Raw genomic sequence first — 144,179 nt, forward strand, 5'->3', positions numbered from 1 at the left:
AACTCGCACTAGGCTAAGCTAGTCAGTGATGATGTTCTTTGATGACATAGGCTAAATGTTCTTTGCTTGTTTTCTGTAGCTGCTTTTAGAATAAGTAAGGAAATGTAAGCATTAGTAACTTACAATGTTTCTATTAAATTGCTATCATGTTAAACACAAATTAAGACATACTGAAAACATTAGGCTGTTTTTAGCCTTATGCTGGTGTTGGTTCATTTGCCAGCAATGAAACTAAGTAAGTAAATAATTAAATAAATTAGCACGATAATATCGTGTATCGGCAATCTCACAGGCTGATGATAGGGCGATATGAAAATTGAGCATATCACCCAACACTAATCCACATGAAATCAGCACCCAGTCCATCGAGGACCCTTCCTGGACAACTGCGCTTTGGTGATGTCATTCAGTCCAGTGTAAAAGAAGGTGCATAGGCAGTCACCTGGGAAGGTTGTCTGGTGTATGAGACTCAGACTTGCACAGCTGCAGTGTTAATTTTGACAGCAAATTTTGATTTAGTTTTAGACATAGTTTTTTGACTATGTCTAAAAAAAGTCTATTTGAAAATGCCAATTAGTTTTAGTCATATTTTATCATATTATTTCATCTGAATTGTTTTAGATTTAGTCTAGTTTTAGTCAACTAGACATCACAAGATTTTAGTCGACTAAATCTACAGTATATTTAGTCAGCAAAAATCTAATGGGTTTAGTTACAGTGTAATGCATTAAGCATTTTTCTAAAATTTCCAAACTCATTAGGTTTGATATTAAGGTTTTATTATGATAGACACTGATTTAACTGCTGTGACATGCAATATGCCTTTATATTAAACTTAAATGAATCTACTTCTCATAAAGAAAATTAGTTATTAGTTACATCCACGAAATGTATGTGAAATAGTACGTTTGTGTGTTGCCTAACATCCCAGCATAAATGCTCCCGATAAAATATGTGTTATTAAACCATCAACATTCACAAACCACTGTTATTTTTACTAAAAGCAATAGGCTGCTGTGTGCATGGTTGCAGAATGCACTGCATTTTGAACGGTGGGTGGATTCTCTGATTGTCCATTGCATTCCAGAAATCAACATTGTTTAACGCTGCAAACACGTGTTAAAAATAGAAACTCTGCCTATGCTTATGCGAGTTAATTGTTTTTGTTTTATATTAGTTGTTCTTGTTGCTTTTGTGCGATACATGAATAGCAGTTCATTTGTTTGTGATATTTTATGTTTGGATATTTCTATTTTGCGGGAGTCCCACAAATAATTTTATTCTATTGCATCCCGCACTCACACACATGAGTCTCTGCCCTCACGCACTCACCCATAAAGTCTTGTCCCGTGCCGCTCTCTTGTTACGCCGAGTCCAGTGCCAGTGGATTGGAGACCTGCACTCCCGCTGGACTCAACGCTACAGAGAGTGGCACGGGACAAGACTTATGCGGGTGCGGGTGGGCAGAGACTCATGTGAAGACAACAGAAATTGATGCGTTACTCTGTTACTAAAAAAATAATCAAATTACAGTAACGCGTTACAACGTAGTGCTTTATTGCCCAACACTGCTAACCATGCAACAGATTCTTCTAAATAATTCTCTTCCCAAATTGTCCCTCCCTAACACTGTTGTCTCGTTTTTATTTGTTGACGAAAACGTCAATAGCATTTAGTCATAGTTTTTGTAATTCGATTGTAAAACGAGTTTTGTTATGGTATCGTTTTCGTCATTGATGAAAATTATTCGTCAACGTACTAACACTGCACAGCTGGGACCCAATCAGTTATAAAATTGCCAACCATGACAACAGATAAATGAACTACCAGAGTCCAGGTGTTCCAGAGACCAGAGTACAGGTGAGCATGTGACATATATATTTAAACACTATTTAAACACTATTTTTTGTTGCCTTGCAGAAAAATGAGGTCAAAATGATGTGAAAAGAAAGCTAACAGAAGTGGAATGGGACTCACATTAATGGAGCAGCCCATTAACGATCTCCGCCTCAGTGCTTTCTGCATGAGCTTAAACAGGTGTGGAGGAGCTTTGTTTAGCACATACATCTCAGCGATGCCTCCAGTGAAATCCTCAAAACCCTCATTGGACAAACCTCCCGCCAGAGCTTCATATGAGCCATTTAACCTTCAAAACACAGTAGAAATCCTCATCACTAGTTGGCATATCATGGATATGTGACATGTGGTGTAAACATTGTCTGTTTTCTAGGCTGTGGTTGTGGAACAGTGTTTACCAACATTTTCAGATGACTCAGTATCTTATTGTTCAGCATTACAGTTCAGGTAAGCAGTAGTAGATAATTTATGATGAATAAAAACATACACTTACTTTGCATAGGCCTTTTCGAAAAGGGCACTCCAGTATTCAGAGCGCTCGGCTGAATGAACAAACAATAGCCTCCCATCTCTGGTGGGCAGTCGGTCATCAATGACCACATCTACCCATTCACCATACTGCCAGAACTGAAGAGACCCGAACAACACCAAACAGTCTGACAGTGTTTCTTTAATTTATTATCGGAATAATAGTAAATTTAGTAAATAATAGTAAATAGTAAATAGTAATAGTAAATAATAGTAAATAATAATACTAAATTTAGGTCCAATGAGATTTTAAATGATAAATTATATTATTAACTAACAGTTGGATTGAAAATTAGATTTAAATATAATGATTTGCATAAGTTAGGCTTTTTTTAATCCTAAAACGCTGTAACTGTTCTTCCAGATTTAAATTAGATTTTCAATCCCAGATCTTCAGTGTGGTTTCAGACTTTTTAATCCCACTGTATGTTTATACCTGAAAGTGAAAGATCCCAGCATAGTTCTCTTTAAAACTCTGTCCAGGTGGAACTACGCGTTCCAGAATCTCATTTTCCAGAGTCAAAGATGCAATAGCCGCCAGTAACCAACAGTCACCTGCAAATGTATTAAATGCCATTAGATACTTCTGCACTGAGCTCATTATTTTATACAAACTGACTTCAAGTGCACTTATGAATGGATCAACCAATGATTTGTCCATTGTGGGGTTTAAACCTACAAACTTCAAGCTTAGGTCTTCAACCAGCCTCAAGTCTCACAAGAAGATGTGTCAACTTAGTAGCATGAGGTAACTTTAATTAGTAATTGCTAAAGCTTGCATCACCATTATTGTTGGTCATATTTCCATACTTCACCTTAATTTGTTAGCAGAATTTAAAAAAAAGAAAGAACATATTTATTGCTTGAGACACCTGAACACCATTCTCATCAAAAGGCTTGTTTCTCACCTAATTCTCCTTGGCAAATGTCTGTCCGCTGGGCGCCATCCACAATGAACTGAGGGTTTGAACAGAGCTCCTTAAAAGAGGGACAGTGTGAGAATAATTAGTGGTGGTAGTGTTATGCTATGTAATGGCACAACTGAATTACAATAGGTTCTTTTCCAAATGGTCTCTCCCATTGCGTTGTACGGGGTAAACTCCTCCTTACTCTGAATACTGAAGCCTGATTTGTTTCCGTACGTGTAATTGCACAAACAAATTGTGCTTTAGCCCGCCAAATGGGAAGGAGTCAACTGCTGTATAAGTCGGCTCTGAGCGCCATTTCTTTAGAATTTTTTTACTGAAGTGAAGATCATCTCCTCACTGGACTCTGAAGAAGAAGCAAGAAGTTGGAGGCTCGAAGCCTGCTCACCATAGAATAGCCCCAGCAGCTGAAGAATGCTTACAAGTGCTTCCCCCTGCAGCCATCCAAAATCCTGCATGACTCAAATGGGCACAATGAGTATGTCACTTGCCTGGGCAGCTCTGAGGCTGTACTCACCAGGACAGAGTGCTCTAATTGTGAGAGCATGAGTCTTGCCCTACTTTGCTCATGAATAGCTTATCGACATATAGTCAGTGTAGTCAATTTACAGCCTTTAGTACTATGTCCCCACACAGTTGTTACGAAGTGTGTGGATGCAACTCTTTCCCCTCTGAGTAAGATGGGAATCCACATTATAAACTGCCTCAATGATTGGCTTGTGTAAACCAGATCAGAGCAGGAACTCATCGCTCACATGTCACTGGTGCTCAGCCACCTGAAGGAGCTTGGGCTAAAAATCAGTTTAGCCAAGAGCTCTCTGTCTCCCAGTCAGCAAGTCATATTCCTGGGGACAGTTAATGATTCAGCCCAGATGTCGTCATTCAGATTTGGGACTTCATGTCAGCCACCTCCTCTGTTATTTCTCTAAGCCTGCTTCACATGGGGCCCTCCAATATTGGCTCAAAGCTCATGTACCATCCCACACTTCGTGCCTGGGGCCATTTCAACGTAACCCACTGCTGCATCAGAGCTGTGCCCCCCCAGAAAACCTTTCGTCTGTTTCAGTCAGGTGTCCCATTAGGACTGATCTCCAGAAGAAAGGTGGTGACAAAAGATGCCTCCAACTTGGATTGAGGAGCACTGTACAAGGGCAGACGTAACGAAGGAACGGACATGCTGTCCAGGGGCAATGTAGCACCAAGAGAATGGAGAATACATCCCCAGATGGTTCAGATGATCTAGTCTGTTTTCAGGATGGCAAAGGAGGACCTGTTCACCTCAGAAGACAACTTTCACTTCCCAGTTTACTTCTCAAAACACCAAGATGCCACGGCCCAGCACTTGCCTGTATGCCTTCCCCCCGATTGCCCTGCTTCCTCAGGTCATCAGACGGGTCGTCTTGGTGGCCCCAATCTGGAGTAATTAGATGTGGTTCCCCAGGTTTATTCAGCTGCTATTGCAGCCCTCCTCTCTCAAGCGAGAGGCATGATTTGCCATCCTCAGCCCAAGCATTGGAGCCTTCCTGTTTGGTCCCTCAACAGTAGTCTTTACAGCTCCCTGCGAGTATGACTAAAGCTTAGAAGGATGCTCTAAGGGGCTACCAGTCACGAAACAGAGATCTCGCTGGATAGTGGACACTAAAGGCCAGGCTTATGGCTCAGCGGGCTTATACAGTGACCTACAGGAGTGAGGGCCTACTCCACTAGGGGAATGGCCTCCTCCTGGGCTTAGTCAGTGGGATTTCTATTGGTGATATCTGTGCTCACTTTTACTTTTTGATCAAGATACTGAATTTAGAGATACTGTATTTTTAATTTGCTGTCCTAACCATCAGAATTAAAACAAAACAAAACAAACCAAACAGAAAATATTTCAGTTTGTGTGCAATGAATCTAGAATATAAGAAAGTTAGATTTTTTTTAATTCAATTACAAAAAAGAAAAGAAAAGAAAAAAAAGAAAATAATAGAAAAAATAAGTTTTTCATGATATTAAAATGTTTTGAGATGCACCAATATATATGTAATGAAACTCGATTTCTTGATAAGGGAGTAAAAGTCTTTACACTCTGTGACAAGTCGGCTGCCTCCCCCCTAATTATCATCACCCTGTCGGGTAATCACCGCTCTTCACCAGGCTCCCAATGGGAGTGGGCGTGTGGGAGAGGAGGGGCGCCGAAACGGCGGGTGATGAGGCACACCTGATGTGAATGAAGCCTCATCACCGCCACTGTTGAAATGCCAAGCGCGCCTCTCCTCAGGAGACCGGTCTCTTCCCCATGCATGCACACTGGTGTCCTCGTGGGTCTAGGAAGAGTGCGTCGAGGGAACCAGCGCCGCTGAAGTGAGACCGCTGCAGGCCAGGATGCCAGGCCGTCTAATCTCCAGGAAGCGCCATGGCCAAGGTGGACGAGGCCACTGGAGAAGCCGCTGCCCCTCGTGCCGCGGACCTCAGCAGGGAGCGCGTGCCTGGACCCTTCCTCCTCAAACACTGCCCCTTTTCACGGAACCCCCAGCACGACGAGGACACCAGATCCCCTATTTATTTTGGACACTTTAGGTGTGTTCAACTGCTGCGCAGCTTGATCAAATTCTAACTTGAAGCAGTGCATGCCAGTTACAAATTTTAGCCAACTTGAGGTGGCGCTGATGCCTCATGACTGACACGTGTGGCATCAAAGTACCGCAATTCGAGAGCAGCCGACTGACTCAGCCGACACAGTTTCTTCAGAGCGGCTGCAGGAGCTCTGATGACCACATGGCTGTTTTACGATTGGCCAGATTCACCGCATGACAATGATAATGTGTGTTTTGGGTTTATTCTAACATCCTCAAGTCCGATAATACTCAAAATTTGTGTTTTTGGAACAGTAAAAGTGTTTTTACTGTAGTCGCAATGTTATATTGAGTTACATTTATTCATAAAATACTGATAAAAGCATACATAACCCCACTTTATTAGTATTTAAATAGTATATGTTTATGTTGATCATTATTCTTGTTCAGATGGCGCTGTATTAAGCAGTATATGAAACATGTTTCTGTTGCTCATGAAAACGCTTTTGAAAAGTCTGTGTATTTGATAAATATTGCATTTAATTCACTTCATCTGTGATAGTGCATGCAAACACAGCGAGAGTGCCACTAACGAGAGCAGAAAGTGTCCGACTTGACCCCTGCGTTTTCAACTCCGCCCGCGACTGCTCTCGGCTACTCTCGTTGATTGCCGTTTGTAACCATAGATCAAGTCGAACACACCTTTTTATTTCCCCTTTGGACACTTTTGTTTGTTTTATTGTTTAAGAAAAGCCTCTCCGAGGCCTGACGTCACGCCCACTGTGTCTGTTGTTTGCTCGTCCCGCCACAACTCCTTTGCTTTGGGTTTAATAAGATTTTAGTGCAGCAATAACTTTTTCAATTTTACCATTTTGAAAGCATGATTTTATTTAATAGTTTCAATAATCACTAAAACTCCTTCCGTTTCTTGTGAATACAAATGTCAAAAATCACCTCAAAGATTTAACTGATTTCAAACAGAATAAAATTCAATAGAATAAATACACCACAAAAATAGATAATTTATAATATGTTTCTTGGAGTAGCATCAAATTTAACTGGTGTTATTTGTGATATTATAAAATATTATTTTTATTATTGTTTTCATTGATAAATATTAAATGAACTTTACTACATTGTTTTTTCTTATCATTTTGGCTCTATGGTAAAAATGGATTCTACAAAAAACACAAGTATGACAAAAACTATTGTAAAATACAGTTTGTTATATTTATTATTTTCTATTAATAATTAATATTGACATTACTATTTTATTTAGAATTAACCCCACTATTCTGTAATTATTTTTGTACTTTTTTTTTTTTTTTTTTTTTTTTTTTTTTGCTTTTAAGTAATTGTGTAATCCAAAAGTAATTTTAATGGTCTTAATTTACCTAAACTCCACCTGAAAGCAAAGCAAAGCAAAGCAAACACACAAGGCAGTACCTTAGGTCTTTTCCACTGCACTCCTCTGGCATTCGGGGACTGCGGTCCAAGTTCGTTGTATCCCAGAGAGCTGGATTCAGCAGGGAAGGTTGGGTCACAGAACAGGGTTCTTTTGGCCAGACACTCCTGCTTCAGGCTCTGGTAGTCCTGCTTCTTGAAGGGAATTGCCTTCTTGTTTGTTCCCACTCCTTCTCCTCTCTCCTGCCTCCTAGAAAGAACTTTTGCAATATTAGACATGCTGCCCTGTAGTCGTACTCAGGTTAATCTTCAGACTGTATAGTTTGTGAGCGTTTCTGTAAGACTGATGCTGGTTTTAAAGTGAGAGCTGCTATATGGTAAAGCGGTGAGAGGTGGAGCAGGTGTTGCTTTCAAACTGGTTTAACATGTGATGCAAAATGAATACACAATTCTTTAAAGCACATTGCACTAGATAAGCAAACTGTTCCAAAATATTTTTCCCCCTTACACTGGTACTTTCTTACCTATGTAATTGCACTGTAACGAGAGTGCTGTAAAGTGTGAATCAATACATTCTTACACTTTTTTGTTGTTGTTGCTGCTGCTGTTCTTTGGAAAACCAGGGCTGTTTTAATTATTCATATAATTTTAAGAAAAGGTATCAGAATTAAAGACAAGATTAAATTAGATTAAAATATTTGGAAGAACTCAATGCATACAGGCTGAAGACAAACTATCTGAACTATTGGAAATTGCCAAAGGTGTTCCCCAAAGATCTGTGCTGGGGCCCCTTTTATTTACTGTTTACATAAATAGTCTTGATTATGAAATTTTCACTTTTTTATGCAGATGACACTGCCATTGTAGTGCTTCTTCAGGACAGCAAGCCCTGCATAAGCTTCAATCAAGTTTTGATGTTATTCAGTCACTACTTTAGAATTTTTGAATGATTATAAAACCAAGCATATGTTATTTTCAAGTTCAAAGAAAGTGGAAAATAATCACATTTATCTCCAGACCTTACAAGGTAATGTGATTGAGTTAGTAAAAGAGTATAAATACATCATTTCTGGCATCATTATCTATCTTTCAGTTTTCACATTACTCAACTAAAGAAAAAAAGACATTAAGTTTAGGTAATATTTTAGAAGCAAATTTTGTTTTTCATTTAATGTAAGAAAGAAACTAGCTCCCGCTATCTTTTTATCTGTATTAAATTATGGTGAATTATAGTGTATCAATTGGCTCCATCTTCTTTGTTATCTCGATGCTGTTTATCATGGCGATCTAAGATTCAAATCATTTACACACAATCTGTTATCTTTTTCAACGGAAAAAAAATTTAAGAAGTATTCCCTTCGTTGTCAAAATTATTATAATCTCTCTGTTCCCTTTGCCCAAACTGAACAGGCCTTTATGTATGCTGCTCCACCTGACTGGAATCTTCTTCAATCAAAATAATAATAAGCTCTAAAGAAGTTCTTTTTTTTTTCTTAAGAAGAAATCTTAAAAATCGTTTTATCTGACTGAATATATGGCGCTTCTTGCTAAAGACTCACTGATTAAAAAAAAGAGACAAGTGTTTTTCAATGAGTCTTTAGCAAGAATTGTTTTTTTTGTCAGATAAATGTTCTTAAGACTGTTATGTCAAACAACATCTGCACAGTGAGGATGCAATTTGCGTGTGAGCTACAATCAACATGAAAATAAAGTTTTGTTTTGATATCAATGATCTGACAAACTCAGGCAGGAATATGTTTACATGTGTGTATTACTGTATGGAATGCTCTTACTCTCAGAAACAGTTTGGTACAACAATAGTATAGCGTTTGCTTATGCACAGTTATTGACCAAAGTATTTTAAATCATTAGTGGTACTCGCTAATGATGCATACTTAAGGTTAGTGATTTGAACAAACTCCTTAAGCCAAAGGTATGCTTTAGTTTTCACGTATATATACAGCTGAACACTTTCAGTGTAGGTGCATGAACACAGGCGTCAAGGTGCATGTGCGAGCTGAACGTACAAAGTAGGCACAGTTATAAAAATCAGACTGCAAGCAACTATGCTGGTGCCGAAAACTGAATAACATCTTGCATACTGTATACGTTAGCATACACATAAAAACAATAGTATACTGAAATAAACTTTACCCTAAATTTCAAGAACAGGTGTGGATTTTTTTTTTTTTTTTTTTTTTTGGAAAGTTCATATTTTCCTTAAAAAGGGGAATGGTACATTCAGACTCAGAAAAAAATGAACCCTGAATAAAAAAAGAAGAATACATCATAATAGACTGTCAAGATAGGTATTTCCTTCTTAATATTATTTAAAAATACATAAGAATAAAAAATATATATTGTAATGAATAATTGTAATAAAAAACAAACAAACAATCAAACAAACAAACAAAAAAAACAAGTGTATGTAAACTTTTGAACAGGGTACATTTTATAAATTCAACTACTATTTTCTATTGTGGACTATATGTAAATGTATTTTATGTGAAATATCTTATTCAGTTAAATAAAAAAATATCATGCATTTTGTATAATTCCTCTTATTTTAGTAAAATAATGAACATTTTGCAGATTCTGCAAGGTGTAACTTTCGACCTCAACTGTATATTAAAGATAATTTATACATATATAATAAAAAATAAATCTACCCTGTGTCATTTTAATTAAATAACGAGATAAAGGACTATGCAGATAATGCAAAAGAAATATGTGAAATATATAAATATACTGAAATGTAATTTTTATACAATTTCAAAAATATAATATAAATAAATAAATAAATAAATAAATAAATAAAAAATATAATATAAAGGATTGTGAATTGAGTATATATTTATTTATTTATTTTAGAAAGAAATCAAATTATATAAAAGAGATTTTGGCACATAGGTAGCATGTATCTCTGAGATAAGTATCAGAGAATCTACAAAAGCCAAAGCTATGTTGAGTGTATTTATGCTGAGATTAATCGTTGAGAGTGCAAGTCTGTCCTTGTAAGTGTGAGATTAAATGATTTACAGTAACAGCCTGTTCCAATAGAAAAGTCTGTCTCTATCACCCTAAAGAAAATTTAAGCTATTCTAACGATCAGTTTTAAACATTCTAGTGCCTGGTTTGTAATGCCTGCTGCTTTTTAATTGCACTACAACATTTTGAGCCAGTGAAAAGTGAATAAAAGCGAGACGTAAACCAAATCGAGACACTAAAAATGAAATTCATAGAATATTGCGACCCCGATATTCGCCACATGTTTTTCTGGACAGCGCAAGGTTCAGGAGAAACAGTTGATGCATAGATCCTGAACACAAGGTGAAAGACTGTGAATTTGGCGATTTGACTGATTCGCTTATCAGGGATCGAATCATATGCGGAATAAAAGACGACAAAGTTCGTGCAAGACTGTTGCGTGAGGCAGACCTCACATTGAAAAAAGTGATAGATACCTGCAGGGACAACAAGATAAGGTCAATTCTGATGAAAACGCTAGCTGAAGAACGAGATGTAAACAATATAAGCAGTGACAAAAACACAACGACAAGAGGAGGCAAAACAGTTTTGTCGCCTGTGGAACAAGTTTAACTTACCTTCACCTACAGAAAACAAAAGCACAACATCCAATTTCAAATAGTCACTGGCAATGTACCTGCAATTCTTGGATGCACAACCTGAGGAAATTCAGGGATAGTGAAAAGAATATATGAAAAAGATGACCTCTTGAAAGACTTTGATGTCCCGTTTTCTGGCTTTGGATGCTTACCAACTGAGCATCACATTAAAACAGACCCCAATGTGTTACTAGTGATTCATCCACCAAGAAAGGATCCTGTAGTCCTCAAGGACAAAATAGTTGAAGAGCTACACAAGATGGAACGGGGCACAACCTAACATTATTTTACTTTCTCAGTTTGTGTAAATCCACGTGGGGGTCAGTGTATCAATTTTTATCCACATTAATTTCGCACTTGTCTAATACAATATGTAACTTTTTATTATAATTACAGTGTATACGTTTTTCTTTATTTACCCCAAAATAATGGAAGTGAAATGTGACAACATGCCCCGTACGTGGGGTGCATTGTAACATCTGAGGGGCACTTTGTCACATGACCATATGACAGCTTAAGATGTTGTCGATCTAATGAAAATAATATACATGACAAACTATAATTATTAACATTTTCGAATAAAATAATGTTGTTTTTAAGTATTAAAAATAATCTAACTGGAGTTTGACAATGAACACATGGCAACCACGACCTTGATCGCAACAGACAGGTATAGTTCAAAACAATGTTGGCAAATAGATATAGAAACACATTCAGATGTTCAGAAAAACACAGATACTCTCCCTCCACACACAGCTCTCACGAGACACATAAACGAGGCTGTTTTACATGTCTTGATAATTTCTTAACATTAAACTTTGTCTGTTAGTCTTTATTCACGCTTCTCGTTGATTCTTATTAAAATTCGTTTTAACTCATTTTACTCATTCATAAAATTCATTTCAACTCATTTTAATGAATAGTAAAAAATGAGATGAACAATAGTTTATCCTTAAGCCAGAAACTTTACCATGGTAATAAATATTCGATATCTATTTTTACATTTTTGCGCACTTTTATTCTCTATGTAGTGTTGATATATAGCAGCTAGTACATACCGTAAATTTGGTTATGCTAGCACGTGTAGAAATATTTATACAACGTGTGCTACACCTCCGTGCCCTGCGCTCTCTTACCTGTCCAAATTAATTTCGAATTTATCCGAAATCAGTGTTCCTCTTCGGAAGCTGCTAGATGTTGTTCAGTGGCACTGGGAGGAGGAGCAAAAAAATAAATAAAAAATAAAAAACTGGTGAAGATTTTGCTAGCAAATGCACCAACACTGAAATCCTTTCATTTCACATTGTCAGAGTTGATGCCAGGCCTGCTCAGAAGGGATCGGAGCAGTCATTCTTAAAAATAAAAAAATAAATAAAATAAAATAAAAAAACAGATAGCAAGAACTTTTGGCCCAAATGTGGCCGATAGCTGGCACATATGGCTTAGATATGGCATGGCTGAACAGATATGGGCCAGATTGTTACCATATATGTTTTGCCATAAGTTTAGAATTTGTGGGAAATTATTGCATGGTTCACAGCTCCTTTTGAGGTATATGGTCCAGATAACAACAAACACATTAGAACTAATTAAGGTTTAGCTATGGCTGACATTGGTAAACATCGACTTCTGGCTAACATTTGGATTACACTTGGAAAACACATCAAGTTTGGCTGATGTCCGGCAGGCCACACCTCGGTTGCTGCGACGGCCGCGCCAATTTGACCGAAAGGCGGCAACTCCCTCACGGATTTTCCTCACACAAGTGCTTCAGGTTGTGCTTCAAAGTGATATTTTGGCATTTTAAAGTAATTTTATTTAAATATTCATGATTATGTGTCAGCATTTGTAGTTTAGTTATTCGTTTCATTGAGAAAAGCGTCGAGTTAGATCATTTTACTTTCTTGAATGTGGTGTTTGCGTAGCCCTCCGACATATTCCAATAATCACGCAATCCGGATTAATGCAAAATCACTTATTTTAGAGATTGATTTGTGAAAACGTTTATAAAGCATTTTTCACGTTTTCAGTGTTTTTCACTGCTCTGTGGTGCGGCAAAACATACAGGCTGTCCTGACGTAAAAGATAATAGTTGAATCCATTAGAAAAATCATCTTACATTTCTTAATGGGCTAGATGGAACGTAGTAATCCCGAATTCAAAATGTTTCATTGTCCCCTTTGGCTTTAACCATTTTAAGCCGTTTTCAAAAACTCAAATGATCGACAATGTCGAATTTATATATTTCTATATATATATGAAGAGTTCAGATGCAAAACCAGCTAAAAGCCATCTCGGTCAAAAATGTGATAATGATACTGAGTGAATGCTCTTGACACATATTATACGTCCATCAAATACTTTTACTTCAAACTCGCTAAAATTCCAGCCTCAGCCCAATCAGAAGTACCGGTACTTACATATACATCTGAGCCTGATAAAAATGCATGTTTTAAAGAAAGACGTCGGATGGATTTCGCTGGTTTTGCATCTGAACTCTTATATATATATATATATATATATATATATACATACATAACTCCGCCTATCATGAGCCAAGTAATACATTTTTATGTGGCCCATATATGGGCCTTATGTTTCATTTTAGTAAGGCTGAGTTCTATCAAGATCTCACTGCCCTAATGTGGCCGACATGAGGCTGACTGTATATGTAAACTTGTTATTAACTAGAGAGTAAATCACAAACTCAACAAAAAAAATGTAAATAAAATAATTTACTTTTGTCAGTGCAGGTTAAATGTGCTTAACAGTTACTCAGTATTGAGTTAGAAAAGTTCTTATAAATATATAACATATATTTAATATTAAAATTTGAGTTGGAATCATTTTTTTATGAATATAAAACAAACACAATTGATATTCAAGTATAAGTATAAACATAAAAGATATATACATTTTTTGTCTTTATTATGATAGGTTAGTGTAGAGCAGACAGGAAGCGAAGTTGGAGACTGTATAAATTCGCTTATCAGGGATCGAATCATATGCGGAATAAAAGACGACAAAGTTCGTGCAAGACTGTTGCGTGAGGCAGACCTCACACTGAAAAAGGTGATAGATACCTGCAGGGACAACAAGATAAGGTCAATTCTGATGAAAACGCTAGCTGAAGAACGAGATGTAAACAATATAAGCAGTGACAAAAACACAACGACAAGAGGAGGCAAAACAGTTTTGTCGCCTGTGGAACAAGTTCAACTTACCTTCACCTACAGAAAACAAAAGCACAACATCCAATTTCAAATAGTCACTGGCAATGTACCTGCAATTCTTGGATGCACAACCTGAGGAAATTCAGGGATAGTGAAAAGAATATATGAAAAAGATGACCTCTTGAAAGACTTTGATGTCCCGTTTTCTGGCTTTGGATGCTTACCAACTGAGCATCACATTAAAACAGACCCCAATGTGTTACTAGTGATTCATCCACCAAGAAAGGATCCTGTAGTCCTCAAGGACAAAATAGTTGAAGAGCTACACAAGATGGAACGGGGCACAACCTAACATTATTTTACTTTCTCAGTTTGTGTAAATCCACGTGGGGGTCAGTGTATCAATTTTTATCCACATTAATTTCGCACTTGTCTAATACAATATGTAACTTTTTATTATAATTACAGTGTATACGTTTTTCTTTATTTACCCCAAAATAATGGAAGAGAAATGTGACAACATGCCCCGTACGTGGGGTGCATTGTGACATCTGAGGGGCACTTTGTCACATGACCATATGACAGCTTAAGATGTTGTCGATCTAATGAAAATAATATACATGACAAACTATAATTATTAACATTTTCGAATAAAATAATGTTGTTTTTAAGTATTAAAAATAATCTAACTGGAGTTTGACAATGAACACATGGCAACCACGACCTTGATCGCAACAGACAGGTATAGTTCAAAACAATGTTGGCAAATAGATATAGAAACACATTCAGATGTTCAGAAAAACACAGATACTCTCCCTCCACACACAGCTCTCACGAGACACATAAACGAGGCTGTTTTACATGTCTTGATAATTTCTTAACATTAAACTTTGTCTGTTAGTCTTTATTCACGCTTCTCGTTGATTCTTATTAAAATTCGTTTTAACTCATTTTACTCATTCATAAAATTCATTTCAACTCATTTCAATGAATAGTAAAAAATGAGATGAACAATAGCTTATCCTTAAGCCAGAAACTTTACCATGGTAATAAATATTCGATATCTATTTTTACATTTTTGCGCACTTTTATTCTCTATGTAGTGTTGATATATAGCAGCTAGTACATACCGTAAATTTGGTTATGCTAGCACGTGTAGAAATATTTATACAATGTGTGCTACACCTCCGTGCCCTGCGCTCTCTTACCTGTCCAAATTAATTTCGAATTTATCCGAAATCAGTGTTCCTCTTCGGAAGCTGCTAGATGATGTTGTTCAGTGGCACTGGGAGGAGGAGCAAAAAAATAAAAAAATAAAATAATAAAAAACTGGTGAAGATTTTGCTAGCAAATGCACCAACACTGAAATCCTTTCATTTCACATTGTCAGAGTTGATGCCAGGCCTGCTCAGAAGGGATCGGAGCAGTCATTCTTAAAAAAAAAAAAAATAAATAAAATAAAATAAAATAAAATAAAATAAAATAAAATAAAAAACAGATAGCAAGAACTTTTGGCCCAAATGTGGCCGATAGCTGGCACATATGGCTTAGATATGGCATGGCTGAACAGATGTGGGTCAGATTGTTACCATATATGTTTTGCCATAAGTTTAGAATTTGCGGGAAATTATTGCATGGTTCACAGCTCCTTTTGAGGTATATGGTCCAGATAACAACAAACACATTAGAACCAAGTAAGGTTTAGCTATGGCTGACATTGGTAAACATCGACTTCTGGCTAACATTTGGATTACACTTGGAAAACACATCAAGTTTGGCTGATGTCCGGCAGGCCACACCTCGGTTGCTGCGACGGCCGCGCCAATTTGACCGAAAGGCGGCAACTCCCTCACGGATTTTCCTCACACAAGTGCTTCAGGTTGTGCTTCAAAGTGATATTTTGGCATTTTAAAGTAATTTTATTTAAATATTCATGATTATGTGTCAGCATTTGTAGTTTAGTTATTCGTTTCATTGAGAAAAGCGTCGAGTTAGATCATTTTACTTTCTTGAATGTGGTGTTTGCGTAGCCCTCCGACATATTCCAATAATCACGCAATCCGGATTAATGCAAAATCACTTATTTTAGAGATTGATTTGTGAAAACGTTTATAAAGCATTTTTCACGTTTTCAGTGTTTTTTGACGGCAAAACATACAGGCTGTCCTGACGTAAAAGATGATTTTTCTAATGGATTCAACTATTATCTTACATTTCTTAATGGGCTAGATGGAACGTAGTAATCCCGAATTCAAAATGGTTCATTGTCCCCTTTGGCTTTAACCATTTTAAGCCGTTTTCAAAAACTCAAATGATCGACAATGTCGAATTTATATATTTATATATATATATATATATATATATATATATATATATATATATATATATATATATATATGAAGAGTTCAGATGCAAAACCAGCTAAAAGCCATCTCGGTCAAAAATGTGATAATGATACTGAGTGAATGCTCTTGACACATTTTATACGTCCATCAAATACTTTTACTTCAAACTCCCTAAAAATTCCAGCCTCAGCCCAATCAGAAGTACCAGTACTTACATATTGTAACGATGACGCTGAGGCGGCGTTAGAATCCATTTGCGGAAGTTTATTGCAAACAACAGAAAACATACACGTGTAGCCAGGCAGTGGGTCGGTAACCAGAAAGCAGTCCAATCTTTCAACAGTCCAGGGGTAATCCGTAAACGTAGTGATAAACCAGGCAATATAGTCAAACCGTAATAGCAATCCACACAGGCAAACTATCCAATAGGGGAAATCCAAGAAAGCGGCAGTCAGAAAACAAAGCAGAATCATACACGTGTAAGCAAATCAGGATAATCAGAAAAACGCTCGGTAAGGCAGGTAAACTGGCAATACTTCGCGACGTGTGAGCACATGGTGAGTCCTTAAATACTGCCAAACAGGAAGTAGCAGTAGAAGCAGCAGAGGGAGCGTGCAGTCAGTATACGGGAGACGGCTCCCTCTGCTGGCTTGGCATTACAGTACCCCTCCCTCTAGGAGCGACTCCTGGAGCTCGGCGAGGACGTCCCCGTGGTCGTGGTGCTGGACGATCGGGTCTGGCTCGGTGGAACTCCTCCGTGAGAGACGGATCCAGAATGTCGTTGGCGGCTACCCATGACCTCTCCTCAGGTCCATAGCCCTCCCAGTCCACCAAATATTGGAGCTGACCCCCTCTGCGCCGAGAGTCCAGCAACTCCCTCACCCGATATGCAGGTGAGCCGTCCACATCCAGGGGTGGCGGCGGTTCTGGGGCCATCTGGCCGGGGTCAGCCTCCGGGTGGACCGGTTTGAGGAGCGACACATGGAAGGAGGGAGAGATACGGTAGTTAGGAGGAAGCTCAAGCTGGTATGTAACTTCATTAATTCTCTTAAGAATTTTAAATGGGCCTACATACCTTGGGCTGAGCTTCCTGCTGGGCAGCCGCAGCTTGATGTCCCTTGTAGAGAGCCAGACCCGCTGTCCAGGTTGGTAGGGAGGGTGTGGAAGGCGACGTCTGTTGGCCTGGATCTCCTGATTCCTTACGGCCCGCTGGAGACGCACATGAGCACTGTCCCACACCCTCTCACTACGCTTAATCCAATCATCGACAGCCGGTACCGAAGAGGGTTCACCAGACCACGGGAACATGGGGGGCTGAAACCCCAGGACACACTGAAAGGGGGTGAGGCCTGTAGAAGAGTGGGTGAGTGAGTTTTGGGCATATTCGGCCCAGGGAAGGAACTCTGACCATCTGTGCTGTTCTCTGCTGCAGTATGTACGCAGGTAACGACCGATCTCCTGATTTAATCTCTCTACCTGCCCATTACTTTGCGGATGGTAACCTGAGGTGAGGCTGACATTGATGTCGAGGAAGGATGTCTGGTGGACGTGAAACTCACACTTTTCTGCCTTGACATACAGTTGGTGGTCCAGCAGGCGAGATAGTACAGCACGTACATGGGAGATGTGTTCTGCTTCAGACTTGGAAAAGATCAAAATGTCATCAATGTAGGCGATTACAAACTTGTTCAAGAAGTCCTTAAGTATCTCGTTAATGAAGGACTGGAAGACAGCTGGGGCGTTGGCTAACCCATACGGCATCACCTGGTATTCATAGTGCCCCCTGGTGGTGAGAAATGCAGTCTTCCATTCGTCCCCCTCCTTGATCCTGATGAGGTTGTATGCGCTTCGTAAGTCAAGTTTGGTGTAAATGGTGGCCTCCCGTAGTTGCTCTAGGGCCGGGGGTACTAGAGGCAGAGGGTAACGGAACTTTACCGTGACGTTGTTAAGTCCTCGATAATCAATACATGGCCTTAACCCACCATCCTTCTTGCTTACGAAGAAAAACCCTGCTGCTGCAGGGGATGTTGACACACGGATGAAACCTGATTCAAGTGCCTCCTCAATGTAATCCTCCATCGCTTGATCCTCCATCCGTGACAACGGGTAAACTTTACTCTTGGGTGGCATGGCGTTGGGCAGTAATTCAATTGCACAGTCCTAGGGACGGTGTGGAGGAAGCTGTGTGGCTTTTGTCTTGCTGAACACCTCAGATAAGTCTTGATAGTGATTAGGAATGATGATCTTTACCTGGGTGTCGGGACTCTCGATGCTCGTGGTGAGACATGGTTGTGGTTGAGCGAGGAGACAGTTTTCCATGCAGAATCGTGACCAATGAGTCAGTTCCCCCTGGAACCAGGAGATGTCCGGATCGTGGATGGAGAGCCAGGGGAATCCGAGGATGACTTCGTACTTGGGTGAATCAACCACATACAAGGTGATATTCTCTTGGTGAAGTAAACCAATCTGTAGTGTTATGGTTCTGGTTTGATGGTGGATGCCGTGGTCGATGAGGGTGTCGTTGATGGCTTTGATTTGGATGGGTGGTATGCATGGTTGAGTGGGGATGTTATATTTCTTGACGATGTCCTTGTTAATAAGATTCAGTGCGGCCCCAGAGTCAATCATCGCTGTAAGATCAAGAGAGAGAGTATCAGTTCTTATGGTAACCGGCAATGTCAGAGATTTATACTGTAGCAACGAGAGATTTTTGATTTTTACCCCTGATGAATTCTTGGACTTGAGTGAACATCCGATGCTACAGTGGCCTGGTCCACCGCAGTAAAAACACAGATGGTTTAGACGACGTCTAACCCGTTCCTCTTCAGTCAATCGTGAGGCGTTAAGTTGCATGGGTTCGGACGGTATTTGTTCCGTTGCTGGATCACAGATTGAAGACATGTGCCGGTTGCTTTTGCTTGAGCGTTGCTTGGGTGACTGCCTCATGAGATTGTCGATCTTGATAGTGAGGTTGATGAGTTCAGAAAATGATGAATTCTCTCGCCGGCAGGCCAGCTCGGTTTGCAAATCGATGTTTAAGCTGTTGTAGAAGATAGCTTTAAGAGAAACATCATTCCATCCACTCTGGGCTGCCAGAGTACGAAACTCGATCGCATACTCCGCTGCTGTACGGTTACCCTGCTTGGCGTGAATGAGTTGCGTCGAAATATCCCTGCCCCCTGCGGGATATTCGAACACTTCTTGAATTTGTAGCAGAAAATACTCAACAGATTTCTTGAGTTGAGGGTCAGCGTCCCATACAGCTGAAGCCCAATCTAAAGCTCTTCCTGTAAGCAGAGTCATTAGAAACGCACATCTCTTCTCCTCTGATTCAAAACGGTCTTGTTGGTATTCAAAATACAGCTTCACTTGACGAACAAAACCTTTGCATTGCTCAGCCGTGCCGTCAAATTTGTTAGGAAGAGCGAAGCTTACCGTTGAAGGCATGGGAGGAGGCAGAGATCGTATGTAGTGCGTCAGGTGTTCGTTGACTGATTGTAGCTTCGCGAGTTGCTCCTGATAACTCTTTAATAACTCGCTCTGGTAAGCGAATGCTGCTTGCAAGTTGGAGACCTCCGCTGGATTCAAGGTAGGCGAAGTATTCTGTAACGATGACGCTGAGGCGGCGTTAGAATCCATTTGCGGAAGTTTATTGCAAACAACAGAAAACATACACGTGTAGCCAGGCAGTGGGTCGGTAACCAGAAAGCAGTCCAATCTTTCAACAGTCCAGGGGTAATCCGTAAACGTAGTGATAAACCAGGCAATATAGTCAAACCGTAATAGCAATCCACACAGGCAAACTATCCAATAGGGGAAATCCAAGAAAGCGGCAGTCAGAAAACAAAGCAGAATCATACACGTGTAAGCAAATCAGGATAATCAGAAAAACGCTCGGTAAGGCAGGTAAACTGGCAATACTTCGCGACGTGTGAGCACATGGTGAGTCCTTAAATACTGCCAAACAGGAAGTAGCAGTAGAAGCAGCAGAGGGAGCGTGCAGTCAGTATTCGGGAGACGGCTCCCTCTGCTGGCTTGGCATTACACATATACATCTGAGCCTGATAAAAATGCATGTTTTAAAGAAAGACGTCGGATGGATTTCGCTGGTTTTGCATCTGAACTCTTATATATATATATATATATATATATATATATATATATATATACATACATAACTCCGCCTATCATGAGCCAAGTAATACATTTTTATGTGGCCCATATATGGGCCTTATGTTTCATTTTAGTAAGGCTGAGTTCTATCAAGATCTCACTGCCCTAATGTGGCCGACATGAGGCTGACTGTATATGTAAACTTGTTATTAACTAGAGAGTAAATCACAAACTCAACAAAAAAAATGTAAATAAAATAATTTACTTTTGTCAGTGCAGGTTAAATGTGCTTAACAGTTACTCAGTATTCAGTTAGAAAAGTTCTTATAAATATATAACACATATATTTAATATTACAATTTGAGTTGGAATCATTTTTTTATGAATATAAAACAAACACAATTGATATTCAAGTATAAGTATTGCCTAGTAAATGGTGTTTGTGTGAATGCCCACAAAACTTGGACTTTATATTAGCAGTAGGAAAGAAAATATTAAAGATGAAAAAGAATTCATGAGATAATCATGAATAATTTGTTGCCATTGTGTGAATAATATATACAGTTGCAATCAAAATTATTCAACCCCCCAGAGACTATAGTACTTTACAAATACAAGCTTTTGTGAAGATCCAGGACTTTATAAAAATTGCATCTCTAACAGATTACTGGTATATTAAAAGTGATAATGTCAATATATAATGTAATGTCTTTGAGTTTTTGATTTTTTTAATAACACAGGTATGTCATAATTATTCAACCCCTGTTCAACATTGCTGTTTTTTAGTCAGTTATTTTTATGGTGGGGAACAGAATTGTCTTAAAACACAATTAAGCCTTTAGAAACTCTATTAAAAAACAGAATAAGCTTGAGCTGTTACACATACATACAGTTTGTCCAGTTAGCTGAAGTTGAGTAGCAAAATGGTAAAATCAACAGAGCTCTCACAAAAGCTATAGAAAAGAAATAGTTTTATTATATTATAAAGTCTAAGGCTGTATGAAGATTTCCAAGACATTTAAAAGTTGCTTTAGATTAAAGTGTGTTGTACCAGAAAACCTGAAGAAAACCTGAAAAGAAATAGTTTTATTATATTATAAAGTCTAAGGCTGTATGAAGATTTCCAAGACATTTAAAAGTTGCTTTAGATTAAAGTGTGTTGTACCAGAAAACCTGGTGGTGTTGAACAAAAAAGCACAATGTCATAAAATGTTTGATCAGAGTAACTGAGAAAAACCTGCAGTGTACAGCCAAATACTTGCAAGATGACCCAACAAAAGGAGGAAAAACATTTCAATGCAGAGTATAAGATGAACACAAGACAAGTATGGCGTTCATGTTGAGGCATCTTGCCGAATACCACTCTTGCCCAAGAAGAACAAAAAGACAGACTTGAACATCCGAAAATTCATCTGGATAGACCTGCAGAGTTCTGGAAGAATGATTTATGGAGTGATGTAACCAATCTGGAACGTTTTAGACCTGTGGATCAGCAGTATGTCTGGTGCAAAAAAGGCAAAACTTATAAGCAGAAGAACACCATCTCCACTGTCAAACACTGAGGTGGATCAGTCATGTTATGGGGTTGTTTTACTTTAGCAGGAAGTGGAAAACATGACTGTATGAAGGACATCCTGGATTCTTTGAAGTATCAGGCCATTTTGGCAAGAATTGTGATGCCTTTGATGCAAAGACTGAAGCTGATGATCAGTGGACTTTCTTGCAGGACAGCCATCCCAAAGTATACATCCAAATCTACTTACGCTTGGTTCAGGGATCAGTCATAGAATGTTCTTGAGTGGCCTGTTCAGTCTCCAGATTTAATTCTCATTGAAAATATTTGGTTGAATTTGAAAAAAGCAGTGGTAATGTGAAAACCAAAGATTATTAGTGATCTGAAAGCTTTTACGGGCGAGGAATGGACCAAGATTGCAGTAGAAAGGTGACAGAAGCTTCTAAGCACTTCCAAACAGCGTTTATTGGTGGTTTTAAGGAATAAAAGATTCTGCACCAGATTTTACTTTTGGGGGTTGAATAATTTTGAACATGAATGTTTAGAGCCAATTTAATTTTCTTTCATTAGTCATCAACTTACGTTCTCAAAATTACTCAAATGTGTATGAATAAACTTTCTCTACTAGTGTACTGATGGCTTTGTTGAATTGTTTTCACAAAATTTTGTTCTCTGCAGCAAAATGTCTTGCAGGTCAAGGGGGTTGAATAATTTCGATTGCAACTGTAATAAGTAAAAAGTAAGTATAATTTGAAAAAAAAAAATGAAAATGTAACAACTTGATTATATAATGTATTTGGTTATCTCACACTGTTCAGCATTTTGATTTTTAGTGTAATCCTGCAGATCTACCTTTCAGATTGTGCTACTGATAATAATTATTAAATTTCTCTTTACTGTAGGTACTGTCAGGCAGAATCCCCTGACTGGAAGGGCTTCAGATAAAGACATTAAAATTAACAAAGTGGCTGCACCTGTCTGGAGAACGAGATGGTGGGAGGAAAGAGAGAATGAATAAACAACAGTGCATTGCTGACCCCCATTAGACAGTTTGCAGCATTAATAACACCAACACACTTTCAAGCAACTCTTCTCTTCTCTTCTCAACACCTTTCTTCTCAACACTCGAGTTTAATGTTATTTGTTCTTAAAAACTGGTTCCGACTCAAATTTGTCCATTTAATATACTTTTTTTGAATGCTAAATGTATATCTGTTGAATATTCTTAAAAACGGATTCCAACTCAGATTTGTCAATTTCATAATTTTTGGTTTAAATATTAACTGTGTTTGTTTTATATTCTTAAAAACTGATTCCAACTGAAATTGTAATGTTAAATATATGTGTTATATATTTATAAGAATATTCTAACTCAATACTGAGTAACTGTAAAGCGCATTTAACCTGCACTGACAAAAATAAATTATTTTATCACATTTTTGTTGTTGAGTGTGTGATTTACTCTCTAGTTAATATGAATTTTACATATACAGTCAGCCGCACGTGGGCCACATTAGGGCAGTGAGGTCCTAACAGAACTCAGCCTTACTAAAATGAAACATAAGACCCATATATGGGCCAGATAAAAATGTATTACGTGGCTCATGATAGGCAGAGTTATGGCTCTGGTCTGGTTCAATTCTGGCTAAAAACATATAGGCCAATTTTGGGCAGGCGAACAAATACTAATCTGGGCCACACTTTATCTGTAGGTTTGGGCCAGATCCGGGCCAAAGGAAATTTGCTAACTATGGATCACGTGTGCTAACGAATGCTCAAAAGAAATACGCGCTAATTGAAAAAGTAGAAAATTGTAGGCTAAAGTCTGATTATGTATACTGGAAAGGAGGGTCTAGCTCAGGAGTGGCGAACTCCGGTCCTGAGAGCCGCAGCCCTGCAGAGTTCAGCTCCAACCCTAATTAAAACTCACCTGCCTGTTGCTTTCTAGTAACACTTCAGACCGCGATAAGCTTGTTTAGGTGCGTTTGATTAGGGTTGAAGCAAAACTATGCAGGGCTGCGGCTCTCCAGGACCGACGTTCGCCACCCCTTGTCTAGTTCATATGTCAGCTTATACTTGTTAAATTGCACCCTCTGGTGGTGATGGAGAAGAGACGTTTTAGCGATCTGTAAAGACGGATCAAAAAAAACAACAACAACAACAAAAAAAAAAAAACGACATATTTTGCACAACATATCGTGGCCAGTAATTAAGAACTGGTTCTCACAACTTTTTTTGCGGCCACATGTTCTTAATTATTTCCCCCATTTTAATCTTATTTCGTTAAATCGTGGTCATGGTGTAGGCCTACTAATTCATTCCCTTGTTTTAATTTTGGAAATGAATTCTTAAATTACTTCAGGTCTGGACAAAAAATAGGAGGCCGCTGCGAAATTATCAGTTTGTCTGATTTTACTATTAATCTTAAAAATAAAGGTGCTTCACGATGCCATAGAAGAACGTTCTTTGTCTAAATGGTTCCATAAAGAACCTTTAACATCTGAAGAACCTTTCTGTTTCACAAAATGTTCTTTGTGGTGAAAGAAGGTTCTTCAGATTATAAAAAAAAGGTAAGAAAGAGATGGTTCTTTAAAGAACGTTTGACTGAACGGTTCTTTGTGGAACCAGAAATGGTTCTTCTATTGCATCGCTGTGAATTCCTTTATTTTTAAGAGTGTAGGTATGTATTTGAGTAAAATTACCATTTTTGTTTAGTTCTATAAACTACTGACAATATTTCAAGTCCAAATAAATATATTGCTATTTAGAGCAGCTTTGCAAACAAAAAAAAAAAAAAAAAAAAAAAAAAAAAGGGAGAGAAAGAGAAAAGAAGATGCAATTAATGCAAAGAAAGCAAGTTCATATTCATTTTTAAACAACACAATACTATATATATATATCTTTTTTCTTTTAGGAAGAGTTCAGAAATCAATATTTGGTGGAATAACCCTGATTTTTAATTGCAACTTTCATGCTTTCACGTTGCTGTTGAGTGGCTTTATGTTTGCAGGTTACTTAATGTCATCCTGTGGTTGTGAGTGACATTTGAGTGCGTCACCCTCTGCCAGCCTGTAGTTTTGTTGTTCCCAATGTATGCAGATTGACCTTGTTCTTATGAATGCTCACTGTATCCCTCTGCCAGTAAAGCCAGTGAACCATTCTTTTCCTCACTCAAAACTCTTTTGCCGTGGATAGTTATTGTTTGATTCCAATTACTTTTAATATTCTATTAGCATAGTTTTTGCCATCCAGCTGGTACAGTTTCAAGAGGATAGTGATGACCACAGCAGTGGCTTTATAATTATGACTGTTTAATTATAATTTAAAATTGTTGTGCATTAATTCATAGTATCCATTAATGTGATCCGTGAGACTTACAAACTTCCAACGGTCTAATTAGAGAGATCAGTTGAAATGTGGGTCCATATCACTCTCTGATATGTATTGCTGGTAAAGAAAAAAATGTAACATAAAAAATAATAATAATAATAAATAAAAAATAAATAAATATTTGGTTATATGGGGTATATACGAATTTATATAAATGTCTTTCTTATAAACACTGTTAGTAAATTATAAATTCACCTTATTCGCAAGAGCACTGATCTTCTGATCCATTGGGCTGCAGGGACCAAAGTCAGAAACAGCATCCCCAAAACTGTCATTTTGTTGTTACAGTCTGACTTATATAATTAACTCTTACCTGAACGCCAACGTGGCTTCACTGTGTTACCTTGTTTACCCAACAGCTATAAAAAATTATGAAAGTGTTTTTTTTTTTGTTTTTTTTTTAATCTAGATTATATGGCCAAACACACAAACACCACATCCGTATATGCTTGGTTAACATTCACATTCAAAACCACAGATATAGTTTTTTTTAACAGCAGCTTCTACTCCTCATCCTAAAGTATTTCAGTGGGATTCTGAGCTTTGAACAAGTTAACCATTTCCATATTGACCTCATTCATTTATGCACTGTGCATGACGGAGCAGATAAACGACCCTTTTCAAAATGTTGTCACAAAATGACGTTGTTGTAGCAGTACTGTAACATTAGGGGGAGCGGGGACGGTTGCAACATTTTTTGGGTTTCCTTTAGTTTCTCAGGGACTGTTTGTATTAGAAAGACAAAAGATTAATACAATAAAGCCACACTTGTCAGCTACTCACCCACATTGCAGCGTGTACATATGATAACATACGTACAATTTACACTTGAATATACAAAGTGAAATGTTGCAACTGACCCCACAACAAGGGAAAGTTGCAAAACCCTACAGAGACAAACCAGCGTTGGCATAATCTATTTTTTATTTCCTTATTTCGATTGGGCTAACGCTGCGACAAAAAAAAAAATGCATGTTTGCATTTTCTATACAGTAGTGCCATATTTTAAAAGAAATGTAATTCGGTGCTCAAGTAAGGAAACAAATGCTTAAATTACATACAATTTGGTTACAGCTAATTAAAATACATTAGCGGGCTATGTCCAAACATTTATAGATGCACGCTCTGGCTGAACTGACTTTATATATCCGGCAGATGGCGCTGTTGTGCAGCTAATCGAGTATTTAGCTTAATCTCTACCGTTAGGAAGAAATTGTCAGAATAAACGAAAGTTCTGTACGCAAAAGTAGCCCATTTACACTGCAAAATCCATTATTAATTTAAAATGAAATTGACATCGCTGTTTGTCCAACATGCTATTGCCAACTTAGTCAACAAGTTTTGTGTGATAAAATAACTATTTTATGTAAACAATAGGCGAAATAACTTTCTTTAAAACATAAATAATTGTTAATATTTATTTTGTAGTATAATACTAAATGCAACAACAACCCGTGTCTCATAACTCATAACATGTCAGATATGACATGTTATTGTTTTCTTAGCCTATATAGCAGCGAGCGCACTTCTTCCTGTTCTTCACTATGTGCGTAAAAACGCGCAATTACGCGCTCATGACCACGCCTGAAAAGTTTGGGGCGGAGAGTCACAGTGAACTAAGTTGAAGGATCAAGACATTTTTACATTTCTCTGATTTTTTGGGCTCTTCACAAGTGGAAAATGTCGGGAGTCGCCTCTACCCTGGCCAAGAAGAGAGCGCAGGCTGCAGGGTTTGGAACTAACGCCAAAGCCACCAAATACCTCAACCAGGACTTTGAGGCGCTCAGGAGCCAGTGTCTCAGCAGTGGGTCCCTGTTCACAGACTCGTATTTCCCAGCCGCACCCGAATCCCTGGGCTTTAAAGAACTCGGACCCAGCTCGTACAAAACCAGAGGAATATCATGGAAAAGACCTGGGGTATGCTTTCAGTATCATACGTTTTAATATTAAGGGCATCGTTCGTTCATTGCCAATGATTAGACGGAAAACCATGCAGTTTAAATTTATATTGAAGTTGCGTTTATGCTGGACCGTTATCTTTACGAACGAGGGAGTTTTCGTAGATCTTTCTTTGCACAAGTCGCGTTTGTTCGCTGTTTTTAATTACTTCTGTATGGCTGCATATGCGTCAGACTGACGTCTTCGCTGTTGCGTCTTGCTTTTTTAGGGTCGCGTCTTGAGCGTTGCGTTTTAGCGGCGTAGCAAACAGTCCAACTTTAGAAACTCTTCTGCAGACCAGAGTAGAAATTGCGGAGTTCAGCTCGTGTGGCCTAAATACTCATTTAAAGCCAAAAGTCTGAAAGCCTTTTAAACCAAGTTGTACAATTTTTTTCTGATATATGTAAATGTGTATTTTGTCTATGTGATGTCCTGTCAATGTGTTCCGTCCGATAATGATCCTAGCAGCGTATTGTTGCTATAGCTACTCGATTTCTATTCGCAGCCGATTTCTGTTTATTCAGTTTAGCCAGGTGGTCAGATTAACAGCTGAGTAAATATATTTTATAATTATGGTATATGGACCCGCATATGAATGTAATCTCAGTGTGTGGGTCCCATGTGCTTTCCTTTTCATGTGTTGACACTATTAGCCCAATTCTGCTTTTTAAACAGGTTGTTGTTGGTGTCTTTTACAGGAGCTGTGCTCAAAACCACAATTCATCGTCGGTGGAGCTACACGGACGGATATCTGTCAAGGAGCTTTGGGTAAAAGCTTAAAACAGTCATCTACCTGGAAGAAACAAATTAGGAGATTCTTGGTTAATCCTCCTTGTTTGTCTAAATGTGTCTTCAAGTCAGCAATAACACACTGAGTCATAGATCTCTTCTTGCTCTTTGTTCCTCATCGTAATTCTTCAAACAAGTCAAAACAGTGTGCTAAACGCTTTAACTGCATCAGTAGAAACTTAGCTTATACTAGCACAATCTACACTGTGAAAATGTTCTGTCAGGTAACCTTTGTTTCGTTATAAAAGGTATCAACTGATTTAAACCATTACTTTGAATGTAAGATGAAAATTATTGCTTTTCTTAAAAACGTTAACTTTAGCATTTTGGACTTTGAACCTTAAGCCATAGTATAGTTTGTAAGCAACAACAAAAAAGGTGTTTTAAACTGGCATTTACACGTGAATGTTAGATTTTTGGTGTGATTTGACTGAAACAGAAAACGGGTAAAACTGGATTTCACTGAAGTGATATGTTTCTTGAATGAATAACTAATGAAGGCGGTAATTTATGTTACTTTGATAAACATATTTACTTGTATAATAGGCCTTACTTGTAACTCTGGTAAAGCCCATTATTAATTCTAGGAAGGTTCATTGTGAACTTGACAAGCAAATATTCACACAATGCAATTCCTAGAATAAGGGTGGGTCAGTATTTGACGGATGCATTTAACCTAGGGCTAATTACAGCGTTGTTATTGTTAACTAAAACTAAACTATTTAAAAAGTGTTTTTTCAAATTAAGATAAGCTGAATATTAGATGAACAATTTACTAAAACTAAAATAAATTACATTTCCGCTAATAGTTTAAATTAGAAGTAATAATAAAAGTTAAAAGTAATAATTAAAAATAATACAACAAAAACAAAAATTGAAAAAACTCGAAGTAAAAAAATGGAAAATCTAAAAAGCGGATAAAAAATATTAGTAAATACTATAATAGTATAGTTTTTTTTTATTTATTACAGTTGTATAGTATATGTTACAATTTTGTCGTAAAAAAAATCAAGGGGTATGAATACTTTTGCAAAGCGCTGTAGATAGTACTTGAGACTCATAGCATTTAAATCTTTCTATAGCTTTTCGGCTCTTTAAATAGTATAATATACTATTATGCAAAAACTTAATTTAAGATAAAATAAAATAAAATGATCCACTCTTCAAAAGCCTAAACAGTTTGAAGCTTTACACTAGTAACTTTAGTAACCTTCCCTTCTATACATAACCTCACCTTCTTTTGCCTCAGTCTTTCCTGTTGTTGTGTTTACCGCTGACTGAATGGCTTTGCCAAACACATAATGCAAGCCATCCAAACCTAAAAACTAGCCAGAGGGTTTTTGCACACAACTGCTTTTGCTAATAAAGGCTGCAGTTAAAGAAAGAAGAACTTGGCTGCATTTTTCCTGTAAAGTTTCTGCATTAGAATCATTCACGCAGACTTAATGGGATACATGTGGCAGACTACAGGAAAAGCGGCCTGTTGTCATTTGAGGGCAGAATCAAACTCTCTGCATTTTCGAAATGCATCTCCCTGTCTCAGATTTGCAGCTCACCACTTGGCGTGACACGAAAACCACAATGGCGCTCATTGGCTGCCTTGCTCAATCATGAGTTTCATTTGTGTGCCTCAGATGTGTCTGTTCTTGCTTGTCTTCAGGCGTTTTGAATATCAAACAGTAAAAACGGTCATAGTTTCTTTTTGCATTCCAAATGCCAGTATATGTAATTTCATTTCCATATCTATAAGATTTTAGTGAAAGCAGGCATGACTTGTTTTAGCTAAACCACAGAGCGGTGGAAAACGCAGTCAGTCTCACTTCCTGTGTCGCCTTCTCTCAGGTGACTGCTGGCTGCTAGCGGCCATTGCTTCTCTGACCCTAAATGAAGACGTTCTGGCACGAGTCGTGCCTGCTGGACAGGGCTTTGGTGACAATTATGCTGGAATCTTCCATTTTCAGGTATCTGCAAGTTATACTGTTACAGTAAATGTGTCACTTTGTGTTATAGTGTTAGCATGTTAATGAACAACATGAACATTATTTTTGTGCAGTGGTGTGCTGCTCAGTGCTTTTATAATTATATTAGTATTCAAAAATGTATAACACTCCTTACAATACTGTGGTGTAGTACTGTAGTGAATGTTTGGAAAACATGGTATTCCCATGACAAACAAACATGGTAATACCATACAGTACATTTTCATAAATGAAAACAATAGTCTGGGTTCAAAAACATATTGGTAATATAGAGTTCATGTCCAAAAAAATCATTGTACCATATAAAATACAATGTGGTAATACAGTACATATCTAAGAAAAATATAGTAGTACTGTACTACATGACTAAATCATGGTATTAACATTCAAAAGTTCAGTAAGAGTCAGTAAAAAAATAATTATTAATTAAAGGAATAGTTCCTGGTTCTTCCAAGTTTATAATGGGAGTGAATGGCTGTTGAGATTTTGAAGCACAATAAAGTGCATTCATACATGATAAAAAGTGCTCCACACAGCTTCAGGGGTTTAATAAAGGCCTTCTGTGTAAGAAAAATATCCACATATAAAATTTTATAAAGCGTAATCTCTAGCTTCTGCTGATTGTTGTACGCACATTCATGAGAGAGTGGCGTTCCAGCTAGAGATTACGGTTTATAAAGCCTTAAATATAGATATTTTTTACACAAATGCATGAATTCGCTTCAGAAAGCCTTTATTAACCACCCAGAGCTGCTTGGAGTACTTTTTATAATGGATGGATGCACTTTATTGGACTTCAAAATCTCGACACTCATTCACTGCCATTATAAAGCTTGGAAGTGCAAGGATATAACTCTGAATGTATTCGTCTGAATGAAGAAAGTCATATATATACCTAGGATGGCTTGAAGGTGAGTAAATCATGGGGTAATTTTATTTTGTGGGTGAACTATACCTTTAAATTGATCAAAAGTGACACTAAAGACATTTGTAATGTTAAAAAAGATTTATATGTCAAATAAATGCTGTTTTGAACTTTCTATTCATCATGGTTTTGATATGAAGACATATTGAGCAGCACAACTATTTTCATCATTGAGAATAATAATAAATGTTCTTTAAGGAGCAAATCAGCATATTAGAATGATTTCTGAAAGATCATGTGACACTGAAGACCGGAGTAATGATTCTGAAAATTCAGCTTTGCATCACAGGAAAAAAAAAAAAAAAAATCACATTTTAAAAATATTTAAATAGAAAACAGTTATTTTAAATTGTACAAATATTTCACAATATTACTGTTTTTACTGTATTTTTGATCAAATAAATGCAGCCGTGGTGAGCAAAAGTTTCAAAAACATTAAAACTTTTGGTAGTGTGCACGGTAATACCATAGTATATAGTATATGTTTAAAAACCATCATAAAACAGTTCATGTCCAAAAGTATAGGTGTACCAAAAAGTATTGCAGATTTTGACTCTAATGTGTGTTAAGTTTGTATGTGGGTGTCTTTGCAGTTTGACACCCGTTTTGAGATTGAACAGATAATGTGAGTCTGTGCCCTGTACCTTTATCCTTTAGTTCTGGCAGTTTGGCGAGTGGGTGGATGTTGTCATTGATGATCGGCTGCCGGTGAAAGATGGCGAGCTGGTTTTTGTTCACTCTGCTGAGGGAAACGAGTTCTGGAGCGCCCTGCTGGAGAAGGCCTATGCTAAGTTAGTATTAGTCTGTGTTGTTTTTTGTGTTTTTGTGTGCTCACAGTAGTTAAGTCAGAACCGGCTCAACCAGAAAGTCAGCTTTTCAGTGAAACATGCTTTCTAAGAATAAACAAAAATATATATCTTTGTTCTCTTTAAGGCTGTCAAGTGAATTTAATTATTACTGACAATCAATTTTTTTTTGTTTTTGTAAATTTATTTTAATTTAATATGTTAATACATTTAACATACGTGACTATGGACCACAAAAATAATAAGGTTCTTTTTTTTACGATTTCTACATAAATGAATAAGTTTTCCATTGATGTATGGTTTGTTAGGACAATATTTGTCTGAGATACTATTTGAAAATCAGAATCTGGAATCTGAGGGTGCAAAAAAATGTGAGTTGAGAAATTCACCTTTAAAGTTGTCCATATGAAGTTCTTAGTTATGCATATTATTATTGTATATATTTACAGAAATATGGTAGGAAATGTACAAAATATCTTCATGAAACGTGATCTTTACTTAATATCCTAATGATTTTTGGCATAAAAGAAAAATCTATAATTTTGACCCATACAGTCTATTGTAGGCTATTGCTACATATATACCCGTGCAACTTATGACTGGTTTTGTGGTCCAGGGTCACATATTTATAATTAAAAGACTAGTGTGGAAAATGCCCACACATATTGTCTGGATCTGGTTGTTACTGAGCTTTGCATATAGACACAGCAGGCTTTACCCACAGCAGGTGCATTCTTGGAATAAGGGTGTGTCATTTTGTGTACTGTGTTTTGAACTTAAACTCCCCGTCTTGCAAGTAGCTTTTCACTCTCTTGCTCTATACTTCTCTCTTACTCTCATTCTTTAGGGTTAATCATTGCCATCCGAACACATAATGTCAACCATGTGTTGTTTGTTGCTTTTGTTGTGCGTAAGAGTGTATTTACAGCCAATGGCCTACTAATTTTGGAACGTACATGTGAACTATGGGAATGGCCCTGCCCAGGGGCTGTGACATCCATGAGCATTTATAATAGGGGTGAAACGCAGTTCTGCAGTGATGACATTTTTTTTTAAGCCAACCTGGTTCCTTTGACCAAAACCCATCCTGATTTTTCCATTGGCTGTGGATTGTTACTGAAAATAAGCTCTGTGACCAACAAAAGTTCTCTACATGACTCTAACATGTTTTGTTAATCATAATAATCTTCAAATACTGACACAATTTATTAATTTTGAACCCTAAATAGTGTTTTCACGATGCGTCATCACTAAACCGAATGAAACTTGCATATTTTGCTGATTATTGCTGCTGAAAATGGTCAATTATTGTCATGTTTTGGGCTGTACTAATTGGTCAGACTAGGAAAAACATTTGGGGTACTATAGACTGACAAAAGTTAAATCAAGGAGACTGAACAAAAGGCGTTTGTGGTTGGCCAAACTGAAAAAGGATTTGAAGGGCAGGAATCTTGACAACATTTGTGTTTGTTCATAACATTTTCAGTCAGGTAGGTGAAATATTAGGCGAATACCTTAATTAAAACTGCTTTTCCATCTATTAACTTTAGTTTGTCAAAATACTGCACCCTTTCCTGCTTCTCTTAGTACCCTTTACCCTTGGTTTAGACAGCATAAATTAGCAGAAGAATGTACGTGTCGTGTCGTAAGTGCGAGCCCTCTATTAGGCCGTGAAAGCGACTAGTGAGTCGTTGAGTTTACCTGTTTGGTGAGATGATGTCCTTAATAGGGCTGTGAAAATACATAATCGCGAATCGAGAATTCAAGCATCGATTCTGAGATTTTCCGAATGCTTCGCGATTCTCTCTCGAATCTATTCTGAGCTTCGTTTTTAACAGCAGATGGCACTGCAAGCTTTAGAAACAGTCGTATTCTGCTTGCTTCCTGTTCCTTACACATTAACCTCAAATAATCCTTCATAAAGGCGATGCATTCGGAAAATCTCAGAATCAATCCACGAATCTCACTTTACCCTGGTGAAGAAACCAGCATATGCTGGTAGGTATGTTTTGATGCTGGCTTAAGGTGGTCTTTTGCTGGTTTATGCTGGTCCTTAGCTGGTTTAAGCTGGTCCTTTGCTGGTTTTTGCTGGTCATGTTGCTGGTCAAGGACCAGCATGAACCAGCAAAGGACCAGCTTAAACCAGCATCAAAACATACCTAACCAGCATCCCAGCATTTGGATTATTTTGCAAAATATAGCATTTTTTATAGTTTTCTCTTCATTTTGTCTTTGTATGTGCTTAAATATTTTCAGTTATTTAATAGGTTTAAATCCACAGCATATTTACAGCTAGTTCTTTTTATAGAGATTCAAACTTTAACCACTCAGTAAATATTTAACCATCACATAAAAGAGAAGGAAATGATTCTGTGGATTATTGTATGGATAATTTCTTAGACATTCATGTGTCTTAAACAACAATTAAGCCCATTGTAATCTTTGTATGGAATCAAAAATGTTGTTATATAGGATTTCCTCTAAATGAGACTGCTTTACAATAGGTCTTAAATAGTTTCTCAAATTAAGCTCGAAGACATGTGCGTACATGTAATTTCTTAACTCTTAACAGTGTGTTTTATGGCCTCTGACAGGGTAAACGGCTGTTATGAAGCTCTGTCGGGAGGATCAACCAGTGAGGGTTTTGAGGATTTCACTGGAGGCATCGCTGAAAGCTACGAGCTGAGGAAAGCGCCATCCAACATGTTTCAGATCATCCAGAAAGCCCTGGATGCTGGAGCTTTGCTGGGCTGCTCAATCGATGTGAGATTCCTCTACCTGTATTTACATTGAAGTTGGAACAGGATTATTATTATTATTTGACCAATCAGCAATCACTTTTGGGTCATAAGCCCCGCCCATTTTCAGATGTCACTGGTTTATTATTTTTATTTCTGTGACGTAGATCACTAGTGCCGCTGATTCAGAAGCCGTCACCCGTCAGAAGCTGGTGAAAGGCCATGCTTACTCACTCACAGGGGCAACCGAGGTATGAATAGAGTTATTGCCAGTCCTCTTTTTTAAATAATATAATACATTTTGTCGTTACAGCACATGCTATTTTGTCTCAGGTGAACTATCGTGGTCGCAAGGAGAAGCTGGTTCGTATGCGCAACCCATGGGGACAGGTGGAGTGGACAGGAGCCTGGAGTGATAAGTACGTGTATTGATATATATTAAAATCAATAAATTAATGGTTGAATTTGGAAATGAGTCATTAATAACAGAGGTTATACCAGTCTGAAAGGTACAGTTCAAATAAAAGTTTAATTTTAAGGCTCAGCGAAAGGGTGTAAAATGCACATGCCTATTTGTAAAAACCCTGACTGTGGACAAAAGTATACAATATGAATTCTGTTGAATTTATAGTTTTAAAAGAGCCTTTTTTAATATTTTGTACTGTTCTCTGAGGTCTACTTAAATGTTATCAAGATTTTTACATCAAAAAACATCATAATTTAGAATAGGCTTTTTTCTTTCCTGTTTTGACTGAAACGCTTTGCCTGAATAGGTGTGGCAGATTGTAGAAATGGAAGTAAATGCCCACTGCTATCATTGGCTAACACTTGTGTATGTTTGAGAGCCCACATCCTTTATAGATGGATGCTGATGTAATTTAGGTTGAAAATGCATAAATACTCAGTACATATCAGTCGATCTGTAATAACAAACAAAGCAATAATGACTATGTAATTAAAACAGTTACTCGAACTGTTGGGTCCAATATAGTCGGAACAGCACCGTTTTTGAGTTTCAGTCTTTCTGAAAATCCAGCGTCGAATTTTGCCTTGTTTGTAAACGAATCCAATGCAAGGCAATGCAACTTGCATTATTATGCAAGGTTTGTTTTTCCCACAATTTGGCACTGCACAGTGTCTTCTTGTCTGCTGGGCTATCTTTATCGTTTGGTTTCTGCATAGACCTGCGTTCGCTTCTCTCGTTATTTACACTAAATTTGTGAATCAGTGGCTGGAGCTAAACAGGCAGTGATGTAGAAGCAGGCATTGATCTTTTTCTGCAGAGGTGGTTTTTAGCCACACTATTACATCATAAACCTGTCATTTTGGCAGATTGGCTTCAATATAAGCTGTTTTTAGACTAACTAAAGTTTTGAGTTCTGAAACTTACAGGAAGGTTTCATAACATAATATAATATGTCAAAAGAAACCACCAGTCCCTTTTTTTTTCAAGGGAATTTGGTTTCTCAGTTCATGACCACTGTAAAGGACTAACTACATTGGAAATGATAGCATCAGTGAATCACTGATGGTTATCTGAATTGTTTATTTTGTCTTTTCTTTAGTTCATCTGAATGGAACAGTATTTCCGCTTCAGAGCGACCGAATGCCAGTGCTGAGGATGGAGAATTCTGGTGGGTTTACTTGCTTATTTAGTGCGACTCTAATCTAGACACTTGGATTTTAAATTCAAAATGTTTTCTTTCTGTTTAGGATGTCATTCTCAGATTTCGTAAGTCATTATTCTCGTATAGAGATCTGTACTCTGACCCCGGACGCCATTACCAGTGATTCGGTTAAACACTGGGCTGTGACCAACCACGACGGCACATGGAGGAGAGGCTCCACCGCTGGGGGCTGCAGAAACAATGCTTGTGAGCACAAGAACCGCAAACACACTTTTAGGCATCAGGAATCAAATTTTTTATGAATCGCTTCATGCAAAAATATATTCACATGGACAAAGTTCAGTTGGTTTAGTTTGTTTAAAGGGGTCATTGGATGGAAAGTTCACTTTTACATCTTGTTTGCACATAGCTGTGTGTGGCAGTGTGTGTACACATCTACCCTATAATGACACAAAATCCACTCAGTGGTTTTTAATTGATCTGTAAAAATAATTTCCCCTTTTTCAAATCAAGCCTTTCTCAGCTTCTCGTCTGTGTGACGACAAACCGACAGAGGCCGCTAACACGATAGTTTGATTGACACTGGCGTCTTACCTTAGACCTGCCCTAAATAAGCTGTAACAGTCCAATAGCAATTGTTTTGATGCCAGAGCAGGGACGTAGACAACAATGGCTCCTAAGCGATTGAGGTGTTGTGTTGTTGGATGTAATAATGAACATAGTGGTCGTCATTTACTCCTGACATTTGAGCCGCTGAAGATGCAGTGGATGACTTTTGTTTGTGAAGGGAATGCACCTTCTGATCTAAACAAATGTGTTCGCATGAATCATTTGGCAGAAGTGAGTATAAGGGTTTTTTTATAAATCTTTGCAATCACCTTTTCTAATAACGTGCTTGTTAGCAAGTTTCACATCTAAATGCGGCTAAAGTAAACAGGGCACGGCTCGTTTGAGAGGGGCAGGGTGAGCAGAGCTCGTTTACATTTAAAGGAACATGCAATAGAATGGGCTGATTTCTCCAGAGCTGATTTTGACATGGTAAAAAGGCTGTTTTTTACGCTACCACAGTGAAATTTTAACCAAAGCATGTATAGACTTTTCATTAAAGGAATTATGAAAAGTTCCCATGCCCATTTTCCACAAGTTGATATGATTCTTTAGGGTCTTAATGAAAAGTCTATAATATACTTTGGTTAAAAATTCTCAATGGTTGTGTAAAACAACACCCTTTTTACCTTGCCAAAATCAGCTCTGCAAAAATCATCCCATTCTTGTCGAGGCTGCTTTAAATGCGAATGAGCTCTTCTCGCCTCGCCCCTCTCTTATCTCTGTGGAGTGACGAGCCTGTTTACTTTAGCCACGTTTAGCCCGCTAAACTTGCTAACTAGTACATTATTAGGAAAGATCACAAAGATTCATAAAAAAACCCTTATACTCAGTTCTGCTGTCAGTGAAGCTGGATCATGAATGATTCGTGTAAACATAGACAGATATATGTAGATCGGGAGGCGCATTCCCTTCACAAACAAATGTAATCCACTCCGTCTTCAGCTGCTCAGATGTCGGGAGTAAATGACGACCACTATGTTCATTATTACATCCAGCAACACAACACCTCAATCAGAGATATTCTTGTCTAACTTACATCCCTGTTCCAGCATCAAAACATGGAGGTTGGACTGTTACAACTGATCTTAGGTAAGATGCTCATGTCAATGATTAATAAATGCCTTCTGAAACGAATTGATGCATTTATAAACATAATCTATAGCTTACAGTTGTACACGCATTCATGAGAGAGTGGCGTTCCCGTGGATGACGTAGGATGTGTGCATAATTTAAGCTCTGGTGAGAATATGCTAGCCTTGCGAGAACCAAGTTTTGTTTTTTACTGGAAAAGCAGTCTTCTCTTGGCTTACATCAAAATTATTATTTTGTGCTTCTAATTTGTGAGCAGTGTTTTGTTCGTCACTTCGTAGCTTACCCTATGCCTACATCCTACGTCATCCACTTGAACGGCACTCTCTCATGAATGTGCATATGACAGTTAGCAGAAGCTAGAGATTACAGTTTACAAAGTTTAAAATATGGATTTTTTTCTTACACAAACGCATCGCTTCACTTCAGAAGGCCTTTATTAACCCCCCAGGAGCTGTGTGGAGTACTTTTTATGATGGATGGATGCACTTTCTTGGACGTCAAAATCTCAGCAGCCATTCACTGCCATTATAAAGCTTGAAAGAGCCAGGACATTTTTTTTTTAAATATAACTTTGATTGTATTTGTTTGAAAGAAGAAAGTCATATACATCTAGAATGGCTTGAGGGTAAGTAAATCATGTTGTAATTTCCATTTTGGGTGAACTTCCCCTCCCTGATAGCACATGTACGTCTGCAAGATGTCTGTTAAAAATCATTTGATCTGGAAAGCATCTGCTGTGTACAAACGTCTAACAGTTTTACATACATTCTAAATCATAAACATCTTAAACACATCTTATAGACATCTATTTGACATCTGATAGGATTCTATAGACATATTGCAGATGAGCAAACAGTCTAAAAAATATGTCTTGCAGATGTAAATGCAGACATCAAATAGATGTCTCTGTGTGCTATCAGTGTTCATTAATTGAGGTATTTTTTGCACATTGTGTAATTTATTCAGTATTTTCAGTATTTTCAGTATAATTATGCATATTTTATCATATCTGCTATGAAGTTTGGTTTGTTTAATAATATTGCTGACAGCATCCATTCATTGCTTCTCAGACACATTCTGGATGAATCCTCAGTATGTGATTAAGCTGAACGAAGAAGATGACGACCCAGACGATAATGAGGTGGGCTGCAGTTTCGTGGTGGGTTTGATCCAGAAGAACCGGCGCCGTCTAAGGAAAGCTGGAGAGGACATGCACACTATCGGCTTTGCTATTTATGAGGTGGGTGGAAACACAAGGAGCCAACTAAACATTGTGATTATAATGTATGAACTCCCAGATTATAACATAAAGATTTCTTTTTGTTTGCTTCCACAGTTACCATCACAGGTAAGAGTGTAACTACAAAGAAGGGTGGGGTGTTTCTCTTGTCCAAATATTTTCTGGGTGACTTATTGGCCATTGTCTCTGTCAGTTTCACGGTCAGCGTGATGTGCATCTCGATAAGAACTTCTTCCTGACGCACGCACAGAAAGCTCGCTCTGAGACTTTCATTAACCTGAGGGAGGTCTGCACGCGTTTCAAGCTGCCGCCGGGAGAGTACCTCATCGTGCCGTCCACCTTCGAAGCCAACAAGGACGGAGACTTTTGTCTGCGTGTCTTTTCCGAAAAACAAACTGAAACACTGTAATGTATCTCACCTGTGTGAGATTTCTCTACTGTATGACAATAAGATGTTATTTTGAATACTTGGTTCTGACTTTAATTGGATAATCTTATATTTATTCCTAGACCATGCGATGATCCTGTGGATGCTGAATTACCTGATGTAAGCAGCTTTTAAAATAAGACTAAGCTGTCTTATTGAACCTGGAACATTTCTTTAAACTGTACTTCGTCTTTTAGGAGACTGTCTCAGACAGTGAAGTTGATTCTGGATTCAGAGGCATGTTTGTAAAACTCGCTGGAGCTGTAAGTGGAGACGTCTTGTTATGCAGTAAACATTTGTATTTTTCGAAAAGCACAGCAACTGATACTTACTTCTCTCTGCAGGACATGGAAATCTCAGCCACGGAGCTCACGACTATCTTAAACAGAATCATCGCGAAACGTAAGTGCTCTTACGTCCTTAAGTTTCCACCGAGATCTAAAGAGGAGTCTGAGTCTAAGCAGCTGCTTTATGTGTTTTGTAGGAACTGACATAAAGACAGACGGCTTCAGTTTGGAGACGTCTCGCGTCATGGTCAACCTCATGGATGTATCCTCTCAACTGCAACTGCTTACGTTTTGCTGTTTGTGTTAGCATGACATGTATACTTGAACCTGGAATTACATGAATTTGGTGGTGTTGTATTGTAAATTTCCCTTAACTGTATCTCAGGACAGTGGGAATGGAAAACTGGGTTTGGGAGAGTTTGCAACCCTGTGGAAGAAAATTCAGCGATACCTTGTAAGAGATCCAACAGATTGCGCTTAACACAGTTATATATTTAAAATTACTTTTTAAACGTCATGACACGTTGCTCAATTTTATAACACTCCCAGGGAATTTACAAGAAGAATGACATGGATAATTCAGGAACCATAAGCACACCAGAAATGCGCATGGCGCTGAAAGAAGCCGGTAAGTTTTACAAAAGAAAAACAATAGACACCATCACAAAATTTGAAACTGGTTATAATGAAACTTGTTTAAGTTTTAATAGAAACTGTAAAGGATCCTGTGGGTTTCTACTGGTATTTAGTCACTTTCTATTGGTGGTGTGTTAAAATGACAAATCCTGATGGAATATGTCTTAAAAGACACTACAGGATATCATTTTTAATGGTTTTAATGGTTAAAAGTTGATGGTTTGTAATTGTATGTGTAGTGGAAACCATTAGAATTTCTGTAATGGTTTCTATTGTTTTTTTTTAAGTAGAAATATACAAGCGAAGATACAAGTGTATTTTAATAATCACTGCCTGTGTTCTCTTTCTTCTAGGTTTCAATCTTAATAACACTATATTTCAGCTACTGGTAGCACGTTACGCTGAAACAGACATGACTCTCGACTTTGATAACTTTGTGGCCTGCCTCATGCGTCTGGAGATGATGTTCCGTAAGTCCCTTGAGTGTTTAGTTATTAAATATTTTGGCTAAAAATTTAGCAGATTTGGCCCTGAAAGGTCTGTAGATTCGGTGTAGGCCTGTTTATAATAGGGTGAGCACCCTCTGTAGCTCTGGAGCATCATTAATGAATGTTCCTCTCATTTTTAGGGGTATTCAAAAAGCTTGATCCCCACCACAGTGGCTTCATTGAGCTGGACTTTCAGCAGGTTTGTTATGCAGTGACATTTTTGAAAATGAAAAAAATCAGTACAATGAATTTTGAAAATAAATACATTTTCACTTTGTGTTTTTAGTGGCTGAACTTCACTATGATTTAGAAGACTCTTCACCAGACCATACCACTCAAGAGTGAATTATTAAGATTACATGTGTTATTTTTTTTTTTTTTTTTAAATATGTATTTACTTTTATTTTTAAAATTGTCTATTGCACTTTCGACCAGTCTTACTCTTAAAGTGTTGCATGATTTTATTGCGTTTGACATTGGCACACTATTTTCGTTTACAGTTGCAAGCATCCTTGAACAAGGAGAATCTTAACCACTGTGTAATAAAAAAAGTGTATGTGCATCATTGTGTTTTGTCGCCACAGCACATTATTAAATACTTCTGAAACGGTACTGTATTTGTGTTATTGTACATGACTGGATTCAGTAAAGCGCCACTTCCGGTCCCTTTACGGGTCTGGGACGCTCTGCGCAGAGGCTGTTTATTTGATTCCTCGCCTGTCAATCATTCGTTAGTCCCTCCCTCATGGGCGTGGCCGTTCACTGCGGTACCCCTGATTGTTGTGTCTCATCTGCACTGGTCCGTTCATCATTCTGTCTTTTCCGCTATTTTAAAACACACCCGGTGGGTTTATAACCATAGTGACAACTAAACGCTGGTAAGTTTTACTTCACTTTTTCGTGTGAACTCTGTGAGATATCCGTTATGTGTCAGTTATGTGTCAAAATGTATAACCTCTGCCCTATATTTCAGCAAATTACGAAACAATTAAATTTTTTAAATAGCGTATTTGTCATTTTTAACGGTTCTTTTTGAATTGATCTTATTCTTAAGCTGCCACATTATACGCACAATGCACATCAATTATTCAGGCATTTAGGGCGTGTATCATACTTGCAGTTATTTATATAAATATATATACACACAAACGCACACACATATAATCTATATATTTGTAACCCTGGACCACAAATCATTTATCATAATCTGAATCATTATTCATAATCTGAAAGCTGAATAAATAAGATTTCTATTGATGTATGGTTTGTTTGGATAGGACAACATTAGGCAGAGAAACAACTATTTGAAAATCTGGAATCTGAGGGTGCAAAAATAAATAAATAAATAAAAATACAGAGAAAATCGCCTTTAAAGTTGTCCAAATTAAGTTATTAGCAACGCATATTACTAATCAAAAAATAAGTTTTGATATATTTACGGTAGGAACTTTACAAAATATCTTCATGCAACATGATCTTTCAAATCTTTTAAAAATCAATAATTTTGACTTATGCAGTGTACAAATATACCCGTGCTACTTAAGACTGGTTTTGTGGTCCCATTTATATTATATTTACATTCTTAACCCTCCTCGGTTTGTCTAGGTTGTGATCATTTGAACATAAAATTACCTCAAACTGAATTAAATATCACAGTAATAGCATTATATAAAGCAGCATGAGTGAATATGTGCAACTGTTTTTAAGGGTGTGTTCATTCATCATCTAAAACAAACACTAGAGTGCTGATGCTCAGTCTGGCCTATTGATTTTCACATCACAAGTCAGCTGACATTTAGTATCGGAAGGCAATTCTGTGTTTACATACTGCATTATCTACCCCATTGCAACTCAAAGAAATCTGGTTAAAACTGGTTAAATGTTTGTCTGTATTTTTTCCAGAATGTCCATTGTCCTTTCATTCACACTGTACATAAATATAGATGGACAGTTATGTGTACATTTACATATACATGCAGGCAACAAAAAAGTACCACAAACTACCATGGTACTATAGAGGGTTTGCACTTACGTCACAATTTGGTCAGTTAGCTGGATACGCAGCCATACTGGCGATACTCGGATGTAAACAACAGCATGGATTGGATGGTTAATGTATGTTGTTCTGCTAATTTATGCTGTTTAAACCACAGAAAAAAATGTGTGGAATCTGCTAAATCATACAGAGAAGGACTAAGTAAGAAGGAAAACTGCAATATTTTGACAAACTAAAGTTGTTGGTGGTAAATATATGTACAAGCAGTATTAATTAAGATATTAGCCTAATATTTCACCTACCTGACCGGAAATGATAAGAACAAATAGGAATGTTGTCAAGATTCTTGCCCTGGAAATCTTGGTTCAGTTTGGCCAACCACAGTCTATCATTCCTCAGACAGTTTTTTGCACTCTTCTTCTTGTTTTGTTATAACTTTTGGTAGTCTGTAGTATATGGGATTATTTTTGTGCCAATAAGAATGAACGTAACTTTATAAAACTGAACATAACTTTCCAAGAAACGATCAAAAATATGCCACTGCAAAAGAAGAAAAACACAATGAAAATGAAAAAATGAACTCAGAAATACTAATAACATTAATACTTAATATAAACAAAGCACGACGTATTGCACACCGCAACAACTTTCCAATATGCGCGCCACTGACGTCACCGTCTGTGCTTCCAGGTCAGAGAGCAACTGTCCATCAAAAGCTCATTAGCCAATCAGAGTAGATCGCTGTTAAGCCCGCCCCCACGAGAGGTTTGTGCCAAAACAGCAAACGAAAATTTGCGAAGCGTAAGCGAAAGCTGTGGCAACGCATTCAGAATCCATGATTCGCGAAAACGATTCTTTGAAAATCATTAACAAAGAATGAAGCATATTTGAAGAGCATGTTAAATTCGTGCGACTGAGTTCATTTTTTCATTGTGTTTTTCTTCTTTTGCAGTGGCATATTTTTGATCGTTTCTTGGAAAGTTACGTTCAGTTTTATAAAGTTACGTTCATTCTTATTGGCACAAAAATAATCCCATAGTAGTACTCCAAATGTTTTTCCTGGTCTAAACGATTAGTACAGCCCAAAACATGCCAATAATTCATCTTTTTCGCCAGCAATTATCAGCAAAATATGCAAGTTTCGTTCGGTTCACTGGCATTGTTTACATTCATTGCCGCCAATATGGCCAACTTATGATGTGTTGTGAAAACACTATTGTTTTTTGAAGATATACCATGGCAAAGTACTTTGGACTACCATGTAAATGCGATACATGATATACACTATGATATGTGTCAGCGTACCATGGTGTATTGCCATCTGTTAGCATCACTGTACCATATTTACATGCATTTTGCAACATAAACATGAATTCATGTGTTAGCAAATTACTAAAGAACTGATTTCTCTTACTGTCCAGTATGACCTTTTTCTCCTCAACCTCACGGCCATCACAAGGAACTTAAGGTATATTCACCCTCTTGTCTTTCTGTAGATGCAATTGCACAAAGGAATGACACTGAACTAAATGTCCAATGCTAGCATAGTTATCTTAGCTGGGTCTATGTGGTTTTCTTTAGCTAATGCTTCGAGAACTGCCCTTCATGGACATCATCTGTGAAAACATTGCATATGTAAGTAGACAGGGTCTGGCAAAGTTTTTTCCTGCTGAGATGATGGGTAACCATATTACGAGACAACATGGAAGTAGCCAGTCATTAGTAAACCTCGCTCCAACCTCATTAGGGCGCTAATTGGATGTCTGTTGTGGAGGGCATTTCTCTCAGCTAGCTGGACTAAAAGCCTGCGCTAATAATGGCAATGTGGATGACCATAAGCAAACCATCGTAAGCCTTTTAGCAGCAGCACTTTGTGCTAAACGCTTAAAGACACTGAATGCGTGCTGTCGAATGATGCTGCTATTTTTGCGCTAGCTTCTAGTAACCAGTCTCCATCTGCCATACGCACAGAGTCTTTTGTAGCGGTTAAAGCTCTGGGCTTGTAATCAGAAGGTTGCTGGTTCGATTCCACCAAGAAACCCATGAGCTATAATCGTTTAAATGTAAAGTCCACCTAAAAATGACAAAAAAAAAAAATATGGGATTTACTTTGGATTGAAGCATCTATTTAAATACCTACTGCCTTATTTTGGTGCACTACAGTATGTATTCAATTGGAGGAGTGTCGACGCGTATCTACAAAGAACGCCTGCAGGCTGAAGGGATGGGAACCAATGACAATGCGGTCAAGTACCTGAACCAGGACTACGAGGAGCTGAAAAGAGAGTGTCTGGAGAGTGGCAGGCTATTTGAGGACCCCTGCTTCCCCGCCGTGCCTCAGTCACTGGGCTTCAAGGAGCTTGCGCCAAACTCCTCCAAAACACGCGGGGTGCAGTGGATAAGGCCTACTGTGAGTGTCGCAGAGCACGGCCTATACGAACAGCATGCAAGCTACTGCATACAACTGCATAGTCATTATTTCTGGCACATTTTAACACGTATTGATTGAGAGGGAGTAGGAGGACAACGATTGAGAAATTGCACAAGCTAGGCTCGAAATCTCATTTCCCACATTAGAGTTAAGATGCAACAATGGGAATTAGCTAATAAGTCTAATGTTTTTAGTTTTAGCACAACTTGACACCTTTATTTATTGGGATGGAAAAAAGAGTACAGGAAATAAAGTGGAAGGAACAAGATTGAGAAACTAAAGGAGCTAGACTTGAACTCTCATTTACCATATGAGAACCAAGGTATAACTTCTGGTGTTAATTACTGAGACAAAGTTCTTGGTTTCATTTTTTTCATCAGTTTTCAGTCGTATTGATTGGTAGAGTAGAGAAAGCCTAGGAAATGAAGTGGGAGAAACAACACTGAGAAAGTACATAAGCTAGACTCGAACTCTCATTTCCCATATGAGAACCAAGGTGCAACTTCTGCTGATAATTACTGAGACAAGGTCCTTGCTTTTTTTTTTTTTTTTTTTTGACAGTTTTCAGTCGTATTGATCCATAGAGTAGAGAAAGCCTAGGAAATGAAGTGGGAGAAACAAGATTGAGATATTACATGAGCTAGACTCAAACTCCCATTTCCTATATGAGAACCAAGGTGCAACTTCTGGTGTTAATTACTGAGACAAATTTATTGCTTTAATTTTTTTGACAGTTTTCAGTCGTATTGATTGTTAGAGTAGAGAAAGCCTAGGAAATGAAGTGGGAGAAACAAGATTGAGAAATTACATGAGCTAGACTCAAACTCTTATTTCCCATGTGAGAACCAAGGTACAACTTCTGCTGTTAATTACTGAGACAAGGTTCTTGCTTGGTTCTTGGTGCTAATTACTGAGACAAGTTTCTTGCTTTCATTTTTTTTTTTTTTTTTTTTTGGTCAGTTTTCAGTTGTATTAATTATTAGTGTAGAAAAAGCCCAGCAAATGAAGTTGTAGCAAGATTGAGAAACAACATCAGCTAGACTCTCATTTCCCACAAGCAAACCAATGCTACTAAGACATGGCTCCCCCCCTTTTTTTAAATTCTAGCATAGTTTTGTTTAGTTTATATATGCTGAAACATTTAATTCAATATTTAAATTGTAAAAGTAATAGAACTTAATTGGACTGTGTATCCTTCTCAAAGCTAAAACAATATTTTCACAGCTTAACTGACAGTACCCAACCTGTAAAACATACCTGCATGTATCTAGACTGGTTTGCATTTGACATAGACAGAAATTGAGTTCAAAATGTCATCTCACATATAAATGAGAAGTATGTTTAAAGATTCAGTTAATGTGAAATCATGCGTTAAGTGTGTTGTTGTAGGCTGACAGGGACAGTAGCAGACGCTGGTTGAGGTGTTGCTCTTATGTGTTGTGTTTGCTTGCGTAATGTTTGCAGGAGCTGTCAAACAATCCTCAGTTTATAGTGGGTGGAGCTACACGTACAGATATTTGCCAGGGGGCCCTAGGTGAGTATGTACTGTATGAGACTGGGTGTGTATGTTTGTGCGTGCTTGTACACGTTAGCCCACCAAATGTCAGGAGATTTATTTGCGCTTATCTGTAGCTTTGGTGATCCTGCAGGTTCAATCCAAGCAAAACAGAGTTTGTCTGTGACCTTCACACATACTGCACTCAAATTTGATCACACTAATGTCTTCTGAACGTGCTTTAATTTGTCTCCCCTTTTGTAGTTAAAATAGTTTAGCATCATATATTTGCACCAACGCAGCAATACAGACATACTCACTGAGGTATTAGCATGATTAGCACATTAGCATGCATATCAACATAATGTAATCAATATGGATAGACAAACAGATAAGTAGATTTACTGATAGAAATAGATGAATGAACTAATAGATGATTGGATAGATATATAAATAGAGGTAGATAGAAAGTCGGATTGATGGATGGATGGATGGATGGATGGATGGACTGATACACAGTTGGATAGATATATAAATGGAGATATATAGTGAGATGGATGGATGGATGGACTAATAGACAGACCTTTGAACAGATAGATACATAAATATAGACTGATAGAGAGATTAACTGTGTGTATATTACTGGAGCACTGTATCAACCAATCAGAAGCCAGAACTGGAACCACCCATTTTATTTTACTGCATATGTTCTATATTTTGGCTGTATGACTGGTGGATTTATGAATGAAATAATGGCAAAGCCCACTTAGTCAAAATATGATTCATAATAGCGCTATGATCAACACTGGTAATGTTTTCTCCACAATCTTAATCTTAATCTCCACAAAATTAATGTTTTCACTTTTGAAAGGAAATGTGTGTTAGGAGGCAGATGTTGTGTGTGTGTGTGTTTCCTGGTGGGGAGTGGTTAAACACGATGCCTGAGTGGTGAGTCACACAGACACGGGTGTAGCATTAGAGAACTCTGGGATTGCTGGCTGTAATCCACCGTTCACGGCATGCATGTGTGTGCGAGGGTGTGCACTCATGAGTGCCAAACAAAGTCTGTTTGTACAGCAAACACTGGGTGGAGGAGGATGGCGAAGCTTATCACAGATATGCATTTTACTTTTCATTTAGCACACAGACAACTTCATGGCTTGGTCAGGCCTCCACAGCCAAATGGGTTTGGCTTTGACAAGGGTGTTTGAGATAAAACAGCTTTAATCCAGAGTAAATGTACAGTACTGAAGTTGTGGTGTTATCTCATTGTACAAATGCATTCTCCACCCCCTTTTTGACTGTGGGTGGAGGGCTCCCCCTAATGGGGCACTGTAGTATATAAACATTCACCATGGGTTACTACAGTTATTGTTTCAACAGTAAAAGCTTTTACAGGTGTTTACTTTTAAACTGAATGAAAGTAAAGTAAAAAAAAAACAACTGTATTTTGGCAACAATTATTGTAACCACAGTGCATGTTTGTAGTCAGATGTCTATCAGATATATAAATAGAGGTAGATGAAACGGGTAGATGAATGGATGAATGGATAGATTAACAGAGAGACAACTGGATAGATGGATGGATAAATGGACAGACAGACAAATGGACTGATAGACAGATGACTGGATAGAGAGTTGACTGGATAGATATACAAATATAGATAGACAGATGACTGGATAGATAGAGACCGATGAATGGATAGATATACATATAGAGATAGATAGATAGATAGAGAGATAGAGGCAATGAAACGGATTGATGGACTAATGGGTGGATGGGTGGATGGATGGATGGATGGACAGACAGATGGACAGACAGATGGGCTGATAGACAGATGACTGGATAGATATATAGAGGTAATGAAACGGACGGATGGACAGATGGACTAATAGACAGATGACTGGATAGAGAGACAGATAGATAGATAGATAGATAGATAGATAGATAGATAGATAGATAGATAGATAGATAGATAGATAGACTGATGACTGGATAAAGAGACCGATGGATGGGTTGATATGCATTTAGCGATGGATGGTTTGTTGGTTGGTTGGTTGGTTGGATGGATGGATGGACGGATGGTCAAATGGACAGATGACTGGATAGAAAGACCAATGGATAGATATACAAACAAATAGATAGATAGATAGATGGACTGACAGACAGATGACTGGATAGATATATAGAGGTAATGAAACAGATGGATGGATGGACTAATGGATGGATGGATGGTCAAATGTACTGATAGACATGACTGGATAGAGAGACTGATGGATAGATATACAAACAGAAATAGATAGATAGATAGATAGATAGATAGATAGATAGATAGATGGACTGACAGACAGATGACAGGATAGATATACAGAGGTAATGAAATGGATGGATGGATGGACTAATAGACAGAAAATTGAATAGATAGATAGATAGACAGACAGACAGTCCATCTATCCGTCCCCAAACTCATGCCATTAGTTGAGCTAGTTGGTATGTGATCGATAGACACCGTATTTTGTGTGGTAATTTTTCTCCACTCAGGTGACTGTTGGCTGTTAGCTGCCATTGCATCCTTGACGTTAAACGACAGGCTGCTTCACAGAGTTGTACCGCATGGACAAAGCTTTACGGACGAGTATGCTGGCATCTTCCACTTCCAGGTGAACAGCAGACTGTTAATGAATGACAGAATATTTAAACCACACAATCAATATTTGTTTTACTAATATGTTTCTTTCCCGTGTTCTGCAGTTCTGGCAGTTTGGCGAGTGGGTGGACGTTGTGATTGATGACCGTTTGCCTGTGAAGGATAAAGAGCTGATGTTTGTTCACTCAGCAGAGGGAAATGAGTTTTGGAGTGCCTTGCTGGAAAAAGCCTATGCCAAGTAAGTCTCTTCTTCTTCTTCTTTGCATATAACAGTTATAGGGACCATAAAATGTGCATATATGCTTGTAGGCTGAATGGCTCTTATGAAGCTCTGTCAGGAGGTTCCACCACCGAAGGCTTTGAGGACTTCACGGGTGGAGTGGCCGAGATGTACGAGCTGCGTAAAGCTCCTAAAGACTTGCACCGCATCATTGCCAAAGCCTTGGAGAGAGGCTCACTGTTGGGCTGCTCTATTGATGTGAGTATTGACAGCGCCTACTACAGGCCTGAAAACACACTGCAACATTTATCGATCCAGTTACCCAGCGTAATTTGAGTGCATTTGTCTGGTAGATCACCAGTGCCTTTGATATGGAGGCGGTAACCTTTAAGAAGCTGGTGAAGGGGCATGCGTACTCCGTCACGGGTCTCAGAGAGGTCAGGATCATCTCTGAAATGTATCTTGAGCTCATTAGATTACCATTTTAATTCATCAGACTCTTGTTGTTTTGATTTTAGGTGAACTTCCGTGGCAGGAGAGAGAGGCTGATCCGCATCCGAAACCCTTGGGGGCAAGTTGAATGGACAGGGGCTTGGAGTGACAAGTGAGTCAACCAATCAGAATGAATTCGAATAAACTTTCTCATGCAGAACATGCTCATGTAACACTGATACTTTATTTCCAGTTCTTCTGAGTGGAATGGGATTGATCCAGCAGAGAGAGAAGAAATGAACAACCACATGGAGGATGGCGAGTTCTGGTAAATCTCCACAGAAATTAGAAATTTATGGTTCTCGCACCCTCATGTCGTTCTAAACTCGTAAGACCTTAATTCATCTTCGGATAACAAATTGCAATCAACTCCTTCAGATTCAAAAATTCAGAAATTGAACAGACCTACTAATGATTTTACTGATGCTATGTTCTCTGGCCACTTCAGGATGCCATTTGAGGAGTTCAAACGTCAATTTTCTCGTATGGAGATCTGTAACCTCACACCAGACGCTCTGAGTGAAGATTCTCTAAATTTCTGGAACACGATTAAGTTTACTGGCTCCTGGAGGAGAGGAAGTACAGCAGGGGGCTGCAGGAACAACCCCAGTGAGATAATTTCACATAATCCCAACTAACTTTTGCATCAGATAAGACATCCTGCATTACACACTTGTCTTTTTTTGTCAGATACATTCTGGATAAACCCTCAATATAAGATCACGCTACTGGAGGAAGATGATGATCCGGAGGATGATGAGGTGTCTTGCAGCTTCCTGGTGGCCTTGATGCAGAAGGACAGGCGGCGTTTCCGCAAGCAAGGGCAGGACATGCACACTATTGGCTTCGCCTTATATGAGGTTGGAGAACAAAATCTGAGATACAGTGACAGGCTTTGTTAAATATCATTATTTTTGACTAATTTCTTGTCTTGTATTCCTGTTTTTCTTCAGGTCCCAGACGAGGTATGGAATCTTTTCAGTATTAAATTAATTTAAGGTGAAGTGTGGCATTCTTTTGATGTTAAAATGTTTTCAAAACATTGCTCTGTTTGTTTGAGGTTTTTCGTCAACCCAGCAAAGCAACATTGGCTCAGCCAATGGCGTGAAGTTGGGGCGAAGCTTTTAGTTTGACTGACCAATGACAGACAGGGATGTGTTCAGGAAACCTGTTCAAAAAGAATTTTTTTTTTTTCAAATCTGTTTGGTTATGCAGAAATCACACACTTAACCTCTAAATTACATTCTACTTCTAGTTGGTTTGAAAGCGAAGAACTTCTGATACAAACACTTTGTTTCTTCTGTTTCTTAGTTTCGTGGTTCCCAGAGCATTCACCTCAAAAAGGACTTTTTCTTGCGTCAATCATCCTGTGCACGCTCAGAAACCTTCATTAACCTGAGGGAAGTCAGCACACGGCTGAAGCTGCCACCTGGCGAGTATCTCATAGTCCCTTCAACATTTGAGCCCGGAAAAGAAGCCGATTTCGTTCTGCGAGTCTTCACTGAGAAACAGTCAGAAACTCAGTAAGTCTCTCAGTCGTTCAACTAAAATAAACAACAGTGTTAAATATTTAGGTTTTTTGACTAGGTTATGTGTTATTTTTCTTAATTGTTCAGCATCACTCTACTGATATTTTTCTTTTTTCGTTTCTTTTTTATAGAGAAATGGATGATGAGATTTCATTTAACCTGGAAGATGAAGTAAGGGCTTTTCCCTTCTTTCAATATAACAAACTTAAAACCACCCAAAAAAGTATGCTGCTCACATTTTCTTCTAAAAAAAAAAACACCTTCAAAATTTCTTATCCACAGGAGGTTTCCGAAGAGGACATGGAGGACTCTTTTAAAAAAATGTTTGCTCAGCTGTCTGGAGAGGTGTGTTTCTATCTGTTTTCATTAATAACATTGTGTACTCCAGTGGATTAAACTTGATCTAAACTCTCTTGCAGGACATGGAGATTTCAGTTCATGAGCTCCGGACCATTCTGAACCGAGTGGTTAGCAAACGTAAGCTCATCTGTCTATTTTTAAGTGTTCACATCTGGTCTATGTCTTTGTGTACTTAAGAAATACCTCTGCTTTTTGTGTTCTTCAGACAGGGACTTAAAGACAGATGGGTTCAGTCTGGAGTCATGTAGATGCATGGTCAACCTGTTGGATGTATCCTCAGATTCTGAAATGCTAACTTTCACAAGCGATATTTGCTTATCTAGTAGTATATATACGTTTCTGCTTATTATTAATAAGCATTTAATTGATTTTGTTGGACTTGACTGATCAAACTCAGAAAGATGGCAGTGCTCGGCTGGGAATTGTGGAGTTCCAGATTCTATGGAATAAAATCAGGAAGTGGCTGGTGAGATCAGTCACTTAAGTCACATAACCTTCCCTACATTCTATGAATAGTATGGTGGCAACTCAAATTCATTTCTCTCATTTGCAGGGCATTTTTAGACAGTTTGATCTGGATAAATCTGGCACGATGAGCTCATATGAAATGCGCCTCGCCGTGGAATCAGCTGGTAATAAAGAGTTTTTAATGTTCATCTTATGAAAATCTTTGACCATGGTATATTTTTGGTTTTTTATATATATATATATATATATATATATATACTAAGTAGAAGTATCCATCCAGATTTTATTTGACAGCTCATGATTAGTTTTTTATTCTAAATCATTTTGATTAAATTCAGATTCATTTATATTTTGTTCACAATGTTCATTTTACTCACGCATGTTTTGATTCACTAAAGAGTTAGTTCATAAGAGTAATTCTTTTAGGAATCAGGCTTAATTTTTTTTTTATTCACAGAAAATAACTATTTCATAGGAATCATTTGTTCGTGAATCAGGCCACACTGGTCACGCTGTATGTTTTCGATTCACTACAAAGAACCAGTTTATAAGAGAAATTTGTTTATAAATCAGGCTACACTGGTCACCCTGTATGTTTTTGATTTGAGATCGTATTGAGTAAATCAATCGATTTTAGGATTTCAAATTAAGTTTGCATTTAATCTAGTGATGGGATAAATTAGCCTATTTGAAGCTTTGAATCAAACGAACCAGATGCTTTGCAAAATGATTCACCGTTTTACCACACGCTGTTGAAAGTGAAAGGAAGTAAAAGTGACGACGTATTGTCAAGTATGGTGACCCATACTCAAAATTGGTCCTCTGCATTTAACCCATTACAAGTGCACATACACACTGTGAACACACACCCGGAGCAGTGGGCAGCCATTGCTCCAGCACCCGGGGATCAACTGGGGGTTCGGTGCCTTGCTCAAGGGCACTTCAGTCATGGCATTGAAGGTGGAAAGAGCGCTGTTCATTCACAATCCCCACCTTCAATTCCTGCTTGTGTGGGAATCGAACCAGCGACCTTTGGGTTGCAAGCCTGACTTTTTAACCATTAGGCCCATGGCCCAGGGTGACTACCCTGACACCTTCTGGTCAAAACTGTGTAATGCAACAAAAACTCAGGCCAAAACGTGCATAAAAACAGCTTTTACAATGAAAGTACGATCTATTAAATGCAATTAATAAATAATCGGATATGGAATATATGGAGTGTCTGTATAATATCTGTTATTTTATTAATTTTCAGTCTTGTTTTGGTTGTTTTATGGAGGGCTTGGCTAAACAGGCCAATACATTTGGTGGATTAAAAATGTCTACAAACATATAAAACTTATCCAAGATGTCTAATGCAATAGCTTTACAAAGTCCTAATATGATGCTTTTTCCTTGTCCTCAGGTTTTAAACTCAATAACAGGCTACATCAGATAATAGTGGCGCGATATGCTGATGGAGAAACGATTGACTTTGACAACTTTGTCTGTTGCCTGGTCAAACTGGAGGCCATGTTCAGTATGTCATTTACATTTAATTCTGTTTTTGCAAAAAAGTTTATTTGCTAATGTTTTACTAAAATGACTAAATGTGTGTTTTTTTTTAAACAGGGACTTTTAGAGAGCTGGACAAAGAAGGTTCAGGCATCGCAGAGCTCAATATTAGTGAGGTGGGTTGTTTCTTACCGTCTAGGTTTGACCTAAATTTTTCAAAATGGTGGAACATTACATTAGTAATGCTAATGCATTAAAACTTTTTTAAAGAAGAGGAAATTAAATCATTTGCTGTTTTGCTCTTTCTTACAGTGGCTGTACCTGACCATGTGTGGTTGATGTGTGAAGCTCATATCATGCTGAACTAGAAGGACCAAAATCACTCCCTCAACTGCAGCTTTAAGCCATTACACCCAAAGATGCCTGAGCAATACAGCCTGAAAACACATCCAACCTAACCATCACATGAGCCTATGGCACTATATGCTTTTTGATCAAATAAGGGATTTCCTCATTATGCAAGATTACGAACCACTAAATGTTAACGAAATAATACATTGCATTATATCAGAGAGCAACTTAACATAGCTTTATGATTAAGTGCATGCCACTAACCTTATGCTGTAGGCCAATGGTTCTCAATTCCAATCCTGGGGGAACCACTGCTCTGCACTTTATGCATGTGTCCCTTATTTAACGCACCTGATTCAGATCATCAGCTGGTTAGGAGGGCGTCAGATAAGAAAGACCTCAGGACTGGAATTGAGAACCACTGTTGTAGGCTATTTTACTGTACCTTGCATATGTAGCTTAATTTAGCATTTGAAGTTTGCACCATTAATGCCTTGAAATGTGATTTTTATTTGATCTAATCAGTGTATGATTTTGATATCATTTATGATAACTGTGTTTTGCTGTGCAACTATTTATATAAAAAAATAACTTAAGTTCTTAAAGGATATTCAGGGAATTGTGCTACACTAGATCTTTTCTTTTATTCTGCTTCTTAATGGAAGGAAGTGAAAATAAAGGTTAAATTAACTTCTTGGTATGTTATGCTTTTTAATGGCTGGTGAATATATATTTAAAATAAAAAAGGTGTATGTGTTTTTTTTCCCTTTGCAATTCTAAAAAATAAAAAAATGAACTGCAAGATGTAAACTCAAAACTGTTTCATATCTCACAATTCAGACTTTTTTCTCACAATTCCAAGAAAAACATCCGAACTGTGAGATATAAACAAGATACAAATATATAAAAATGTCAAACTGAGATATAATATCACAACTGCAAGAAAAAAAATGTACATTCTGAAATACAGTTGCAATTACCTTTTTCACATTTAGTTCCAATGATGTAACCACATAAATTGTGGAACCAAACAGAATTGCGAGATTTAAACTCAGAATTTAGAGGAAAAAAAGAAAGTCAGAATAGCAAAAATATAAACTCAGAATTATGAAGGGGTTCTGAATTTTGAGATATAAACTCTATATATACAGTGTTTTCATGACGTGTCATCAATCAGCCATATTGGCGGCACTGAATATAAACAATGCCACTGCACCGAGCAAAACTCACAAATTTCAATGATTGTCATGCTTTGGGCTGTACTAATCGGTCAGACCAGGAAAAACATTTGGAGCACTCTAGACAGCAAAAAGTTATAACAAATCAAGGAGAAGAGTGCAAAAACTGTCTGAGGAACAGAAGTCGTTTGTGGTTGACCAAACTGAACCAGGATTTCCAGGGCAAGAATCTTGACAACATTCATGTTTGTTCTTATCATTTCCAGTCAGGTAAGTGAAATATTAGGTTAATAACTTAATTAATACTGTGCATACGTATCTTATTAACTTTAGTTTGTCAAAATATTGCGCCCTTTCCTGCTTACTAAGTTCTTTTCTATATAATTTAGCAGCTTCCACACGTTTTTTCCGTTGTTTATACATCATAAATTAGCAGAACCACGTATTCAGTAGTAACCGTGCAATCCATGCGGTTGTTTACATCCGGGTAACTGACCAGAGCGTGACATAAGTGCAAACCCTCTATATATATAATGATAGATAGATAGATAGATATTAATAAACAAATAACCAAGAATCAAATCCGTCGAGATGCAATTTTAAATTTTATATCTCATACACAGTACAGAGTCCATTTCTTCACACATATAGTTCAGTTTGAATGTTCCCAATGGCAACTACTCCTTCGTCTTGGTCTCTTTGCTCTCGATCAGTCCCAATAAAGTGGCGTCCGCTTCCAGCAGCGTCGTATCGACGGTCGCTCCCAGAAACCTCGAGGTCAACTCCATATCCTCCAGCCTCAGCCTCACTCTGCTGCCCCGCTGGTACTTCTGCCCGTCCGTGGAGGGCCTCTTGCACACACAGTGGAACTTCCCTCCGAAGTCGATATATAGATCGTCATTGACGATATGAAAGATTTTCCCAATGACGATTTTGTCTTTGGCCGGACCCATCTGCGTGAGCGCGGAGTGACGCAGGAGCGATGCGAAGGAGGTCTCGTCTTTGAAGCTCATCCGCGACGCTGTGCTCTGATCGCCGCTCTGCTGAAGGTCCGAATGCAGCTCATATGCGACTGCAAACCCGCTCTTCACCTTCTCAGGTGATTTATTATCTCCTCCGCTCGCATCGGAGCTGTATAATGATCTGAGCGTGGTAAAAACGCAGTGTTTTGGCAGTAAATGTGATCTGGAGCTCACGTTGTGCATCACCTTGCAGAGCGACGCCATGTTGAAACGTCATAAGCAGCAGAGCAGGCTGGGAACATTTCAAAATAAGAACTTACATGCAATTGTAGGATTTCCGTCGGAAAAGGGGAATTTCCGCAGTTGTTTTGGATTCATGGTGCTCATTACTATGCAAAAATACAATACCAGTCAAAACTTTAATGTCTGCTTTTATTTGATCCAAAGTACAATAAAAACAGTATTTAAAAAAAAATATTTGTACTATTTAATATGTTTCTATTTAAATATATATTAAAATATAGTTTATTCCTCTGATTTCAAAGCTGATTTTTTTAGCATCATTACTCCAGTCTCATTTTCCTTCAGAAATCATTCTAATATTCTGATTTGCCGCCCAAAAAACATTTTTATTTAATTATTACGTTGAAAACAGCTGAGTATATTTTTTTTTTCAAGTTTCTTTGATGAATAGAAAGTTCAGAAGAACAGCATTTATCTTAAATAGAAATCTTTTGTAACATTATAAATGTTTTATCATCACTTTTGATCAATTTAAAGCATCCTTGCTCAAAAAAAAAAAAAATAATAATAATTTTAATAAATTATATATAAAATATAAAAGACTGACTCCAAGCTTTGGAATGGTATAGTGTATAATGTTACAAAGGTAAATTGATAAAAAGATAAATACTATATATATTTCAGAATTTTACTGTTTTGTTGTGTTTTGGATCAAATAAATGCAGGCTTGGTGAGCAGAAGAGACTTCGTTAAAAAGCATTAAAAATCTTATTGTTCAAAACCTGTTTACCTATAATGTATAATAGTATGTTAGTACCAATAATAAAATATCACATAACGACTAATATTTTGCATCCTTTAACAAAATGAGTTGAAAAGGCAGCGTGGGTTTACCGTCTTAAGAGTTTTGGAAACTTTTTAATATAAAATAGCTTGGATATGTTGCTTAATTTCTCTGTTTGATGGTTTATTTTATTTTATTTTATTTTTTTTTTTATTTAATGTGGGATTTGGTAAGTTCTCTCCCGGCTTCCGTTGTTGAGTCAACGCAATTTATACGTCACCGTTTTTTCCGGAAGTTAATGAGCACGTCTTCGTGAACAGACGAGAACAAAACATGGAGCTCTTTGTAATTTCACCAAATTTGAGGGTTACTAACTTAACTGTCTCCCCGGGCTCGACGGTCAGCGATCTTGTCGATCATTTTGCCGTTAAAGAGGTGAGTCGATTAGTGTTTACATTAGCCAAACTTTCGTTAGATCTAAAAGTGTGCTGTACTCTCGGTGCTGGTGGTTCAGTTTGATTTGGGCGACGATTATTATGGTTAAAGTGGCTTAAAAGTATGTATTATTTTCTCTCAGGGTGTCTCTTTCACGGATTTCTACGTGAAGAGTAATGGCCGAAAATCTCACAGTAATGACTTGCTTCAGTCTGGAGTTGTGTATCGTGTGGAGCCTCGGTTATGTGGAGGCAAAGGAGGTAAACAAACAGCGATATTGGTCTTTTTTGAAGCTTAAAAAAATATTAGAATGTGATGGGTTGTCGATATTTGGCTGATTATGTTAAGTTATATGATAGTATAATTGTTAGGGTATTCTTTAGTATTAACATGTCCCGATTTTGGACAAATTTACAATTTGGGGCTTCCTCGTAGCATGTATAAAATTATGATAGAGTTTCATTAGTGTTGCTTTTTAAATTATAGGATATATATATATATATATATATATATATATGTATATATATATATATGTATATATAGGATTTATAAGTTTTGAACATGTGGGACCTTGGACCACAAAACCAGGCATAAGTTGCACAGGTGTATTTGTAGCAATAGCCGACAATACACTGTATGTGTCAAAATCATCTGTTTTTTTTTTTTTTTCTTTTATGCCAAAAAACATTAGGGTATTAAGTAAAGATCACATCCCATGAAAATATTTTGTACATTTCCTACCGTAAATACATCATCTTAATTTCTGATTGATTAGTAATATGCATTGCTAAGAACTTAATTTGGACAACTTTAAAGGTGATTTTCTTAATGTTCAGATTTTTTTTTTTTTTTTTGCACCCTCCGATTCCAGATTTTTAAATAGTTGTATCTAGGGATGCAACAATACAGTTAGTCCACGGTTCAATACATACCTCGGTTTTTAACCACGGTTTTCGGTTCGGTTCGGTTCTGATATCTTGCCACTTCAGTGTGAGTTGTTTTTTTTTTTTTTTTTCTCAACAAATTAACAAAATACTGCCGTAAACCTCCGTACACTAGAAAAAGCGTGGTTTAGTATATGTCTGCTTAATTTTTCTTTTGAGATTTTTACGCAAAATAGAATGGGTTTCATTCATACTGGATGCCAAAGGGCGCCCTCGTGAAAAAAAAAACAAAACACGTATGTGTCAAAGAAGTAGCACTGATTACGTTCCATTCCAGCTTCTCTAATAAGAATAAAAGCATCACTATTGCTGTAGCTGATTAAAAATGTTAAACGTTTTGAATGACGATATGTAAGGACAATAAACACTCAAATAATATATGGTTTATCTGTGTTCTTCAAGCCATCTCGGGTATTTCCATAAGCCATTGCTAATCGACGTACATTGAATATGAGTATAGAATTTATTGTCTGCCTCATTCTGTGACAAGAATCCACATCAGATCACACAAGGAAGTTATTTCAAACACTCGACTGATGTTGTGAATTAAAAACAACAAACATCTCTAGTTGTATCTCAAATATAGTCCTATCCTACCAAACCATACATCAATGGAAAGCTTAGTTATTCAGCTTTCAGTTGACACATGCTCATTTTCAAAAAACTGACGCTTATGACTAGTTTTGTGGTCCAGGGTCACATTTAAAAGTTATTATTAAAGGTTTTGTTCTTTTAACATGTTTTAACTCATTTGTTTTGTAGGATTCGGCTCTATGTTGCGGGCCCTCGGTGCACAAATTGAAAAGACCACTAACCGTGAGGCCTGCAGAGATCTGAGTGGAAGACGACTGAGAGACGTCAATCATGAGAAACAGTAATGCTGCTGATTACCTCATTTATTTTATCATGCTTGTTTGATTATTTATTTAAGTTGTGTTTTATGGATTAATGCACCATTAGGACACCTTATTGCACGAGTAATTAAATTTGTATGTGTTTGTGTCTAGAATGGCAGAGTGGCTGAAAAAGCAGGCAGATCGAGAGGCAGAGAAGGAGCAGCGTCGTCTGGAGCGGATTCAGAGGAAATTGGCCGAGCCGAAACATTATTTTACAGACCCTAATTATGAACAGCAGTGCCACGACCTCTCAGAGAGGCTGGAGGACTCTGTACTGAAAGGTAACCTGAATTAATTTTATATGTACTAATTACACACATCTACGCTCTTATGGTACTACTAGTATACATTTACACACAGAAGAATGATAAATGGTAATAAAACAGCAATGTTTACGTATTTATTTTAATTGAAGTGAATACACACACACACACTACCAGTCAAAAGTTTTTGAACAGTAAGATTTTTAATGTTTTTAGAGAAGTCTCTTCTGTTCACCAACTTGCATTTATGTGATCTAAAGTACATCAAAAACAGTACAATTTTGAAATATTTTTACAATTTAAAGTATCTATTTTTTAATTTGAATATATTTTAAAATGTAACTTATTTCTGTGATTTCAAAGCTGAATTTTTAGCATCATTACTCCGGTCACAAATCATTCTAATATTGATTTGCTGCCCAAAAACATTTATTATGATTATGTTGAAAACCGTAGAATTCATATTATATATAAATATTACATAGGTTTTATGAGTATATACATGTATGTACACTACACACATATTTATATAAACACTTTTAGACTTTTATTTTGTATGTGATTAATCGCGATTAATCGATTTTACAGGCCTATTAATATTGCATATTGTAAACATTTAAGTAGGTTGCCCAACTCTAATTATTCTTGATGGTAAAAGGTCAAAGTTAAAAATAAAATTGTCTATTCTTCAGGCATGCAGGCTTCCTCTAGTGGTCTCGTCAAGGTGGAAGAGAGGCCGAGTCGCAAACGTCCGACACCAACCGACAGCCAAAAGAAAGCAAAGAAGAAATGTTTCTGGTGAGCTGATTTTACAAATGTGTCAAAGAAAATGCTGATCTTGGAGACTAGAATTACTAAATTCAGTTGCTAATTGTAATACGCATTTGTTTTATCCATTAGGAATGGCCTTGGAGAACTGGAGGACATGGGCAGCTCTGGTGAAGAAAGCAATGACAGTGACAGCGAGGCCTCTCCATCCACCTCTGGGGCCTCATGTAGTTCAGATGTTCCCAAACCAGCTGTGCCATCTTCCGCCACCAGAGGGAGTGACAGGACAGATCCTCGGGACCAGCCCTGCAGCTCCAGCAGCTCCTCCTCCCAGAGTCCCGCACCGACCTCCCCAACACACATGAATGTGGAGGTGCAGAAAGAGGTTGAAAAAGAATGCACAGCTGAAACCAGCCAAAACAGCAGCATCGAAGAGGATGAATCCTCCCAGAGTCCCGCACCGAGCTCCCCAACACAGGTGGAAGTGCAGAAAGAGGATGAATCCTCTCAGAGTCCTGCACCGAGCTCCCCAACACAGGTGGAAGTGCAGAAGGAGCCCAAAAAGGATTGCACAGCTGAAACCAGCCAAAACGCTAGTAGCGAAGAGGATAAAGCACAGGTTGAGCCCACAGAAGCACCAAGTGCCCCAGCCGAGAGCAGTCAGGCACAGGAAAAGGTGAGATTTCCAGCTTCTGATGTGGATTTTTATGTTGGAAATGTTTTTTGATAAAACTGACCTATCTTTCGCTTTGTTCAGGTGGAGGGGCCGCTGGATCTGCTTTCTGTGAGTGGGCCGGAGCAGCTGGAGGCTTTGGGTCTGGAGCGGCTGAAGAAAGAGCTGATGGAACGAGGGATGAAGTGTGGAGGAACGTTGCAGGAACGGGCTGCACGTCTGTTCTCCGTCAAAGGACTAAGTTTAGATCAGATTGACCCTGCGCTCTTGGCCAAACCCGCCAAGGGCAAGAAGAAATAACTTGCATTTCTTAATTCACAGTGTTTTTGACCTGTTTTGCTTTAATTGTGTTTGGCATGTTTTTTTTTGTTTTTTGTTTTTAATTTATAAAAATCACCTAATTTTGAAAAATCCTCATTTTGGGACAATAATGAGTGCTATTTTTTTCTTCAAATTGGAATGACATTACTGGTCAGATGTAGAAAACATTTAGTTTTCTTTAACCCACAATATATGGCATTTTATTTGGTTTTTTTTTTTAATTATTATTATTATTTTGGTCTGTTAGTAAAACATGCCAAGTTACAAAAGGTAAAACTCAGGTTAACTTTTTTTGTAATCTGTACAATAATTTCTTTATGATAATTTAGTCATTGTAAATAGCTACTTTGATTTATACAGAGATATTCTGTCAATCAGTCATGTATTCATCTATTTTCCAACAGCTACCAATCAGATTGTTCACATTGCACAGTATTTGATTGTATATGTGATCTGGTTCATTTTTCTCTTGACTTTATGGTTGAGTAAAATATTGTTGCACAATTTTGCTGTTTGTTGTCCTGTTTGTTGTTATTACTCTGTATCATGTATCTTTAGTGGATATAGAATGTGAAAATCACTTTTTATTTCCACTAATCATGTGTACAGAAAAATAATAGGCATGCACAACATATCTAGTTTCTTTGGAAAGGTAATTGCGACTTTCTTCTCAGAATAATGTGATACAAACTAGCAATTCTGACTTCTTTTCTCACAATTGCATGTTATAAAGTCACGATTAATTGAATTAATTCTTGCAATTCTGATAAATAAAGTCAATCGTGCCTTTTTTCCCTTAGAATTGGGAGTTTATATCTAATAATTGACTTTTTTCTCTGAACTGCAAATTTATTTCACAATTCTGAAAAAAAAAATACATTTTCCAGTGCACTGATATCTGGTTTTGTTGAGAAGCATCAAACGAAAAATTAAACCTCGTCAATAAATCAACATAATGGCATCCTGAAAAAAAAAAAAAAAAAATGCTAACTAAATTTATTTTGCGTAATATCTTTTCAAAAGTCTAGGGAACTTTTGTATGTACTCCGAAACATCAGATGGCGATATTGAGCCCCATATTGTTTCAACGCATTCTGCTGAAGAAACCTTTCATGGAGTTTGTGTAGTAGCTCTGAGTTTGTCGTAGTGATACTGCTTTATATGTACGTATTATGCATATTATTAATAAATATTTAAAGCTGTGGAAGTAGTTATGGCGTTTCCGCAGCCGCGTCCTCAAGGGCCTCAGTTGCCGCAGCATCTTTTACAGACTATAGAGTGTCAACAGGGCGCTGTGAGAGCTGTGCGCTTCAATGGTAAGTCCATATTATAATATTATATTGTCCAAATTAATTAGTGTCCATATCATTATTAGATAACGAAGTTACTTGCAGTTGTCAGTGTCAAGAAGCTATAAGAAGATTTAATAACCTTTGTTGCAGACCTTTATGCACTAATAGTGTAGTAATTGTAAATATTCGACCTAAAACATTACCTGGCATCACAAATAGGTAAAAAAAATCTGTAAAATATTTTTTAAATCCCTCTTAATCAACAGGTAACGTAAGTTACCGATGCTGCTATGCGTTATGACACTGAGGACACTTTAAAAAGACATTTAGCTAATGAATATATAATAAAATCGCTCTTTTTCTATGTATTAAATGTTGTTTTAGCTGATGGGAATTATCTGCTGACCTGTGGCAGTGATAAATCTCTGAAACTGTGGAGTGTGAGTCGCGGGACTTTGCTGAAGACTTACACCGGTCACGGATATGAAGTGTTGGACGTGGATAGGTATGTTTCTGCTTTTCGTTATACTAAAATACCATCGCTGTCGTGTTTGGTTTGTGTTAATTTTACTTACTTTTCGCAGTTCTTACGACAACAGTCAGCTGTGCTCCTGTAGCTCGGATAAAACCGTCATTCTGTGGGATGTGGCGTCTGGTCAGGTGACGCGCAAACTTCGCGGGCATGCAGGGGTAAGACGGTTACCGTTGCAATTTCCCGCCACGCATATTATACAGCATTTCTTATTTGCTTTTACTAAGACAAGTATCATTATAGCCCTATATTATAGTAAATAAATAAAATAAATTTGATGTAGTTGATTTGTTTACTAAAAATGTGTTTTCAATCTTACGCTTGTTCCCTAGAAAGTAAACTGCGTTCAGTTTAATGAGGAGGCTACTGTGATGCTGTCAGGTATGTCGGACTTAGCTTTATTAATTATATGGGAATAACGGCAGTCAAATCAATCTCACGTTTTTATTTACGTTTCAGGCTCTATTGATGGGACTGTAAGATGTTGGGACACTAGGTCCAGGCGGATGGAGCCGATCCAGATCCTGGACGATGCTCGGGATGGCATCAGCAGCTTGAAAGTTTCAGAGCATGAGCTTTTGACTGGGTTAGAGCCAAACTAAAGACATGACGTTGAAATATGAGTAATATGAGATTTCATGTGTGGACATACAGTGGAAGGAAATGTCGTGTCTCGCAGGACCACGGTGCTACATAAATAAACATAAATATGAACATAAATACACTAGACGTAGAAACAATTTTTTAAACCTATACATGTAACTATACATATACTATAAATAATTTACTATACATACACATAAGACAGACTATACAAGTAGTTTACATAATAACTGTGCATGATAATGTGCAGAAGAGGTATTTAAAGGTTAAGATGCAAATAGTGCAAAATGATTTGTGGTGCGTTGACAAGTAAACATTTGTAAGTCCTTATTAGGTCCTTGTAACGTTAATAAGTGTTAATAAGAAAGTGTCTGGTGCGTAGAGAGAGAACAGTGTTTCTACAGGTGGTTTGTCCAGCCCACTCACCTGTAGGTAGCACACTCAGAGGTACACAATGTTTTCTGTGTACATGTAGTGTTTGTAGGAAAGTGTCTGGTGCATATAGAGATGAAAGAATGCGTTACTACAGGTGGTTTGTCCAGCCCACTCACCTGTGTGAATGTGTGTTTTTCAACAGTTTACATTGTGGATAAGGTTTTATTTGAAATTGTAGATGTGACTGTGTTTGTTGTGTATCAGGTCTGTGGATGGAAGAGTGAGGCGATACGACCTACGAATGGGGCAGCTTCATGTTGATTTTATTGGAAGTGAGTTATGTGGAAAATTAGGGAATGAGAATGCACTTTTTGTACTGTTTGATGTCTAATATGCTTCTGTGGTGTGAATTTGTGCTCCACAGGTCCCATCACTTGTGTGTGTTTCAGTCGGGATGGTCAGTGCACACTTAGCTCTAGTTTGGACTCCACAGTGCGCCTGATCGACAAAAGCTCAGGGGAAATGCTGGGAGAGTATGTACAACACAAATCAAACTAGATTTAAAACTAGCTAGCAATGCACGGGTCTAGCATATAGAAAACTTTGAGTGCTATTTAAAAACAAGGAGAAAACAGTTTTATAATGTGTGTGTGTATATGGTGTCCTTTTACAGGTACTCTGGTCATGTCAATAAAGGCTATAAACTCGACTGCTGTCTGTCCGATAAAGACACACACGTTCTGAGCTGTTCAGAAGATGGCCATGTTTACTTCTGGGATCTGGTGGAGGTGGGCAAAATAAGTCACATGAGCCACAAAGCAAATGCTATGATAAAAAGTAAAGTTGAATGTGAGCAATAAAGCTGTCATTCTGTAATCTCTGCTCGTAGGGTTCCCTGACTTTAAAGCTGCCTGTCGGGAAAGCTGTCGTCCAATCACTGTCGTTCCACCCAACGGAGCCCCGCCTTTTGACTGCCATTGAGGGGCGTGTTCAGGTGTGGGGGCCGGAGCCAGAGGATGCAGCTGTGGAAGACAGCTGAGTAGTGTGTGTTGAACACTAAATACATGAGCAGGACTCATTTAAGTGTGAATCATAATTTTGCATTTGTTCGATTGTTATATTTTGTATGTTAATAAAAAAGCAAATAAAACATAAAAAATATTTTTTATTATTCTTATTATTTTTTTTAATGGCAAATTTTGTGTCATTTTTATTTATTTATCTTAATAGCTATTACAGTTTATGTAGGCTTTTTTGCGTGGTTCGTCATTGTAATCAAAGCATAGTTAACAAAACAACTTTTGTTTCTATATTTATTAGAACTTTACAGTATATACAAGAAGAAAAATAAAGATTAACAATAATTTATTGGGTAGCAAAAATGGTTTTCAAATAAATAAATAATTTATAAACACATAAATATCTTCCATTTTTGTTCAGATGGACAATTCATCAGATCAATCTCGATTCAGAATCGGCCACTCAAACACGTCACTGTGTCATCATTAACCAAAACTGAACGTTTTGACATTCTCAAACACAACAGCCAATGTCATAGCGACATATACATTTTGATACGTTTCAATACATACATATTATTACTTCCTGAATTAACGTACCTTAAACAACCCTCATTTTACTTCAAGGCACTTTGTACAGTCTCTAAACCACCAGACAGTCTTTATGTAGCCAGATTTCGGCTGCTCTACCCCATACAGACGCAGGCAGCGGCGGAGAGTTTCTCCACTTTATGCCAGCGATGTTGGTTGTCGAGAAAAGCTATGTCTTCATGGTGCGTGGGGCGACAGCAGGGCTGATGGTGCCAATGGCCGGTGTACTGAAGGACGCCGCTTTGCAGGAGGTTGGTAAGCGTGAGGTCATGATTGGAGGCAAGGCGAGGGCAGGTCCCGCTGCAGTACTTAAACAGCACCGTCTCATCGGAGTCGTAGCCCAGACCGAGGTCTCGCACCTGCAGCAGGATGGAGTGCAGAGCGCATGGGGACTCAACGCTGCGGGGCAACCGAATTGCCCTTTCCAACTGCCTCCCCGAACCCTCCTTTTCCTCACCATCACCTCCTCTTCGTTCTTCATCACGGAGATTTGTGTCTGAAAAAGAATGAGCAAAAAATAAATACAATTTTGCATTCTCTCCTAGCACAAAACATTGTTGAAGGTTACTGTATCTAATAAATATTATAAAGGAGAAGCACAACTCTTTTAGGCAAAGTCTTTGTTTTTAGGTAAAATTAATTTTAGTAGCACTCAAGAAGATATTTTGAAGAACATTTGACTGGTTTTGTACATACAATGTAGGTCAGTGGGGTCCAGTATTGTTTGGACCCCATTGACTCCCCCAAAAACCCAAACTGGTTTTTAACGAATCTACAGAGATTTAGTCACCCTCTCCCCAAAGGTCATGACCCCCAGTCTTACCTAGTAGCGTTCTAAGCCAGTATCCTTCTCCGGCTTGGACACAAAAGAGCAGAACGGTGATCTTCAGTAGTGAACGCATTGTTCTTCTTTTCTTTGTCTGGTTTTTCTTCTTCAGGATGGGAGCGCAGGTGATGTTGAGATGCGCAAGAGTCACCGTCTCTTTTATAGCCATCTAAGCGGGTCAGGGCTGTTGGGGCGGAGGGGATGATGGGGTGCGGCCAGGACGGGAGGGAGGCGGAATAACCCTTCTGCTCCCAGTCTCTCACCTGGTCTCATGGTTACGATTGGAAGCAACTTCATGTAATTTTTGGGAAGTCCACTGGTATGTCTTCAAGTCTGCGAGGCTGTGAGTATGGAAAATGGGGGTAAATTGCTTAAAGCTGTGGGATGTCTGACAAGAGTAATCATCTTGGAGGATGAACCGATTAAGCATTTTTTTTTTTAACGCACAATAAGATGAACGTTGAAAAGCAAGGGTTAACTGCTTGAAGGATGGAAGACAGGTCCATAATTAAAAAGAACTAAATAGATGACAGAAGTTATTTGAATGGAAATTCCAAGAATAATGGCTGTCTTCAGATACATAAATTTGGGGATTTGATTAAAATGTGATTTTTTTCTCGCTATCTACATTCCTTATTTAACTATGAAGACATGAATCCTGCAGCGCAGAAGAAATAAGTGAATGCGCATGGCTTGCAGTGGCTTATGCTATGTGGGTGAAAGGTTTTGTACAGCAGACCCCAAATGTATTTAGACACTTAAGTAACCCTTAAGCATTCATTGCATTAGGTAACAAAATATCAAACGAAGCTGTGTTTGCAAATAAATGTTACAGTTGCTTTCAAACACCTGGGCGTATGAAATTACGTAAGTTTTATTACTGCGTACTTCTCTTTTCCCCAGAAATAATCAATCTTCTTTTTGTGAAATATATTACTTTAAAAGTCTGTCTGTATTATCTTTCTTTAAAATACGTTCCACTGGCTTGTATATTTTGGTTTTGATATTTCCTACAAATGGCATCCAAATATTTTAGGGCCACTGTATGCAAGAGGATCTTATGCAAGAGGAAACTTAGAATTTTTGGAGGGTGCATTTATTTACAATTTTAAACATCCCTTCAAAGAATGTCTCTCTGTGTTGACTGCATTATGGCATATAGAGCTAAATTAATATAGACCCTCAAAAAGGTAACAGGGTTGACATTTCACAGTTTTCAGTTAGACATGCTTTGTTCTAACTATGATGATACTTCCAGGTTCTCTGTAGAAAAATAATCTTATACTGACATAAATAGAAATGTAAACATTTTAAATCATGGTAACAGGGTTGTTATTGTAAGACTGTATTATATTGACAAAAGAGGAGCCATTTACTTGCCTTTACAGAGTTCAGGATGATGTTATTTTGACAGAATTAAAATTATTGTAATAAAGGGTTATAACGGTAACAGGGTTGACAGTAGCACATTTCAGCTAGACTTGCTTTGTGCAAAATATGATGATACTCTAAGGTTCTTAGTAGGAGAATTTAATACTGCCATAATAGAAATTTCTAATTTTTAGTAATAATTTGCGGTTTTAAATCTTGGTACCAGGGTTGCCATACTACCCTTGTTTTATTTTGGTAAAACATGAGGAACTTGCTTGACTTTGCAGAGTTCACTTCCTTTAAGGATGATGTAATTTTTCAGAATTATTGTAGAGTTATGATGGCAACAGGTTTGGCAGTTTTACAGTGCAGTTATACATTACTTGCTATGTGCTAAATATGATACTCTGAGATTCTTAGTAGGACAATTTAATACTGCCATAATAGAAATGTATATTTTTTAGTAACCACTTACAGTTTCAAATCATGGTAACAGGGTTGATGTTGTACCCTTGTCTTCTATTGGTAAAACATGAGGGATCTACTTGACTTTGCAGAGTTTACTTCCTGAAAGGATGATGATGTTATTCTGTCAGAACTATTTAAATAAAAGGGAGTTATGATGGTAAGTTTGTGCTGGTTTCTCCCTTCTGTGCCCATATATGGTTTTTCCTGTTCCTGTCCTTGTTAAGTCATTATTAGTTAATCACCCTCACCTGTCCTTGTATCATTAGCACCCTTATATAAGTTGTATTCAGTTCAGTGTTATTTGTCTGATCTTAAGGTTATGTTGAATGTGTGTTTCCCTGCTGTTCCTGTCTGGATTTACCTTTTGTGGATTTTATTAAATACTTGTTGTTGTATTTTGTCTTCATATGTCTCCTTCTACACACAACCGGGACAGAAAGAGGGTTGATAGTTTCACAGTTCAGTTAGACATTACTTGCTAACATGATGATATGTTAAGGTTATTAGTAGGAGAATTTAATACTGCAATATAGAAATTTCCCATTTTAGTAATCATTTACTGTTTCGCATCATGGTAACAGGGTTGACATTCTATTCATGTCTTCTGTTGGTAAAAGATGAGGGATTTACTTGACTTTGCAGAGTTTGATGATGTCATTTTGTCAGAATTATTTTAATAAAAGGTAGTTATGATGGTAGCAGGGTTGACAGTTTTACAGTTCAGTTAGACATTACTTACTTTGTGGTAAACATGATTATTCTCCAAGGTTCATAGTAGAAGAATTTAATACTGCCATAATAGAAATTTCTCATTTGTAGTAATAATTTACTGTTTTAAATCATGGTAACAGTGTTGACATTTTACTATTATCTTCTTTGGTAAAACATGAGGAATTTACTTGACTTTGCAGAGTTTACTTTCTGAGAAGTTATGATGGTAACAGGGTTGAAAGTTTTTTAGTTTGCTTAGTCATTACCTGCTTTGTGCTAACAGTGATGGCACTCTAGGGTTCTTAATAAGAGAATTTAATACTGACATAACTGAAGTATCTAATTTATCATAATAATTTACTATTTAAAATTATGGTAACAGGGTTGACATTCTAAGCAGTCCCCTATTAAAAACAGGAGACATTTACATGACATTGATTTGAGTTCACTTCCTAAAAGGATGATGTAATTTTGACAAAATTATTGAAATAAAGTAGAATTAAGATGGCAATTTGGTTGCTCTTATTTTTAATAATATATTTTACTCCACTATTTGTATATTTTCATTCCTTAATTGTTTTACTGTTGTATGTCCAAAGCTCAAACCACTAATGCAACTTTAAATACACAGAGGACATATTTTTTGAAAGGGTATTATGGCTTTTAGGTTTAAAAAGATAAACTACAGGGCTTTACCAGAAAGCCAGGCTTTTACTTTAATTGGAAATACACTGTAATGCATACATATATAGGCTAGTTTATAATCTATGGTGATTTTATAAAATGTTACTAAATCTTTTATATATATTTTAATCTATTTTATTCACTGCAGTTATTGAAGAAGAATACCTGAGAGTTGGGACTGTGTGCAGTTAAAATGTTTTCCAATCAGACATCCATCAGTATTAAAATATGATCAATGGAAAAGGATTTCAGCCAATCGTCAGGCGGTTTAAACCTGACACAGGACCATAAAACAGTCTACGGGAAACTTACATAGCAATTTCTTTTCAACTAAAGTATTTATTTATAACTCTTTTTAACTCATCCATCATAGCAAAGATTACAGTCAGATCAGTTTCCATTGGTGCTGCTGCCATGCTGTTGGCTCAGGGTTTCTTACAACCTTGTTAAAACTAGACATCTTCATCCAGTCCAGAGTAAAGTTAGCGACTCTGTCCTCAGGCGTGAATAGGAGAAAGAGTAAACTAGATTTAAATGGATTTGGAATAGAATAGCTATTTGTCTCGCCAGTGAAATGAAAGTATGATTAATTTCTTTTTGATACTGTGTATTATTCATTCCGTACTCCTGTTTGTCCTCCCATAGGCATATAAGAATCAGTCCTTTCATGAAGCTGGGAATGATGATGATGCAGAAGTGAAAGTAAGAAGGCTCTGCATAGCATTTTTTTTACTAATTAGAGTATAAAACTGAGGCTGAAAAAAATATCTTTTTAACATTTTATTTTCAGTCCAAATTAAGATGTTACTCATTAGGGCTACCAAATTTGTGACTTAAAACTGATTTGCAGTTGTGATCAGCTTACATTTCCTATAAATTAAAGAAAGAAATAGATTTTAAAATAGACCTTTTTTTTAAAGAATAAGTAAGGAAACAGGGTTGAACTTGACAAATGACGTCAACACTACAATTTGTATAAAAATTGGATTGATTTTTGTTTCTTTTTCTGTTAGTCCTGTCTAAATAATTTCACTGGGATGTCACAGTTTTAAGGATTATTTTTTAATGAGAGAAAAAAAGTGCAGTAACAGGGTGGAATACAAATGTTATAATGAAATGTTATGTTTTTTGATCATTAAAATGATGTAATAACTAAACTGTTCAACGTACTGTAACAGATTACATCAAAACAATAACATTATATTTTAGTTTCAAAACCGTTCTATGGCAATTCCTAACTACTTTACATTTTGGCAAATTAGTATCTGTATGAATGCATACAATCTTATTCATATGCTTTCATGCAATCTGTTTACACCTGCACTGACAGTTAATGTATTTAAAAGTAGCTACTTTTCATGTTAGACTAATTTTATCAAACAAATCTAATAGGTTTCACAAAAAGAAAAAAGAAAGAAAGAAAGAACAAAAAAAAAAAAAAAACCTTGGTATTTGGGCACCAAAGCGTACCCTATTTGTGGAAGTACAGTGGGGGATACGGCAACCTCTCTGGCATGTCCTGACAGAGCCTCTTAGGAATCCAAGGCCGTCTGAGTCAGGCAGGAATCTCATATCAAAGTCACAGAGTGGAAAAACAGTTTTACTCACACACTGTAAAACACACAGTGACATGGGAGGGAGGTGTGGACCCAAGGCCCATCAGACGAAAAGAGGGGGAAAGAGCTTTGTCTGTCTGGTACAAATCACAAGAGCTCACCTATGCATGCACTCCTGGATTTAGTCTTAAAAAAAAGTACATAGTCTCACCATTCCACTTACTTTGTTTTCTGATAAGAGAATTCTTAGGACAAGATGGATGCAAAACTATATATATTAATGAACAGGGCTATTATAGTTAACTAAAAAAAATAAAAAATTAATGTGCTAAAATAACTAAAATCGAAATAAAAGTGTTTAAAATTATATAGAAAATATATATAGAAAAACAAAAAGTTATTAAAAATGCACAACAAAATTACTAAAACTGAAACTAAAATTAAAATTAATATACTAAAATAACACTGTTAATGAATCACAATATTAATTTAAATTAGGCTATTACCGTAAATTAAATGATTACAACAAAACTCATTGTCATTGACAGCTCATTATATTTTAAAAGCTTATTGTAAATATGTGTGAAAAATTGTCATCATATAATATTGAAATGGTTTATATGTGAAAATCCCACTGTGGCATTTTCATATTTTAAGATCGAGAGTACAATAAAAATCCTGACAAAAGTAATGTTTTATTTATTTTTTTTAAAGTATGCCTAACTTTGCAGTGTATAATTAATAATTTAATGAATGCTCAATAATACCAGAGCAATTGTAGCTGTGTGCCATTTACCAAAGTTTTGAATGTATTAATTTCTATATTTTCTTTCCCAAATTAATATATATATATATATATATGTACACTGACTCCAAGCTTTTGAATGGTATAGTGTTTAATGTTACAAAAGTTTTTTATGTCAGAAAATTCAGATTTTTGGATCTTTCTATTCATCAAAGAATCCTGCAAAAATGTACTCAACTGTTTTAAATATTGATTATAATAATACTACTAATAAAAAAAGTTTTTTGAAAAGCAAATCAGCATATTAGAATGATTTCTGAAGGATCAGTTGACACTGAAGCCTAGAGCAATGACGCTGAAAATGTAGCTTTGATCACAGGAATACATTATATTTTAAAATATATTCAAATAGAAAGCAGTTATTTTAAATAGTAAAAATATTTCACAATATCACTGCTTTTACAGGCTTGGTGAGCAGAAGAGACTTTAATTTTAAAAAAATCATTAAAAATCTTACTGTTCAAAAACTTTTGACTGGTAGTGTATGTCTAAATAATGTAATGAAATACCTCACATCTGTTCTGAATTCAGAATATACCCATATTTTAGGCATTATTCAATGGATGGAATTTGATGGAAATGTGTCAAACAACTGAAAAGTATAAATCCTAAAAACAGAGCATTTGTTTGAATTAAGTTTTCAAGACTAAATGATTAAATGTGTCTTTTGTATACCAAAAAAAGGTAATAATAATAATAAATAAATAAAATAAAAACGTAAAAATAATATCAAATTTTAATCAGAATGAATGAGACATACAAGGTAATTTATTGTAAAAGCTCATTAAAAATCTTAAAAATGTCATACTTTTATTAATTTTATAAATCATATTGGCACTCTGCACTCAAAACTAATTTTCTCATATGCGCCTGGTGGTTTACAGACAAAGCTCCCAAGCCAATTTTTATAAATATAGAATTTCCAGAATAAAAAATGTGTGCATCTGCTCAGGACAGGTAAGAAGTGTGTTTGTTCGGGGTCATTTCTCAGGGGTGTTCAAGGTATGGATGACCTTACCGGAGCTCTGTTGCATTCCGTCTCCAGCGGGTCTCCCATCCGGCCCATATAGGGCTCGTCTGCTCCGGGCAGGAATGCAAGAGCAGCGTTCCAGTGTTAGGAAGCATTCTGCGGGAATTAGTGGGGAATCTCAAACTCGCCAGGCGAGGGCTGTTTATGCTGTAAATCTGACCAGCGCACTAGAAGCTCCTGCCTCCTCCATCACTCCTCATCCACTCACACCTTTCTCAACATCCGTCCATCACACTGGACCAGCACTTACCTTTGTGGGTTTATAGTGGTTAAAGTCACTAATAGCATCATTACAAATTAGTTCAAGGCAAGCTCCGAAGTAGTTTTCGGTTTGTCATAATGGTATTTAGTAACCTCTCGTGTATGTTTTCCATGCCTAGACTGGAAAAAGCCGCACATGTCCAAGTTTTTCTGTCCACCTGGCTACACATTCACAGAAGACAAACTGCAGAGATGTTCCACTATCCCTCACCGGCGGGAAAATGCCCACCTGCAAATGAAATCCCAACTGGCAAACATAGCATGGTTATTCCGAGTGAATGGGAGCCAACAGAAGACAGCATGTTATTTACACCTCACGACTGACTCACACAGGAGTTTTCCATTTTTGAGGGTTTCCCCGTTGTACAGATATCTTATTTGTGTAATGGTATTTAACTTTAGAAGTTGTTATAAACTTATAAACACATTTAAAGTTACCTGTCAGACATATTTCTGAAACGTCGCTGTGTGTCCTCCGTTCAATAGTCGGCGCTGTTGACGCGCACGCAAACAGCTTTAGCGTGACGTGAGGTGACGAGGAAACGCAGACGCTGTTTACGCAGATGGTTGTTTGGTCTGTATCTTAACGCACGAAAATACTTTATTTACCTCATAACGTCCACATGTTTTGTGTAATTATTAGTGTAAATAACACAAAATATGCGCAGTGGTTGTTGTTTTGGCACTATTTGGCTGGTTTGGTTATTTTTGGACATATCGTATATCAGCTGATCATATTTGTATAAGCCTAATGACAACTACAGTTAATTTGCCTATATTTACTCGTTTTATAAAACGTTTTTATTATTTTTTGCACCGCTTACTTTTACTGTCTATTACTAGTGCTGTTATTTGTGTTTTGATTGCATTTTTGTATTCATTTACTGTGGTGCAGAATGATGCCATATTCTTATGTCATAAAACATTGTATTACCATAGTATTTTGTGTAAGAGTTAAAGTAAATACATAAGAATACACCATACGTATTAAATGTAATGTTTTTTCTCTGTCTTGTTTGTCCTGCAGTTGATAGGACAAACTTATTGATATTAAAATCATCTGGAGCTGATCTTAAACCAGCAAGATGGTATGGATTTTTTTGTATATTATATATGTTCATCTAATATTTATTTTTGGCTTTATTTCACCTTTGATTCAGTTACTGAAAATATTTTTAACAGTTTTAGTTAACAATAACACTGGTTCTTATAAAAAAAATAAATAAAAAGATCATGTTAATGTTTGTTCTCTTTTTTTAGGGTGAACGTAAAGGAGTGAACAAGTACTACCCTCCTGATTTCGATCCAGCCAAGGTGAGGACGACATACAATTTTCTCAGGCTCTGTCTTGCAAGACCATCCTACAGCATGTATTTTAAAAAGTTTCTTCCTAAAATATGTATCTCATCCTCTCATAACAGCATGGCTCCATCAACGGCTACTGGAAAACGCACCCGCTACGGGAGCGGGCCAGGAAACTTTCTCAGGGCATCCTCATCATCCGGTAATACACAAACTTTTACAGTGTTTTGAATTCTGTCACTGCTTTTTGATTCCCATGCACTGACAGTCTGTGTTTTGTGTTTTCAGATTTGAGATGCCGTATAATATTTGGTGTGATGGCTGTAAGAATCATATTGGCATGGGTATGACTTTGAAGTTGTGCATAGTACCTCACTACTCATACTATTTCTGCAGTATATAGCATATAACGTGTGTCTAAATAATTATTCTGTCTTCACAGGGGTACGATACAATGCAGAGAAGAAGAAAGTGGGCAATTACTACACAACTCCAATATACAGGTGATGTAGTATCCTGATCTCCTACATTCCGTTTCATGATCAGTTCATATATCACAAGGCAGCGTATCTTAACCTGGAGGATTGCGTTTCATAGGTTTAGGATGAAGTGCCATCTGTGTGTGAACTACATAGAGATGCAGACAGACCCGGCCACCTGTGATTATGTCATCGTGAGTGGAGCGCAAAGGAAGGAAGAAAGATGGGACATGGCCGAGAACGAGCAGATACTCACTACTGGTGTGAAATTTATGTTTTATAATATTATAGCATAATATTGGTCTATCTAACTGTCATCTGTCTGTCTATATATCTCTTAGAGATGCACTGATTGCAATTTTCTTGGCCTTTTCTGATTTCCGTTTTTTTTGTTGTTGTTGTTGTTTTTTTTTTAATAAGTGTGACCTGCCGATACAGATTTTTGCATAGTATAATTGACAGCATATACAAACAAAAATCTATATTTTTTCCAATGCCAAAAAATGTACATAAAAAATGATTAAACATTACAATTCCCCCAATCTGGACTAAATTACAGATATTCTCTATAAATGCATTTACACTGCAAAATTTCAAATGCATAAATAATTTTATAAAATTAACGTTTTAAATATTTTTTTAAACATACAAATAAGAAATGTTGTGAAAATTGCAATGATACTTTTAAATATGAAACCAAACCAGCAGTAGATGGCCGCAAAAGTTTTAATGAGTGAGTCATTTAGTCTTTATGAATGGGTTTCTGAATCCTTCAAAACGTGGATTCATTAACGAAACACCGCTGTGTTGCTAGAAAGAATGCAGCAGTTCTGCTGTGGCTTTGATTGGAACTATTTTGTGCAACGAAATTGAGCAAAAACACTTAGTATTAATTAACATTAATATAAAATGTAATTTGCTTAATTTAAACCTATTGTTTATTGAACTACTATTAAAATCAATGTCACATTGCAGTCATGTTGATATTTAGGGAATCATATTGGTCATGAAATGTTGCATACCTAAATCATATTCTAAAATATATATATATGATTTAGGTATTTTATGTATTTTCTACCGCAGTATGCATCTAAAACTTTTTTTTTTTGTTTTTTTTGGAACATTCGGAACATTACTCTCATTTATTTCAGTGAAAAAATAAGTTGAAAAATCTCAATTTCAAAATTTTTTCCCCAGAAATTCGTGTGTTTTAATTTTTCTGATAATCAAATATAGGCATTAAACATTTATTTATTTTTAATGAAATGAAAATTAAACCCTTTTATTTGTTGCCAGACAAACAGTTTTTTTTTTTCTGTTGTTATTGTTATAATTTCTGCATTTAATTGTGTTATTTAAATTTGCCAGAAATAGGAATATGTAAACACCTACATTATACTGTACACAGGGCTCTCACAGCAGTTTTGGAGATTAAGTTCATGTGTTCATGTTGTCATATAATGAGACGCAGAGGCCAAAAATAACTGCGAGCGTCACGTGTGCTTCAGTATTTGTTTAGTAAACAAAACCCCGAATTCTGACGGCATCCCGTGCTATAGAGTAAATCCGTTTTTATGAATGGATTCCGCAATCCCATCCGCGTTTTAGCGGAGGACAAATTGTAGATGCGTGACGACGTAACGTTAGAAACAGAAATGACATGCCGTTGTGTAAATAAGTTAAATAACATAAGGCTATTTCGTTTGTTTAATAAAAGAACAAGGTACAAACGAAGGTTAAATGACATCTGTTGTGATCTGGCGCTATATAGAAAATACAGTTTACTTGACCATCAAGGGGGGCGGGCCGCCCCCATAATATAATGGTAGGGGAAACACTGCCTTTTATCTTACACCTTTAACCCTATGAGGTAGGGTAGGGTAAGGATAGTCAAATCTAGCCTAAACCATGAAGTACTCACCCGCCCACAGGTTAAAGTCCTTCAGGAATGATGTAGAAGACTCACTTGTGGTTGTTCTTATTTGAGGCTCAGTTTGTAGTTATAAGTAAAGTCTCACGGGAGGCAATTGTAACAACAAAATGTCTTATTTTATTAGTTACAATACAAAGCAGTTAATACAAAAAAAAAAAAAAAAATCAGCTAAGCTATGAGCTCTATATTCAAACTCTAATCAGCAATATTGAAGATGCTGTTAAGTGCCTTTTGTTAGGGTATCAGGTGTCTTTTACGCTTAATGCAGATAGCATCTGAAGAATGTTTTTCTCCTCAGACCTTTTATACTACTTTTTGGGGAATTCTAACACCATTTACTCATCATATTAGTCAACAATGTCTTGTATGATCCATGCTTTCTATTGTAGATATAGCAGTCTCTGTAACTCATACTTATCTCTCCCGCCAAACACGGAACTTTCCGTTATTTATGAGACAACGCTTCCCTACCAAAAACAGAATTTTCTGGGTTTTTGCTGTTATACATTTGGGGGCGCTATTATGCACCTCCTGAATGAGTCCAGAATGTTCCTATCATACACACAGGTGAGGAAGACGCAGAAACAAGCAATCTCATATATAAACAGATGCATATGAAAAATAATGTGATCATCAACATTAAACTTTCTTTGTTGCTCACGTTGCTGTCTGCGTTTCACACTCTTCATTTTCTTTATCGTGGTCTTCACCCTGACTCACCTCCACTTGATGTTGCAACATTCTCTCTTCACCACTTTTGTAGCTTCTTGTCAATATTTGTGGTTGCTTACACGCCATCAAACTCATGAGCCTAACTTTCACAACTGTTGCTTATTCATCCTAACAAAGCAAGTATTACAAGCAGGCATCTTTATATTAAAGCATATACGGCAGTTATCTATCCATTCATCTGTCTGTCTATCCGTCTTTCTGTCTGTCCATACATCCATCTGTTTCAGTTCAGTTCAGTTCAGTTCAGTTCAAACAGCTTTATGATAAAAATACATTTTGTATTGCCAAAGCATTGAGACAACAAAGAAAATGGTTTAGACCATCTGAACATTTACATTAGAACATAATTTATTTATATATTAAATGTTATGTTGCTGTCTGTGTTTTGGACTGTCCATTTTCTTGGACTTGGTCTTCACCCTGACTCACCTCTACCTGATGTTGCAGCATTCTCTCTTCACCACTTTTGTAGCTTCTTGTCAGCCTTTGTGGTTGATTACACGCCATCAAACTCATGAGCCTAACTTTCACAACTGTTGCTTATTCATCCTAACAAAGCAAGTATTACAAGCAGGCATCTTTATATTAAAGCATATACGGCAGTAACCTAAAAACAAACAAATAATATAACACTGAAACAGGTAAATAGCAATATAAATATCCAAATATCCAAAACTCCTACATCTATCTATCTGTCTGTCTGTCTTTCTGTCCGTCTTTCGGTCTTTCTGTCAGTCTATATGTCCATCTGTTTCAATTCAGTTCAGTTCAGATAGCTTTATGACAAAAATACATTTTGTATTGCCAAAGCATTGAGACAACAAAGAAAATGGTTTAGACCCTCTGAACATTTACATTAGACCACCTGAACATTTAAATTAGAACATCTGAACATTTATTTATATATTAAATGTTACATTGCTGTCTGTGTTTGGGACTCTTCATTGTCTTGGTCTTCACCCTGGCTCACCTCCACCTGATGTTGCAACATTTTCTCTTCACCACTTTTGTACCTTTATGGCCACGTTCACACAGCAGCAGAATACGGTTGTCAATACTGTGTGAGTCCTTAATATGGTTACGTTCACACACAGTACGGTTATTTACAGGTGGGACAACCGTATTCTATAACCAAACTCACACCTGTAAATTTTCAGGACTCACAACAGCATTCTTGGAAAAACACGCGCTGTGTGAACGAAACAGGAATGGACAACTAGTTGTTTATCACGTCATTCAGTGCGAGAGAGCCGCTCTGCCGCACAAATGCGTGTCTACCGTGTGTTGCGTGGTTTAATTTGTGGATTCGGTAACTTACAGTGACTGAGAAATGAACGTGTCATCTGAAAGTTTATATCCAGTCTCCACCGGAGCTGCTCCCTACCATCAGTTTTGTATCCTGTGCGCGGCTCAAATGCTCCGCTCTCCACTCAAATTTAAAAGCTGCTGTCAGGTAATGATGAACTCGTGGCTCGATTGGACTTTTGTCGTCAGAAAGCGGTTATACTTTAAGTTTTACGGACGTCGCCATCTTTGATATTGCTTTGGTCTCTGTTGCTGTGGTTACTGATAAAGAATACGAGCTTGACTCCCGTTGCACGTTCATACACGGATTCGAAAAGCGACTGTAAGCTGCTGTGTGAACGGGAAGTTTCGAGACTTACACCTATAAGTAAATGTGGTTGTCAATCCCAAAAACTGACAGTATGAATGTGGCCTTTGTCAACCTTTGTGGTTGATTACACACCATCAAACTCATGAGCCTAACTTTCACAACTGTTACTTATTTATCCTGACAACGGAAGTATTACAAGCACAGGCATCTTTATATCAAAGCATATATGGCAGTAACCTAAAAACAAACAAATAATATAATATTGAAACAGTAGTAATGGCAATATAAATATTCAAATATCTGTCTGTCTGTCCATACGTCCATCTAGTTCAGTTCAGTTCAAATAGCTTTATGACAAAAATACATTTTGTCAACAAAGAAGACGGTTTAGACCATCTAAACATTTACATTAGAACATCTGAACATGTATTTATATATTAAATGTTACATTGCTGTCTGCGTTTTGGACCCATCATTTTCTTGGTCTTGGTCTTCACCCTGACTCACCTCCACCTGATGTTGCAACATTCTTTCTTTACCACTTTTGTACCTTCTTGTCAACCTTTGTGGTTGATTACACACCATCAAACTCATGAGCCTAACTTTCACAACTGTTGCTTATTCATCCTTACAAAGCAAATATTACAAGTGTAGACATCTTTATATCAAAGCATATATGGCATTAACCTAAAAAACACACAAATAATATAACATTGAAACAAATAAATCGCTCTGTCTGTCCGTCCGTCCGTCTGTCCATTCATCTGTCCATCTATCTATCTATCTGTCTGTCTGTCCATTCATCTGTCCGTCTGTTTGTCTGTCTGTCTGTCTGTCTATCTATCTATCTATCTATCTATCTGTCTATCCGTCAGTCTATCCATTCATCTGTCCATCTGTCTATCTATCCATGTACCTTTCTGTCTGCCTATGTATCTTTCCGTCCATCTGTCAGTACCTGTCTATCTTGGTCTCTTTATCCATCCGTCTGTCTGTCTGTCTGTCATCATTCTGTCAGTATATATGCTATTTTTAATATTCTTTAAATTGTTTTAACATTTACAATATGAAGAGAACAATATTAAGAAAATTAGAGTTCAATATTGTGTTTTTTTTCTATAGAGCACAGTGAGAAAGAGAAGCTGGAGACAGATCCAATGTATAAATTAGATCACGGAGGAAAGGATAAAGAAAAGTTACGCGCCGCCATCCCATCTCTGAATGAGCTTCAAGAGCACCAGTCCGGGTGGAAGGACGACTTTCAACTTAACAGCGCCCTCCGCAGGAAGTTTAGGGTGAGTTAACTACATGTTGCCAATTGCAGCGGATTTACATCTGTAATGAAAGGTTTGCATTTTAATGTGTTTGTGGTTTGCAAATGCAGACTGAGAAGAAAGTGATTGCTGAGGAGGAGGAGAAAGACAATGCAGTGCGAATGAGGACTGGTCTGTCCATCCCCTTGTTACCAGAAAAAGAAGAAGATAAAAAACTGGCGTCATTGCTCACCTTCCAGAGTCTAGACTGTGAGTTTGACCTATCCCTTTAATTTTTTACATTTATTTATTTAATAATCAATCTTCACCCTCTTTTAAGTAAAAAAGGGTATTTATTTTTTATTTATTTTTGAATCATTTTATTTTATTAAATATATATATATAAGTCAGTGTTAATTTCGTCAACGAAGACGACGACAAAAAATATTCGTTGGAATTGCAATTGGATAAGGGGCGTTTGCATGTCCAGTCTCAGCATGGCAGCTGCAGTGGAAAGATAGGCTACCAAAATGCGAACTTGCGATCTGAAACAATGGCCTCAGCACCTGAAGGGTTAGGGATAGAGTCACCAGATGTCCTGTTTTCTCCGGTAGTCACAATTTGTTGTCGATTAACTTAAAGTTAGTGAAGGCGGGATAGGCGGAATCACGTTGATAGACAAACACCAGAAGTGCTCTCTCTTGCGCAGGCTCCACTTCTTCTGTTCTTAGACAGCGCACGATCAGTTCTCAGTGCTCAAATGCACACACAGTTGTCCAAATGTCTATCATGTTGAGTATCTCACGTAAATTATGTAAGTTATGGCTTAAGTGAACGTAAACAGGTGGGTAAAAACTGAATGTGTCAGTATTACATGCATGCCTTCCATCTTAAAGGGACAGCATTCCTAATTAAATACCTATCTGTCATTAATTTTAACCAACAAAAGATGTTAAATTAATGTATAGCCACATGTTAATTAAACTTTCTGTATCTGAAAAATGATTTTTGTATCTCTAGCGTATTTGTCTTATTGTGCCACTTTTTCAAAAATTATAAATTATGTGTGTATAAATGAACAACTCCTTTTTCCATACTGTTAAAGGGTTAGTTCACCCAAAAATGAAAATTGTCATAATTTATTCAGTTTAGTCTTAAGATAAAAACTAAAACTAAATAAAAAATGCCTGTCAAAATTAACATATATATATATATATATATATATATATATATTAGGGGTGTGACGAGACACTTATCCCATGAGACGAGACACGAGACTGGGTTCACAGGAATGAGACAAGATTTTTAAACTTTTCTTAAGAAATCCTCAATGATTAAATATATAGGGAAAATAGTCTTTTATTCAACTGAAAAAGACAAAATGCTAAAACATGTAGGTGCATTTTGAACTTTATGAAATTAAACTTCCATTTTAATGAATTGTACGTAGTAATAAACAACATTTAAACAAGAGCTTCACGATTCTGGATAAATTGAGATTCCCAGTTGTTTTTAATAAATTGGAGATCACGATTCTCTCACAATTCTGGAGAAAAAAGATGAGAAAACTAAATAAAATAACGTAATTTACTAGTGGTTCTGACAAACTGTTCATTGCTTAAGTCTTTTAAAAGCATATATTCAGTTAAACAAAAAAAAACAAAACAAAACAAAAAAACATTCAATGGAGTCAGTGTCTCACTTCATTAAGACTTGTTTGACTTTTGAAATCTGAATGAATGATTCAATGACATACTTTTTTAAAACGGGCAGTTGTCGCCACCTCCTGGCAGATGAGGATAAGCCTTACAATACATACACATCTTAAGATACTTTCGTTTTGATCGCTGCTGTAGACAATAAGTGTTTATACCTAAACTATAAAGTTTTATCCCAGTACTTCTATTATTTAAATGTCTGTAACACAGAAAATAATGATTATAATGTCTTTGATAGGACTGTTTGTGTTGCTCTTTCTGCGTTCACATTTACCCCGACCCTCTGATTCATTAACATGAGCAGCGGCAAAAGGTGCTTCTCATACTCCACTGAAACTCGCGATGTGAAACAGTCCTAATAGACATAGCTAAATCCTTGTCATTCAGGAATAAGATCGCATAGGTGTTTGAATCGAGATCTCGATATTTTAAGGATTAATCGTGCAGCTCTAATGTAAACCCTGCAAAACGTTTATGAGGATATTGTCATGAGATCTCGCGAGATCTGACTGGTCTCGCGAGACACATCGGATCGGATCTAGCGAGATCTCGTGCTACGAGATCTCGTCAAATCCCTAATATATATATATATATATATATATATATATATATATATATATATATATCTCAGAGGTTGCACTAGACTTAAACATTGTTTGTCATTTTGACGGACAGGGTCATAAAAATTCTGTCTTACCCATCATTTTTAATTTTCATATTTTAATTAGAACGCATTTAATTGCTTTTATTTTTGGTCACATTTTCGTTTTTAATCATGAACCTACAGGACGACAGCGCAGTGTTTAAAAAATATGCTAGGGCTGGGTTAAAAAAGAAAAAAATGATTTCTTGATTTTAATAGATTCTCATTTTAATGAACCAGTATCGATTTTTAAATCACAATTGATCTTTTGGTCTATGCTGTTGATGAATGGACAGTACATAGTGCGTCTTCCTTCCAATTAATAGCAATAGGCTAGGTTTTGTGTTACTTTTGATATGAAAAAGTCCCAGATTTCAAATTCTGTCAATTTGCTTAGGAAATTTAAGCAATAAATACAGTTTTTGCGCGCTCTTTAATATGGTGTAATAAATCATTGTAGCTTCTGCACACTTGCCTGAGCGTAATCAAACACATAGGAAAAAAATTTTCGTTTTTGTTCTGGATCTCGTGCTCTGCTGCAACATTGGAGTGCACTCGCCACCAACTGGATGGGGGTGGGAACTACAGCTACAATTTACAATAGATCACGGTCAGTGTAATCTGTCAAAATGACGAACGCCCTTCAGATTTTTTGGTCACTGATAAAAAAATTTCCATCAGTGACAGAGAATTTTGGTTAACGCGACCTTTTTTATATATATATATATATATATATATATATATATATTAGTGTCATACTTATTTTAATTTTTTTCTATACCTATTTTATTACTTAGAATTGAGGAGCTGAATAAATTTTCTCTTTCAGCATATGACGACAGACAGCAGACAAAAAGGCAACAGATATCGTCTCGTTCCTGGTTCAGTAGCCCATCTGCAGCAGCAGGAGGAGCCGCTGGGAGCCTCTTGCAAAAGTTAGGCCAGCAGGGTCGAGGAGCAGCCGTGGCTAAAGCACTCAGCTCTACGACACCAAGTTCGCACATCCTGGTACGCAGGAAGTCTGAAAGCAGTAAAACTGAAAGCGCCAATGTTATGATCTCTAGGTCGTCTCCTGACACTAACCCAGCAGCTCTGGACATAAACCCCATGGACTCACATTGTCCTCTAAAAACTGATGTGAATTCAAGCACAGACGCAAACACTCACAGCTGCACTACAGAGACGCATAAAGGAAGCCCATCAGAGGAGGACAAAGGCTTTGACTTGTGTTCTGGAAAGTCTCTGGTTGCAGATTACAGTGACTCTGACTCGGGCAGTGATGTCTGATTTATACTTAAATTGAAATTATAACATAGCTGTGACTCCTATACATATCATCTTATGGTAAGCATAAGATGTTAGTAATTATTTACCCCAAAAAATAAACTCTTTCATATTGAAGAATGTGTCGGGGTTTTCTTTTTCAATTTACAAGCGTTGAACATTAAAACTGATTTACTTACTGCAAACTTCTCCGGTTATTGTCGTAACCTTGGTTCGCTGAGAGACGGGAACGGGACCTTTTTTCTGCCAATGACACTATATTTTGTTAGAGGTCGCGCTGGTGCCGTATATTTGTGGTATTAAAGTTTACAACATATCTTCATGGAACATGATCTTTACTTAATATCCTAATGATTTTTGGCATAAAAGAAAAATCAATAATTTGACCCATACAATGTATTGTTGGTATTTTCACAGTCAAGTTAATTTTCAGATTAATTAGATTAATTGATTGAAACATCATGTAATTAATTGGATTAAAAATACAACACAACCAAATACAGAAACACGCTGCAAATATGCATAGACCATAGATCAGAAATGTTCAAGGGAATTGCAACAACTTAAGTGAAAAACCTGGCTAGAACATGCTCTGAAAGGTGTGATTTCTGTTTATTTTAACATCCTGATCATATGATTCCTTAGCTCTTTTTTATTATTATTATTATTATTATTATTATTATTAGGTTGGCTTGAGAAAGCCACTACTCCTCCTAGAGCTTTAACTGTACAAACTCCAAACTTAGCCCAGATTTTCAGACTGGTCTAACTCGAGTTGCTACATCTTTTCAACTGATCGGACTTACGGTTTTCCTAAAAAAAGACGTTTAAAACTGGGAAAAATCCCATAGATTTACATTGACAGAATGTTCAAATGAGCCAAGACTATTTAAACTCCAACTGTCAAAACTCCCATAATCCCTTGAGACTCAATCAAGCTTCCCTTCTATGTACTGTATTTCTAATCCATTTAAACCCATTCAAACTCTACAATATCTATCTATCTATCTATCTATCTATCTGTCTATCTATCTATCTATCTATCTATCTATCTATCTATCTATCACTAGCCAAGCCTAGCAGCTAGAGTCATGCTAGTAGCTTGATAATCATGAAAAAAAAAAAAAAAAAGGTTTTTTGCAATCACATCTTTTTAAACCGGTCAACTCCTGAGTCTAAGGATCCAGTAAAAGATAAAGCATTCAAACAGTAAATTCAAAACAGTGCTATTGCAGAGAATAGTGACTTATAGTACATCCAGATGCTGGTAAATTATTCGTTTCAGTGTGTATTTGGCTTAAAAGATAGAGTGTTTTATAATGAATGCTGGCTCAAGGCGTTTTAGATTATGCGGTGGTCAGAGGTTTACTGAATTATTAAAATTAAATAAGGGGGCGTTGAAATATTTGTACTGTACTACATAGCGTTTGTTATTGCTGTGTCTGCAGTTAAGTACACTGTAAAAAATAAAACACAATTTGTTGAGTCAGCTTAAAATAATTTGTTACCCTGCTGCCTTAAAATTTTAAGTTCAGTCAACTAAAATAAGTTTAGTCAACTTGAAATGTTAAGTTGTACTAAGTAACAACTTAGATATTTGTGTTTGCTGAACTTAACAGATGGGTAAGTAACCCAGCTGCCTTATTTTAAGTTGATTCAGCTCAAATATCTAAGTTGTCACTTAGTATAATTTAACATTTAAAGTTGAATAAACTTTTTCTGAGTTGACTGAACTTAAAATTTTAAAGCAGCCAGGTTACAAATTATTTTAAGTTGTCTCAACAAATTGTTTTTTACAGTGTATATATATGTAAAAGGTTCTCAAAAATAGTCATATTTGTTTTGTACTATTTATGTACAATTACTTTCAAAATAATTTGTCATACAAAACAAATGTCACACAAGGTACACACAAACCATCGTCCTGAGTAAATTGTACCATTGTGAATTGTGAAAAGTAATGTAGTAATTTAGGAGGTGGATATACAGTGAAATTACATATTTATGGCATTAGAAAGGTCTGAAACATTAGTCAGTAAAGCATTTTTTTTAACAATGGCAAAATTTGTGCTAAAATGTTATTGAAGCCATATAGCCTACCCTGATAGCACACATACATCACAGAGACGTCTATTTGACATCTGCATTTACATCTGGAAGCAACATGTCTATTGGGCGTTTCCTGTCAGATGTCAAATATACGTCTATCGTGATTTATGATTTAGAATGTATATAAAACTGACATCTTACAGACGTCTGTCAGATGTTTGTACACAACAGATGTTTTCCAGATCAAGTGATCTTTAACAGACATCTTGCAGACGTACGTGTGCTATATGGGTATGCATGAATGAAAATTCATATTTTCAGTTAAAGAGAACTAATACTTAAAGAGAACTAGAACTTAACTAAAGAGTGTGGGCTGCTTTCGATGATTGAATTTGTGCTTTAATAATGAGATCCAGGTTTAAGAATATACTAAAAGTGAAGACGTCTTCCCTCAGGTAGATTGCATGTTTTCTTGGCTTGCTGGATGTTGGGCTCATGATCATGATCATTTTTTACATTCTCCAAAACTAATTTGCACTTAAAGTAAGTGATGTTTTTAATGCTGAAAGCCTGAATTCGTTTTAGTATTGTCAGGTATCGGGCTATTTGTTTGTGCTCAGAATAAAGCAAACATTACACAAGAGTTCCTCAAAGTTTGAAGATGATTGTGCTGTGCGTTAGTAGGAGGGACATTTGGGGTTTTTCAGCTCTCCTGCTGTTGTCTCTGACATACTGTGAGAATTGAGTCCAACAGGACGATGCTCCTTCCACTGCTATTATGGACGGCATTGCTCTGTCATGTCTCCAATGGATGGACTTCCTCTCAAATAATGTAGGTTTAATTTTTTATTAATAATGTTTAATAATGCATAAAAATTGTGCTTTTGTTCGCAACATTTATTTGTGTGTATATCTTGTCAAATGAACAGCAGTGCAGTTTGGAGAAAACTGAAAGAATATTTTTTGTGTTGTGTATTTTGTGCTTCTTTTGTGTTTGAATTTATCTGTAACTGAGTATGTTATCTGTTTTTTTTTTGTTTGTTTTTTTACAGTGGTCCGGTCAACCTCCAATCTCCAACGTAAGTACACAACTTAACACACACAGCGCCGCATTAAGACCTCACTGGGCCCCGGAGCTATGACTTACTGCAGGGCCCCCCATCACAATAATTATATTATATATATATATATATAATTTTTTTCATAATTCCAAAAAAAAAAAAAAAAATAGCCTACTAAAACAAGCTTACTGAAGACAAGTAAACAGTCATGACTTACAATAAAAAGGAAAAAAAAAACATAATTCAGTGATTTAGTCAAGGACAGTGAGTGATTTCTTTCTAATGTTTGACACAAATGGTAACAGCATCTAGGCTGCTTTAGAGGAATAGTTCACACAAATTCTGTTGTTCTACACCTGTATGAGTTTCCTTCTGCTGTTAAACGCAAAAAATATAGTTGAAACAATACTGGTAAACAAACAGTTGCTGGACCCCCCTTCATAGTATGAAAAAAAAAGCACTATTGGAGTCAGTGGGGACCAGAAATGTTGAGGAGAACAAAGAAATTCATACAGATTTAGAGCAACTTAAGGGTGAGTACATGATGACAGTAATTTTATTTTTGGGTGAACTGTCCCTTTAAAATCTCATCATATAATGACAAGATCTCATATAGCCTACTACTACACATGCTCTACCTTACACTACGTTTATTTTTAAGACACAAATGACTGCGTTGATGAGGAGACATGCATTTTGGCACGTAACTATGTGTATCTGAACGTTTAAGTGGAAGGCGCGAAAAATAACTCAAGTTTAGTCAGACGCTGTACGAGCAGGTGCGCGCTGTGCGTATCAGGCTGAAATCATCTTAACCAGGGCCGGTTCTAGACAGGCACATATGGGGGGGCAGTCAGAAATGTGAAGGGGGCATCATGTGTACACATCATGTTCGAGCACTGTTTTTTTCCCTGTGCTTATAGTAACAGTATTTTCCTTGCTGAATTGTGTTGTTAGCTGTGTCCAAAGCCTGGAGAAGTGGATTGCACTTTGTCAGGCCTCTACCTTCAGACCTGTCCAACTTGGGTGTCCCACTTGAAGACTAAGCTCCTGCTGGTATAGCTCTTAAGGTCACTGAGGCACGCAAACCTCCTGGGGCGGTGTGCGTGTGTGTGCGTGCGCTGCAGCCTGTGAATGAATACACACAGCGGAGGGACAGAGACATGAGGAAAATCTAATACCGTATTGTGTAGTGTCCCTTTTTCGGCGGATTTTTCCGCTACCGCAGATCATTTTGTCAACTTGTAATATATTCATTTTGTGAGTATATTAACATGTGCTTTCTCAAGTTTTCAAAATTTTGATTTGAGGGGGCAAGACATTTATTTGAGGGGGCGCTGCCCCCCCTTGCCCCTGCGTAGAACCGGCCTTGATCTTAACGCGCACATTTGCCAAAATTAATTATGCCTTGCTGCTTAATGTCCTTGAACAGTTAAATTAGTTTTAAACCACAACGCTTAATGTGCATTTAAATAAAAGGCTTAGCCTACATCATGACGCGCAAAACGATTTACATATTTCAACCAGGTTATCTCACAACCCATAAGCGAATATACGTTGTTCAAACACAAAAAGCAATAGGCTATACATCCAGCAAGTTTATAATCAAACTAAACTTGTGGGAACGATGACGCTGTGTTTTTATCTGCTCCATGTGCCCGGTCCACTTGGTATTCCACAACTTTCACACCTTTCACACCATCATCAGCTTTAGTAACATAACCTAGATGAGGAACTCATGTTTTCCCCTCTACTCGTTTTTTTCAGATAGCCCCCTTTGTTTTTAGAAAAACTGACATTTTTACTTATCGAAGATAAATTCTATTGTGTACCATTTCCAGATTATGCCAGAATTAAGTGATGAGAGGTGGATGCGGACATTAGGCGCAGCGATCACCTGAGATATGTGCACAGGTGGTTCAAAAATAAAATATAGAATAAATGCATTTGATTTGGAAACCAAATTCAAACGCGAAACGCGAATCTCTAATGGTAATGCGTGGAATTTACGGAAAGCTCCTAACAGCGCTAATATGTGGGGGGGCAGTCAATCTACTCCACAGCCAATCACGGCCCCCCTCCTTGCTCGAGCCCCGATCGGTTATTTTCATTAAAAAAAAAAAAAAGTACAATTTAAATACGTTTTATTCTCAAACGAAAGAAAGTAGTTTGCACAAAAGAGGGCTTTTAAAGACATGCCACTGTTATTTTATGTATTCACACACTTGTGCCATTGAACTGTTGTATAAACGCAATATAGACATAAGATATAGCTGTATATTGGCACACTGTGATAATCACAGACTTGCTAATAAACAGCCATATCTCACATCTACGAGTGTGATATTGCTTTTATATATATATATATATATATATATATATATATATATATATATATATATATATATATATATATATTTACAAAATTATTTCTATCTATATCTATCCATTTATCTCTATCTATATATAAATATATATATAAGAGCTATCACACTCGTAGACATGAGATATGGCTGTATATCGGCATGCTGTGATTACCTACGGCCAGATCACAGCCGTGCCGATATACAGACATATCTCACGTCTACGAGTGTGATAGCTCTTATATATATTTATATGTAGATAGAGATAAATAGATAGATATAGATAGAAATAATTTTGTAAATAAATAAATACAAAAGTACCTTTTTAATTTATGCAACCAACCTGCAGGGGGTCATTTGGCGACAAGAAACAAGTCACGTGACAAGAAAACATATAATAGGGAATACAGGACCCTCATGGCTATGTGTCAAGATTACTAATATGTTTTTCAATAATATTTATCAAATAATAAACAAACAAATGAACAAATAAATACATAAATAAATAAATAAATAGAAACACTCAATATATAAAAAAAAAACAAACAAAAAAAACACACACACACACACAACACAACACAACACACAACATATGTTTTTAAAAAAGCCTACCTTGAATGTTTGAAAATATTATATCTGTCACGTTACAACAGGGACAAGACCAGAGGCAGAGGTAAGGTGCAAAACCAAACAAGAGCTTTATTGACAGGATTGTAAAATGAAGTGCAAGAATGGATGGATTAATGATAAGCTTATCTGACAGTCCTTGTATCAGCTGAGCTGTGGTATTGAGTCCGTAAGAGGAAAGCCACGACGAGTCCAGGCTGGGCGCAGGGGAGTCCAATGGAAGAAACACAGAGAGGTCTGGAGCTAGCATAAGGGATGTGAACGGTAGACCAGACAGTGAATGACTGAGAGAGTGTGTCCTTTACAGGGCTTGGCTGATTGGATTCAGGTGTGGAGGATTAGGACTCCGGTGACTGAGAGCAGGTGGCTGTGCTACTGGTGACATGGCAGGTGGAGGTAGCTGTGGTGAATGCCTGACAATATGAAATGATTAAGATGTAGTGTATACACTCTCATACCTGAGATTATAGCATTTAACATATTTTGAGTGATTAAATAAATGAACATGGACAATGTGGAAATTCCCATTCTCTGTACATTTATTAAGGATGTTCAAGGCCACATTAAAGGAGAAGTACAACGTGTCGGACGATTCTGAAGTTGTAGGAGAAAATAAGATGCAGTTTTTTTGCCATACTCTAACTTTTTTAGCCGGAGTACACAGACGATGAACTTGTGATTCGTAGTAGTGATGAACGTGGTTCGTAGTAGTGATGGGAAGTTCGGATCATTTTACCGACTCAGACCTTTGAGTCTCGTTCAGCAAAATGAACAAATCTTTTTTGAGTCATTTCGTTAATTTTAGCAAAGTCAGCATCACGTGACAGCCCCATAAGATGAACGAACGACTCGGAAAACCTGAAGACTCGAAACAGGTGAACTAATTCCAGTACAGAACCTAATAGGATGTTGCGCATGCGTAACTGAATGAATCACTCCCCGAGACACTTTAAAGATTCGTTCAAAATGAACGTAGACTCGCATCCGAGAGCCTGTGTTACGCAAGCTTTTGTGCTTAAAAAGTATACAAATTTTATAAATATATATAAATATTATAAATATTTTATAAGTATATACATTTTTATTTTTCTAAAAAAAAAAAAGACCGGCTGGGATCGTTTAGAGTCCTTTGAAGCTGCATTTAAACTACATTTCGGAAGTTCAAAATCGGGGCACAATTGAAGTCCATTATATGGAGAAAAATCCTGAAATTCTTTCCTCAGAAACCATAATTTCTTTACGACTGAAGACAGAAAAACATGAACATCTTGGATGACAAAGGGGTGAGTAAATTATTTGATAAGAAGGCCTGTGAGCTGAAACGTTTGTGTCTTTGTCCTATGGTGATGGATTAATAAAATCAAAAGAGAGTTTGTCTTGTGTGAGTGCGAATCATAGTTTTGTAACAAGTACCACAGGCACATCGTTTTTCCATTTTTGTAGCATAAACACAATCAAACCAATGTGAGCTTTGGATCTTCCAATGTTTCTCTATGACGCTGAAACCTAAAGATGTCCGAGTTCCGCTCCCCGTGCAACTGATACTCAACTGTCATTGGCTCATCTGCATTCGAGGGGAGGTGCTTACCGATAGGTCAATTGTAGAATGAGATTGGGTGTGGAACACAGAAAACCATCTCAGACAAAGGGGTGTCAGAATGTAATTAATATACAGACTACAGCTGTTACAACAGGAGTAACTTCATTTACATTAAGGGTAGTAAACTGTAACTGTATAAAATGTTTGAGATTAGGATGTTCTGGGTTCATTCCAACTCCATTGACCCCAAGGTACAACATGTACTTTGTCACTGCTATGCTGCAATAAACATCTTCATCGAGATCTTCTACGTCCTCATCACTTTTTCTTACATGTATGTTCTGGTGTAGGTTTTCTGTGTTAGCTCCAGCAAAGATAAGACCTGGAACAAAACAGAACATCCTGCTGGAGGCTAACAAACTGTCCGAGGCATTAGAAGTCTCCATTACGGTCTATGAATACCCAGTCTCCCAATCTATATTAATGGCGAGCTCTGTTACCCTCAATTCAGACAACAACTACAGTGCCCTCAAAACCATCCAGGTGAAGTTATCTAAAAATGTATCTGTTCCAGTTGGTTGGTTACATTTGTTTAAACATTGCATCCTCAACTTAAACAAAATAAAATGTTGTTTTTCTTATTAAGATTGATCCAAATGTGCTGCAACCAGATGGTAAGAAGAAATATGTGAAGCTAGTTGCTCAGTTTAGCAGATTCCATCGTGCAGAAAGAATATTACCGGTGTCATTCCGCTCTGGATACATCTTCATTCAGACTGATAAACCGGTTTACAACCCTGGAGACACAGGTCAGCTCTCGCACACACACGAGCACTTGTCATACTGCTCATTTACTATCAACATTGTACGTTTTTTTACTGATCAGTGCAATGCCGGGCTTTTGTGTCTGATGTTGAATTCCGTGCTTCTGAGAGGACCATTTCTCTGGAGATTCAGGTGACTGTCACTGGCATTCACATAAACTCATTACAGTATTTGCAAGGAAATACTGTTAACACTTATATGGTATAGGGACCAATTCTCACTATTAAGTAGTTGCTTATTAGCATGCCTGTTATTAACACATTGGCTGTGTATTAGTACTTATTATGCAGCACATATTCTGCATGACCATATTCTACCTCCCTGATCATACCCAATACCTAAATTTAACAACTACCTTACTAACTATTAATAAGCAGCAAATTATGAGTTTATTGAGGCAAAAGTAATTGTTAATGGTTTGTTAATGGCGAGAATTGGACCTTAAAATAAAGTGTGACCACAATACTTTATTTTTCTGGGACAATGCTTTACGGTACAATTGGCGCATGTTTCAGAATCCAGATGGTATTGCAGTACATGGTATTTCCAGAGCCAAAGCAATGGATGGGATACTCTCTAACATCTACCCCCTCTCATCTATAGTCAAGTATACACACACAGAACAAATATTATATATTATAAAATAATAATGAGTTGATAAAAATGGATATTGATTTGCCTGATACTTTAAATACTGAATATGGCTGCTGAGTAAGCATCTTTTTGATTTTCTAGAGAGGGCAAGTGGAAAGTTGTTGCAAAGTTTGATCAAGAAAAAGAGAACATATTCACTCGAGAGTTTGATGTCAAGAAATACAGTAAGACCTTCATATTACCGTCAGAGTCTACTAGATTTTTGTCTGTTGGTGGGTTAACAGTATTTATTCTTTCTCCCAAGTGCTCCCAGCGTTCAACGTCACTTTGACTCCAAAGACATCCCACCTCAGACTAGATGCAGAAAAACTGGAAGTAGAAATAACAGCCAGGTGTGTAAATCATACTGTTCTGAATGATCTCAAAGTATTTGGATATTTAAGTAACATATAGAATTTGTATGGACTTTTTACATTTTGTCTTTTTTATTATTATTACTATTATTTTCTTTCTTTCTTTCTAAAAAAATTTGTACTTTTATTCAGGAAGGACTGATCCAATATATCCAGTGAGACAATAAAGACATTTATAATGTTAGAAATTTTCTATTTTTTTGTTCTTTTATATTATATTATGTTGTTTTCTATTTATTAAAGAATCCTGAAAAAAATAGGCTTTCACATAAATATTAAGTAGCACAACTGCTTTCAACATTGATAATAATAATAAATGTTTATTGAGCAGCAAATCAGCATATTTAAATGATTTCTGAAGGATCATGTGACACTGAAGACTGGAGTAATGATGCTGAAAATTCAACATCACAGGAATAAATTACATTTCAAAATATATGCAAACAGAAAATAGTACTAACAATATTAGTTTTTACTGTATTTTTGATCAGTTAAAGGCAGGTTTTTGAATGCTAGAGTATTGAATTCTTACACTTGCATCACGTAAATTACCAAATATTTTGAGGTCAGTGTATGCATTTCTTCCAGATATCTTTATGGTGTACCAGTGAAAGGTGTTGCGTATGTGCTGTTTGGTATTGAAATTAACGGTGAAAGGAAAAGACTCACAGCTATGAAGCAATTAAATGATGTAAGTGGTTAAACAAGAAAACAAGAAAGTACCTTAAATCAGCTTTATAGTACAAGACTCTTTTTACTCCATGTTTTATTTTGCAGCTGAATGGAGGAAATGTTATTTTGACTATGGCGGAGATAAAGAAGGCCTATCCTGACACAAACCGCCTACTGGGGTCTTCTGTGTACGTCAAAGCATCAGTAATGACCAGCTCAGGTGAATAATTAAGATGATTAAAAAACAACTAAAAACCACTCACAATCCAATAGAAACTGCACAGCAACCCCCTGGTAACCACTCCAAACTCTTTAACATCATTATTGTTAGTTTATGTTTTGAAAAAAAAAAAAAAAAAAAACTTTCTCCTTTCTTCTCCTCAGGCAGTGACCTTGTGGAAGCAGAGAAATCTGGCATTAAAATAGTAACGTCACCTTACGTGCTCTCCATCAAGGACACACCAAAGTATTTCAAACCTGGCCTGCCATTAGGCATTATGGTAATTTTTGTTTCTGTTACGACAGTTACTGCTTCAGGGGATGCATTTCACCCTTCATGTCATTTTAAACCTTTTTGACTTGCAGGAAAACTTCCTAGCTGCTCTTTTCCATAAAACGAAAGTGAATGGTGACCACAGGCTATCAGGCTCTATATTTTTGCTCTATATTCCATGTCTTCTGAAGCCATACAATTTTGTGACTGAAATTATAGTCTAAAAATATGGCTTGACAGCTGTCGTCACTATTCACTTTGGTGTGTCCTTTTATCTTACACCTTTAACCCTGTGATTATTCAGGTAGGGAAATGCTTAATGCAGGCAGCATCTGAAGAGTGGTTTACAACTTAGACCTTTAACACTTCTTTTTGGGTAATTCCAATTACATATCATTGTCTGTGACTCATGACGAATGTGCTTCCTCTGTCGCTTACATTGCTGTCTTCGTCTAACACTCTTCCTTTTCTATATGGTAGTCTTTGTCTGGCTTACCTCTGCTTGATGTTGAAACATGCTCTCTTCACCACTGTCAAACTCATGAGCTGAACTTTCACAACTGTTGCTAATTCATCGCCAATATTCAAAAGCTTTTTGAAGATATTGCTGAATAGTAAATTTCTGGCTGAAGTAAATTTTTCATCTCAGTTTTTAGTATTCTTTTAAAATGAGACAAATCTGCTATTATTTTAATCTCCAATCTGTTATTTATCAGTTTAGATAGTTTACTAATGCTTGGCAAATCAGCAGAAGACATGAACCAGTTTTACATTTCAGTCACGCTGATAAACATCAATGTTTAGACCAAAAAAAAAAATAATAATAATTATATATGATTCATATTTTTGTCTTGTCCTTGTTATCATTGAGAAAACCCAATTCTAAGATAAAATCTTATTTTACGATGATCAGTGGATTAGGTGTACCAAACAAACACTAAGCAAAGAAGAATTAAATATCTACACTGTAAAAAAAAAAAAAAAAAAAAAAAACACAATTTGTTGAGTTTGATAATTTGTTATCCGGCTGCCTTAAAATTTTAAGTTCAGTCAACTAAAATAAGTTTATTCAACTTGAAATGTTAAGTTGTACTAAGTAACAACTTAGATATTTGTGTTTGCTAAACTTAACTGTTACGGTTGCTGGTGCTGGATGGAAGACAGGATACAACGTACGAAACAAATCTTATTTTAATTACTTTCAAGAGGAACAGGCAGGAACACAGAGCTATATCTACACACACTGAAACTCAAATCAACAATAAAGACCGACAGGGAACTCATGACAAAGACAGATTTATAAAGGCAAACTAATAATGACAGACAGGTGAACCAGATAACGTTAACAAGGACTAAACCAAAGTAGACATATCGACGGGGGGAGACAATGGGAGAAACCAAGAATACAAACAGACAGAACTGTGACATTACGCCCCCCTCCGAATAGGCGCGTCCTCGCGCTATAGAAAACAAAAGACAAAACAGACAAGAGGGGCGAAAAAACAGCAGAAAGACAGAGTCCATGTGGGAGGAGGCTTCGGCGGAGGACGGAACCCCGGGAGGGGGACAAAAAACAGAGTAATAAGGGCAAAAAACAAAGTCCAAGGCGGTGACGATGGTGGGAGGAGCCAGGGAGGAAACAGGAGGGACCCAGAGCAGGAGGAACCTAGCAGGACCCAGAACACAGCCATGATGACCCACGGTGGAGCCGATGGAGGGAGGAGCCATGGTGGAAGAAGGGCTGACGACTCCATGGGGCCGACCGACGGAGGCGGAGCCGCTGGCGGAGGAGCCCGAGGCGGAGACGGAGAGCCGAAGATCCAGGGCGACAGCGAGGATCCGGAGGGCCAAGGCGGAGCCCTAGGCTCTGGCGACCAAGGCGTAGGTGGAGATCCGGAGGTCCGCGGCGGAGCCGGAGCGACAGAGGATGGAGGCTGTGCCGGAGGGAGGGAGGAGTCCTTAGGAGCCGGTGGGACGGAGTGACGAGGCGCAGCCGGAGGAACAGAGTCCTGGGGTGACGGAGGGACGACGACCGACCAGGGCGGAGCCGGAAAGACGAGGGAGCCCGGTGGAGCTGGTGGACCGATGGGCGACGATGGAGACGAGGGCGCTGAGAGCCGTGGTGGAGCCGCAGGGTCGGAGGGCCGAGGCGGAGTTCTGGACTCTGAGGCTGGAGGCGGAGATGAGGGATCCTCCAGCCCTGACACCGATGGAAGCTGGCAGACCCGCGGCGAGCCCACTGCACAGGTGGTGGGCTGAGGGTGAGCAGAGGGGCTGTCAGGGGACAGCGGTGAGCAGACAGACGTTGACATAGGCAGAAGAGGGAGGGTGGGTGGGGATTCCATACAGGCATGCATAACGTGACAGGTAGATATTTCTGTAAAGAAGTCTATTAAATCCCCAGAGTCATTTTCTAGAACTTCCATAGAAAAATCAATTAAGTCCCCAGAGTTTTCTTCCAGCTCACCCCCAGCGGTGGTGCAGTGGGCAGGGCTCTCCATAGCCCTCTCTTGCTCCACACAGCACTCCACCGTCACGAATGTAGTGGCCGGCTCTCGCACCTGGTCAGATGTGTCAGGCTCTGGCTCTGTCGCTCTTGGCTCTGGCTCTTCATCTGCGGTGGGCTCGGGCTCAAACTCCGCTTGTTGGGGTGATGGTTGGCTGGGTTCTGGGTCTGGAGTGGGGATGACGTCCTCCTCGATGATGTCGATGGTCCACGACGATCCACAGGACGCCAGCACCCACTCGATGTACTCCAGCAGGCTCTCTTGAGGACCCTCCCCAGATAGCAGCGCCTTGGTGGTGGTGTTAAGTCCAGTGTAGTAGAACTTGCACAGGCTGCTATCCGGAAAGTGGGAGTGTTCTGCCAGGAAGATGTAATCACGGGTGTGGTCCTCGAGAGAGCGTTCCCCCTGCTTCAGGAGGATAAGGAGAACGGTAGGATCCATAATAATAATCAAAAAACAAAAACACTGAGGGAAAAAACTGAAAAATAAATGCAGGGGAAGATGCCGGGAAAAAACTGTTTTGGTCGGTCTTTCTGTTACGGTTGCTGGTGCTGGATGGAAGACAGGATACAACGTACGAAACAAATCTTATTTTAATTACTTTCAAGAGGAACAGGCAGGAACACAGAGCTATATCTACACACACTGAAACTCAAATCAACAATAAAGACCGACAGGGAACTCATGACAAAGACAGATTTATAAAGGCAAACTAATAATGACAGACAGGTGAACCAGATAACGTTAACAAGGACTAAACCAAAGTAGACATATCGACGGGGGAAGACAATGGGAGAAACCAAGAATACAAACAGACAGAACTGTGACATTAACAGATGGGTAAGTAACCCAGCTGCCTTAAAATTTTGATTCAACTCAAATATCTAAGTTGTCACTTAGTATAATTTAACATTTCGAGTTGACTGAACTTAAAATTTTAAGGCAGCCAGGTTACAAATTATTTTAAGTTGACTCAACAAATTGTTTTTTTACAGTGTAGCTGAGGAAATTAATATTTTCAAACAAGTTTAAAGTGATTTTTACCTTTTGTGGGCATTTTTTAACCTTTATAAAGCCATTCTTTTTTCTGAAAATGTGCATTATCTTTTGCATCAAATTCTTATATTTAATCAATAAAGTCACTTAGAATAATAAGACATTTTAGGCTGTTATCACACACAAATAAAATCATTATCAACAAAATTCATCTTTTCAATAATGGGGAGGTCCAGGACTCACCCAGCCCCCCTCAATTCGAACACTGGGGAATGTTGTAACACTGCGTTACAATCTGCCCTGCTATATTAAACTATGCTATTTTATGTCAATAGCGATGTAATTTTCACTGTTTATTTTTATGGATTTTAATAAGAAACCAGAAAAAAAACAGGTGAATAAAGACCAACAATCTATGTTTAATGTTCAGAAATCATTATTTCAAGAAATGCAAATGCCGTGCTGTCTGAAACACATCTCTATGCTTGTGCGCGCTTTGGGTGTGTGCAAGAACAGAGAGTGTAAGTGACGAACTGAGTTCCGTTTCGTTTCTTCTTCTTGTGGTTTTAAATAGCTTGAACGTGTAAATTGGCAAATTAATCTGCAAATCATATGCCAAACGGTGGGGTCTGGACCTAGTTCGTACTATCGCGGATCAATTGCGATCCATTTAAGCCCTAATAGATTATATGACAGATCAGAGCAATCTTTTATTTACTAATTTAACATGAAATCATCAAACTGTTACTCCATATCAATCGCATACAACGAAAGTACAGAATAATTAAAACAATCATTTACGCACAATAAATAACAGAGCATCATATCTATACAAATTTTCCCCAGAACGTTCTCGCGACCCAGTCCGGTAGTGGGTCGCGACCCGGTGGTTGGGGACCTCAGATATAGCCCACTAAATCATACTCAGACTTAATCCTGACAACAATAAAACCACTTGAGAGAGAACTGTCAGGAGATTTATTTTTTCTTAGCATAAAAGAAGACAATGGTACAAGAGGAATACCAAATTATTGTTTTTAGTGCGAAAATGACATAGTAGCAAGATATTAAAAAAATAATGGACTTGTGAAAAGGCCCCTGAAATAATTAGGTCTTCACTTTAAGCTTTCATTTAGTGAAATTTAGTGAAAAACAGCAAGAGAAACACAAAGAAAGTATCTCGGAGCTGCCAAAAGCTATGAATAGAGTGACACTTTATCTCACAGAATAAGATGCGGCCTGCAGAAGTGACATGCAGGGTTGTTTATCCACACCAGAACTACTTACTGTAGTTCTATTGTACTGTAACTCATTTAGTTTTTTCCAAGGCACATATTTACAAATTATGGGCTTCTGGGAATCTATACTCTGGTCTCATGAGACCAAGTCAATCATTTCAAATCTAACAGCATCCAAAATGTGATGGTGTTTCTATAGGAGGAGTACAGTGAGAAGTGTCTGATTCCCACAGTGAAGTTCAGTGGTAGTAAAGCTCTTCTAGCTCTTCTAAGCTTTATAGTATACATAAACAGTGGCATGAACATACAGCGAAAGCAACCCAGGAGTTTTTGAAGGTAAAAAAGTGAAATATTCTGCAGTGGCCAAGTCAGTCTTCTGATCTCAACATGATTGAACATGCTTGCTAAAGACAAAAATAAAGGCAGAAAGACCTACAAACAAACAACAACTGAAGTCAGCTGCAGTAAAGGCCTGGCAAAGCATCACAAAGGAGGAAACCCAGTCTTTGGTGATGTCCATGAGTTCCAGACTTAAGGCAGTCATTGCCTGCAAAGGATTCTCAACAAAATATATATATTTTTTTATTTATGATTATGATCATTTTATTTATGATTATATTTATTTGTCCAATTACATTTGAGCCCCTGATAATGGGGGGACTTTGTATAAAAATGGTTGTAATTCCTAAGCATTTTATATTTTTGTTCAACCCCTTGCATTAAAGTATAAAGTCTGCAATTAAATTTTATCTTGATTGTTTCATTTTAATCCTATTTTGATGGCATACTGAGATATCCAAATATATACGGACCTAACTATATATATATATATATATATATATATATAGTACATACACAGTATACAGTAAATGAAGACACAATGTTAATTTTTAGGTAAACTACCCAACCAATAATCTAATCCGATGTCATAACTGCATTATTGACGTTAGCACCTGATGTTTCGTTTTTTAGGTTACTGTGAGTGACCACGATGGATCTCCAGCCCATAATATTCCTGTTAAAATCAGCTTTCTTGCAAGCCCAATCACCGTACACAGCGGCACCATCAAAGTCACCATCAACATGCCTGAGATGTCCAGCTCACAGATATTGAAAGTAAGTCACTCACAGAAAAACATTTTGTAACTGTCAACTGAATGTATGTATTCTTATATAGGTGAAGACAGAAGATCCTTCACTAAAACCAGAACAGCAGGCCGTTGAAGAAATGCGTGTGGAGCCGTATACCTCTTTTAACAGCTACAGGAACTACCTGCACATCTCGGTGGGCAGCAGTCGAGTGGTGGTGGGCGACAAACTCAGTGTCCAAGCTCACATCACATCTGACCCACCAGAACGAAAAAAAGCTTGTGGAACATCTAACGTATGCTGTGAGTTTGTCACTGGAGATGTTTTAATATGAGAATGAATGAAATCTAATATTAATAACACTAATGATGGTTTCTTTAGGTGTTAAATAAGGGAAACATAATCCATGCTGCTAGGATGAATGTCAAAGACCTGAACGTCATAAACATTCCTCTGCTGGTTACCTCAGAAATGCTGCCTGCGTTTCGCATTGTGGCCTACTACATTTTGCCATGGGAATACAGAGCGGGAGTGGTGGCAGATTCTGTGTTTGTGGATGTGGAGGACCGCTGTGTAGGTTCGGTAAGTTCATGTGACATCCATGACCAGTTATTAACAGTAAAGATGCACATTTGAACACTTTATGGTACATTAGGGGGCTAAAACTTTTTTTGTTGTTTATAAATTATTATTCTTCTCCTACTATGAAAGTCTTTTGTGGCAGCTATTTTAAATTTGGTCAAAAATATACATTTCTCTTTTTCCCAATCTATTTACATGTTTTTAATAAGATAAAAATTAAATAGAAGTTTTAAAAAAGAGAAAAATATCTGTATGTTACCATGTAGATTAATAATAATAATAATAATAATAATAATAATAATACTTTTTCAACAAGAATGCATTGAACTGACGAAAAGTGGCAGTAAAAATATTTATAAGATTATAAAATATTGACATTTTAAATAAATGCTGTTATTTTGACATTTCTGTTAATCAAAAATCCTGAAGAAATGTTTCAGTTTCCACAAAAATATTACGCAGCAGAATAATATATTTAATAATGTATATGATAATATTTCACAGCGTTACTGTTTTACTGTATTTTTTATTTTTATTTTTATTTTTTGTGAATATAACACTGTGTCTACACTGGATGCGACAGTTGAGGGAGGATTTAGAGAGGCATTTAGAGAGGATTTTGTGATTTAGAGAGGCATTAATTTTTTAAACCTCTGTAATGCCATTATTTTACTAAAAGTATGCCATCTTTTATGTTAAATTAAATTTATATGTATAAGCCTTTTTAAAAATTCTAATTCAAACAATCAAATAAGACCAGGTAGAATTAGATGTTACCAATCAAAAGAAATCAGTATTAACAAAATGAATTTGCACTACAGAGGTGGCACAAAAAAATGTAAAAGTGGCCTGTAGGTATACAGACATTTATTGAGGCTTAGAGGTGACAAAGATGTTTTATATTCATAACAACTCGTAAAAATGTGAGATTAATGTTATAATTATAACATTTTGAAAAACAGAAATATTGACTGATGGATTGAAATGTTTTAAATAACTAAAATGAAACTAAAACTGCCAGTAGGTGGTGGCAGTTTATCACTGAATTATTCATTCAGTTGATTCTTTTGAATGGATGATTCATTCAGGAACTAAGTAAGTGACTTTATGAATGGGTAATTGAATCATTGACTCAGATTCGTTTAAAGGAGCACGTTCATTCAAAAACAAAACTCTTGTTTACTTGAAGATAGGACTTTGAGGCTATTTTAGTTGGCGAAATCAGACAATATTGTTATAATTAGACAATGTAAGTCAACTAATATTAACTTCTTGTTTATTGAACGGTTGTATTAAATCAATATCACATTTGCAGACTCTCTTAATAATTCACACACCTTTTAACGCAATCTCACAAAGTTCCATTATGATGAAGGAAGCTTCATCATAATTAATTTCGTATTTATATCGTATCTTTGTTATGATGAGAGGATTCATGAGTTTGCATACTGTAACTCATGTGTTTTGGGCAGTGAGTGGATTCTGATTAATATTGCATTCAAATAATCAATAGATATGTCTGTGATACATTACTCAAAGCTGCAAAAACATGGTGTAGAAACCTTTGAAGCTCTCTTGAGTGCAAAAACAAATATGTTCTGGTGCTCCTAAATATTTTTTCATATTCGCACGTAGTGTTAAATGCGACTGAAGTAGTCGCACTGTAGAGCCCTGGGAGATGGGTCACATTCGCAAAATAATGCAACTAGTGACGCATTTTAAAAAAAAAATTGTGACCCCAAACTTTTGAATGGTAGTGTGTACAAATTGTTAATTAAATAATGATACAAAAATAGTCAAAATAAATCAAAATGTAAAAGAACTGTCAGAGTAACAAGTAATATTAATTTAAGATATATTAACTAAATATTTATTATATCAGTTCCAAAATATCTCATAGATGTATAAGACTATAGTAACATGCATCACCTATTGTTAAAGTAATTCTGCTTCTGGCTTTTAAACCACTTTTTGATGACCACTTTGCATTAAAATAGTAATAACAATAATAATAGTAAATAAATAAATAATAATAATTTAAAATAAAAATTTAATGCCATGATTATTATACATTTTTGTGTATTTGTGATTGTATTAGCTTAGTGTGGGTCCAGTGGAGGGTGAAAAATTTAGTTTGTACTCACCAGGCAGCAGCATCACATTTGAAGTGAAAGGAGACCCTGGGGCAACGGTCAGCCTGGTTGCTGTGGATAATGCCATCTTTATGCTGAGTAAAAGCCGACTGACACAGGAGAAGGTGAGTGAAGATATAGTTTTCTCTCCAGGACCTTCTCCAGAGCCTCACTGATACTCATATCTCTTTGATTCAGGTGTGGGAGGTGGTGGGTCAGGGTGATATGGGCTGCACCGCTGGAGGAGGCCGAAATAATATGGGTGTTTTCAGTGACGCAGGACTGATGTTTTATTCCAGCGTAGGACAATACACAGACTACAAAGAAGGTCCTTCACACACATACACAGCATTAACATTTAATATATTTCTTTTAAAATAAATTTCATTACTATGGATTTGTTATGTTTAACAAATCAAGCTCACACTTCACAAGTTGCAATTAAGAGTTCTATGAGCATGTGAACACTTTTTACAAGTTGGTATGTCATATTTGCAGTAATTACGGGTCAAAATTATTGATTTATCTTTTGTGCCAAAAATAATTAGGATATTAAGTAAAGATCATGTTCCATGAAGATATTTTGTAAATGTTCTACCATAAACATATCAAAACCTAATTTTTGATTAGTAATGTGCATTGCTAAGAACTTCATTTGGACAACTTTAAAGGTGATTTTGTCAATATTTAGATTTTTTTGCATCCTCAGATTCCAGATTTTCAAATAGTTTTGTCTCAGCCAAATATTGTAAATTACATCAATGGAAAGCTTATTTATTCAGCTTTCAGATGACATATAAATCTCAATTTCAAAATTTTGACCCTTGTGACTGGTTTTGTGGCCCAGAGTCACATATGGCATGAATGCACCTTTAGTTCTGATACTCAGTCGTGCTTTCCTTGTTGGAAGAAGTAAGATATCAAGAAAGGGATCAAGCATCCATGTCACAACTGGATTTTTTCTACCATTTATTTATCTGTGAAAATCATGATGAACAGTAAGCATATTGAGATATTGATTTTCCTCAGTTTGTGTAGATTTATAAATGATTTTTCCTACAAATCTGATGAAATGGGGCAGTTCCTTCCATGCAGCCTGTCATTATAACCCCCAACACGAACCATAGACCAAAACCTCCCACTACAGTTCACCCAACAGAATTTAGTAGTCTAAATTGCCAGATTACATCAAACACAGCATACTGCAGCCATGGAAGTAAGCAAATTAACTGGGTCAGAGATCACAGATTCTACCCCACCTAAAAAGCTTTGGCATCCATTTTTAAAGCTCTGTAACCACAGCATATTAAAACTAAATAAATCAGCTCATCGGTGAACATGTTTGTTGCCTCTCACTGATATTCCGCACTCGTTGTTGCGTTTCCTCAATCCGACACTTGGGTCAGTGTTGACAAAGTCTCTTTCAAGAAAGTCTGTTCACTCGTTGGCCATACCTGCAACGCCTCTGGGCAGTCACCCTGGACATCCAAGACAAAGTTCCATCTAAATGAATGGGGGGATCCTGATTTCTCAAAATGCCTACCGAAATCACAAATAAATGAGATATTCCAAATCAGCAACAAAATCTGAAACGAACTGCCCCACGAAATTTTTGCCTAGAACAGAACCATACCACCAATCCAAACTGTATGCTAAGTGTCAATCATTTTGACGATAGTTGTCCTGACAAGATTTCTGCCCCCCAAATGTAATGCAAAATGTAATTTATTCCTGTGATGTAAAACTGAAACATTATTACTCCAGTCTTCAGTGTCGCATGATCCTTCAGAAATCATTCAAAAATGCTTATTAGTGCTCAAGAATTTTCCTCTTATTATTATCAATCCCAAAAAAGTTGTGCTGCTTAACATTTTTGTGGAAATCATGATACATATTTCAGGATTTTTTGGAAAAAAAAAATCCAGTATAAATATATTTCTTTGTATGGTGGCCTAGGTTGTACATGGCATGCTGTTAGTTAGTAAAGTTAGTAGAGCTACAGTTGCGTTTTTTTTTAATTTTGCCAGCAGTTAACAAAATAATTTATTGTCAATTAAAGTTAATGCATTGTCACGGCAGTGACACCATATGTCTTTGGGATTATATTGAGATGATTTTAAGGGTGAACTTGACCCACAGCATCCACATTCCAGTCACCGTTCTTGGTTTCCAACTAGTTAATGCATAAACTTGCAGTCAGTCTACTTTGGAATGCCCAATATTACCAATCCAATTAACTCCCAGTAGACAAAATCAAGACATTTATGTCACAAATACAACACAAAAAAATGGAAATCATGTGGTTTACAAATACAAATGTTGATTTATACACTTGTAAACATAAAAGTTTCAATAGGGGTTCAACAGTAATGCAATAGAAGAGTCTTCCTCAAAGAACCTTTTAATTAACGGACCTATTCCTATAAGATTCTTTTTTTTCTTATTGTGAAGAACATTTTAAAATCTAAAGAACCTTTTTCAACTATAAAGAACCTTTTGTGCAATGGAAAGATTATATGAATCGATCATGGAGCCATCAGTGCAAATAGAGAACCTTTCATTTCAAGAGTGTGTTTTCTTTGGTTTGTTTGAAATAGATTGTTCCAGTAGATCTAGAAGAAGACGTTCTGCTGCCAAACTGGAGCTTAAAGAGCAACTTGGTGAGTCTGTGTTATTACTACATAATAACACAGATCCTTTAAATGTTTGGTATGGTACAGTTTGTTAGAGAAGTGGAGATATGGAAGTGTTACCAAAAGTGCTAGAAAAAGTAAAGATTGTGTGCTAGGCTTTCTTAAACGTAGTCTTTTGTTTCAGAGAAGAAATATTCTGACGAGTTCTTGCAGCGATGTTGTGTGGACGGCATGAGGGAGATTCCTATGCCATATTCCTGCTTTCGTCGCTCCCTCTACATCACTGAGGACAAGAGCTGTGTGTCGGCTTTTCTTAGCTGTTGTACAAAGTACAGAGGGGAGGAGCTCGAGGTCAGTACCAATATAGTGGTTAAATTTTTACCTGAGGTGGCAGTAAGTAAGAATATTCATGCTAAAACAATGGGAGAAGAAGAGGAGGTGGAGGACTTTAATGAGATTAAGTTAGAAGACATCTACGTGCGCAGCAAGTTCTTTGAGTCGTGGATGTGGAACATCACCACATTACCCAATGTCATCAAGTCTAATGGGTAGGAGTTCTGCCTTCAACTCAATATAGATGTCTCACTTTTATCATGTTTTATCATATTTATGATGGAAATGTCTCTCCATGCTTTTATTCCAGGTTGGCTGTTTTTCTAGTGAACACTGTTCTTCCTGACACCATTACTCAATGGGGGTTTCTAGCCATCAGTGCTTCACCTCGGACAGGTAAACAAACAGCTCTGTCCATTTGTCCATTTGTCCTCTTTTTCTAGTTCAGCCAAACAATAAAGCACATTTGCTTTTATACAACAGTTCTATAAGCCTAGAAAACATCATACAGATAATTTTAATGTTTGTGTTTGATACCTGATATGCAGAATACATTTTAATTTTTTTTTCTGTCACAATGATAAATAAATAATTACAATCAAAAAATATGATTCCCTTTCTGTCATCTATTCCAACGTTGTGTCGAGCATACAACACTAGGGGTCGCTCTTGGGAGCACACCTCTGACGTCATTGAGAAAAGGCCAATGAAATTGGGTGTGCAGAATTGCATAGCTGGCCACGTCCTGGACATTTGGGTATAAATAGGCCAGCGTGGCATCTGCTTACTTGTTCTGTTCTTCGAAGCCAAATGCAGCGTCTCTATGTGAGAAGCACCATCATTCACCTCTATCTCTTTATCGTTGGATCTATGGTACGCCAGTGGTCTCTCCTTTCTCAAACACAGCTAAGTGTTTTGAGCAAGGGCGTAAATTTAATTTAACAGTAGGGTGGACAATAAACAAATTTTATTGCTCTTAAGAGCAATTTTTCAAGGGGGCACAAATAATACAGCCAAAACTGTACTTGTAAGGATAGATATGTGTACACAGCATGTGTACATAGCATGCTGTTTAAATATGAATTCGGTTCATAGGTTCATTACGCATATTATAATTAATGAATTATTTTGCGTCCTCCACATAGCATTTTAGGTTTTATCTGGGACTGAGGACATCTCTTGTTTAGATAGTCAACTGCAGATCTGCCACTTAACATCATATTGAGAAACACCCTACACATTGGTAGGTCTACAATATTAGCCTAATATCAGTTCATACACAGGCTTATCACCATGTTAGTTAGTGGGTGACAAGCTACGGTAAACTAAGCTTAGTAATCATATAATCGCTCATAAAAAAATACACCGGATATCATATTTTTGTCATGACTAATTTATTAATGATCCAGCATCATCTGTACTAAAGAGAAAGAATCACTTCACCCGATGTTTAAAGTGAATAAAATAGCCTTGATACCCTGTTACTTACACATAACTACTGAAAAACTTGCCGCTCTCCCACTTGTGTGTCGGTAAAGGAGGGGAAAGCAGGCAGTGGAACAAACCACTGTTAGGCAAGGGAGGGGGGACTTAAAACATTTATGAACTCTTTTTTTGTGTTTATATTGTTTTACTACTTACACGGTTATTTTAAGTATATGTCCATTATATTACAATACACCGAGTAGGAGCAAGGTCAAGTCTTGGGCGATGGAAGGTTACGAGGAGGAGAGATGCATTTAATTTGACATGTGCGCTTGTCAGTATCTGTGCCCTCGTACACTCGTGACGCGGTCCGAGTTGTGGCATTTAGTGTAGGGACCCCTAGTGTTGTACACTAGACACAACGTCGGACTGTGTGACAGAAAGGGAACGTCTCGGTTACGTATGGTAACCCTCGTTCCCTGATGGAGGGAACGGAGACATTGTGTCCTTCATGCCACAACTCTGGACTGCCTCTGAGTGGGTTGAGACGCTTCTCGACTCCTCAGAACAGAACAAGTGAACAGATGCCACGCTGGCCTATTTATACCCGATTGTTTGGTTTTTTTAATAATAGTTATTTAACTTTTAATGCTATATGTCAAGCATTTCTTCATATGATTTATGAATATTTTAATAATATTTATTCAACTTTAAGTGCAAAATGTGAAGTATATCTGCATATGAATTTAACAATGCATTAACTTTAACTGACAATAAATTATTTTGTTAACTGCTGGCAAAATAAAAAAAAAATGCAACTGTAGCTCTACTATCTTTACTAACTAACAGCATGCCATGTACAACCTAGGCCACCATACAAAGAAATATATTTATACTGGATTCTTTTCCAAAAAATCCTGAAATATGTATCATGATTTCCACAAAAATGTTAAGCAGCACAACTTTTTTTGGGATTCATAATAATAAGAAAATTCTTGAGCACTAATAAATTCAAACATTTTATTGTTAATTATCTTTTAATTCTACATGTCAAGCATTTCTGCATATGGCTTTTTATTAATTAATTTAATTAATTAATTATTTTTTTATTACTTACTAGAGTAAAAAAAAATACAACATAGACAAGAAAAAGAAATAAAAAAGGTAATGCATTTGGCTACATAATTTTAGTAGATTTAATTAGCTGTCTAAAACCTGAGAACTAGCACCAAATTAGGTATGAAAAAAGAAACTGAAAGTCAGTGTCCCTCAGAATGAGATTATTTCTGTTTTCTTTGCAGGTTTCTGTGTAGCTGAACCATATAATGTCCGGGCATGGAAGCGATTATTTATAGATCTGCAGCTGCCTCACTCAGTGTCCAGAAATGAATATGTGGAAATCAAAGCTGTGGTGCACAACTACTGGAACTCAAATCTGGAGGTAAGTTTCACACTATCACAAAACGCCCTGGTTACTAACATAACCTTGGTTCCCTGAGTTAAGGGAGCGGGTGATGCGTCGCTTTGATGCTTAAGAAGAAACTCCTGTTTATTCTGTTACTAAAGCCTTATTGTTCACATTTGTGTGGTTGCACGAACCAATGGCCCACTAACCCAGCTGAAGAGGAAGGGCCGACCTCTATGTAAGTCGGCTCAAAGTGCCATTTCATCAGAATCCTCTCCAGTTACAAAAGGGATTAGGGAATCTCACTGGACCAAGCCCAGGAGAAGGCCACGCTTTTGGTAGAGTGGGCCCTCACACCTATAGGGCACTGCAAGCCTGCTGAGGCATAAGACATGGCTGTAGCATTCACTACAGTGGATTCCCACTCAGGGACAAATGAACCTTTTTTGTGGGGAAGTCGTGGCCTAATGGTTACAGAGTTGGACTTGCAACCCAAAGGTCATGGGTTTGAGTCTCAATACCAGCAGGGATTGTAAGTGGGGGAAGTGATGATTAGCGTTCTTTTCTACCTTCAATACCATAGGATGCTTACTAAGACAGGCATTTTGACATAATTTTTGTGTAAATTTGTCCATTCAAACAGAATATTCAGAGAGAGCTTAATATTTGTGTGCATTCTGAGGTGCAGGTTTGCGTGCTTCGGATGAACACATGCACAAATCTTCTGAATACGTGCGCAAGCTTGCTTTTCAACTGGCAAGGCTTAAATGAGTTTAGTTTAAACACAGATATCTACGTGTGCTTTTCAGGTCTCACCTGAACGATGATGGATGATGGAATAAATGACTGCTCATATTCCAGAACACAGCACTTGCATTGAACAAGAGTGAATGGTTTGTCCACGTTTTTTTGTTGTTGCAATGTACCGGGAAGCCAGAATGCGCATCCATCAACAGAAGCATACATTAGCCGAACCCTCTTTGTTCTGTGTCAATGACCCTGCAGTCTGGATCGACTGGTCTGAAGAACATCGAACACCCGACAACAACTCTGATCTGCACTTTACAGATTCACCTACCCATGCAGCTCCCTCCCTCCATATCCCACCATTCAAACTGCACTTAAGATCTGTGTACAGGATGTGAACCAGGTCTTCTGAAAGCAGAAATCTAAGAAAGCTTCAGGCCCAGACAGTGTTTCACCTGCCTGTTTAAAAGTCTGTGCTGACCAACTGGCTCTCATCTTCACACAGATCTTCAACAGATCTTTGGAGCTGTGTGAAGATCCCTGCTGCTTCAAATGTTCCACTATCATTCCAGTCCCAAAGAAACCCAAAATAACTAGATTTAATGACTACAACCCTGTCGTCATTTGCCTACAGAGAAAACAGGTCTGTGGTCGACGCAGTCAACGTGGGACTGCATTATGTTCTGCAACATCTTGATAGACTTGGGAATTATGCAAGGATCTTATTTGTAAGATTCCTTGTGTGTGTGTAAACATACTTGGTAATAAAGCTCTTTCTGACTTCTGAAGGAAGTGTGAGCTGAGACCAGGACATGGTGCCCCTTTAAGGCCAACATGGTTTTTAGAGACAGAAAAACCACCATCATCTCAAGGCAGTTGTTGTGCAAGCGCTGTTCCAGGTTTGACCTGGAGCCGAATGCTGGTTTGTCCTCACAGAAAGCTCCCCAACTCAAGTTGGATTCATCTGTCATGACTTCCATCTGGAGGTGACAGTGTGTTTGACAAACACATTTGCCGTACATGATAATTTGCTGTTAATGGTTTCACAATTTTCGTGTGATGGCCTGATTCACTGAAGTCATTGAAATATAGTAGTTGTGTAATTTAATGCTTTTGCATTTCAAATTCTGTGTTACTGCAACGTGAGTTGCAACATCAGTTTGAAGATTTTAAAATAAGAACACAAATATGAACAACACTGACACACACAGCTATCAGCAATCAGCATATGAATCTCAAAAATGGTAACAAACTATTTAGATAATCAGGTCAGTTCTGGACATCACAAAAGGCTACTAAAAGACACACACACACACACACACACACACACACACACAATAAATAAATAAATCAGTAAATAAATAAATGATCCAAAGTTAGAATTAAAGAAAATAACAGGACAATTCAGCTGCACGATTTATTCATGCTGTGATGCATCCTGGTAGTTTCGTACTATGATACCCAGCATGCATTGCGACATTACACTTTTTATTGTCACCATTGTTGAAGTTGATGTGTTGCTTTTTAATGACTTTGTGTGTTATTGGAGTTTAGATTTTTTGTGTTCATGTCTTTTTTTTTTAAATCTTTTAACTGGTTCTGGAATATTGTTGATCTATGCTGCAGTTTTATGCAACACAATTGTTAAAGTCAAATGACATTAGTGAATCAGGCTATTTCATTATGATAGTAGAACCATCAATAGCTAACTACCATCACCTAATCTCATTTTGTCTTTATTTGATACTGCATGTGTTTGACAAACACACCATCATAGCAGCCAGCAAAGACAAACTTATTGTAAAAAAAAAGATAAGAGCCCAATTAATGGAAACATTAATCACTATTATTGTGACTTTAAATGAAACATACGTTAGATTTAAATCCCTGTTAACTCTTTCCCAGCCAAACACAGAATTTACTGTTGTACGTTACAGGGCGCTATTACGCTCCTCCTGAATGAGTCTATAATGTGGCAATCAAAAACACAGACCAGGAAGAAGCAGAAACTAGCAATCTTGTATGCATATGAAAAATAATGTGATGAAAACTGCTTAATGTTACCAAGTGAAATGTCGACCCAGGAAGTGGTAAAGGCCTAATTAGGAGTGCTGATGGAAGTGATCTACTGCATCTTTGCTTTAATAATACTGTAGTACTGAATATGATCCAGATGTGGTATTTGATAAAAAATGCTTTTTGCTCAAAATGTTGCTTTTTTTATGAAACCTACATTCAAGTGTTGATAAAAAATAAATAAATGCTTGAAGCTAGAATTGAACAAATATTTGTTTAAAAGTAAAGGGTCTGTTCTTTATTTTGATTTATTGCATGTTTAGATATACAACAAATATTCTGGGGGCCATGAAATTTTTGTGAAAATCCTCAAATTCTTCCTCTGTCTGGGCTCCTTTATGGTGGCAAACAGCAGGCTGAGCTTCTTCCTTTTCTTGACTGCAGAGTTAGCAAAGAGATTCTAATGAAATGACGCTCTGAACCGACTTTCCTAGTGGTTGGCTCCTCTCCTTCTGGCAGGTTAGAGCGCCATTGGTTTGTGCAGCTACACAAACGTGAACAGATCAGGCTTCAGTAACAGAGTAAGCAGGAGTTTCCCCATAAGCGTCAAAGTGATGCAGTAGGACAGACCGTTCGATAGGGAACAATACTGTAACCACTCGCCCTCTTTAGTTTATTTGTGTCCTGACCTAAACACTATCTGTTTGCAGGTCATGGTGATTCTGGATAAGACAGAGGACATGTGTAGTGTGGCATTTAGCGGACAGCACAAACAGCAGGTTTCAGTACCGGCCAGCTCCTCCAAGCTCATTTCATACACCATCATCCCTCTTAAAACAGGAGAGCTCCCTCTACAGGTCACAGCCATCGCGGCTGCCTTCCTGGGACAGGATGCCGTGAGAAAGAAACTGCATGTGGTAGTAAGTGAACTCTTAAATCCTGTTCTCTCTCGGTTCTCACACGTAATATTGAAAATTTATATATTAGATATGTTGCTTGGTACATACTGTGTGTTTTTTAATTAAGTTAGTAAAGTTGATGTAATAGCTGTGTGGTATGATTATAAGTCTTGTGTTTTAGGTTGAAGGCATCCAGACAATTAAAGTGAGGAGCTTTGTGCTGAACCCCGCTGAGAAAGGAGACAAGGGTAAGACTGGCTGGACATTTAATTTAATTGTGATTAATGTAATAGCAATTTAAGAATCAATTAGTTAATTCAACAATACTTTTGTTTTGATTTTTAAATGTTTTGCACAATACAAATGGGTCTTTATGCATGAACATGATATATAATGAAAAATATCATATAAGTATATACAAACATGATCTTTATGATGTGTCATTTTGCTTGATGCATGAAAACTATATATTTATTTTTTAAATATATTTTTTGTGAAAAAAAAAAAAAATTGTTATTGATACGTAAATAAACTTTTCCCTCATCTCAGCTGGTAGACAGCTGATAGAAGTGGAGAAAATGCAGCTGGACGCTGTTGTCCCAAAATCTCTCCCGGAGACATTTGTCAATGTCAGAGGTTTGATTTTATTTAACTATTTTCATGATATTATAGTAATTGAGTATTAACCCTCAATTACAAGATGGTTATTTGATTGTCATGTTGATATGTCAGCTGTCAAAAATTTTACATTTTGTTTTTTTTTAAATAGGTGATTTGCTGGCAGACAGCATTGACAACTGCATTAAGGAGGACTCTCTGGCATCATTGATCCGGATGCCTGGTGGATGTGTGGAGCAGAACCTGGCCAGAATCACACTGCCCCTCATTGCCACCCATTACCTGGACCGCAGTGGAAACTGGGACGATGTGGGAATAAATCGCAGAGAAGAGGCCATCCAATACATCCAAAAAGGTACAATGAGACTCAATTAGGGATGGACATCACCATTCCTTCAGATATTTATGCATAAAATTATTTTTCTTTATACTCAGGGTATGAAAATCAACTTAATTATCGAAAAAAGGATGACTCGTATCCACCCTATGCCAAAGAAGGCACCAGCACATGGTATTAATGCCAACAAAATAATGATAACAGCTTCACGTTGAACATGTGTCTTTTATGTTAATGTGTCATTATGTTTATGTCCATCTCAGGATCACTGCATACGTGGTGAAGGTTTTCTCCATGGCAAAATCATTCATTAGCGTTAATGAGAAGCATCTGTGTGGACCTCTGGTGTACCTGCTCAAGAATAAACAGTACTCTGATGGATCCTTTCAGGAGGACAATCCTGTCTACGACACCAGTATGACGGTGAGAATTCATAACTGTCATTGCAGTAGTTTCATAATAATCAATGAAAGGGTTCAGTACTAACATATGTCATATGTGAGCCTGGACCACAAAACCAGTCTTAAGTAGCACGGGTATAATTGCAGCAATAGCCAAAAATACACTGTATGGGTCAAAGTTATCAAATTTTCTTTTATGCCAAAAATCATTAGGATATTAAGTTTATCCTATTAGTATTAAGTAAAGATTATGTACCATGAAGATATTTTGTACATTTTCTACTGTAAATATATCAAAACCTTTTTGGTTAGTAATATGCATTGCTAAGAACTTAATTTGGACAATTTTAAAGCTGATTTTTTTTTTTTTTTTTTTTTTTTTTTTTTGCACCTTCAGATTCCAGATTTTTAAATAGTTGTATCTCAGCCAAATATTTCCTATCCTAACAAACCATACATCAATGGAAAGCTTATTTATTCTAGTTTTTGGTCCCGGGTCACATATGTAAACTGTGTTGTGATACAGGGAGGCCTGCGAGGCTCTGAATCCAGAGTGTCTCTGACTGCATTCGTGCTCATTGCTTTGGCAGAGGCACAAAAAGTTGTTACCTGCCAAGAGCCAGGCCTCAACATACAGGTAAGGTCACTACTATACTGCTATAAACCTCTGAATTAAACAGTAGCTAGATTAAATAATTAGGACAATAGCTAAATAAAATAAAATAATAATAATAAAAAAAGGACAATTAAATTAAATGTCACATTTATTTACATGAATTGAAATTTAAATAAAAAATAAAGTAGGCAAAAATACAATAAAATGGTACAAAAATGAAAATACAGTTAGAAATATAACTCTAATGGTTAGAGAGTTGGACTTGTAGCCCAGAGGTCACGGGTTCAAGTCTCAGGTCAGGTAGGGATTGTAGGTGGGGAGAGTGAATGTCCACCCTTGAGCAAATTCCAGATATGGGTCCTTTATACTCCCTACAATCCTGAAGTGACCTCTACCAACCAGAAAACAGAAATTGAAATAGCAGAAACTTATTCAGCATCTTGAGTTCCTGAAGTATATTCCCCGTTTTTTAATTTAAAGAAGTTTTTAAAAAACCAAACAAGCATTGTTTTAAATAACATGTTGTGACATGTTTTTATATGTTCAGTGGTGCTAATTGTAAATTGTTTGTATTTTCATTGCAGGACAAGTCCAAAAAAGCAGCTGCGTATCTAAAAGAGCAATTCCCCCAACTGACCAGGCCGTACACAGCGGCTATAGCATGCTACGCTTTAGCAGTATCCAATCACGGCTGCATGAAGAGCATGTTACTAAATTTAGCCTCACCTGGTACTTAGCTTTTGAAAACAAGCAAAATATCTTGCTTTGTGACTTGCCTTTCTAAACTTTACTTTCTGCCAACAGATCGTTCCCACTGGCCTGACTCCAGTAATCAATTCTTCACACTGGAAGCTACCGGCTATGCACTGCTAGCGCTGATCAGTGGTGGCCACATGGAAGAGGCAGCCACCACCTTTCGATGGCTGAATGAGAAGCGTGGCATTGGGGGAGGATACGGCTCTACTCAGGTAAAAACCATAAGAAAACCTTCACTAATTGTCTGTATTTGAGGTACACTAATCTTACACTAATTTTTGTCCCATCAGTCCACTATGGTGGTGCTACAGGCCCTGTCTGAGTATCTGGTGAAGAGGCCTCCCCCTAATGACCTCAATCTGTTGGTGCAGCTCAGTGTTCCCGGTCGCAGTGACGTACGCTGGACCTTCAATCCAAAAGTGGCATATGTGGCCCGATCTTTACGGGTGAGATCTTCCGTCTTTCAAAACTCTCTTTTGTGTTCTTATTCTGCCAAATGTTAAAAGTGCATTATTGTAACACTCATGTACAATCATGTAACACATGAGTTTGAATTTCTTTCACTCTTGCATGAAACTGGACATTTATTCTTAAATATACAGAGCTCCCTTATGGAATTATCTTGGTCAGATATTGCATGTGCTAACCATTCCTAAAAGACTTCCACAACTGACAAATGCTACATGAAAACTAATTGGTTGAGAATGAACTAGAATAGAGCACTTTGACTTTTGGATCATTGCAGAAATTAAGCTCTGTGACCAACAAAAGTATATGATTCTTAATGAAATGAACAGCTTTTATGACTTGTCACAGTCTTCAGAAGTAAAAAGTGACTCCACGATAACGACTTCAACGCCACTATCATTAAGCTTCAACAACTTTCTCAGTCTTTTTTTAAAAAATGACATTGGATGGCCATTTTCTGCAAATGGGTATGATTCTTTAGGGTCTTTATTAAATGTCTGCAACATACTTTGGTTAAAATTCCTCAGTGGTCATTTAAAACAACACCCTTTTTACCTTGTCAAAAACAGCTTTGTTCACAGCGACTCGTTTCAGTGCATGGCTCTTTAAATGCTACTGTTCACCCCACCCCTCTCTTCTGTGGAAGAGGAAAGGTTATTTATAAATAATCATAAAAAAAATCTAAAGTTCGAGATCTACTTCTCTGGAGGTGCAGCTGAATCACAAACAATGGGTACTGATCCATCCTTGAATTTTAACTTTTTAGCAAAACCTGCCTTGAATTGTCCCTCGTTCAGAAAGCAGCCTGAATGACATAAACAAATGTAGGTATGTCTGTGTAACAAATTACACAGACATAAACAAATGTAGGTGTATTCGGTGGCACATTACCCACAAAAACCAAATCAAACACTGGCTGAACGTCTGATGCATACAGCATTTTTAGCTGGAAACACTTGCTGGAGTTTCGAAGTTGTCATCGGACTGGCTGAATCAAACAGGATTTCCGTGAGATGTGCATGTCGGGTTCTTCTTTTTTTTTTCAGTTAGATTTTTGGGCTTTTTATGCCTTTAATGGACAGGACAGTAGAGAGATTACCGGAAAGCATTGGGCAGAGAGAGGGGAACAGGATCAGCAAAGGACCTCGAAACGGGAATCAAACTCGGGTCACCGCCATCACAACTGCGCTAAATGTTGGCGCAGCAACCACAAGGCTATCGGTGCTGACTGTGTCGTGTTCCTTAACGTCCCGCCTGGAAACAAAAAGGCTGTGGCGCCAAACTGCCTCACGAAAGAAGAAAGCCATTGTGTTACAGCTGTGCTGATGAATGCTTATCAGGACCAACTTACGCTAGATTTTCAAAAGTATGTGAAACATTAAAAAGGTCTGTTATTGTGGTGACATTTCCACGCCCCTAAACATGGCGTGCCACAAACGAAACGTGATTTGTTGCTTTATCTGTCAGTTATATGACCTCTTGGGCAGGAATTTGCCATTCAAAGCAGCCAGGGTTCCCAGACCTTCTGCCGTCAGTCTATGCGAGACTAGGGCCTGAGCAATATATGGCATCATACTGCCTTTTTCAAAACAATAAAAAAAAACTTAGCTGGTGTAATATTTATGTATTTAATGTTGTAAAGTGAGAACGAAGGAGCATATGCATGAGAGCTTTATGCCCTTTTTTTTCCATAGATGTATTGTTGCATTACAAAAATGCGCTTTTGACATTTGGCAGTATAATAAAGCTATAGATTAAAAGAAAGCAAGTTTGGAGTGAAATACAGTAACTCACTTTCACTATCTCTTCCAGGTGTCTCTCGACCAGAAATTCACAGTGGAGGCTTCTGGGAAGGGCAAGGGAGTTTTGGAGGTGCTAAATGCATGCATCTACATCAAAGTATTGAATAAGAGTATAAAATCAAGACGTAATTTAGTTACAAACCTTTCTCTGTCACATTTATGCATCCCAGGTAGTGACGGTGTACCACCAGCTTCTTAATGTGTATAAGAACAGCATGTGTAACAGCTTTCAGCTGGACGTCTCAATCGCTGAGATTAATGGTGCGTTTTATGATTCCTTACTGTGTGTAAAAAATTATCTAAATTTTTCTGAAGTGCTATGTTAAAACCCTTTATACAGTAAAAAAAAAAAAAAAAAAAACTATAATAGAAATATTGGGACATTTACATAATTTTACAGTAAAATTCTGTTCAATGTACAGTTCTTGAAAGTGAAAAAGAACAAGTCTTATAATAAAAGATTACTCTTTGGTCCACTTTAGAAAAAAACTCACCGGATGTGGAAAAGTCATACAGACTCAATATCAATGTGAGGTGAGCAGTTATAGGTAGACATATTTTTTTAGATAGCTAAAGAAACTAGTTTGTTACCCATAATTTACTGCTTTGCACCCCTAAAGGGCTCTGGAGGAAAACCAAGTGAGGATGGCGATTCTGGACATCGGCCTGCCCACCGGCTTTGAGCCTGAAAAATCAGATTTAGAGTTGGTAAGACCAAACTCATTAAAATAATGTGGCATTAGCGATAGAGGCTAATTTTGTAGGTAACTTTGTTGTAGCTTACCTAGACAGCTTTTTAAGGCATACAAATGTGGTCCAGACATCTAATTTTGGGTTTAATTTTGTCCATATTAAAGGAGAAGTCCACTTCCAGAACAAAAATTGACAGATAATGTATTCACCCCTTGTCATCCAAGATGTTTTTTGAAGAAAACATTTCAGGATTTTTTTCCATATAGTGGACTTCTATGGTGCCCCGAGTTTGAACTTCCAAAATGTAGTTTAAATGTGGTTTCAAACGATCCCAAATGCGGTTGTAAACGATCCCAGCCGAGGAAGAAGAGTCTTATCTAACGATTTAAACTGCATTTTGGAAGTTTAAACTTGGGGCACCATGGCAGTCCATTATATGGAGAAAAAATCTTGAAATGTTTTCCTCAAAAAACATCATTTCTTTACGACTGAAGAAAGAAAGACATCTTGGATGACAAGGGGGTGAGTACATTATCTGTCAATTTTTGTTCTGGAAGTGGACTTCTCCTTTAAGCAGCATTGCATGTAACTATCATAGGGGAATTTTTTCTGCAGCAGTTTATTTCTTGCATGTTTTGCCCTTACTCACCCAAACTTGAACAATCATATGAATGCTAGTTCCTTAGCGAGTAGTTATGAATCACAGGCATTGTATATATGAGATGAGGACATGACTGCAGCCGGCATTGAGGCTGAAATCAAAAGGCTTTGACTTTTTCATTTTACTTAACCTAATTTTATTTCTATGTTATACCAGGGGTGCCCAAACTTGGTTCTGGAGGGCCGGTGTCCTGCAGAGTTTAGCTCCAACCCCAATTAGACACATCTGAAACTGCTAATCAGGTCTTACTAGGAATGCTAATGAAAGTTTGAGCTAAACTCTGCAGGACACCGACCCTCCAGGACCGAGTTTGGGGACCCCTGCATTATACTAAAGGTACCTTTTTGAAGGATATAGTTTTATTTTGGTTTTAGAAAATAAACATGATTGCTCTCCTCACAAATGAACTTTTTCTTGTTTTTGTTTATGTGTTCTCTGTGCCTTGTCTTGGACTTGTATGTCACTTCCTTTCTCTCCTGTGGTGTTTGTAGTCAGTTTTTAGACTTTTACTCAAGTTGTTTTGGAATTGGTGACAGGTGACGTGTAGTGAAGTAATTTTCACTGTAAGGTATCTGTACTTTCACTCAAGTGTGGTTTTCAAGGTACTCTTTACACCTCTGCAGTTAGGATGCCAACTGTGTAGGCAGCTATCGACATAAATAGCATGAAGCACGTCATCTTGTTAGGTTATAGAAATTATGTCTAGTGTGACTTTCCAGCTCACAAATTCAGTGGATCGCTACATCAGCAACTTCCAAGTGGTGGACAACCTGAGCGACAGAGCATCCCTCATAATTCACCTGTTTAAGGTAACCTAACAACCACTCTTAGAGTTCATACATGATGTAAATTAACGCAGCATTGAATATTTGTCTGAATGTCCCGGACAGGTGTCTAATACTCAGACAGACATGATCTCGTTCAGACTGCATCAGAAATTTAAAGTGGGACTCCTTCAGCCCTCCACTGTCACAGTGTACCAGTACTACAACAAAGGTTCATACATGGGTTTCATTACACTACGCTTTGTTTGCTAAAGTGCACTGCTAACCTAAAACCTTAAGGGAGAAGTCGGCCCTTGTGGTCCGACTTCCTTGTGGTCCGCACATAGTGAAAATACGGAGAAGAAATGTATTTCACGGTAAACAGGTTGTTTTTGAAGGTTGGTGCTTGCTCTTAATTTTTATGATGCCTGCCATGTTAATAATTCTAACTATAGGCCCATAATTTGTTCTATAAATTAATAGACTTGATTTAAAGGGGTCATCGGATGCCCATTTTCCACAAGTTGATATGATTCTTTAGGGTCTTAATGAAAAGTCTCTAATATACTTTGATTTAAAATTCTTAATGGTTTTGTAAAACTACACCGTTTTTACCTTGTCAAAATCAGCTCTGCAAAAATTATCCCATTCTAAGGGGTTGTTCCTTTAAATGCAAATGAGCTCTGCTCGCCCCGCCCCTCTCTTTTCTCTGTGGAATGACGATCTTGTTTACTTTAGCCGCATTTAGCCGCTAAACTTCCTAACTACCACGTTATAAGGAAAGGCGATCGCAAAGATTCATAAAAAACTGCTTATACTCACTTCTGCTGTAAGTGAAGCTGGATCATGAATGATTTGTGTGAACATAGACGGATATATGTAGATCGGGAGGCGCATTCTCTTCACAAACAAACTAATCTACTGCATCTTCAGCGGCTCAGATGTCAGGAGTAAATGACGACCACTATGTTCATTATTACATCCAGCAACACAACACCTCAATCGCTCAATCAGAGATATTCTTGTCTAACTTACATCCCTGCTCTGGCATCGAAACATGGAAAGTTACTGGACTGTTACAGCTGGTCTGAGGTAAAACACTCATGTCAATCAACTATCGTGGGAGCGGCCTCTGTGGGTGTGACGGCACAACGACAGGCATCTGAGAATGGCTCGATTTGAAAAGGGGATATTATTTTTACAGATTAATTAAAAACCACTGCATGGATTTTTATCATTATAGGGTAGATTTGTACATACACTGCCAACACACATTAATGTTCAAACAACATGAAAAAGTGAACTTAGCATCCGATGACCCCTTTAAAAAAAAAAAACTTTTTAAAAACATTTTCAATGAGGAGCAAGCTAATAGTGTAATCTTGTATTAACCTCACAGCATGTCAGTTATGCGGTTATTTGCTATGAATTTATTGCAGGGCAAATTAATTATAATTAATAATAAAAGTAATCTAATAATAATAGCCGCTAATAATAAGAAGAATGTAACAGATATGGAAATGCCAAGTCCTCTTAATATTAACAATACTCGATGCCTTTGACAATATCTCTGGCTATGGTTTACACATGATATGACACAACTCAGCATGGGGAGGTTATTGCTCCCTTATTATAGTGATTCTATTTGATTTTTCAGCCATTTTGCTTAAAATCATAAATATGTCCTTTATTGCTCATTGATGAAGTGGATCTGATGTTCCCAATCATGCTGACATGACCTATATTGCCTTCTTTGTACTTTGCCCCTTAATTGCTGCTTGCAGCTATATTTGTTTCATGCTAATTAGTTTGTTATTGTGATTCTGGTCTCTGTTGTTTCAGATAAACGCTGTAGCAGGTTTTACTCTCCTCCTGAAGACAAACAGCAGCTTGATCAGATCTGCAAAGACAATGTGTGCCGCTGCTCACAGGGTCAGTTTAGCAGGACTACTGTTTTCAATCAGCTTCTTGACGTTAACCAATTATAAACCTTTCCTCTTAGGTGACTGTTGTGTGATGAAGAAAGACTCATCGTCTTTCAGTAAAGAACAGAGGATGGCTGTAGGGTGCAAAGGATTTCATCATGGTCAGTGTTTCTTCTGTTTTTTGGGGAAAGCCATCATGATGTCACATGATCTTGTATGATGTTGTATGATCTCATTGATAAATGTGTCTTTTCTTCAGCCTACAGGGTCAAACTGCTCAGCATCAGCCAGAGTCACTATGACCAGTACGAGATGAAGATTGTGCAGGTTATCAAAGAGGGTACGTCTACTAGAGTCTGATTTTCTCACGTATCTGGCTCATGTATCTCTGTATGTGTTTGTGTAGGGACAGAGAAAGGCATGAAAAAGCAGGAAAGGAGGATGTTCCTCTCTCATGCGAATTGTAGGACAGGGCTTGGTTTGAGGGAAGGTCAGGACTATCTGATCATTGGGCCCACTGCCGATGTTTGGCAAGCAGAGACCAAGTGAGTACTGTAATAGCACTGAAAATGTACATATTATGGTTTGTCTTTCATAATTCGGTTGTGTTTTCTCTTTAGGTACACGTACGTGCTGGGTAAGGACACGTGGGTTGAGCGCTGGCCATCCCTGAATGAATGCAGGGCTGGATCCACACTGCAGGTGAAATGCGACGAGCTGGAGAGCTTCGCAAAGGCACTGGAAGAAAGGGGCTGTCAGACTTGAGGCAGATGTTGGCTTTTGAACGTACAGTACTAATGGCAAAACTGTGGATTTTGAGTCTACGGCACTTTCACATGCATTAAAAATAAATAAATAAAAAAAAAGCACAACTACCAAAAATATGACTCATTTATTCCTTCATTTATAACAGAATGTTTGTAAACAAAAACTAATACCTTGAAGTCATATACTGTATATCAAAAAGTGTTACAAAACTGTGCTTTAATGTTGTATATTCTTTAAACAAATCCTTTTAAATTAGCTAAAAATTACTATTGGTTGAAATAATATGATGTGAAATGTCATTTAAAATGTGAAGAAAAAAAAAAATTAATTAATGGCCCACAAATTAAAAATTAGTTCCCAGAAGTACAAAAAGGGATTTTATTAGTACAACATGACCACAATTTTTTGGAAATAAAACAACTAAACAAATGAAACAACATAGGCATAATTTAATGAAAATAACACATCAAAATACATTCAAATGAGGAAACAAATTAATCCAGCATGACCACAATTTAACAAAATTAAAACAACAAAACAAACTGGTACAGCTTGGCTTTGACTGAGTGAAATAAAACAAACAAACAAAAAGAAACTAAAACAACTTGGTACACCATGGCTATGAGTTAACAAAATTCGAACAAAGAAACATTTTGGTACAATGTGGCCAAAATGTAATGAAATGAAAACAAGGGAATGCATTAGTTCAACTTGGCTATGATTTAAATAATTAAATTACTGGTACAATGTGTCCACAATTTAACATAACTAAATGAGTGGACAAATTAATACAATGTGGCCAAGATTTAAGACTTTATATTAAAGAGGACCGGAGTTCGCCACCCCTGGTATAATGTGTTCCAGATTAAAAATAAATAAATACAAAAATAAATGAGAGAAGGAATTAATAAAATGAGCACAGATGCCCCAAATACCAGCAGAGGACGCAATTTAAAGTATTAGCTGACCCATTCAAATGAGATTATGGTTTCCAGTATATTGTTAAGACCCAAACATCACATTTCAAATATATATAATCTTAAATAGAGTTGAAATTCATTTTAAGTAATATTTTTGAAGATTTAAACATGCAGCCCATAAGAGATTGTGTCTGTAACAAGTGTGTGTTTTAATGTTTTTGCCAAAAAAAAAAAAAAAGCTATTCACATTTATAACAATGTACTAAAAACATGACAAACAAAAAAACAAAAAACGTTTTCTGTTTTCTGCTTTTAAGTAAGATATCTTTCTAATGCTGTAACCCTGAATTCATTTGAATATTTTTAGACATCTGGCCATTTGTTTATGCTCAGAATAAAGCAAACATTACATAAGAGTTTTTCAAAGTTTTGAGGTGACATTGTTGTGGGTTAGTGGGAGGGATATTCAGGGTATTTCAGCTCTCCTGCTGTTGTCTTTGACTTATTGTGAGAGTTGAGTCCAGCAGGACAATGCTCTTTCAACTGCTGTTATGGACGGCATTGCTCTGTCACATCTCAGATGGCCAAACTTCCAGTCAAAGACAGTGTGTTTAATATTTCATTAATAACATTTAATAATGTACAAAAATTACACTTTTCTTCTCAACATTTATTTGTGTTTGTCTTGTCAAATGAACAGCAAGCGGACAGTTTGGGGACCTAATATGCGAATAATGCAAGTACATATTTTTGTAAAATTGAGAATTTTGTGAATGTTTTTTATGGATATAGTCGGATATGAAATTGTTTTTATAATAAAAATAGTAGTTCATATTCGGTTCTTCTCTAACTGAGTGTGTTATCTGTGTTTACAGTGAACCAGTCACTGACCGATCTCCATCGTAAGTACACAACTTACCTCTGTCCTATGCCCTTGACTCACATATTCCTAATCAATGTACAGAGTTCAGGAAATTCCACAAGTGTCCATATTTATTTATTTAATGACTCAAAATATATTAAATGTTATAACCGTTAGGTATGAGTGTAAAGCGAGATCTTAATTATTTGATATAATGTTTCCAAGACTTAAACGTAACATGATTTTTATTGAATTTTTTTAATATTAGTATTACTATTTATTTATTTATTTATTTATGTCTATAATTCCATTTAATTGTCTTTCTAGGTTAGACCACCTTAACATTTTTGACTTCTTGCACCATTAAAACAATAATTTAAAATGATTTTTCTAAATATGGAAAGTGAAAACATGTTATTGGATATGTATGTTCTGGTGTAGGTTTTCTGTTTTAGCTCCAGCAAAGATAAGACCTGGAACAAAACAGAACATCTTGCTGGAGGGTCACAAACTGTCCCATCCATTAAAAGTCTCCATCGCGATCTATGAATACCCAGTCTCCCAATCAGCCTTAATGATGGGCTTTGTTACCCTCAATTCAGACAACAACTACAGTGCCCTTACAGCCATTGAGGTAAATTTATCTATGAATGTATTTGTTAAAGTTCAGAGTAAACTTGGTTACATTTGTTTATATGTTGCATGCTGAATGAAATGAAATGTTTTTTTTTTATTTAGATTGATCCAAATGTGCTGCAACCAGATGGAAAGAAAAAATATGTGAAGCTTGTTGCTCGGTTTAGCAAATTCCATCATGCAGAAAGAATATTACCAGTGTCATTCCGCTCTGGATACATCTTCATTCAGACTGATAAACCGGTTTACAACCCTGGAGACACAGGTCAGCTCTCACACACATGAGCACTTGTCATACTGTTGATTTATAGTCATAAACACTGTTATTGTTATAGTTATAAACATTGTTCTTTTTTTCCTGATCACTATAATTTTTCAGTGCGTTGCAGAGCTTTTGTGTCTGACACTGAATTCCGTGCTGCTGAGAGGACCATTTCTCTGGAGATTCAGGTGACTGGCACTGGCACTGAAATAAACTCATTACAGCATTTGCAAGGAAATATTGGTAACACTTTAGTATAGGGACCAATTCTCACTATTAACTAGTAGCTTATTAGCATGCCTATTATTAACACATTGGCTGTGTATTAGTACTTATTATGCAGCACATATTTTGCATGAACATATTTTACATCCCTGATCCTACCCAATAAATTTAACAACTACCTTACTACTAATAAGCAGCAAATTAAGAGGTTATTAAGGCAAAAGTCTTAGTTAATTGTTTGTTAACAGTGAGGAATTGGACCTGTGTAAAGTGTGACTATACATTCTGGGACAATGCTTTAAGGTACAATTGGCGCATGTTTCAGAATCCAGATGGTATTGCAGTACATGGTGTTTCCAGAGTCAGAGCAATGGATGGGATATTCTCTAACACCTACCCCCTCTCACCTATAGTCAAGTATGCACACAGAACAGACAATTTATATCATAAAATAATAATGAATTGACAAAAATGGATATTGATTTGCCTGATACTTTAAATACTGAATATGGCTGCTGAGTAAGTACCTTTTTGATTTTCTAGAGAGGGCAAGTGGAAAGTTGTTGCAAAGTTTGATCAAGGAAAAGAGAACATATTCACTCGAGAGTTTGATGTCAAGAAATACAGTAAGTCCTTCAGAGACCATCAGAGTCTACTAGATTTTTGTCTGTTGGTGGGTTAACAGTATTTATTCTTTCTTCCAAGTGCTTCCGGCATTCAATGTCACTTTGACTCCAAAGACATCCCACCTCAGACTAGATGCAGAAAAACTGGAAGTAGAAATAACAGCCAGGTGTGTAAATCATACTGTTCTGAATGATCTCAAAGTATTTGGATATTTAAGTAACACAGAATTTGTATGGACTTTTTACATTTTACATTTTTTTAATTAAATTATTATTTTCTTTCTTTCTTTCTTTCTTTCTTTTTAAAGAAATTAATTAATTTATTCGGGATGGATTGATTCGATAAATCCAAAGAGACAGTAAAGACATTTATAATGTTTTCTATTTTCAGTTCTTTTATATTATATTATGTTCTGTTTTCAGAATCCTGAAAAAATAGGGTTTAACCAAAATACTAAGTAGCACAACTGCTTTCAACATTGATAATAATAATAATAAATGTTTATTGAGCAGCAAACCAGCATATTTAAATGATTTCTGAAGGATCATGTGACCCTGAAGACTGGAGTAATGATGCTGAAAATTCAGCTTTGCATTACTGGAATAAATTGCATTTTAAAACATATGCAAATAGAAAATAATTATTTTAAATTGCAATAATATTTCACAATATTACAGTTTTTACTGTATATTTGGTCAATTAAAGGCAGCCTTTCAAATGCTAGAGTATTGAATTCTTACACTTCTGTCATGTAAATTACCAAAATATTTTGACGTTCCAGATATCTTTATGGTGAACCAGTGAAAGGTGTTGCGTATGTGCTGTTTGGTATTGAAATTAATGGTGAAAAGAAGAGACTCACATCTATGAAACAACTACATGATGTAAGTGGTTAAACAAGAAAAAAAAAAAATCATTTATGTACCTTAAATTAGCTTTAAGCACAAGACTCTTGTTACTCCATGTCTTATTTTGCAGCTGAATGGAGGAAATGTTATTTTGACTATGGAGGAGATAAAGAAGGCCTATCCTGACACAAACAGCCTACTGGGGACTTCTGTGTACGTCAAAGCGTCAGTAATGACCAGCTCAGGTGGGAAATGATTAAAAAAACAACTTAAAACCACTCACAATCCAATCCCTTGTTTAACCACTCCAAACTCTTTAGCATCATTATTGTAAGTTTTGTTTTGAAAAAAAACTTTCTCCTTCTCCTCAGGTAGTGACCTAGTGGAAGCAGAGAAATCCGGCATTAAAATAGTAGTGTCACCCTACATGCTCTCCATCAAGGACGCACCAAAGTATTTCAAACCTAACCTGCCATTAACATTGACGGTAATTGTCATTTCTGTTGTGATGGTTACTGCTTGAAGAGATGAAGTTCACCCTTCATGCCATTTCAAATCTAACTTCATTTGACTTGATTTGAGCAGAAATGCAGTCAGTGTTATTTTAGGATCATTTCTATATTGTTTCTAATTTTAGTGTAAGTTTTAGTAATTTTATGTGCATTTGTTATTTTTACCAGTTTGTTTTTCAAACAATTCAAATCATTGCAAAGCAGCTTCACAGAAAAAATAATGTTTCTACATTATATTTAGGAGTAGCTTATCAGTGGTGACAAGAAATGTACAGTAAAATCATACAGTTAATTAATGACGTATTCAGACGGTTGGTAAAAACTATCAACAGCAATGTGTTGTGATCAAACTTATAGCAAAGCGTGGTAGTTTTGTATGTTGTTTTAGGGTTGGCATCATCTGAGGTCCTCTGTGGGGTTAGCATCATCTCTTCTCAGTGGTTTGATCATCTCAGATCTTTGTAAGGGCTGGATCCAGACTGAAGCTTCAGTAATTCCTAGTTACATCGGGATGTCAATCCCGTGACAGAAACAGGGAAACAAATAGAGACAAAATTAGCGTAGCTGCTGTTCCAGTCAAGCAAAAAATTATGTGTTCAACCCAAGCTAAAGAATAATAATGTGCATTCGATCAGATATAACTGAAGTACAAGGTTAGGAGATACATTATATAAATGCTTGTCTAAAGAGATACACCTTTAATCTAGATTTAAACAGAGAGTGTTTCTGAACCTTGGCTTGAACGTTATCAGGAAGGCTATTCCAGAGTTTGGGAGCCAAATGCGAAAAAACTCTACATCCTTTAGTGGACTTTGCTATCCTAGGATAGAAAATGATTGGTCATCCAATCTTCTACATTTTAAACACACTCTGTTAGCTTAGATAATTTAGAAGTTTCATCTGGTCTTGTTGAAATATATACAGTAGTCAACATTTGAAGTGGATCAAAACCTTTCATCAAAGTTGTCCTAAAGCCAAAACAGTACCCGTTCTTGTCTTAGGACAACTTTGTTGAACTTTTTTGATCCACTTCAAATGTTGACTACTGTAGTTGAGTATCATCAGCATAACAATGGAAACTAATCCCGTGTTTTCTAATGATATTACCAAGGGTCAGCATGTATATTGAAAATAGTAGAGGACCTAGGACAGATCCTTGTGGCACTACATACTTTACTGGTGCTAAGTGAGATGATTCCCCATTTAAAAAAAAAAAAAATGGTAGCAATCGGAAAGGTAGGATCTAAACCATCTTAAAGTCTGCCCTTAAATACCCATATAGTTTTGTAATCGATCTGCGCGTATGTCATGATCTATAGTGTTGAACGCAGCACTAAGATCAAGTAAAACTAGCAATGAGATGCAGCCTTGTTCTGACGCAATAAGCAAGTCATTTGTAATTTTAACTAGTGCAGTTTCTGTGCACTAGTTAAAATTACCTGAAATTACCTTATTAGTTAGATGGGACCTGAAACCTGACTGATATTCTTCACAGATATCATTTTTATTTTTTATTATTATTATTTTTTTTTTTTTTTTTTTGCAAGAAGGAGCATAATTGAGTAGACACAACTTAAAAAAAAACAGATTTGAAATGGCTCTGTAATTTGCCAGTTCACCAGGATCTACAGTAGTCAACATTTAAAGTGGATCAAAACCTTTTATCAAAGTTGTCCTAAAGCCAAAACAATACCCGTTCTTATCTTAGCACAGCTTTGTTGAACTTTTTTGATGCACTTCAGATGTTGACTACTGTAGTTGTGGTTTCTTAATAAAAGGCTTAATAACTACTAGCTTGAATGGTTTTGGGTACATGACCTAAAGTTAATGATAAGTTAATAATATTGAGAAGTGGTTCTTCTGCTACAGGTAATAGGTCTTTCAGTAATTTAGTGGGTACAGGATCTAATAAGCATGTTGTTGATTTGGATGCAGTGATAAGTTTATTTAGTTCTTCCATAGTTGTAAAGCACTGCAGTTTGTCTTTGTGTGTGATGAATGAAGGTGAATTACAAGACGATGTTGATTCTACATTTGTTATTGTATTTCCGATGTTATCTATTTTATCAGTGAAGAAATGCATAAAGTCATTACTATTAAACTGTGATGGAATATTTAGCTTAGGTGATATCTGATTTTTTTATTAATCTAGCCACTGTGATAAATAAAAACTGTGGATTGTTTTGGTTATTTTCTATGAGTTTACGGATATGCTCGGCCTTGGCAGCTTTTAGAGCCCGTCTATATCTGGACATACTGTTTTTCCACGCAACTCTAAAAACTTCCAAGTTAGTTTTTCTCCATTTGCGCTCAAGACTATGAGTTTCTTCATTGAGAGAATAGGTATTACTGTACTATTCTTTTACTGGTATTACTGTACTATTCTGTACTATTCTTTTAGCGAATATGTTTTGTTTTGTTAGATTACTGTGAGTGACCACGATGGATCTCCAGCCCGTAATATTCCTGTTAAAATCAGCTTTCTTAAAAGCCCAATCACCGAACACAGCGGCACCTTCAATGCCTACATCAGCATACCTGCGAAGACTGGCTCACAGACACTGAAGGTCAGTCACTTACAGAAACATGTAAAGAAACAATACAAAATTGACAGTTATAACTGTCAGCTGAATAGATTTATACTTGCATAGGTGGAGACAGCAGATCCATCACTGAAACCAGAGCAGCAGGCCGTTCAAGAGATGCGTGTGGAGCCATATGCCGCTTTTAATGCCTACTGGAACTACCTGCACATTTCAGTGGTCAGCAGTCGAGTGGTGGTGGGCGACACACTCAACATCCAAGCTCACATCAAATTTAACCCATCGGTTTGGAAAAAAATTGTGGAGAAGCTGACGTATGCCGTGAGTTTGTGACTGGAGATGTTTCGGGATGAGAATGACTAGAATCTTGTATTAATTAAGTTGGCTTGAGAACTTACTGAAATGCTGTTTACACTTATTATTATGCTTCTTTTTTTTCTGAGACTAAAATGTCAATCTGTCACCAGCCAAACTAGACTAGAATCATGCTACTAATTTCGAATCATGTTAGAAACATGCTACCAACAGGCTAATAAGGCTAGAAACATGTTAACAACATGCAAATCATGCTAGAAACATGCTAGTAACTTGCTAATCATGCTAGTAATTGTTAATCATGCTAAAAAATTTCTAGCAACATGCTAATAATGTTAACAACATTTGAATCATGCTAGTAACATGCTAATCATGCTAGAAACACAGTAGAAACATGCAGGCAACTTGCTAATCATGCTAATAATGCTAACAACATGCTAGTAACATGCTAAGCATATTAGAAACAAGTTAGAAACGTATTAACATGTTAATCATGCTAGAAACATGCTAGCAACACGTTAGCAACATGCTAATCATGTTAAAACATGCTAGCAATATGCAAGTAATTTTCTAATCATGCTTGAAACATGCAGAATACTAATAATGGTAACAACATGCTAGCAACATGCCAGTAACATGCTAATCATGTTAGAAATGCACTAAAAACATGCTAATCATGCTAGAAACATGCTAGCAACATGCTAATGATGTTAACAACATGGTAGCTACATATTACTCGTGCTAACAGCATGCTAATAACTTGTTAATTATGCTGGAAACATGTTAGCAGCATGCTAGTAACATGTTAATCATGCTGGAAACATTAAGTAACATGCTAATCGTGTTAAAAACATATTAGAAACATATTAACAACACGTTAATCATGCAAGAAACTAGCAACATGCTAGCAACATGCTAATCATGCTAACAAGATGCTAGTAACATGCTAATCATGTTAGAAACATGCTAGCAAAATGCCAGTAACTTGCTAATCATGCTAGAAACATGCTAGTAACTTGCTAATCATACTATCAACATGCTAATGATGTTAACAACATGTTAGCAACATGTTAATCGTGTTAACATCCTAATAACTTGCTAATCATGTGAGAAACATGTTAGCAACATGCTAGTAACATGTCACTCATGCTAGAAACATGCTAGCAACAAGCTAATGATGCAAACAACATGCTAGCAACATGTTAATCATGTTAGAAACAAGTTAGAAACATATTAACAACACGTTAATAATGCTAGAAACATTCTATCTATCTGACAGACTGTTTTGCCTTCAGAACATTCAAGCTTTAACTACTTCAACTATTAACTAATTAACTATTAATTAACTAACTTCAAACTATTTCAGACTGAAAACTCTAAAACTGTTACATCTTTTAAAAACTTTTACAACTTTCTGATCAGGCTTTCTCAAGCCAACTTAAAGTTTGTCTTGACAAACCTTTTATTTTTTTTATCTAGTTACACTTATGATTGTTTCTGTAGGTGTTAAATAAGGGAAACATAATCCATGCTGGTAGAATAAGTGTCACACACCTGGACGTCATAAACATTCCTCTGCTGGTTACCTCAGAAATGCTACCTGCATTTCGTTTTGTGGCCTACTACATTGTGCCATGGGAACAACCGGCAGAAGTGGTGGCAGATTCTGTGTTTGTGGATGTGGAGGACCGCTGTGTAGGTTCGGTGAGTTCATGTGACATCCATGACCAGTTATTAACAGTAAAGATGCACATTTTAGCACTTTATGGTACATGGGGTCCGAAAACTGAAAAATATTGTTTTCATTCATTTGTTTTTATTTTATTTTTTTATTTGTATAATTTTTCTCATTGTGTCTCATAAGAACATAATTCTGCCTGTGACTATTAGACCACTTTTTGGAATATCACCTCAAGGATTACTCTGTCAAAATATTAAAAAGTTTAATGCCATGAGTATTGCTTGTATTTATGTATTTAATTTTACTCTGTTTGTATTAGCTTAGTGTAGGTCCAGTGGAGGGAGAAAAACTCAATTCGTACTCACCAGGCAGCAGCATTACATTTGAAGTGAAAGGAGACCCGGGGGCAAAGGTCAGCCTGGTTGCTGTGGATAATGCCATCTTTCTGTTGAGTAAAAAAAGACTGACGCAGAAGAAGGTGAGTGATGATATAGTTTTCTCTCCAGAACCTTCTCCAGAGCCTCACTGATACTCATATCTCTTTGATTCAGGTGTGGGAGGTGGTGGGTCAGGGTGATATGGGCTGCACCGCTGGAGGAGGCAGGAAATAATATGGGTGTTTTCAGTGACGCAGGACTGATGTTTTATTCCAGTACGGGAGGATCTACGGACTACAAAAAAGGTCCTTCACACACACACAAACACACACACACAGCATTAACATTTATTATATTTCTTCTAAAATAAATTTCATTACTATGGGAGCTTGACTCACAATCCAGTTTCCCCCCCCTCAGAATTTTTAAAGCACATTTATAAGTTTATATCTCACAATTCAGACTTTTCTTCTCAGAATTCTGCTTTTATATCTCACAATTGTGACCCTGGACCACAAAATCAGTCTTAAGTTGCTGGGGTATATTTGTAGCAATAGCCAAAAATACATTGTATGGGTCAAAATTATTGATTTTTCTTTTATGCCAAAAATTATTAGGAAATTACCTAAAGATCATGTTTCATGAAGATATTTAGTAAAATTCCTACTGTAAATATATTAAAACTTAATTTTTGATTAGTAACAAGCATTAGTAAGAGCTTCATTTGGACAATTTTAAAGGTGATTTTCTCAATATTTAGATTTTTTTGCACCCTCAAATTCCATATATTCAAATGGCTGTATTTCGGCCAAATATTGTCCTATCCTAACAAACCATACATCAATGGAAAGCTTATTTATTCAGCTTTGTATAAAGCTCAGTTTTGAAAAATTGACCCTTATGACTGGTTTTGTGGTCCAGGGTCACAATTTTGCATTTATAATCATAAATATGAAAAACAGTCTGAATTATGAAGAAAATCCTGTGGGAGAAACAAGCTTCCTTACATTACACTATCGCTCAAAAGGACTGTATCACAAATACAGTAAAACAGTAATATTGGGAAAATTTATTGCAATTTAAAAAACTGTTTTAAATTTGAATATATTTTAAAATGTAATTTATTCTTGTGATGCAAAGCTGAATTTTCAGCATCATTACACCACGTCTTTAGTGTCACACGATTCTTCAGAAATCATTCAAATATGCTTAATTAAGCTCAAGAATTTTCTTATTATTATCAACCCCAAAAACAGTTGTGCTGCTTAACATTTTTGTGGAAACATGATATATTTTTTTCAGGATTATTTGATTTCACTTGCATCTATTTGAAGTAGAAATTTTAAAGTAGAACATCTTTACTGTCAGTTTTGATCAATTTAATGCAACCTTGCTGAATATATGTAATATATGTACAAAAAAAAAAAAAGGAAGTCAGATGGTTTACGAATACAAATGTTGATTTATACACTTTTAAACATTGAAGTTCCAAGTAATGCCATGGAAGAACAATTTTCAGTTCCCCAGAGAACCTTTCAATGAATAGATCCATCCATGGAAAGATTCTGTGGAAGTTAAAGGTTCTTCATGGAACCATCAGCGCCAATAGAGAACCTTTAATTTCAAAAGTGCATTTTCTTTGCTTTGTTTGGTATAGATTGTTCCAGTAGTTCTAGAAGAAGACGTTCTGCTGCCAAACTTCAGCTTAGAGAACAACTTGGTGAGTCTGTGCACTGTAAAAAACAATTTGTTGAGTCAACTTAAAATAATTTGTAACCTGGCTGCCTTAAAATTTTAAGTTTAGTCAACTCAAAAAAAGTTTATTCAGCTTGAAATGTTAAATTCTACTAACTTAGATATTTGAGTTGAATCAACTTAAAATTTTAAGGCAGCTGGGTTACTTACCCATCTGTTAAGATTAGCAAACACAAATATCTAAGTTGTTACTTAACATTTCAAGTTGACTAAATCTATTTTAGTTGACTGAACTTAAAATTTTAAGGCAGCAGGGTAACAAATTATTTTAAGCTGACTCAACAAATTGTGTTTTTTATTTTTTACAGCGTGTTGTCATGACATACTGTAAGAAATCCTTGTTACAATTTGTTAGAGAAGCGGAGATATGAAAGTGTTAGCAAAAGTGCTAGAAAAATAAAGCCAATGTGCTAGGTCATTCTAAACATGTTCTTTCCTCTCAGAGAAGGTATATTCTGACGAGTTCCTGCAGAGATGTTGTGTGGATGGCATGAGGGAGATTCCCATGCCGTATTCCTGCTACCGTCGCTCGCTCTACATCACTGAGGACTGGAGCTGTGTGTTGGCTTTCCTCCGCTGTTGTGCAGAGTACAGAGGGGAGGAGATCAGTGTTGTTACCAGACCTCCTACAACCACCCCTCCACCCACCACCAAGCTAATTTCATACCCGCGTTATGGTAATCAATATCCTTCGAAAACTCTTGTGCTACCTTCGTTCTACGGACCTTCGATCCGTGTTGAGGGCGTTCTCACACCTGAGAAGCCAGTACGTGAGGACAGTCATGCTAAAAATATGGGAGAAGAAGAGGAGGATGTGGAAGAGTTTGATGAAGATGATTTAGCTGACTTAGAGGACATTTACGTGCGCAGCAAGTTCTTCGAGTCGTGGCTGTGGACTGACATCAGGCTACCCAGTGTTCCCAAGTCAGATGGGTAGGAGTTTGGCCTTCAACTCAGTATAGACATCTCATTATGTTCATTAATGGAAGTGTCTCTACATGCTTTTACTCCAGGTTGGCTGTATCTCCAGTAAACACAGTTCTTCCTGACAGCATCACTCAGTGGGGGTTTCTAGCTGTCAGTGCTTCACCTCAGACAGGTAAACAGCTGACAGAGCTTCTTTATAGCAGAATCAAAACACTTTTTCTAAGTCAGCCAAACAGTAAAGCACATTTGCTTTTATTAAACACTTGTAACTTCTAAGAATAGAATACAGCCAATATTGTTTTTAAACAATACAGATCATTTTTATGCTTGTGTCCGATAACTGATATGCAGAATAAATTTTAAATGATTTTATTTCTGTCACAATGATAAATAAATAATTACAATAAAAAGATATGAGTTGTGAATATTTTATTTATTTAGCTTTTACTGCCACATATCAAGCATTTCTGCATATGAATGACAAATTAATACAATTATATTTATTTAGCTTTTAATACTGCGTGTAAAATGAATTACATATTTTTTTACTAATAATTATTTAGGTTTGATTTACGAAATATGAAGTATATCCGCATATGAGTTACAAATATTTTATTATTAATTATCTTTTAATGGTGCATATCTGCACATTACATGATATTTTTGTTAATAGTTACTAGTGTTTAAAAAGTGCTTATTACAAATATTTAAAACAGCATAGACACAAAAAAGAAATACAAAATAATGCATTTGGCTGGATAATTTTAGTAGATTTAATTAGCTGTCTAAAACCTGAGAACTAGCACAAAATTAGCCATACAAGCCGATGTGTCTGAAAATAAGCTAATTTCTGTTTTTTTAAGGTTTCTGTGTAGCTGAACCATATAACGTCCGGTCGTGGAAGCCGTTCTTCATAGATCTGCGGCTGCCTCACTCAGTGTCCAGAAATGAACATGTGGAAATCAAAGCTGTGGTGCACAACTACAGGAACTCAAAACTGGAGGTCAGTTTCACGCTATTGCAAAATGCTCCGGTTACTAACGTAACGTCGGTTCCCTGAGACAAGTGAACAAGTGTTCTGTCGCTTTGATGCTTATGGAAACTACTGTTTACTCGGTGACCAAAGCCTTATTTGTTCACGTTTGTGTAGCTGCACAAACCAACTGCTATACAAGTTGGCTCAGATCACCATTTCATAAAAATTGTTAGAATTAAGCAAATTTGCCAGGTCCTGGTGAGTTCCTCTGAACTGCCGGCAGGAATGGAGCAGGCCAATGGTGGTAGGATTGTTGACGGCATCCTTTCAGGTATCACTTGTCAAAGAGGCCGTGGGCAGGCTCATCCGGAGGCAACCAAACGAGGCTGAGATCCTCCACTGCCTTTATCAGAACGTGGATTGTCTCACTGTCCATGCTGGGCCATGTTGACTGCGTCAGAGGAGGGGGTTCAGGCTGTTTGCCAGAACATGCCCACTCTTCAGTGTCCGACGGCATTAATGACAGGGAGTCATCTTCTCCTCAGAAGCGCTGAAGTATATCAAGCTGCTCGCAGCCAACAAGGGGCGTTGATCCTCATGTTTGAAGCACACCGACAAATAGAGGTGATGAGAAGAGAGTGAAGCATGCAAGGGCTGTGCCAGCTTGAGTTTACTTGAGCCCGATGTTAAAGCCCCGTTGCTCCATTGTTTCCTCCACCTAGGGGAGAGAGGAATCGGGAGAGCAGAGCAGGAAAGACCGGCTTCATTAAAGAAGGCGATTCGCAAGTGGGGATGGGCGAGACTCATGCTTTCGCAGTAAGAGCACACCGTCTCACACTTGCAGTGTGACATTTGTATCAATGTCGCAGGATATTTGTGCAGAAATTTGCTCTTTTGAAGCACCGGATGGCCGCAGGGGAAGGCTTCTCACTTCTTCCTCTGCTGGGACTCTTCTACGGCAGTGAGCAGCAGGCAGAGCTCCTTCCTCTTCTTTGGACTCTTGATTGCAGAGTCAGTGGAGAGATATTCTCGTCGTTGAAGATCTGAGCTGATTTATATAGTGGTTAGCTCCTCCCTTCTGGCGGGTTAGAAATTCTGCTTCAGTAAAAATGTAAACAGGAGTTTCCCCATAAGCGTAAAAGCGATGCCGTTCGAGACCGTTTGACAGGGAACAATAACCACTTGTCCTCTTTAGTTTATTTGTGTCCTGACCTGAATGTGTCTGTTTGTAGGTCATGGTGATTCTGGATAAGACAGAGGACATGTGTAGTGTTGCATTTAGAGGACAGCACAGACAGCAGGTTTCGGTACCGGCCGGCTCCTCCAAGCTCATTTCATACACCATCATCCCTCTCAAAACAGGAGAGCTCCCTCTACAGGTCACAGCCGTCACGGCCTCCTTCCTGGGACAGGATGCAGTGAGGAAGAAACTGCGTGTGGTAGTAAGTGAACTCCTAAAACCTGTTCTCTCTCGGGCCTCACACATAATATTAAAAATTTATATATTAGATATGTTGCTTGGTGCATACTGTGTGTTTTTTGTAATTAAGTTAGTAAAGTTGATGTAATAGCTGTGTGGTATGATTATAAGTCTTGTGTTTTAGGTTGAAGGCATCCAGACAATTAAAGTTAGGAGCTTTGTGCTGAACCCCGCTGAGAAAGGTAGAGGTAAGGCTACTGAGACAGTGGTAAGGCTGGCTAGACATTGAATTTAAAGGAGAAGTCCACTTTTCCTTCTGCTCACCCCCTTGTCATCCAAGATGTTCATGTCTTTCTTTCTTCAGTTGTAAAGAATTTGTGTTTTTTGAGGAAAACATTTCAGCATTTTTCTTCATATAATGGACTGATATGGTGCCCCGATTTTGAACTTCCAAAATACAGTTTAAATGCGGCTTTAAATGATCCCAAATGTGGTTGTAAACAATCCCAGCCGAGAAACAAGGGTCTTATCTAGCATAATGATCGGTTATTTTAATAAAAACAATACAATTTATATACTTTTTAATGTCAAACGCTCGTCTTGTCTTACTCTGCCTGGACTGTTTTTGTTCCGGTTCATGACAGTTAGGGTATGTCGAAAAACTCCCATCTCATGTTCTCCCTCAACTTCAAAAAACTTCCTCAGCTGGGATCATTTACAACCACATTTGGGATTGTTTGAAACTGCATTTAAACTGTATTATTCAAAATCGGGGCACCATATCAGTCCATTATATGGAGAAAAAAGCAGATGTGTTTTCCTCAAAAAAAACAACAACAAAAAAAACAATTTCTTCACGACTGAAGAAAGAAAGACAAGAACATCTTGGATGACAAGGGGGTGAGTACATTATATGTGAATCTTTGTTTTGGAAGTGGACTTCTCCTTTAATTGTGATTAATGTAATGGCAACTTAAGAATCAATTAACAGTGGTCTTTTCATTGTAATATAACACTTTATGTTTTTTTTTTTTTTTTTTTAGATTTTTAATGATTTTACACTATATAATCTAAATCTAATAATAATCTATAATAAATTATAATCTAAATCTATAATCTAATATAAATTGCCTTTAGAGTTGTCCAAATAAAGTTCTTAACAATGTACATTACTAATCAAATATTAAGTTTTGATATATTTACAGTAGGAATTTTACAAAATATCTTCATGGAACATAATCTTTACTTAATTTCCTAATGATTTTTGCCATAAAAGAAAAATCAATACTTTTGACCCATACAATGTCTTTTTGGCTATTGCTATAAATATACCCCAGTGACTTAAGACTGGTTTTGTGGTCCAGGGTCACATTTCATACAGCGCTTGCTGAATGAAAACTATATATTAATTTTTTTTGTAAACTAACTGTGTAAGTAATTAAAATGTATAAAAGGTATGCATAAAACATTATGTATTGTCATTTTTATTATGTATAATAGTGCTTTTCTCAAATTCAAAAGCACAACAGTACAAAGAGCCATATAATAAAACATAAAAATACAGTACAATAATACAAATTTATATTGCTAACAACCAGCAACAATAAGCTGATCTAAAAAGATAAGTCTTGAGATGACTATATTCTATATTTATCTATATTTATTTTGTTATAAATATATATATATATATTTTTTTTTTTTGTTTGTTATTAATACATAAATAAACTTTTCCCTCATCTCAGCTGGTAGACAGCTGATAGAAGTGGAGAAACTGCAATTGGACGCCATTGTACCAAAATCTCTGCCGGAGACATTTGTCAATGTCAGAGGTTTGACATTATATTTAGCCATATTCATAATATTATAGTAATTGAGTATTAACCTACAATTACATTGTGGATATTTGATTGTTTAAATGTCAGCTGTCAAGAATTTCTTGGTTTTTTAAATATAATTTCTACAGGTAATTTGCTGGCAGACAGCATTGATAACTCCATTAAGGAGGACTCTCTGGCAGCATTGATCCGGATGCCCGGTGGGTGTGTAGAGCAGAACCTGGCCAGAATCACGCTGCCCCTCATTGCCACCCATTACCTGGACCGCAGTAGAAACTGGGACGCTGTGGGAATAAATCGCAGAGCAGAGGCCATCCAATACATCCAAAAAGGTACAATGAGACTCATTTAGGGATGCACATCACCATTCCTTAAGAGAGATACAGTGCACAGCATAAATGAGTACACCCCCACTGCATAAAATTTTTCTTAATAATCACTAATATAATTAATGGAAAGATGGCAAAGCTGATATTGTATTAAACATATTCTTAATAAAAAATATATGGCAATATTTTCTGTAAAAATAAGTAAATTAGCCAATTTTGTTTAAATGAAGGATTGCAGAAATGAGTACACCCTAGATTTAATTCAGCAACTGTGTAATATTCTAGTATTTAGTATGTCCTCCAGAACTTTAAGTATACTGCTCTGACCCTTCTTGGCACTGAGTGTACAAGTTCATGACAAAATGCCACACCTGTCCTGTTTAACTCCCGGAGGACGACCTCCTTAAATGCCCTGGTCTTTAATACGGAGTGTTACTCAGATTGTCTGTACAGAATCCCCCACAGCTGCTCAAGAGTGTTGAAGGGGTCATCGGATGCTAAGTTTAGGTTTACATGTTGTTTGAACATTAATGTGTGTTGTCAGTGTATGTACAAATCTACCCTATAATGATAAAAATCCATGCAGTGGTTTTTAATTAATCTGTAAAAATAATATCCCCTTTTTCAAATCAAGCCGTTCTCAGATGCCTGTCGTTGTTGCGTCACACCCGCAGAGGCCGCTCCCATGATAGTTGATTGACATGAGCATTTTACCTCAGATCAGCTGTAACAGTCCACCCTCTTTTGTTTGGATGCTGGAGCAGGGATGTAAGTTAGACAAGAATATCTCCGATTGAGTGATTGAGGTGTTGTGTTGCTGGATGTAATAATGAACGTAGTGGTCGTCATTTACTCCCAACATCTGAGCCGCTGAAGATGCAGTAGATTAGTTTGTTTGTGAAGGGAACGCGCCTCCCGATCTACATATATCCGTCTATGTTCACGCAAATCATTCATGATCCAGCTTCACTTACAGCAGAAGTGAGTATAAGTATTTTTTTATGAATCTTTGCGAACCGTTTCCTAATAATGTGCTAGTTAGTACGTTTAGTGGCTAAATGCGGCTAAAGTAAACAGGCTCGTCACTCCACAGAGAAAAGAGAGGGGCGGGGCGAGCAGAGCTCATTAACATTTAAAGCAGCCTTGACCAGAATGAGATAATTTTTGCAGAGCTGATTTTGGCAAGGTAAAAAGGGTGTTGTTTTACACAACCATTGAGAATTTTTAACCAAAGTATATTACAGACTTTTCATTAAGACCCTAAAGAATCATATCAACTTGTGGAAAATGGGCATCCGATGACCCCTTTAAGATTGGGTGAAATATATGTCCACTGCATGATTTTTACCTTGGGAGAATAATATTCATTGTCATGCTGAAAAAATGCCTGAAAATGCAGGGAATGAGGGCAGGGTAGCATATTCTGTTTCAAGTTTTTGTATTACATCACACAGTGGTGTGTGAATTCACAACAGCATTGATAAAGCATAACTCCCTCATACTTTCAGCACTCATTCATCCCTATATAAGAGCCTTACTACCACTGAATGCCACTGTGAGAACCAGGCATTTCTCACTGTACTCCTCCTGTTGCAACACCAGAACATTTTTGGATGCTTTTAAATCTGAAATGTTTGACGTGGTCTCTTGAGACAAGAGTATGGATTCCCAGAATGCTATATTTTGTAAATATGGTCCTTGGAAGAGGTTTAATGAGTTTATTGTGCTTTGGCTACAGTAGTAGTGACAACAACCATGCATGTCGCTTCTGCAGGCTGTGTCGTACTTTGTGAGATAAAGTTCACTCTTTTCATAGCTTTTGCTGGCTCTAAGACACTTGCATGGTATTTCTCCTGCTCTTTTTCCAGCAAAAATTCACTCATTACTAAATGAAAACTAAAAGTGAAGAGCTGATTATTTCAGGAGCCTTGTCACAAGTCTATTGTTTTTGAATTTTGGTGTTACTTCTGCTATATATTCACGCTGAAAACAATAATTTGATATTCCTCTTGTACCTTTGTCCTCTTTTATGCTAAGAAATAAATCTCTTGGCAGTTTTCTCCAAAGTGGTTCCACTGTTGCCAGCATTAAGTATAAGTATGATTCAGTGGGCTATATAACATTTTTAATTGTCAGGAAATTACTTGTCTTTAAAAGTATTGGTTCAATATACTTAAGTGTTGATCAAAAATTGCCTTAAACCTACACTCAGTTTTTTTGTTTGTATGTTTTATTTAGTAACTTTCAGGAGGGTGTACTCATTTTTTACAACACTTTGATAAGAAAATCTTATTTTCCTGAATAATTTTGACATTCTTCTTTGGTAATTGATCAAGCAGGCTTGTTGGAACATTATATCTCCAAAGAATCCTAACATATCTTCTAAGTAAAGAGTAATTACTGAATTTGTTAAATTTTAGAGGGGTGTAATCATTTATGCTGTGCACTGTTTGTATATATATGTATAATATATAATTATATTTAAATATAAATATAACTTTTTTCATACTCAGGGTATGAAAATCAACTTAATTATCGAAAAAAGGATGACTCATATCCACCCTATGCCAAAGAAGGCACCAGCACATGGTATTAATCCAAACACATTACTGATAACAGCTTCACGTTGAACATGTGTCTTTTATGTTAATGTGTCATTATGTTTTGTCCATCTCAGGATCACTGCATACGTGGTGAAGGTTTTCTCCATGGCAAAATCGTTTATTAGCATCAATGACAAGCATCTGTGTGGACCTCTGGTGTACCTGCTCAAGAATAAACAGCGTCCTGATGGATCCTTTCAGGAGGACAATCCTGTCTATGACACCAGTATGACGGTGAGAATTCATAACTGTGATTGCAGTAGTTTCATAACTATCAATGAATGGGAACAGTACTAACATGTGTAGTATGTACGCTGTGTTATGATGCAGGGAGGCCTGCACGGCTCTGAATCCAGAGTGTCTCTGACCGCATTCGTGCTCATTGCTTTGGAAGAGGCACAAAAAGTTGTTACCTGCCAAGAGCCAGACCTTGACATACAGGTAACTTTACTACTATACTGCTAAAAACATGTGAATTAAAACTAGCTAAACTAAATGTAATAATTAAAACATTAGCTGAATTATTAAATGTTAAATGTATTATTCAGGTCACAAATAAATAAACAATAACATGCATTTTGTATGATCCCTCTTATTTTGGTAAAATAATTAACATTTTGCAGATTCTGAAAGGGGGGTGTAAACTTTTGACCTCAACCGTATGTTTTTACATATTCGGTGGTGCTAATTGAACATTTTTTATACTTTCATTACAGGGCAAGTCTAAAAAAGCAATGGTGTATCTAAAAGAGCATTTCCCCCGACTGACAAGGCCGTACACAGCGGCTATAGCATGCTACATTTTAGCAGTATCCATTAACGGCTGCATGACGAGCATGTTACTAAATTTAGCCTCGCCTGGTACTTAGCCATTGAAAACAAACTTCTTCAAAATATCTTTCTTCGTGTGGTCTTGCCTTTCTAATCTTTACTTTCTGTCAACAGATCGTTCCCACTGGCCTGACTCTAGTAATCATTTCTTCACACTGGAAGCTACCGGCTATGCACTGCTAGCGCTGATCAGCGGTGGCC

The 144,179-nt window shown here is 37.1% G+C and overlaps 9 protein-coding genes and 1 pseudogene across 9 annotated transcripts in view; 7 read left to right on the plus strand and 3 right to left on the minus strand.

Annotated features, from left to right (window-relative positions):
- LOC127153376 (calpain-2 catalytic subunit) overlaps positions 1 to 7,652 on the minus strand; it is an 8,375-nt gene extending 723 nt beyond the window's left edge. The window contains exons 1-5 of the mRNA XM_051094440.1: positions 7,313 to 7,652; positions 3,294 to 3,363; positions 2,822 to 2,940; positions 2,351 to 2,484; positions 1,978 to 2,146 (exon numbers count right to left, since the gene is read on the minus strand). Coding sequence (XP_050950397.1) covers positions 1,978 to 2,146; positions 2,351 to 2,484; positions 2,822 to 2,940; positions 3,294 to 3,363; positions 7,313 to 7,549 — 729 coding nt within the window. The 5' untranslated portion in view covers positions 7,550 to 7,652. The remainder of the gene's footprint in view (positions 1 to 1,977; positions 2,147 to 2,350; positions 2,485 to 2,821; positions 2,941 to 3,293; positions 3,364 to 7,312) is intronic.
- Positions 7,653 to 27,004: 19,352 nt separating this feature from the next.
- On the plus strand, positions 27,005 to 41,624 carry capn2b (calpain 2, (m/II) large subunit b). Its single transcript, XM_051094393.1, has 21 exons — positions 27,005 to 27,347; positions 28,067 to 28,136; positions 30,000 to 30,118; positions 31,719 to 31,852; positions 34,462 to 34,630; positions 34,773 to 34,856; positions 34,939 to 35,024; positions 36,171 to 36,239; positions 36,319 to 36,479; positions 39,005 to 39,174; positions 39,271 to 39,282; positions 39,368 to 39,579; positions 39,685 to 39,721; positions 39,799 to 39,864; positions 39,946 to 40,003; positions 40,086 to 40,150; positions 40,274 to 40,342; positions 40,438 to 40,516; positions 40,878 to 40,994; positions 41,153 to 41,211; positions 41,299 to 41,624. The coding sequence occupies exons 1-21, from the start codon at positions 27,111 to 27,113 to the stop codon at positions 41,320 to 41,322; spliced, it is 2,097 nt and encodes a 698-aa protein (XP_050950350.1). The 5' UTR covers positions 27,005 to 27,110; the 3' UTR covers positions 41,323 to 41,624.
- A 108-nt stretch (positions 41,625 to 41,732) lies between these two features.
- capn1b (calpain 1, (mu/I) large subunit b) lies at positions 41,733 to 55,186 on the plus strand. The gene is made up of 23 exons (XM_051094390.1): positions 41,733 to 41,890; positions 44,430 to 44,476; positions 45,172 to 45,418; positions 46,904 to 46,973; positions 49,477 to 49,595; positions 49,687 to 49,820; positions 49,892 to 50,060; positions 50,156 to 50,239; positions 50,321 to 50,406; positions 50,488 to 50,562; positions 50,743 to 50,903; positions 50,985 to 51,154; positions 51,248 to 51,259; positions 51,606 to 51,817; positions 51,955 to 51,994; positions 52,106 to 52,168; positions 52,243 to 52,300; positions 52,389 to 52,453; positions 52,581 to 52,649; positions 52,737 to 52,815; positions 54,057 to 54,170; positions 54,263 to 54,321; positions 54,458 to 55,186. The coding sequence occupies exons 3-23, from the start codon at positions 45,173 to 45,175 to the stop codon at positions 54,482 to 54,484; spliced, it is 2,112 nt and encodes a 703-aa protein (XP_050950347.1). The 5' UTR covers positions 41,733 to 41,890; positions 44,430 to 44,476; position 45,172; the 3' UTR covers positions 54,485 to 55,186.
- A 1,074-nt stretch (positions 55,187 to 56,260) lies between these two features.
- On the minus strand, positions 56,261 to 56,939 carry mrps28 (mitochondrial ribosomal protein S28). Its single transcript, XM_051094391.1, has one exon. It carries the CDS (start codon positions 56,898 to 56,900, stop codon positions 56,352 to 56,354), a length of 549 nt encoding a protein of 182 aa, XP_050950348.1. The 5' UTR covers positions 56,901 to 56,939; the 3' UTR covers positions 56,261 to 56,351.
- Positions 56,940 to 57,936: 997 nt separating this feature from the next.
- Positions 57,937 to 62,467, plus strand: sde2 (SDE2 telomere maintenance homolog (S. pombe)). Its single transcript, XM_051095623.1, has 7 exons — positions 57,937 to 58,098; positions 58,241 to 58,358; positions 59,805 to 59,916; positions 60,050 to 60,219; positions 60,894 to 60,999; positions 61,102 to 61,645; positions 61,727 to 62,467. Exons 1-7 carry the CDS (start codon positions 57,997 to 57,999, stop codon positions 61,940 to 61,942), a joined length of 1,368 nt encoding a protein of 455 aa, XP_050951580.1. The 5' UTR covers positions 57,937 to 57,996; the 3' UTR covers positions 61,943 to 62,467.
- Positions 62,468 to 63,040: 573 nt separating this feature from the next.
- Positions 63,041 to 65,927, plus strand: wdr83 (WD repeat domain containing 83). The gene is made up of 9 exons (XM_051094156.1): positions 63,041 to 63,279; positions 63,640 to 63,760; positions 63,840 to 63,945; positions 64,120 to 64,168; positions 64,247 to 64,373; positions 65,030 to 65,097; positions 65,190 to 65,298; positions 65,439 to 65,553; positions 65,655 to 65,927. The coding sequence occupies exons 1-9, from the start codon at positions 63,177 to 63,179 to the stop codon at positions 65,802 to 65,804; spliced, it is 948 nt and encodes a 315-aa protein (XP_050950113.1). The 5' UTR covers positions 63,041 to 63,176; the 3' UTR covers positions 65,805 to 65,927.
- Positions 65,928 to 66,113: 186 nt separating this feature from the next.
- LOC127154004 (persephin) lies at positions 66,114 to 69,189 on the minus strand. Its single transcript, XM_051095354.1, has 3 exons — positions 69,048 to 69,189; positions 67,199 to 67,542; positions 66,114 to 66,871 (listed from the first exon to the last, which is right to left on the minus strand). The coding sequence occupies exons 2-3, from the start codon at positions 67,368 to 67,370 to the stop codon at positions 66,471 to 66,473; spliced, it is 573 nt and encodes a 190-aa protein (XP_050951311.1). The 5' UTR covers positions 67,371 to 67,542; positions 69,048 to 69,189; the 3' UTR covers positions 66,114 to 66,470.
- Positions 69,190 to 74,579: 5,390 nt separating this feature from the next.
- yju2b (YJU2 splicing factor homolog B) lies at positions 74,580 to 85,157 on the plus strand. Its single transcript, XM_051095359.1, has 10 exons — positions 74,580 to 74,661; positions 75,115 to 75,175; positions 75,348 to 75,401; positions 75,509 to 75,591; positions 75,678 to 75,733; positions 75,832 to 75,892; positions 75,987 to 76,129; positions 81,271 to 81,443; positions 81,533 to 81,671; positions 84,592 to 85,157. Exons 2-10 carry the CDS (start codon positions 75,173 to 75,175, stop codon positions 85,047 to 85,049), a joined length of 1,170 nt encoding a protein of 389 aa, XP_050951316.1. The 5' UTR covers positions 74,580 to 74,661; positions 75,115 to 75,172; the 3' UTR covers positions 85,050 to 85,157.
- Positions 85,158 to 92,639: 7,482 nt separating this feature from the next.
- On the plus strand, positions 92,640 to 123,491 carry LOC127153377 (complement C3-like; annotated as a pseudogene).
- A 1,424-nt stretch (positions 123,492 to 124,915) lies between these two features.
- Positions 124,916 to 144,179, plus strand: part of LOC127153566 (complement C3-like) — a 21,528-nt gene continuing 2,264 nt past the window's right edge. The window contains 31 exon segments of the mRNA XM_051094734.1: positions 124,916 to 125,019; positions 125,115 to 125,150; positions 125,290 to 125,316; positions 125,718 to 125,910; positions 126,015 to 126,177; positions 126,292 to 126,362; positions 126,725 to 126,816; positions 126,943 to 127,025; positions 127,105 to 127,192; positions 127,808 to 127,910; positions 128,005 to 128,119; positions 128,246 to 128,361; positions 130,810 to 130,953; positions 131,038 to 131,250; positions 132,748 to 132,948; positions 133,245 to 133,403; positions 133,477 to 133,530; positions 133,532 to 133,607; positions 134,960 to 135,022; positions 135,501 to 135,990; positions 136,071 to 136,156; positions 136,848 to 136,987; positions 138,193 to 138,402; positions 138,565 to 138,628; positions 140,123 to 140,209; positions 140,344 to 140,547; positions 143,058 to 143,133; positions 143,222 to 143,381; positions 143,478 to 143,588; positions 143,864 to 144,008; positions 144,093 to 144,179. The exon segment at positions 144,093 to 144,179 is cut by the window's right edge and continues 77 nt beyond it. Of these exon segments, the coding sequence (XP_050950691.1) occupies positions 124,946 to 125,019; positions 125,115 to 125,150; positions 125,290 to 125,316; positions 125,718 to 125,910; positions 126,015 to 126,177; positions 126,292 to 126,362; positions 126,725 to 126,816; positions 126,943 to 127,025; positions 127,105 to 127,192; positions 127,808 to 127,910; positions 128,005 to 128,119; positions 128,246 to 128,361; positions 130,810 to 130,953; positions 131,038 to 131,250; positions 132,748 to 132,948; positions 133,245 to 133,403; positions 133,477 to 133,530; positions 133,532 to 133,607; positions 134,960 to 135,022; positions 135,501 to 135,990; positions 136,071 to 136,156; positions 136,848 to 136,987; positions 138,193 to 138,402; positions 138,565 to 138,628; positions 140,123 to 140,209; positions 140,344 to 140,547; positions 143,058 to 143,133; positions 143,222 to 143,381; positions 143,478 to 143,588; positions 143,864 to 144,008; positions 144,093 to 144,179 (3,931 nt within the window). The 5' untranslated portion in view covers positions 124,916 to 124,945.

This window comes from Labeo rohita, chromosome 22 (genome assembly GCF_022985175.1).
Source record: "Labeo rohita strain BAU-BD-2019 chromosome 22, IGBB_LRoh.1.0, whole genome shotgun sequence".
NCBI classification, from domain to species: domain Eukaryota; kingdom Metazoa; phylum Chordata; class Actinopteri; order Cypriniformes; family Cyprinidae; genus Labeo; species Labeo rohita.

What these genes read in the sequence shown, in the direction of transcription:
- LOC127154004 (XM_051095354.1), bottom strand. Translation starts at nt 67,370, where the DNA reads ATGGCTATAAAAGAGACGGTGACTCTTGCGCATCTCAACATCACCTGC. An exon ending in CTGGCTTAGAACGCTACTAG is followed by an intron (nt 66,872 to 67,198) that starts GTAAGACTGGGG and finishes ATTCTTTTTCAG; the next exon opens with ACACAAATCTCCGTGATGAA.
- wdr83 (XM_051094156.1), top strand. Translation starts at nt 63,177, where the DNA reads ATGGCGTTTCCGCAGCCGCGTCCTCAAGGGCCTCAGTTGCCGCAGCAT. An exon ending in GGCTACTGTGATGCTGTCAG is followed by an intron (nt 64,169 to 64,246) that starts GTATGTCGGACT and finishes TTTACGTTTCAG; the next exon opens with GCTCTATTGATGGGACTGTA. An exon ending in TCAGGGGAAATGCTGGGAGA is followed by an intron (nt 65,299 to 65,438) that starts GTATGTACAACA and finishes GTCCTTTTACAG; the next exon opens with GTACTCTGGTCATGTCAATA.
- yju2b (XM_051095359.1), top strand. An exon ending in CTGATTTCGATCCAGCCAAG is followed by an intron (nt 75,402 to 75,508) that starts GTGAGGACGACA and finishes CTCTCATAACAG; the next exon opens with CATGGCTCCATCAACGGCTA. An exon ending in CACCTTCCAGAGTCTAGACT is followed by an intron (nt 81,672 to 84,591) that starts GTGAGTTTGACC and finishes TTTCTCTTTCAG; the next exon opens with CATATGACGACAGACAGCAG.
- capn2b (XM_051094393.1), top strand. Translation starts at nt 27,111, where the DNA reads ATGTCGGGAGTCGCCTCTACCCTGGCCAAGAAGAGAGCGCAGGCTGCA. An exon ending in GAAAAACAAACTGAAACACT is followed by an intron (nt 39,580 to 39,684) that starts GTAATGTATCTC and finishes ATTTATTCCTAG; the next exon opens with ACCATGCGATGATCCTGTGG. An exon ending in TTGTAAAACTCGCTGGAGCT is followed by an intron (nt 39,865 to 39,945) that starts GTAAGTGGAGAC and finishes TTCTCTCTGCAG; the next exon opens with GACATGGAAATCTCAGCCAC.
- capn1b (XM_051094390.1), top strand. Translation starts at nt 45,173, where the DNA reads ATGTATTCAATTGGAGGAGTGTCGACGCGTATCTACAAAGAACGCCTG. An exon ending in TATTTGCCAGGGGGCCCTAG is followed by an intron (nt 46,974 to 49,476) that starts GTGAGTATGTAC and finishes TTCTCCACTCAG; the next exon opens with GTGACTGTTGGCTGTTAGCT. An exon ending in TGTTGGGCTGCTCTATTGAT is followed by an intron (nt 50,061 to 50,155) that starts GTGAGTATTGAC and finishes TTTGTCTGGTAG; the next exon opens with ATCACCAGTGCCTTTGATAT.
- sde2 (XM_051095623.1), top strand. Translation starts at nt 57,997, where the DNA reads ATGGAGCTCTTTGTAATTTCACCAAATTTGAGGGTTACTAACTTAACT. An exon ending in GCAAAGAAGAAATGTTTCTG is followed by an intron (nt 61,000 to 61,101) that starts GTGAGCTGATTT and finishes TTTATCCATTAG; the next exon opens with GAATGGCCTTGGAGAACTGG. An exon ending in GCAGTCAGGCACAGGAAAAG is followed by an intron (nt 61,646 to 61,726) that starts GTGAGATTTCCA and finishes CGCTTTGTTCAG; the next exon opens with GTGGAGGGGCCGCTGGATCT.
- mrps28 (XM_051094391.1), bottom strand. Translation starts at nt 56,900, where the DNA reads ATGGCGTCGCTCTGCAAGGTGATGCACAACGTGAGCTCCAGATCACAT.